Source organism: Ranitomeya imitator, chromosome 10 (genome assembly GCF_032444005.1).
Source record: "Ranitomeya imitator isolate aRanImi1 chromosome 10, aRanImi1.pri, whole genome shotgun sequence".
NCBI lineage: Eukaryota > Metazoa > Chordata > Amphibia > Anura > Dendrobatidae > Ranitomeya > Ranitomeya imitator.
In genome coordinates, this window is record NC_091291.1 from 116,540,754 (window position 1) to 116,684,932 (window position 144,179).

Here is a 144,179-nt window from a genome sequence, read left to right on the forward strand (position 1 = left end):
ATATTATGGAAAAGAAATCATTTTTCATAAGGAAGCCCATGGTTTTTATGGATGCACGCAGCATTCTTTCTGGAAGACCTTATGAATCATTTTATTAATCATTTTCATGGCAGCAATAACTAACATTTTATTAACTGCAAAAATGCATAGCCTTTATTATATATTATACCTGTGCCTTTTACTACACTTTTATGCAGTTAAGTAGAAATAAAGGCCCTCTTCATTCTTTTTCTGCTGTGCTTTATATTGTGGACATAAATTGTAAACTGGCTTTAGTATCTGTTTTGTCTTGCGGAGTATCGCTTTTTCTTTGTTTTTTTTGTTTTATGAATTGCCTAAACATGTGTTGGAGTACAATGGGGGGCACATTTATATTACTTTTACTCCACTTTTTTTATGTAATTTGCACCTTTTTTATTCTGGAGTGCACAACATTTAACATTGATTGGCGCCAATTTTACTCTTCTTTGCGTCAAAATTTTTATAGGTCATTAAATAGTTAAGGTTTCTGTTGACAACAATGTGGACCTGTCTTCCGCACCTCCTCTCATGTCTTCTTCCACAATCCATTGTGCTCGGATCCCCATAGACTTTAATTGCTGAGTCTGAACTGCAAAGTAGATGAGAATATGACTTGATTTGAGTCACACAGATCCATTTTAAAGGAATGGATCAATGAAACTCTTTGGGTCCGTAAAAAAAAAAAACAGCATACGGACGTGTCACACAGATGTATGAATATAGCCTTAGGGCTCTTTCAGACGTCTATGATCTTCAGTCCTATCTCGGATCGCAATGTACCAACTGGTAGTATGTGCCCCAACCTGAGCGTGATGGCTTCAAATATGTCTATGAGGCTGTCATGCTTGGGTTGGGAGACATGCCGCCAGTCTATGCACTGAAATTCAAGAGCAGACCGATGATCGCGAACATCTAAAACAGCCCTTAGGCTAGGTTCAGACAATCGTATCTTTGGTCAGAGTGTTGTCCGTGAAAAAAAAGGGGGAAACTCGCTAGCACTCCGACCAATGTTATTCAGTAGAGCTGTTCAAATTACAGTTTTTTCACACAGTCCAAATCTCTGCGTGAATAAAAATAACAGTATGGACTAGCTGTTTTCTCCTTGCCCCATTCCATGTGATTGAGAGGTCTCACCCTACTTACACGAATGGACGAAACCTGTCAATGAACTGGCGCAGTCCTGGAAGAAACTAGTTGGGTGCCATGTTGTACTAGTCAGGTCTCTCAACATGGTCCTCATCTGACTTTTCAAGCTATGTATTCTCTGACATCCTACAGCATTTCAGAGTAAAATCTACCAACCAATCTGAGATCCAGGCTGCCCGTTGTTCGGAAAGCATGAATCTTCAGACTAAAATCTACCAGCCTATCTCAGATCCAGGCTGCCCGTAGTTCGGAAAGCATGAATCTAGGAACAGGTTTACTTCGATATATATAAATCTTTTTTTTTTTGCAACTATGGTTCACATTTAGTAATAATGCCATATTTTCTGGCAGTCAAAATGGAGGGGATAGGTGGCATTATTTGTATCAAGTATTAGTGGTGGATTAAAAATAAATACCGTAATAATAAATTACAAATCAAATATTTAAATTAAAATATAAATTAGCACAATTTCTCTTACTTTAAGTTTAATTTTTAAAATGTGACTAGTGAAGAAGAAAGCCACCCAAAAAAATTCTCAGTTTGGATGCACATTATAATTTTGTATTTTACTATATAAATTAATGTAAACTTATTGACAAATATCGGCTAGTGTCTTCTTTAATCCTCTCTCATAGTAAACAGATTGATTCATCAAACAGTATGAAAATTAGGGAATTACTGTCTTTTAGAAGTCCTACAAAAATGCCAAAGAAAAGACAAAGGGAATGCTGTGTTATGTGTCCCTTCTTTGGCCATTTATTTGCTTATTTTAGAAGTTCCAAAAATACAGTGGATTTTCTTGTTCATATAGAAATGTGCACATTATGGATTCAGACTGAAGGCAGCAAAACCACAAAGAGGCTCACGTGGTATAAAGAAACATGGATAAAGCAATCCATATTGTGTACTAAACCTTAGATTTCTCGAACTTCCTTTATTGTTTCTTTTTTTTTTTTTTCATTTTATGCTATGTCTGTTCATGGGTTTATATATTTCATAATTTGATGTTTTAGCTTTGTAACATAAACAGGTGGTAATTTTGTTCCGACAAGCATCTTCATTCTTGCCCGGTGAATCTAAGTGCCAGCAACTTGGCCATGACTGAAATGTGTAATTCCTACCACCCGTTTCTTTGTACTACCATTATGCCTCTAACTAATTATGTTACTGGAAGTCATAATCAGCCGCATCTACTGCTTTGGCTTTCATCTTAGTGTTCAGTAAGCCCCTAGCCTAACAGCGCTAGCTTGGCCAAGCCAAAATTGCTATATGGATATTTTAAAAAAAAACACCCATTCCTCATGATTCACTTTATTTTGATGGATACGGTCTGTGTTTTTAATAGTTCAATTACCTGTGTGCCTTTATCTGAGACATTCGTAACAGCATAAGTGATCTACCAGGAGCATTTGTTATGTTTCACATCTTCTGCCAGCTGGTTTGCATCCTGGGACATGATGAGGATGCCGTCCAGTTATATAATGATCTATAGACCTTTTATTTTAAGCCAGGCTGTCATAAGGCTCATGATTCTTCAATATGTGATATAGATGTCAATATCTATGACAAGCCCAGTGTTTCTACATAGTTACACTTTTATTTGGGATATTTGACTCAGGCATCCGATCAATGATAGTTGCCAGGTCTTGAGAAGATGATTGCTGAATTTCTGGAAATCTTTCTTAAAAAGTGCCATAGAAGGGCGAGAAATACCACCCTAGGTCTACATTCTTGGCCACTTTTTCATACAGTCTCCTGTTAGGGTACGTGCACATGTAGAATGGACCACTGCGGATTTTTCCACAGCGGATTTGATAAATCCGCAGGGCAAAAACTGTGTGTTTTTTCCTGCGGATTCATTGCGGATTTACCACGGTTTTTGTGCAGATTCCACTGCGGCTTTATACCTGCGGTTTTCTCTTATGGAGCAGGTGTAAAACCGCTGCAGATTCCACACAAAGAACTGACATGCTGCGGAATGTAAACCGCTGCGTTTCCGCGCGTTTTTTTCCGCAGCATGTGCACTGCGGATTGCGTTTCCCATAGGTTTACATTGTACTGTAAACTCATGGGAAACTGCTGCGGAGTCGCAGCTGCGGAAACGCTGCGGATCCGCAGCAAAATCTGCAGCGTGTGCACATACCCTAAATCGCTAATGTGTTACGACTACTGATCAAAGTAACATTGTCTCTGGGAAAAAAGAGTGTGCTTAATAGAAATTGGCACATCGGTGAGGATTTTGTTGATGTTTCTCGAAGAAGGCTTTCAACATTAACCCCTGAAGGATGCAACCAATTTTTAGTTTTTGCGTTTTCATTTTTTCTCCTCTTTTTCTAAGAGCCATAACTGTTTTTATATTTTCATTGTATAGCGTAGATGTAATAAAGGACTAATTGCGGAGTGTCAAGATAGAAAGCTTGAACATGGGACTGTTACTCAACACAGCACAAAGAAGACAAAGATATTGACTATTGCCAGGTACGACCGGGACACATTTGAGATGGAAGTTGTAAAGGACTTCAACTTACTCGGATTGATGATCATTCGAGATGCAGCGATGACACCAGAATTTAATAGGAGAATAGCTATGGGCAAATCAACAATGAAGTCACTGGACAAGGTATTCAAATCAAGGAACATTTCACTGGCTTTGAAGACACGGCTCGTACATAGTTTGGTCTTTTCTGCAGTGACATGCAGATGTGAAACCTGGATGATAAAGAAACAAACAGAAGAATTGATTCCTACGAAATGTGGTTGTCATGGTCTGTATGGAAGTTCTTGTCTAGTGCTTCAAGAGTTAATGCTGTTGGCCTTTCTCTGGCTGTGGGAGGGCTTTAAATAGCTTCTTTTGGGCTCTGTGTATGACCCGGTCCGTTCCTGCTTCTGAGTTTGTTACCCGATTCTGTACTTACTTAGTCTCTCGGTTTTGACCTCTATTTGTCCCTGACCTTCCGCTTTGTGTTTTACCTGTCTGATACTACACTGCTATCTCCAGCTTTCTGACTCTGGATTGTTATTTACCACATCTCTGTCTGCTTCCGTCGGTACTGTGTCGTCTCCTAGTTGACCCGCGCATATCTGGCATCGCCCCGGGCTTCTCTAGCCCGAGCTCCGGTTCCCGGAGTCCGGGGCTTGTCTCTGCCCCTTGACACTCCCCTTGTGGTCACGTGCTTCAGGTCCTCTTTACCTGAAGCACTTTTCTCCACTGCGGCCATCCCGTTCCTCTGGAATCTCTGGGCACCATCTGCTCAACTCAGGACACGAGCACTGGCTCAGTAAGCAAGGGCAGTGCGGTGTCCTTTACAGTGGTGCTGGTGAAAGATGTTATCAATACCAAGGATGGCAAGAAAAACAAACAAATCAATTTTTGAATAAATCAAGGCAGACATGTCACTCGGAGCAAGGATCACCAAGCTACGACTTGCCTACTTTGAACACATCATACGCAGACGGCAATCACTGGAGAAGGACATCATGGTCAGTAGAATAGATTGAACGAGGAGAAGAGGAAGACCATCATCCTGAATGGCGGAGAAGACCCTGGTGGACCTATCTAAGATTGCAGAAGATCGATCTTCCTACAGATCGTTGATCCATAATGTCGCCATGGCTCAAGTTCGAGCCAAAGGCTGTTAAAAAAAAAAGTGGTTCAAAAAGCTCATAATTTATATATAAATATAACTTTAATATAAATATTGTTTTGTGTTGCCATTTTTTTTGCTATTTTTTGGACCCATAGCTTTTCTATTCTTCCATTGAGTGAGAGATTTGTTTTTCTCTATACCTGACAAGTTGATGTTTTTATTGACACAATATTGGGGTTCATATGAAGTTTTAATCACTTTTTAATGCTTTTTTTGCGGAGGTCCGAAAACTGCAAAAAGGCAATTCCTTGCATTTTATTATTTTTTTTTTATTTACAGTGTTTGTCTTATGGGTTAAATAATTTTATATTTTTATAGTTTTTATAAGCATCAATAACAAATATGCTTATTTTTTTGGAGGGATTTTTTTTTTAGTCCATCTCAACCTGGAATTGTTTGATTACTTGGCCTGTATCTTGGAATATTTGAGCGTTGCAGGATACAGCAAAAATCACAGGCTGTGGCTAGGCTTCACAGGAGCACCAAGATTGGGGTGACAGGTGCTTCCATTGCAACCCATTGGCACACTATAATCGAGTCAAAAGGGTTGATGGGCACATGATCACCTGGGTTGTGCCACTTAAATGCCAACACTTTTATTAGCTCAGATGTTTATTGATTAAAATTAGTCCTATCTTTATGCATTTAAATAGTGGGCTGCAAGCCAAGATTAAAAGTACAGAACTGTGCAGCGTGGAGTAGTTGCAAGACTGCAGTTCCTTCAGACATTTTTTTTTATAAAACTGCAATTAACTTTTCACTATTTTTTCAGTCCCAATTATATACCAAAAGATGTAACAAGAAATACTGGATAGTTAGATAGAAAAATGTACACAAGGCAAAATGTGGCAGCAGGCCGCAGCATAGGTATGGTGTAAATGATTGTCAAACTGGATCAGTAAGAAAGAAGCGTAACAAAAAAATAATTGCTTCTGACACAGACACTTTGTGAAGTACGGTAGATAGTCGCAGCTAAATGCCTGGATTTAGGGGAATTTAAAAAAAAAAAACAATTATTTTCCTCTTCACAAAAAGGTTTGCTCAAAAAATGCAAAAATTTGATGCAGACGCATGTGACCAGCAAGCACAGTGCCTCTGACTGATATTAATTAATTTTAGATATTTTTTTCTGCAAATATTACTGTGCTGCTTTGTTTCAGCTTTTTAGTGCTCAAAGTGAACCTGACGGCCAGGGCCGGCGTCAGCACACGGCGCACCCAGGCAAGTGCCGGGGCCCTGAGCAGGCAGGGGGCCCACTCGCCGTCGGGGACACTGGCGTGCTATAGTGCCAGCCCCCGCGAGTGGACCCCCCGCCTACTCCGGGCCCTGGCACTTGAGATACTGTACTTACCTCTCCCGGTTCCAGCGCTGCAGCGTCTTCCATCCTCTGACTGTGACGTTCAGGTCAGAGGGTGCGATGACATCACCAGTGCACGCCCTCTGCCTGAGCAGTCGCAGCACAGAGAGCAGGAAGACGCCGATGCTGAGGAGTCCAGAGCAGAGCAGCGTCAAGCAACGAGAGGTGAGTATTTCATTTCTTTTTTTTAATATTTGGAGCAATATATGGGGACCATCAGAAGGGGCCCATATATGGAGCATTATATGGGGCCAATAATATAGGGAGCATCTTATGGGGCCAATTCTATAGGGAGCATCATATGGGGCCAATTCTATAGGGAGCATTATATGGGGCCAATTTAATATGGAGCAGTATATGGGGCCAATAATATATGAAGCATATTATGGGACTATTACACCAATAAACCGCACCTAAATCATTATTACGCCAGGCAAATAGTCATAAATACACCAAAGAAAAAGCACTAAGCAAAAAAGTAATAAAATATATAAATTTTATTATAACACCAATAAAATCAATCAAGTAAATGCCATACATAACCAAGGGGAACCAAAAAATACAGAAAAACCACAAGGTATGGCTGGAAAAAGTGGTAACAGTCAATATGGAGTAACCTTCACAATATCAGCATCATCATAATGACAGCAAAGTAATCACATGTTCAAAGGACTTATATATAAAACATTAATAATACACCCGATACCACAGCCGTCAATGACAATGAACCCAAAGCCAGTGCATATATATGATAAAATAATAGTTTATATAAAGATAAGGTGCAAAGTACCAGCTAGGAATAAATATAAGTATCAACAAATAGTAACGTTTTTAAGAGTTCAGGATCATTGTAAGCCGAAGCATCATAGGATATAATAACAGCATTAGAAAGAAGCAAGTAAAGGGAACATATTTACCCAGTATAAACCACCAGCCAGGGACCCACGACACCCGACGCGCGTTTCGCTCAGGAAAGCTTCGTCCAGGGGTGGTGGGTAACTGGAAAGGAGGCCCTTTTATGGTTGTTATTGGCCAATGACAGAGAGGCACATTGACTCTCTGATACTATACCCCCAAAAAAGACCTTTATGAGATATGCAAACCACAGACGCATTGTCCAAAACATCTAATATACACATAAAGATAGATAAATGATAAATTAAACAGCTTAATAAAACACTAATGTTACTAGTCAGGCAATCACTTCCGGGGTATCTCCATTTGTTTCCATTTTATTACTTTTTCGCTTAGTGCTTTTTCTTTGGTATATTATGGGACTAATTATATATGGAGCATTTTATATGGCCAATTATATATGGAGCAGGGGCCCATTATACATGGAGCATTATATGGGACCCCTTCTGTAAGGAGCATCATATGGGGCCCATTCTGTATGGAGCAATATATGGGACTCAGTATACTGTATGGGGCCAATAATCTGCTGTATGGAGCATTATATGAGGCCCATTATATATGGAGCAATAGATGGGGCCCATCATATACTGTATGGAGAATTATATGTGGCTCACTATACTGTATGGAGCATTATATGGGGTCAATTCCGTATGGAGCAATATTTGCGGCTCATTCTGTATGGAGCACTCTGTGGTGCCCATTATACTGTATGAAGCATTATATGAGGCTCATTATTCTGTATAGAGCATAATATTGGGCTCATTATTCTGTTTGAAGCAATATGGGGCTCATTATTCTGTATAGAGGACTATGTGGTGCCAATTATATTGTATGGAGCACTATATGAGGCCAATATACTGTATGGGGCAATATATGGGGCTCATTATTCTGTTTGGAGCAATATATGGGGCTCATTATTCTGTATAGAGGACTATACTGTCCGGTTTCTGAGCTAATGTAGAATGTACAATAGATATCACTCATGTAATGTAAGAAGTGAAATCTTTGGCATTGTACTATACCTATATTTCTCTGCCGTATCTTTGCATTATGTGATTTGCATCTAATTGATTTGTTCGTCGCTACCAGTTTATCATTTCATGAACTGTAAAAGAACTTCTTTTGGAATCGCTGTCCTACCTTTGCTCTGAATTCGTATTTTAATCTCCTGGCAATGGTTTGTATGTAAACAAAACCAACAATTGCTTTTCTTGTGTTTAAATATCTGTCATTAGTCTCTTAGTTGCCCCTTAACCATCCATCCTTCAGCCTCTTGATTTATAGACTTTCCTATTTATAAAAATCCTTAGCAGAGGACAGGAGAAGTTCACTGTGCGCCAAGACAGAGCCAAAGCAATAAGTATGTCTAAGACAAATTCGCTCAGTCAGTCTGTCTGCATGGACGTTACTGTCCCTTGCTGAACTCATGCCAACTGTTACCCAGTGCCAACTCTTAGGTGGTCCTGTGTAGAGATACGACTTGGTGAAGAGCAGTAGCTATAACTCCATGACGTTTCCTATGGACACAAATAAAACGGTCCATCAAAATGTATAGATAATGTGGAGTTTGCACATATTGTGCGCCAAATTCCAAGAAAGTAATGAAAAAGACATTCGATCCTGTTATAAAAAAAAAGTTATAAAAAGACAATCAATCCTGTCTCCAGCAAGTCATACCAATTCACCTTTAACAAAGTTGTCAAATTGAAGGGAACCTGTCAGTAATCATAAAATTGATTGAGTTAATAGGGCAATAAAAGCTATTTTTCAGCATGCCATTCTTGCTGCACAACAATGTTCCACTGCAAAGAAAATGTACCCCCAAAAACGCAATTTCAAGCACTTATACATATATGTAGGAGACTGACCCGATACCAATCACACCTGTAACATAACTTTTAGTGGTTTTCGAGCCATTTGATACCAATGTACTTTGTATGCTAATGAAGGGGCTTTGGCGCAATGTTATGCCCCCAAAATATGCATACTGAGCACTGTCATATCTTGATTGACAGCACTAAAGCGATCGCTGTCCGAATTCAATCGTCTGCACTACGCAGACACTGCACATAGGCCCCGATTCATCCAGTCCAGCGATGTTCACACTGGTCTTAATGAGGTTGTGGAGTTGGACATTCCTGACTCATTAAAAGATAGGTAGTGGAGAAGAACGGCAATTCGGAATCTTGGATACAAGCTTGCCAAACTAGACTACCTGCACATGACTCCGTGCTGTTGGGACTGTTGGATGCTATTGTTCTTTAATGCTTCTCTACATGTCATGGAATTATTAAGATAAAGAATTACTAAAAAGTGGCAAAAAGGTAAGAAATATGTGATGGGCGTTTGTTTAATAATAAGAAGAAAAACAAGCACTTGACACTACATTGTGTAGAATTGGACTTTGCATCCGAACTGTATCACTGCTATTTTCAATTTTTCATCCACATTTTTGCAAATTCTATTAAATTTTCCCTTTAAAATGGTTTTCTAGTTTTGAATTCCGATTTTTCAAATGCCATATTCAGGGTTGGTTCTGAATTAAAGAGGTTGTCTCGTTTTAGGACAGAACTCAGGGGCTAGATTTTGTGACAGCTATTAATACATAAATATTACAGATTGCACTCCTGCACTTTTTTGCGAAAAATTTACCAATCATCTTTTCGAAACATGGTATATCAAGACAATGATAGCTTCCGGGTTTCGATAAGATGATTGTTGAATTTATGAAGATCTTTTTTAAAAGTTAGTAAAAAATATTGTGCTTGGTGTGTTTCTAGTGGGTTTATTGAAATTATCACATCGATGAAGGTTCTTCTGAGGTCCCATGAAGAAGGCTTCCAACGTTAAAAGGATTGCCTACTTTTTTTTAAACACCTGTCGGGGACATAATTTTGTGACACTATCAGGTTCTCTTCCTTTATTTGTTAGTACACCATTACTCACGAACATTGAGGCTCTCCTGTCCACAAATTAACCACTGATGGAGGGATATGCGTTCATCAGCCTCCCAACATTGAAGCTCATGGAGAAGCTTTTGTCAAATAGAGGAGGATGGTGGAGATGTCTAGTCACATTTTGTGGACAGGAGAGTTGTGTGAGTAAAGAGGAGAACCTATAAAACTTATATACAAGAAATGGCCACAAAATCATGTCGTCAATACGTCTCTTAAAATTAAGAGATAATCGGCAACCCCTTTAATAAAACAGTCCTCTATTCAGGACCCTCGTCTATCTCTTTGAGCAGAGAGCGGCTGCAGAGAGTGCCTTTCACTCTGGAGGACCTGGTTCTTTATGTATCTCATGGACCGTTTATTCTTTACAATGGGGACTGTGTAATGTTTAGTTTCTCCCGCAGAGGCGCTGAAGGGAAATCCAGAATTTGCTTTTTCCTAGCGTCTGAATACCTATGTGAGCAACTTACCATCATGTTTTCTAACTCATCTCGTTGACGAGCCAAGCACCGCTCTACACTAAAAGCAAGTAGCCCAAAACAGCTGTCTGTAGTTGGATGTTTGGCTTGGCTGATTATGCTAAGAAATAATTTGCATTCTTCTGACAAAAAGACCATGAAAATCAGACCACCGCTTTAATACATAAACCCAAAACTAAGTGGGAGGGACAAACCTGCAGCCTAAGCCTTAACAGTTCTCAGAAAATGAAAGCAGATCTCTCCCCATATTTCATAATGCAAACTTCATACATCATAACATAGCTCTCTTGTAGCTCTCATAAGACCGGTGTACTTACTTTGAAAATCTATGTCAGTGTTTCTTTGAAAATCTATCTCAGTATGGCTGCACAATCTTTATGAAAGTTTATTCACTCTCTGCCTACCTAACCTGATTAGGATCTCCTCAGTGTCCCTACTCCCTGCTGTTGATGGAATCTCACAATGATGCGTACAAGCTGCAACTGTCAGTCAGGCTGTGTGAGTGAAGATTGAATACACTTGGACTCATGAGCTCTCACTCTATAGCTGGACTCAGTTTAATATTCTGACATGGATTTTTAAAGGAAGAATACCAGACTCATCAAAGTTGTGATCTACTTAAAAATTTATGCAATTTGAACAGTGAAAGCTGATGATAGATTGACTTTAAAGAAACATTTCGCCACTTTTTTATTGCTTTTTATATTACCAATCCATACTTTGTGTAAAGTTTGTGCATTACAATACTTTCCCGTTGTTGTCTACTGCCGTTTCCAGCACTGCCCCAGTACTCTGCTACATCACATGACCACAGCTGTGACCTGTTGGCTCATGCAGCATCCCATTTGTGGACCGGAGGTCGCTTTCTCTTTGTAAGTCTGTGAGATTCAGAACCAGGCTGCCATAGGCTTACATTAATAAAGCAACTAATAGTTCACAGTATGAGATAGAAACCCACAGCTGCATGGCACATGATGCAGGAGAGCTCTTGCGCACTGCTGGAAACGGCAAACGACTGTGACCGGTAAGTATTTTACTGTACTCACTACACAAACATTACTGATTGGAAGCAGAGGGCAAAAAAACACCAAACAGGTTCTTTAAGTTGCTGATTATATGTGTAGCCCAAAGGAGCAAAGCTCAAGAGCAACTGGGCGGCCAAGAGAGGACACAATATAAAGTTGGATAGCATGTACTTTCTTCCCTTTAACTGTGGCTATGGGCAAGCTGACCTTCCAAGTATATTTAGATGAGCTCATAATATCACATTAGCAACAAATAGTCAACTTAGACTTTAGGGTTTTAACTCTTTAAAAAAAAAATCACCTGCTTTGTACCTTTGAGCGCACATGAGCCCACGGACTTCTGTGCATTCTGAAAATACTTTACAAGGTCACTGGCAGACATTTCAATATTAGACCAGTGGCTAACGCTAATTTATTATGTTATAAAATATATAATGATATTATCATAAAATATATTTGGCTCCCTCCCTCATAGGTGAAGCAAAGGTGAGACTTATCTATATTTTGGGAAACACAGGTTGGCATCAATCCATAAGCTCAAAAATTCCTCCGCAGTTATAAAGTAACAATCACGAAATACTGGAAAGCTTTAACCGCAGTCTGAAGATGCTGGAAAAAAAATATCATGCTGATTTATAACCTGCTACTTTCAATGTCAAACATATTTGGGAAACTTTTCAAGCCGAAAATAAAATTAAAGGCCAAGCTACTTCAGCCTGTCTGTCAAAAGCTCCAACCGAAGCACCTTTAAAATGAGTACAATATTGAACGTCGAGTTTTGGAAATCTGCTTTACATGTACAAGTTACCAATTTTTGTGCTAGCCACAGATTGCGTAAAGTGGATCTATAACCTCCTGGGACTTCATAAAATAAGAGAAGACCAAAATATAAAACTTTTTTCCAATGTATATAATTAAAAAAGTCATCTCTTGTCTATTAAGAACGGGAGACTGGCGCTAAAGTTGATCTTTCTGCTATCATGAAATTTTGACAAGTGTGGAAACACAAATGAGATTTTTTTTAGTGAATTTACTTAATTGTGGATGTAGTTATAAGAGGCCTTGTTCACACTGCATTTATGCAACGAGTCTATGACTCTGCTGAGGGTTCCATTTAAATTCCCACAAAATGAGATTCAGACAAAAACTTCGATGGAGACAATTCTTTTCGGTGGTATCTGTCTTTCCAAAAAGGCACCAAAAAGTGGTAAACCGCGTTCTGGTGCCCAACTGAAAAGATGAACTAAGTTGGTAAAAAACACAGTCTATTTTAATTACAATTGTGTCATCCCAATCTATGGCTCCAGCGGAGGCTCCATTTGTTTCAAAGATACACCATGAATTAATTCACTATTTTTGCCAATTTTGTATTTGTTACATTTCTGGGAAAAATAGCTAAATTGATCTTCACATTGGATTTACTAACAGCTTGGTCAACCCTATAGTGGCCACAGCAGGATACTGCAGATCCACCCCACTCAATCGAATTGGGGGCAGATGTTCAATACCCAGCCACGGCTGTGTAGCTCCACAACTGATCCCATCTGGTTGCCAATGGTAGGGTGCCTGGTGCCGCACCCCCACTGATCTGATATTGAGAACTTGTGGTTGCATAGGCCATCAATATAAAAGTACCTGACAACCCCTTCAATGTTACATTGTACACATTCCATTATACCACCAATATACTGTAGAAACGCTAAAAAGTTATTTAAAAAAAGTGAAAGACCCTCCTGACAAAATGTTCACAGCAGGCCTCCATAATACTATCGCTACAGTGGTATTCATACATATACAGTACACTGTGGCCAAGGCTGTAACTTGAAGTTTGTGGGCCCCAATGCAAGAGCTCCAACGGGGCTCGCAATTATTGCAAGTCTTTAATACTAATGGTTGTCATGATCCAGTCCGGAGTTTTATTTCTGCTATGCTCTCTCTGGACTGGTCATCTGGGGGTTAACCCCCTCTGCCTTGTTTTGGACCTGGTTGCGCTTTTTCAGTCCTCTGCAGTCTGCTAGCCAGCGTCAGTGATAGTTCATGCTTCCAGGCTAGAGCAGCTTACCCGTATACCCTGGTGATCCTTCTCCCTCTGACTTCCCGTATTTGTGTGAGACCCGTTCCCTATCCCTGACATAGTGTTCGTCTGGTGGTTTTCCTTAGAGTGTATGAATTGGTCTGATCTCTGAACCCCGCCTCTTGCTTTCCGTCTCTGATACCTCGTTCCCTGACTGGCTTTGACTTCTGGCTTGTACCCCGACTTCGTCTTACGTTTCACGTTTTGGATACCGCACACCCGTTTGGCTCTGTGTTGTGAATTCTGTGGCTGAGTTCACTTCTGTGGTCACAAGTGGTATTGCAGTCTCTGGGCTTCCTCCCTCAGGTGTTTTGGTGAGCTCGTTGGCTGCCTTGCTATTTAGCTCCACCTGAGTCTGTCTTCCTTGCTCCTTGTCAATGTTCCAGTGTTGGATCTGAGCTACTGCATCTTTCCTTGGGCCTGCTGCTCTGCTAGATAAGTGCTTCTAGTTTGTTTTCTGTTTTTTCTGTCCAGCTTGCTATTAACTTTTGCTGGAAGCTCTGAGAAGCAAAGGGGTGCACCGCCGTGCTGTTAGTTCGGCACGGTGGGTCTTTTTGCCCCTTTGCGTGGTTTTCGTTTTAGGGTTTTTTGTAGACTGCATAGTTCTCTTTGCTATCCTCGCTCTGTCTAGAATATCGGGCCTCACTTTGCTGAATCTATTTCATTCCTACGTTTGTCTTTTCATCTTGCTAACAGTCATTATATGTGGGGGGCTGCCTATTCCTTTGGGGTATTTCTCTGAGGTAAGTCAGGCTTGTATTTCTATCTTCAGGCTAGTCAGCTCCTCAGGCAGTGCCGAGTTGCATAGGTAGTGATAGGCGCAATCCACTGCTGCTTATAGTTGTGTGAGGATAGATCAGGTACTGCAGTCTACAGAGATTCCACGTCTCAGAGCTCGTCCTATTGTTTTTGGTTATTGCCAGATCTTTGTATGTGCGCTGATTACTGCACGCTGTGTTGCCTGATTGCCAGCCATAACAGTACAAGGAGCCCGCCAATGATTCCCAATAGAGGGAAAAAAGAAATCCTGACATCATTTTTTTTTCTTAGCTCTGTCTTCAGTCTTTTTTTTCCCCTAGACATTAGAGTGCTTCAGGACACAGCTGTGGACATGGATATTCAGGCTCTGTGCTCCTCAATGGATAATCTCGTTGTAAATGTACAAAAGATTCAAGATACTATTGATCAGAAATCGATGCTAGAACCAAGAATTCCGATTCCTGATTTGTTTTTTGGTGACAGAACTAAGTTCCTGAGCTTCAGAAATAATTGTAAGCTATTTTTGGCCTTGAAACCTCATTCTTCTGGTAATCCTATTCAACAGGTTTTGATTATTATTTCTTTTTTGCGCGGCGACCCACAGGACTGGGCGTTTTCTCTTGCACCAGGAGATTCTGCATTGAGTAATGTTGATGCATTTTTCCAGGCGCTGGGATTGCTTTACGATGAGCCTAATTCAGTGGATCAGGCTGAGAAAAATCTGCTGGCTTTATGCCAGGGTCAGGATGATGTAGAAGTATATTGTCAGAAATTTAGGAAGTGGTCAGTACTCACTCTGTGGAATGAATCTGCACTAGCGGCTTTGTTCAGAAAGGGTCTCTCTGAAGCTCTTAAGGATGTAATGGTGGGATTTCCTATGCCTGCTGGTTTGAATGAGTCTATGTCCTTGGCCATTCAGATCGGTCGTCGCTTGCGCGAGCGTAAATCTGTGCACCATCTGGCGGTATTGTCTGAGAGTAAACCTGAGCCTATGCAGTGCGACAGGACTATGACTAAAGTAGAACGGCAAGAACACAGACGTCTGAACAGACTGTGTTTCTATTGTGGTGATTCTACTCATGCTATTTCTAATTGTCCTAAACGCACTAGGCGGTTCAATAGCTCTGCCGTTATTGGTACTGTACAGTCCAAATTCCTTTTGTCCATTACCTTAATGTGCTCTTTGTCATCGTATTCTGTCATGGCGTTTGTGGATTCAGGCGCTGCCCTGAATCTGATGGATTTGGATTATGCTAAACGTTGTGGATTTTTCTTGGAGCCTTTGCGGTGTCCTATTCCGTTGAGAGGAATTGATGCTACACCTTTGGCCAAGAATAAGCCTCAGTACTGGGCCCAGCTGACCATGTGCATGGCTCCTGCACATCAGGAAGTTATTAGCTTTCTGGTACTGCATAATTTGCATGATGTGGTCGTGTTGGGGTTGCCATGGCTACAAACCCATAATCCAGTATTGGATTGGAACTCTATGTCGGTAACCAGCTGGGGTTGTCAGGGAGTACATGGTGATGTTCCATTTTTGTCTATTTCGTCATCCATTCCTTCTGACATCCCAGAGTTCTTGTCTGACTTTCAGGATGTATTTGAAGAGTCCAAGTCTGATGCCCTACCTCCGCATAGGAATTGTGATTGTGCTATCGATTTGATTCCTGGTAGTAAATTCCCTAAGGGTCGTTTATTTAATTTGTCCGTACCTGAACACACCGCTATGCGCAGTTATGTGAAGGAGTCCCTGGAGAAGGGACATATTCGCCCATCGTCGTCACCATTGGGAGCAGGGTTCTTTTTTGTAGCCAAGAAGGATGGTTCGCTAAGACCGTGTATTGATTACCGCCTTCTTAATAAGATCACTGTTAAGTTTCAGTATCCCTTGCCATTGATTTCTGACTTGTTTGCTCGGATTAAGGGGGCTAGTTGGTTTACTAAGATTGATCTTCGTGGTGCGTATAATCTGGTGAGAATCAGGCAGGGAGATGAATGGAAAACGGCATTTAATACGCCCGAGGGTCATTTTGAGTATCTGGTGATGCCGTTCGGACTTGCCAATGCTCCATCTGTTTTTCAGTCTTTTATGCATGACATTTTCCGTGAGTATCTGGATAAATTCTTGATTGTTTACTTGGATGACATTTTGATCTTCTCAGATGATTGGGAGTCTCATGTGAAGCAAGTCAGAATGGTTTTCCAGGTACTGCGTGCTAATTCCTTGTTCGTGAAGGGATCAAAGTGTCTCTTCGGTGTGCAGAAAGTTTCATTTTTGGGGTTCATCTTTTCCCCTTCTACTATCGAGATGGATCCGGTTAAGGTTCAGGCCATCCAGGATTGGACTCAGCCGACATCTCTAAAAAGTCTGCAGAAATTCCTGGGCTTTGCTAATTTTTATCGTCGCTTCATCTGTAATTTTTCTAGCATTGCCAGACCATTGACCGATTTGACCAAGAAGGGTGCTGATTTGGTTAATTGGTCTTCTGCTGCCGTGGAAGCTTTTCAGGAGTTGAAGCGTCGTTTTTGCTGTGCCCCTGTGTTGTGTCAACCTGATGTTTCTCTTCCGTTCCAGGTCGAGGTTGATGCTTCTGAGATTGGTGCAGGGGCGGTTTTGTCACAGAGAGGTTCTGGTTGCTCAGTGTTCAAACCATGTGCTTTCTTTTCCAGGAAATTTTCTGCTGCTGAGCGTAATTATGATGTGGGCAACCGAGAGTTGCTGGCCATGAAGTGGGCATTCGAGGAATGGCGTCATTGGCTTGAGGGTGCTAAGCATCGCGTGGTGGTTTTGACTGATCATAAGAACCTTACTTATCTTGAGTCTGCCAAGCGCTTGAATCCTAGACAGGCCCGTTGGTAGTTATTTTTTGCTCGTTTTGATTTTGTGATTTCATACCTTTCGGGCTCTAAAAATGTGAAGGCGGATGCTCTGTCTAGGAGTTTTGTGCCCGACTCTCCGGGGTTATCTGAGCCGGCGAGTATCCTCAAGGAAGGAGTCATTGTGTCTGCCATCTCCCCTGATTTGCGGAGAGTGTTGCAGAAATTTCAGGCTAATAAACCTGATCGTTGTCCGGCCGAGAAACTGTTCGTCCCTGATAGGTGGACTAGTAAAGTTATCTCTGAACTTCATTGTTCGGTGCTGGCCGGTCATCCAGGAATCTTTGGTACCAGGGAGTTGGTTGCTAGATCCTTCTGGTGGCCATCTCTGTCACGGGATGTGCGTGCTTTTGTGCAGTCCTGTGGAATTTGTGCTAGGGCTAAGCCCTGCTGTTCACGTGCCAGTGGGTTGCTTTTGCCCTTGCCGGTCCCGAAGAGGCCTTGGACACATATTTCGATGGATTTCATTTCTGACCTTCCCGTTTCTCAAAAAATGTCGGTCATTTGGGTGGTCTGTGATCGCTTTTCTAAAATGGTCCATCTGGTGCCCTTGGTTAAATTGCCTTCCTCCTCTGATTTGGTGCCTTTGTTCTTCCAGCATGTGGTTCGTTTACATGGCATTCCTGAGAATATTGTTTCTGACAGAGGTTCCCAGTTTGTCTCGAGGTTCTGGCGAGCCTTTTGTGGTAGGATGGGCATTGACCTATCTTTCTCCTCGGCCTTCCATCCTCAGACTAATGGCCAGACCGAACGAACCAATCAGACCTTGGAATCATATCTGAGATGTTTTGTTTCCGCTGACCAGGATGATTGGGTGTCATTTTTGCCGTTGGCTGAGTTCGCCCTTAATAATCGGGCCAGCTCGGCTACCTTGGTCTCTCCATTTTTCTGCAATTCTGGGTTCCATCCTCGTTTCTCTTCAGGACAGGTTGAGTCTTCGGACTGTCCTGGTGTGGATTCTGTGGTGGACAGGCTGCAGCAGATCTGGACTCAGGTAGTGGACAATTTGACCTTGTCCCAGGAGAAGGCTCAGCTTTTCGCTAATCGCAGACGCCGTGTGGGACCCCGACTTCGTGTTGGGGATCTGGTTTGGTTATCTTCTCGTCATATTCCTATGAAGGTTTCCTCTCCTAAATTTAAACCTCGTTATATTGGTCCGTATAGGATTTCTGAGATTCTCAATCCGGTGTCTTTTTGTCTGACCCTCCCAGACTCCTTTTCCATACATAATGTATTCCATAGGTCGTTGTTGAGGAGATACGTGGCACCTATGGTTCCATCTGTGGAGCCTCCTGCCCCTGTTTTGGTGGAGGGGGAATTGGAGTATATTGTGGAGAAGATTTTGGATTCTCGTGTCTCTAGACGGAAACTCCAGTATCTGGTCAAATGGAAGGGTTATGCTCAGGAAGATAATTCCTGGGTTTTTGCCTCTGATGTCCATGCCCCAGATCTTGTTCGTGCCTTTCATGTGGCTCATCCTGGTCGGCCTGGGGGTTCTGGTGAGGGTTCGGTGACCCCTCCTCAAGGGGGGGGTACTGTTGTGAATTCTGTGGCTGAGTTCACTTCTGTGGTCATAAGTGGTATTGCAGTCTCTGGGCTTCCTCCCTCAGGTGTTTTGGTGAGCTCGTTGGCTGCCTTGCTATTTAGCTCCACCTGAGTCTGTCTTCCTTGCTCCTTGTCAATGTTCCAGTGTTGGATCTGAGCTACTGCATCTTTCCTTGGGCCTGCTGCTCTGCTAGATAAGTGCTTCTAGTTTGTTTTCTGTTTTTTCTGTCCAGCTTGCTATTAACTTTTGCTGGAAGCTCTGAGAAGCAAAGGGGTGCACCGCCGTGCTGTTAGTTCGGCACGGTGGGTCTTTTTGCCCCTTTGCGTGGTTTTCGTTTTAGGGTTTTTTGTAGACTGCATAGTTCTCTTTGCTATCCTCGCTCTGTCTAGAATATCGGGCCTCACTTTGCTGAATCTATTTCATTCCTACGTTTGTCTTTTCATCTTGCTAACAGTCATTATATGTGGGGGGCTGCCTATTCCTTTGGGGTATTTCTCTGAGGTAAGTCAGGCTTGTATTTCTATCTTCAGGCTAGTCAGCTCCTCAGGCAGTGCCGAGTTGCATAGGTAGTGATAGGCGCAATCCACTGCTGCTTATAGTTGTGTGAGGATAGATCAGGTACTGCAGTCTACAGAGATTCCACGTCTCAGAGCTCGTCCTATTGTTTTTGGTTATTGCCAGATCTTTGTATGTGCGCTGATTACTGCACGCTGTGTTGCCTGATTGCCAGCCATAACAGCTCTGACTTCCGGCTTGTCTCGGACTACGTGCATTGCTGTGATCTCTGGTACTTCTGCTCCTGACACTTTCTGACTCTGCTCATCTGACCACTCTTTCGTTACCTGTGACACCTGTGCGGCTGCTCACTGTTGCTACTCTGTGAGTGTGCAACCTCACTTCCCTCACCAGCACCCCCTGGTGGAGATTGCGCTAAACTGCACTGCAGCCGCATCACAATGGTTTTTTCATATGGTCCAATGGGGCCTTTTGGGCCCCATAGGCTCCAGGTCCTGGGTTCAATTGCAACCCCTTAACCTATTTTTGTTACATCCGTAATTGTAGTACACGGATGTTCTATCTCATAGAGACATAATAAAGTTTAAGCCTCTAATGGTGAGTCCAAAACAAACCAAGAAACACTATCAATTTCATGAAATGTGTTTAAATCTGTTTTTCCCTAACACTTGAGAATTTTCAAAATTATAGGATATTTTAGTGAAACACAAAATGCTTATATAATACTTTTCTCCTGCCAGAATCCCCAAATAATTTGCATAATTAAATATGTTTACTTACCCACAAGTAACATAAGAAGCTTCGTGACTGAGAAATCATTTGTAACTAGAGATGGCGGCGCTTCTCCAGCACTCGCACATGAAGAACCTTCAAAAATGTTTTGGATAAGATTGTGGAAAATGGGTAGAATTGACCTTTCATCATACACTATAGTTTATGCCCACTTGTTAAAAAAAGATAAGGTTCTGCATTCCTCGGTTTATTCTGGCAATTTCTCACATAATTGGGTTTTACAGTAATTAACTTTTATGATAAGTCATACAAAAGTTGGTCAGAATCCAGCCGCTAAGATCCTCAACAATCCCAAAAAAAACTAGAGTAGTCTTGCCACTCTCTGCTGAAAGGAGTTGAATTATTCTTCCGACAGTGCTTACGTCAGACATTGAATATCACATCAGACCTCATATCAACTCCACTCACTGAACCATAATCTGGGCCTGACGACCATGAGGACTAGGTAGTCCTTCGCAGTAGAAGGTGTATATGTAAAGTGACCGAGGGCAGTAGCTGTGGACAAGCTGCTGCTCCATAACGCCCTGGCAATTTACAGGAAAATCGTATCTCAGTCCCAATGTGCTACCAGGTGTGGGGTGCATCATACTCACTTGTAGTCCATAGGCCTCCACTTTCTCCAGGCCTCCATCTGCATGGAGCCACTGCACATAACTCAGGGGACATGCAGTTCGTTTCAACAAGCAAAAGTTTACCGGACAGTTCAAGTTCATCAGATTGTAATACGCAGTATCGGGCACAACACTTGTTAGTCCTTGTTTCCTTAGTACAGTTCACCTTCAGCATTATTATCCGTTCCTCCTGGACTATTCCTATATTTACTGTTCCTGTCATCCCCAGGGATTTCCCGTTTAGTTCCGCAGTACACCTGAGATCCATTAAATTCCCTTCACAAGGTTCCAAGTCTATCGCCGCCTGTACGCAAAAGTGTAAGGCACTCTTTGTAGTAAATGAACCGAGTCCTGAGCTCCGGACTTTGCAGGAATGTCCATAAGGGATTCCAGTAAGGCTTCCCACTGCCCCGAATGATAGATGCTTACCCATTGTAACTTGAATTTGACCTTGGTTACTGTACTTCCATATCTGATCTGTCACCAGTAAACAGTCCCTTTTTACTGGGGTTCACTCCCACCCACTATGGGCTAGTCCCAAACTTTAACTATGTCTGTCCCTATGTCTGTAGCTGACATTATGCATGGCATTTGCATATATTAAACATATTACTTTTATACTGCTTGCCAAAGTCCATCTTATCCTATGGTCACTACCTTATGGCCTAAAACCTAACCTATGTATTATATCACTTATCTTAAACTTTACTTTCCCTATATTTGCGCTCACACTATACCTATTATGATAACAATGCTTATAATAACACTTTATACATTATACACAACCATGTCACATTATGTATGCCTAAAACCACAATACACAGTTCACACTTCACGTGTCAAAATATATATAAAACCGCATGACACTATCCACATTGTAATACACAGCATGGCTTGATTGGTGTCTTCAAGGGTAAGAAGAACACAAAAGTACAATCCACCACACTTACATATAGGCACGTGCCTCATGTGCCTAATGAAAATTATAGTCCTGGCTGTGAAAAACCATAAATTTGAAGGTGGGCAAACATGTATTTAAAGCTAATTCTTCACTAATAAAAATCCTCTTGTTCTTGGGATCAAACGATTCATCTAAAAAATAGATATTTAAGCCATAATTGTAATTTCAGGTGACTTTTAAGAATAAGTTGTATGATGTACATGAGGGACATCTCCAACATGTAATCCTGCATTTTTCATCAGTTTTCCCCTTTGCAGACTTTCTCTCTAATATTCAGTTATCTCTAATCAAGTACTTGAGACTAGCTCCTCTAATGTTTCCCAATCACTAGTGCACACAGAAACATGAGAGATTCCAGATCTCCATTATATTTACGTACTCTAGTATAATTTTACACCCTAACTTTTCCACTTTGAATGTAGCATTGAGCACTACTACAGCTCATTCGACTGTATTCAGTACAGTACACATAATAGGAATGTAATAACTGTTTGAATGGATTTTGCAGTTTTTATGTTAAGAGTGTTCTACATTAAAAGCACATTAAAGAAAAAAAAGCTAATTTTACTATTTTTATTACTGAGACTTCAGACAATTTGTTTTCCGGAGGAGTGAAGGATTGTATTAAAGGCATGCAGAACTTGGAAGATGGGATACTTTTTTATTGTCATATTTTGCCTTAGAGATGTGTTCCGCAAAGGAAATCTAAAAATATATTTTTCCAATTTTTTATTAACTTAGCTGGATTTGTGAAAAAGAAAAATGGTCAAAATTAAAAAAAAACAGTGCTTTCAGACCTCAAATAATGCAAAGAGAACAAGTTCATAATCATTTAGAAACAACAATACTAATGTTTTAATTCAGGAAGAGTTCAGAAATCAATATTTCATGCGTCTTGGCATGCTTTCTACCAGTCTTTCACACTGCTTTTGGCGCAAAAGGTTTTTGATGGGGTTCAGGTCTGGAGATTGTGCTGCCCATGACATGGTTTTGATGTGGTGGTCTCTTAATTTTTACCAGAGCTGTATATGTTGACTTTTGAATTTTTGTGTTTCTTTCTAGTTGGTCAAGAAAACACAGACTTTTGCTCTTGTTAACCTGTATTAATGACTTGCAAGTTGACATTTGATTTAACATATTGTGCTATTATCCTGGATGACTAGTGTTACAGGGTCATGGAACAATGATATTTGCTCATATACTGATTACACATTTTAAAGGCCAGCTAGCTTGTTGACTTCCAAAACAAAGGAGGAAAAACTATGCAAATAAGATTACATAATGAAATAATGTGAGTTGCTCTCATCACCATTTTTCCCATTTACCTGTGAATGCTGACTTGAAGGACATTTGTTAACTATAAAAAGGATAGATACTTCCATAGATAGAGATTCAGCCAATACCTCGAGACATCTAGACAGCTAAGAGATCCAGAAATCCAAAGAACCAGGGACTCTCTACAGGACAGCAGCCAAGACATTATGGCTCCATCACGAGGGACACAGATTTGTCATTCCACAGGATGCCAGCTTAGGGGAACTCAGCCCCAACTGTAAGAATACAGATTAGCTCCACCGACCACGACGAATCCATGGATACATTTGGGGTAGTCAAGATTTGGACCCACTGGTCACCTGAGCCTCATGGATACATTTGTTGGGGCCAGGAGTGGGACTTGCCAGTCACCTGGCTCTATGGAGATGTTCGTAGCAGCCAGGTTGCGACCCTCCAGTCAGCTGGGCTTGTACCTCAATGGACTGTCATCTTCCTAAGCTTGTTGTTACCTCCTCACTGTGTGTGTGCCACGGGTGGGGTAGTCGGACCTGGAAGCTCTAAAGCCACAGCTGCGAGTCAGTGGAAGGGTGAGACTCTATAATGTGCACCATCTTAGGTATTTTGCTAGGACTCTTCTATCTTTTATTTGACAGTCTTGTGGTTCATTAAAGTATTGCCACACTGTTTTACCCTCACCTTGTTTTTCTGACAAGTATTAAGCCCACGGTGAAAGGAGAGCAGGCGTTTGGTGGGATAATCCCTAGTATATTTGGTTTCATCTAGCGGTTCAGGGCACCCCCCGTGTCTCCACGCTGCTCTCCTGCAAATCCCTGGTAAACATTGACATCCCATCAAACCAGTACTTGTTGAGGCCATAATCTTTGTACAGCCAGATAAATATTGTGGCCAAAATATCATATAGACAACCCTCTCCTTTTTAGATGGGGTCCATTATGGTATAGTGTTCATTTGCCCTCCTTTCCATAATCCATTCATCTATTTAAGGCCTAAGAAGACTACCCTTGAGGAAGCATCAGCAAAACGTGCACTGGGAGATAAGGTGGAGGCCATACAGCAATTACCTGGGCATGGGGACCTCTGGTCAGTACCTAACATGATTATTTTTTATGATAATTTTCTCACTTTTAGAAATATTAGGATATTTCAACTGACCACAGCTACTTACGGTCTATTTTTCATTTCCTCTATATCATTATTTACTGCAGATATAAATGCCTCAATGGCAGGTAAATTGTCCGCAGGAGCAAAATTACTTTTGTTCCTCAAAGCAAAATCGTGTAAAACTTTGACACATTCCTTAGTGCTCTTAGAATACCAATGTTTTAATTTAATCTGTCTGAAAAATCTAAAGAGCTCGGAGGAGGCTTCAAAGGATATCCGCGCATGAGTTGAAGTACTAGTATGTTATGTGGTCTAAACATTTCCTGACATGCGCATTGGTGTGACTAGGACGCCGTATATCGGCGTGATTTTTGTAATGTGAATGGGGTGAGTCATACTCTAAATTAATTTCAAATCAATTTTATACAGCTATCATTGATCATCAATTATGAATATAATGGTCATATCTATCTATATGTATGTACTGTATGCATGTCCATCCTATTGCACATTGTAGCACACAAAATTAATGATTGCATCATGTTGATATTTTTCTCTTAAAATTATGATATGTAATTATGATAACTGTCACTAAACGATTGAATAATTTGTCTCCTATAAAATACCATGCATTTTCACTTTTTGGAACTGCTGGAGAAAGGTCCACACTTGGGACTGAAACGTTGCACATGGGCCAATAAACTGCACGTTAAATTTCAGCTATAGGTGTGCTGCCTTCATCATTTTTTGGATCTATTGTAAAGGTTTGGCACATGCCTGAAGGCTTTTGCACCCTATCGTAATTTTGTGCTGCTTTTTGTTTTATATATATATATATATATATATAGTATCTTTGATTGTAAAAATATATAAAAAGCCCTGTATAATGTTTTCAACCCACTGAGGCTTCGATGTAGTGGCTGCCAATTGTCCCATATGATACATCCTTTACCTAATAGCCTACTGTAATCTTATATTTTTGGCTGATTTACCTTTGCGGAATGTAATGCCTATTCCGTCAAGAATTTTGTTATATCTATAGACAAGTCAACAAGTGGGTATCTCAAAAACATCAGAGTTGTATCACAACTACCAAAACCCGGAAATCAGGAAATAACAAGACCACCAGCAGACTAATAGGAAAGGTGAACAGACCACCAGCCACAAATATCTATTTTTTTTATATTTGCCAGTAAAAAAATAATAATAAACCCATAACAATAACACCAAAATAATTGTATATGATTGATATAGAATAATGTGACTTTTCTTTATTAAATTACAAACATTTAAGCAATACTTTATAATATAGAAATCAATACACGTGTCATTGCTTATAAATGGAGACAAGTCTTTATCCGTTTGCCATGTGACACAAAGAACGCCATTAGTCCCGTACATCACTCATCGGAAGCGTTCTGCTGTAGATCCCTTTTAAATCTGTTTTGATTATCTTGCATAGTTCGGGATTTATCCCATGGATTTCCCATGTCCGTTACAGGCATTCCTCTTGTTTATTTCTTCATGACCACATCTTCTTATAACATATACAGAACGAACAATGACAAAGGACAAGATCTTCTGAATATTACTATTTTTGCATAGTCCGTCATTCCCCTGACTGCGGGGCCTACAACCTGTTGCATTAAGAGCGTTATTTAAAGCAATTGCTGACCTCTACGGTGCCGTAAGGTTCGGAGATGTAACAAGCAGTGGGGGAGTCAATAAGTTTCCTCCTTGCTTTGCACATATCAAGCAGTAACACAAGAAATGGTCCCAGGTAGCGGATATTGTGAAAGCTTCTTCCATTGCAGGTGGGTGAATGTGTAATTCTGAGGGTTAATTATAATCTGGAGTTGAGCCGTCTCCTTGGATTTTATCTACAGTCCCATAAAAATGCCCATAAAATCAGAACCATTTTGGACGGTAATCGGTGCCCCCGCACCATTGTCGACAAATATAGACGTATACTGACCACTCTGTGAAAACAAAAAGACGGAAAAGTGTATGAAAAAAATGTATCAATTGATATCATAGTCATAATTTATTGTTATTTTTAAAGCTTCTGTAAAGGTGCGATCACATGGTTGGTCAAATTTTTGGTCCATCTTTCATCGACACCATGTCAGATTAGTGGGTCCACCAGAGAAAATCATTATGAAGGCCTACCCAACAGAACACAGTCAAATCGGAAGTTACCAGGGTAGATTAATAGTTTATATAGACCAGTGTCTGATGGACCGTGTTGTAGATGGCCCTTTTTGTAGCATCAGAATATGGGTCTTTTAGAGAATGCTCTAGTAGTTCTCTGATGGACCTTTTCAAAAGTGCATCCATGTATTTCTTGCCCTAGAAACAGGAGGAAGTTTTATCACAGGAGGAAGTTTCATCACAGGAAGAAGGAAGGTCTTTTCTTTTTTCTGTTTCCTTTTCTGGGATTTACATTACTTTTGTTTTTGGCAAGATAAAAAACAGTGCAACATGGATAGAAATTATAGGTTTTTAATTGAACCCTAAGTATTTGTATTGATCACATTTTGGAAAATTTATCAAAAGTTGTGCTAAAAGGAAAAGATAAGATGTACATAACAAGCAATCACATTACAATGTAAGGGTCCAATTTTGATTATTACTTTTGTGCCGTAGTACTGAGGTACCTGAAAGCATTTTGGCACATGGCTGGTGGAGGTTTCTGGTACAGATTTCGAGTTAGGATGCAGGAGCTTTCAAGGAGTTATGCGTCCAACAAGGTTTATCACTTGTCTCCTGATAAATGTATGATTGGTTGGAGTCTGACTATTGGAACCTCCACGATCATGGGGATCTGTGTCCACTTATGGATAAAGAGGTAGTGTCCATGGCTCAGTTCCTTCTAGGAGAATATGGGTGAGTAAGGGAACGTTATACTAGTGTCATGTCTCACCACCCATTCCATAGACAGGAAACTGATCAGTGGTCATGCATGCACACTGCCACTCTATTTACTCGGGGGACAAGGGACATCTGTCCTCATGAACAATACAGAAGTCAGACCCCTACCAATCATTAGTGTTGAGTAAAAAGATTTACAGGACCCTGGTCTAACTGCCACATAGGTAGTCCATGTCCACCGGATTAAAACACTGTACCTCCCTTCTACCCGGGGACTTCTTGGCGCCACTTTTGATTAAACCAAAGAACTGAGCCAAAGCATAAGTTGGTATATGTGCAATGTATAAGAGCATATTCACATTGTGGCCTTTTTACAGACGAAACCCCAAACAACACAAAATGAGGATATACCCTATAGTAAAAAATAGTAATACTACATGTGCCTGTCTGTGAAATGGCCACAATGTGCTCATACACATTGCACATATACCAACTTACGCTCCTGATAATTTTCTTTGTTTTGTTGTAGTTTCCTTTATTTTGTACAAACAGGGATGTGGCTCCCTTTTTGACCTTTTTTTCATCTCTATAGCTTTCCACAGGCGGTGTCTGAACATTCGGGCTTGGTCCCTGTTCTGCCCTTATCTACATTGAGGTCGGCTGACGCATGTTAATGTTTTAGTAATAGAGACAGGATAGAACCAGCCCAATTGGGTACACCTTGTCGGGGTGGGATGGATTTTACACTTTTTTATCTAAATAGTGTTACTATTAAGTACTTTACATGCACTATTACTATTTACTTACTACAGGGTATATGCTCATGCTCATTTTGTTTATTTGGAGGGTTTTTGCCTCTTTTGATTAGTAGATTAGTAGACCCAACCGATATCATGTGTGAGTAGTAACATCATAGGGCCTACTAAGCGAAAGAGGCATCGGGACTGCCACAGGTAGAATGAGGTTGGCGGTGCTCTGGCCTTGCCCCAGACATGGACTACCAACGTGGCTGCTGGACTAAGGTCCTGCAAATCTTTTTGGTCAACTCTACCAATCACCTATCCTAAGGATATGTTTTTCGTAGCAGAACCCCTTTCAACTATATCTATAGCTCTCTCATCATCAAACCTTACAAGGTATTACCACTAATGTCAATACTTTGGCTAGTAAGGTTTTGCGTGTACGTAACCCCCAACTCTGCCCTTAGAGTCACCAAATTCCATTTTATATTATATTTTTTTATAATCCTGGGTGCCGAAATTAGCGACCCTAGCACTGACACCCCCGCCAATAAAGAGCTCGCTTCCTTGCAGTGTTTGGTTAATGTTCCCTGGCGAGTTTATTTGAGAGTCAAGATGTCATTTCTCGAAATAAACATTTTCCTTGTGAGTGCACACTTTATATACTTTATGCATTTTTTCTATATATACATCTAAATGTGTTTGGTAAAATCACTCATTCCCTCCAGACTATTCAATGAAGGCGCTTGTAGTGGTATTTGCATACGGCACATGTACACGGTTCACTGCTTTTATAAACTGTCGTTAAGAAAACAGTTTCCAGTCCGATTTCTTGGAACCTAAAGCAAAAGCAGCAAATCAAATTTTTTTTTTAAAGATGCTCAACCATAAGAATAACAAATGCCTACGACGAGTATCTAATGGCTCACTGGATAATGTCTGGGCCGTCCAAAAACAATAACTGTAAGTTTTAGCTGTCTCACGGAGACAACTGCTAATGTTCCAGAAAAGTAACCGAAGAAAGGATGGCTCTGCAGAACTTTATGATTCCAGGGTTTTCAATGAAACGAGAAGATTCAAATAAACACAGGCTGAAGGAATCCTCTTTATGGATCTCCCGTGTGGGGCACTTTGGAATAACAAAATACCAAAGTCAACGGCATCTTGGGAAAAGTAGCGTAACTCCACAAAGTGCCCGAGACTTAAAATGAAAATTGAGAAAGCAATATACATTGCTGCCCTGCAGCAATTGTAATTGAACGGACAGTTAACGATAATAAAGAGGTTATTCATCAACTTTTACAGCCTATTTTTACTGTCTGTTATGGCTCCGCTCCGCTCCTAAAGTCAACGGGAGCTACGGCTGATTAAGCTATAATTCATTTTAATGCACAGGGGTCTGACCTATGGTATAAGAAAAAAATCGGTCTTGAAAATTAGATGGAGATCTTGCAAGTTTATAGCAAGTATTAGGGAAGAAATACAACTATTATGACTGCAGAGCAAACAAAAGGGGCCAAAGAATCCTGAAAGGGGTCTGTGATAAAGGCTACCTCTCCTCTACATATGCATTAGTCTGAGACTAAGGCTACTTTCACACTGGCGTTTTTTTTTTAATACGTCGCAATGCGTCGTTTAGGGGAAAAAACGCATCCTGCAAAGTTGTTTGCAGGATGCGTTTTTGCCCCATAGAGTAACATCACCGACGCATTGCGACGTATTGTCACACGTCGCAACCGTCGTGCGACGGTTGCGCCGTGTTGTGGCGGACCGCCGGGAGCAAAAAACGTTAAATGCAACGTTTTTTGCTGCCGACGGACCGCTTTTTCCGATCACGCATGCGCGGCCGGAACTCCGCCCCCACCTCCCCGCACCTCACAATGGGGCAGCGGATGCGCCGGAGAAATGCATCCGCTGCACCCGTTGTGCGGCGCCTCAAACGCTAGCGTCGGAATCTCTGCCAGACGCAATGCGACGGGACGAATCCGACGCTAGTGTGAAAGTAGCCTAAGGGTATGTTAACATTGCTGCTTTTTTGCAGCATTTTTTTTCCCGCATGAAAAGAGCTGCATACATTACATGAGTTCTTGATGCGTTTTTCATATATATTTTTAATGTTTTTTTATGCATTCAATTGAAATGGGAAAAAAAGCAAAAACTTTGAAAGATTTTAAAATAAAGCACCATATCATAAAAAATGCAAGGAAAGAAAAAACACATGTAAAGGATATTTTATAAATTTGTAAAGGCCATGTTATAAATTAGTAAAACGCTGTGTTACGGGAAAAAATCATGCATAAAAAATGCGACATGTGCCACAGAAGCCGCAAGTTTTTGTGAGTTTTTGATTGAACAGATTTAGTTCAATATTTCCGCACCAATTAGCTAAATTTGGGTCACCTGCATTTTTGCATTGCCTTTTTTTTTACATGCGTTTTTATATTGTTTTTTTATTTCTTTTCGATTTGTCTAGTTTTCGCTAAGACTACCTGTTTTTTTTTTTTAAACTTCCTGTGTTGCTGACCTGGATTTCTGGATAAAGCTGTACATTAATTTTTACTGCATTTCCACAAGGGAAAACACAATAAATACACATGCACAATATAGATATACTGCATATGTGCGATTTTCATAATTTTATTCAATTCTAAGGAGAAAATCGGGAAATAAAACACATTTTTACTGCAAGAGAAATTGACGTGATGATTTCAAAATCGCACGGCAGATCAATTTCCCCAGCTTTGAAAAACAGCACAGCGGGCATAAAATGTCTATAAATCTCATCCATCTTGCTGGAACCGTAGGGTTCATTTCCCAAGATGAGTTTTTGACGCTGCATATTTTCACTTACGCAAAAAACGCAGTGTCTTATAGATCCAGTAACGTTGATGGGTTTTTGCCACCCAATCTGAGAGTAGCATAATGTAGAGGAAGAGATCCTGACTCCAGTGATGTGTCACTTACTGGGCTGCGTGCTGCAGTTTTGATAAAATCATTGCAAGAGATTTTCACTGGAGGACTAGTAAAGCTGCTGCCCTGTAGTCCTCCGTATTAATAAGCTCTGTATAGCCCCGTTCCACCACTGATTGGCAGCTTTCTGCCTATGCACAGTGTACACATTAAGCTGCCAATCAGTGGTGTGGGCAGGGTTATACAGCGCTCAGCATTCAGAGAGCTGCCAGATCTGCAGCTGAGAAAACAGGGATTTTACCAAAACTGCAGCAAGCAGCTGAATAAATGACACTTCACTGGAATCAGTGTCTATTCCCTTACATCATGCTGCTCTCAGAAGGTGGAGTAAGAACCTGGTGACAGATTAACTTTAACCCCTTACTGACATTGGGCGTAATAGTACGCCGATGTCTGACTCCCTTCATGTAGCAGAGTCGATCGTGCTGTGGCAGCTTCTAATCTCCCATGGAGGCTATTGAAGCATGTCAAAAGTAAAAAAAAAATGGTTTTAAAGATATAAAAAAATAAAAAAATCTAAAAGTTTAAATCACCCCCTTTTCGCCCCATTCAAAATAAAACAATAATAATAAAATCAATCATACACATATTTGTTATTGCCACATTCAGAATCGCCCGATCTATCAATATAAAAAAAGGATTAACTCGATCGCTAAACGGTGTAGCGAGAAAAAAGTCAAAAGGCCAGAATTCCGTTTTTTTCATCGCCACGACATTGCATTAAAATGCAATAACGGGTGATCAAAAGAACGTATCTGCACCAAAATGGTATTAAAATCGGCACGCAAAAAGTAAGCCCTCACCCAACCCGAGATCACGAAAAATGGAAACGCTTCGGGTATCAGAAAATTGAGCATTTTTTTTATTTTCTTTTAACAAAGTTTGGATTTTTTTTTTCACTACTTAAATAAAGAAGAACCTAGACATGTTTGGTGTCTACGAACTCGTAATGACCTGGAGAATCATAATGGCGGGTCATTTTTAGCATTTAGTGAATCTAGCAAAAAAGCCAAACAAAAAACAAGTGTGGGATTGCACTTGGATTATTTTTCCCGTTTTATAGTACACAACATGGTAAAGCCAATGGTGTTGTTTCAAAAGTAAAACTCATACCGCAAAAAACAAGCCCTCAAATGGCCATATTGATGGAAAAATTAAAGCGTTATAGCTCTGGGAAGAAGGGGAGCGAAAAACGAAAATGCAAAACCAAAAAAAGCTCCGGGGGTTAAGGGATTAAACCCACGTTCATCAACAACATGGTCACACAGTGTGTACAATGCACACATGAAGCTAGAAAGACAACAAAAGGTTGCAACATAAAAAACTGACATACAATGCAAACGTAATGACGTCAAAAAATAGGAGCAAAACAATAAGTGACCATACAATGTCCTCAAAGCCAGATCATACACTGCACAAATAATGAATGATACAAGGTTAGAAATGACAGAAGTAGACAGTCATAAATAGCAGTGTAAGTGGTGCACAAATAACAGAGCCAGACATTGGTTACTACCTGTAATTGAAGCAATCCCTGGACATGTACAGTAAATATTCGACTGTTACTTTCCAATCCGGCAATGACTTCTAGTGACCTAGAAAATCAAATAAATTACTATGAGAATGTTGAAAAATAAAAAATAATAATAATAAAAAATTATTAGGCAGAGAATAATGCAACAGACATGAAGATGAATTGCTGTAAAGACTTATTATTGCTACTTTCAGGGTCCATTGAGTGCAAGCAACATATGTGAACATAAAGGGGAGAGTCATCATGAGGGGTTTTTTTTAAACCCCTTCATGACCCAGCCTATTTTGACCTTAAAGACCTTGCCGTTTTTTGCAATTCTGACCAGTGTCCCTTTATGAGGTAATAACTCAGGAACACTTCAACGGATCCTAGCGGTTCTGAGATTGTTTTTTCGTGACATATTGGGCTTCATGTTAGTGGTAAATTTAGGTCAATAAATTCTGCGTTTATTTGTGATAAAAACGGAAATTTGGCGAAAATTTTGAAAATTTCGCAATTTTCACATTTTGAATTTTTATTCTGTTAAACCAGAGAGATATGTGACACAAAATAGTTAATAAATAACATTTCCCACATGTTTACTTTACATCAGCACAATTTTGGAAACAAAATTTTTTTTTGTTAGGAAGTTATAAGGGTTAAAATTTGACCAGCGATTTCTCATTTTTACAACGAAATTTACAAAACCATTTTTTTTAGGGACCACCTCACATTTGAAGTCAGTTTGAGGGGTCTATATGGCTGAAAATACCCAAAAGTGACACCATTCTAAAAACTGCACCCCTCAAGGTACTCAAAACCACATTCAATAAGTTTATTCACCCTTCAGGTGCTTCACAGCAGCAGAAGCAACATGGAAGGAAAAAATGAACATTTAACTTTTTAGTCACAAAAATTATCTTTTAGCAACAATTTTTTTATTTTCCCAATGGTAAAAGGAGAAACTGAACCACGAAAGTTGTTGTCCAATTTGTCCTGAGTACGCTGATACCTCATATGTGGGGGTAAACCACTGTTTGGGCGCACGGCAGGGTTTGGAAGGGAAGGAGCGCCATTTGACTTTTTGAATCAAAAATTGGCTGCACTCTTTAGCGGACACCATGTCACGTTTGGAGAGCCCCCGTGTGCCTAAAAATTGGAGCTCCCCCACAAGTGACCCCATTTTGGAAACTAGACGCCCCAAGGAACTTATCTAGATGCATAGTGAGCACTTTGAACCCCCAGGTGCTTCACAAATTGATCCGTAAAAATGAAAAAGTACTTTTTTTTCACAAAAAAATTCTTTTAGCCTCAATTTTTTCATTTTCACATGGGCAACAGGATAAAATGGATCCTAAAATGTGTTGGGCAATTTCTCCTGAGTACGCCGAAACCTCATATGTGGGGGTAAACCACTGTTTGGGCACATGGTAAGGCTCGGAAGGGAAGGAGCGCCATTTGACTTTTTGAATGAAAAATTATTTCCATCGTTAGCGGACACCATGTCGTGTTTGGAGAGCTCCTGTGTGCCTAAACATTGGCGCTCCCCCACAAGTGTACCCATTTTGGAAACTAGACCCCCCAAGGAACTTATTTAGATGCCTAGTGAGCACTTTAAACCCTCAGGTGCTTCACAAATTGATCTGTAAAAATGAAAAAGTACTTTTTTTTCACAAAAAAATTCTTTTCGCCTCAATTTTTTCATTTTCACATGGGCAGTAGGATAAAATGGATCATAAAATTTGTTGGGCAATTTCTCCCGAGTACGCCGATACCTCATATGTGGGGGTAAACCACTGTTTGGGCACACGGCAGGGCTCGGAAGGGAAGGCGCGCCATTTGACTTTTTGAATGGAAAATTAGCTCCAATTGTTAGCGGACACCATGTCGCGTTTGGAGAGCCCCTGTGTGCCTATGCATTGGAGCTCCCCCACAAGTGACCCCATTTTGGAAACTAGACCCCCCAAGGAACTTATCTAGATGCATATTGAGCACTTTAAACCCCCAGGTGCTTCACAGAAGTTTATAACGCAGAGCCATGAAAATAAAAAATAATTTTTCTTTCCTCAAAAATGATTTTTTAGCCTGGAATTTCCTATTTTGCCAAGGATAATAGGAGAAATTGGACCCCAAATATTGTTGTCCAGTTTGTCCTGAGTACGCTGATACCCCATATGTGGGGGTAAACCACTGTTTGGGCACACGGCAGGGCTCGGAAGGGATGGCACGCCTTTTGGCTTTTTAAATGGAAAATTAGCTCCAATCATTAGCGGACACCATGTCACGTTTGGAGAGCCCCTGTGTGCCTAAACATTGGAGATCCCCCAGAAATGACCCCATTTTGGAAACTAGACCCCCAAAGGAACTAATCTAGATGTGTGGTGAGGACTTTGAACCCCCAAGTGCTTCACAGAAGTTTATAACGCAGAGCCATGAAAATAAAAAAAAAAATTATTTTCTCAAAAATGATCTTTTAGCCTGCAATTTTTTATTTTACAAAGGGTAACAGGAGAAATTTGACCCCAAAAGTTGTTGTCCAGTTTCTCCTGAGTACGCTGATACCCCATATGTGGGGGTAAACCACTGTTTGGGCACATGCCGGGGCTCGGAAGTGAAGTAGTGACATTTTGAAATGCAGACTTTGATGGAATGCTCTGTGGGCGTCACGTTGCGTTTGCAGAGCCCCTGATGTGCCTAAACAGTAGAAACCCCCCACAAGTGACCCCATTTTGGAAACTAGACCCCGAAAGGAACTTATCTAGATGTGTGGTGAGCACTTTGAACCCCCAAGTGCTTCATAGAAGTTTATAATGCAGAGCCGTGAAAATAATAAATACGTTTTCTTTCCTCAAAAATAATTATTTAGCCCAGAATTTTTTATTTTCCCAAGGGTTACAGGAGAAATTGGACCCCAAAAGTTGTTGTCCAGTTTCTCCTGAGTACGCTGATACCCCATGTGTGGGGGTAAACCACTGTTTGGGCACACGTCGGGGCTCAGAAGGGAAGTAGTGACTTTTGAAATGCAGACTTTGATGGAATGGTCTGTGGGCGTCACATTGCGTTTGCAGAGCCCCTGGTGTGCCTAAACAGTAGAAACCCCCCACAAGTGACCCCATTTTAGAAACTAGACCCCCCAAGGAACTTATCTAGATATGTGGTGAGCACTTTGAACCCCCAAGTGCTTCACAGACGTTTACAACGCAGAGCCGTGAAAATAAAAAATCATTTTTCTTTCCTCAAAAATGATGTTTTAGCAAGCATTTCTTTATTTTCACAAGGGTAACAGGAGAAATTGGACCCCAGTAATTGTTGCGCAGTTTGTCCTGAGTATGCTGGTACCCCATATGTGGGGGTAAACCACTGTTTGGGTGCACGTCGGGGCTCGGAAGTGAGGGAGCACCATTTGACTTTTTGAATACAAGATTGGCTGGAATCAATGGTGGCGCCATGTTGCGTTTGGAGACCCCCTGATGTGCCTAAACAGTGGAAACCCCTCAATTCTAACTCCAACACACCCCTAACCCTTATCCCAACTGTAGCCGTAACCCTAATCACAACCCTAACCCCAACACACCCGTAACCCCAACACACCCCTAACCCTAACCACAACCCTAATTCCAACCCAACCCTAGCCCTAAGGCTATGTGCCAACGTTGCGGATTCGTATGAGATTTTTCAGCACCATTTTTGAAAAATCCGCGGGTAAAAGGCACTGCGTTTTACCTGCGGATTTACCGCGGATTTCCAGTGTTTTTTGTCCGGATTTCACCTGCGGATTCCTATTGAGGAACAGGTGTAAAACGCTGCGGAATCCGCACAAAGAATTGACATGCTGTGGAAAATACAACGCAGCGTTCCCGTGCGGTATTTTCCGCACCATGGGCACAGCGGATTTGGCTTTCCATATGTTTACATGGTACTGTAAACCTGATGGAACACTGCTGCGAATCCGCAGCGGCCCATCCGCTGCGGATCCGCAGCCAAATCCGCACCGTGTGCACATAGCCTAATTCTAAAGGTATGTGCACACGCTGCGGAAAATGCTGCGGATCCGCAGCAGTTTCCCATGAGTTTACAGTTCAATGCAAACCTATGGAAAACAAAAATCGCTGTACACATGCTGCAGAAAAACTGCACGGAAACGCAGCGGTTTACATTCCGCAGCATGTCACTTCTTTCTGCGGATTCCGCAGCGGTTTTACAACTGCTCAAATAGAAAATCGCTGTTGTAAAACCGCATTGAAATGCGCAGAAAAAACATGGTAAATCCGCCATAAATCCGCAGCGGTTTAGCACTGCGGATTTATCAAATCCGCAGCAGAAAAATCCGCAGAGGACCAGAATACGTGTGCACATACCGAAACCCTAACCCTAACCCTACCCCTAACCCTAACCCTACCCCTAACCCTAACCCTAACCCTACCCCTACCCCTAACCCTAACCCTACCCCTAACCCTACCCCTAACCCTAACCCTAACCCTAACCCTAGTTCTTACCCCAACCTTAGTGGAAAAAAAAGTAAATATTTTTTTTATTGTCCCTACCTATGGGGGTGACAAAGGGGGGGGGTCATTTACTTTTTTTTTTTATTTTGATCACTGAGATATAACCTATCTCAGTGATCAAAATTCACTTTGGAACGAATCTGCTGGCCGGCAGATTCGGCGGGCGCACTGCACATGCGCCCGCCATTTTGGAAGATGGCGGGGCCCAGGAAAGAAGACGGACGGTCCCCGGGAGGCCAGGTAAGTATAAGGGGGGGAGATCAGGGCACGGGGGGGGCGTCGGAGCACGGGGGGGTGGATCGGAACACGGGGGGGTGGATTGGAGCACGGAGTGGGGGATCGCTGTGCGGGCGGGTGGATCGGAGCACGGGGGGGGGAATCGCTGTGCGGGGGGGGATCGCTGTGCGGGTGGGGGATCGCTGTGCGGGGGGGGATCGGAGTGCGGGAGGGTTTGATTGGAGCACGGGGGTGTGATTGGAGCACGGGGGGAGCGGGCAGGAGGACGGGGGAGCGGAGCACAGGACCGAGGGGAGCAGACCACAGATCGGGGGGCTGGGGGGGGGCGATCGGAGGGGTGGGGTGGGTGCACATTAGTGTGTCCAGCCATGGCCGATGATATTGCAGCATCGGCCATGGCTGGATTGTAATATTTCACCATTTTTTTAGGTGAAATATTACAAATCGCTCTGATTGGCAGTTTCACTTTCAACAGCCAATCAGAGCGATCGTAGCCACGAGGGGGTGAAGCCACCCCCCCTGGGCTAAACTACCACTCCCCCTGTCCCTGCAGATCGGGTGAAATTGGAGTTAACCCTTTCACCCGATCTGCAGGGACGCGATCTTTCCATGACGCATATGCTGCGTCATGGGTCGGAATGGCACCGACTTTCATGACGCAGCGTATGCGTCAAAGGTCGGGAAGGGGTTAAAGGAATCTGTCACATGGGAAAACGCTACTTACCAGCAGATATAGGGCTCATCCGGTTACATTGCTGCCTTACTAAAAGTGCGGCTACCGGGAGAACAGCACAGTGAGCGGCGGCTCTAAGAACGCCTCGCTACTTTGATTGACAGTGTGCTCTGCATTGTATTTTCATGGCGACGTTTTTTTGTATTTTTATTTCAGGGCTGGTGTGGCGCAGCTAATCGAGGCTCCCTGCCCTTAGTATAACAGCTGCCGTCTTCAGCTCTTCCCAGTGCCGCACCTGTCTCACGCTGCCATCTTGTGACCACAACTTCTGGCTGACCGGAAGTCAGAGGTAACGGTCACCTATGAGGTCCTCATTCTGACCTCATTTAGGCTCCCATAGACTTACATTCGGTACTGACTTCCGGATCCCCCAGCAAGCACAGGAGTGATCCGGCAAGACATAAACTGGAACAGATGAAGACGGCGGCTGGTAAATATGAGCCTGATTACAAGGAACTTACATTAGTGGCACCACTCTTAAAAATGTTATTGCAGCCCTGGAATGGCGCTTTAAAGTCAGTCTTGCTTGGGACTGCATTGCTATAATTTGTGCCAAATTGCACAATATTAAATAAGTTTTATGCATCCTTAGATATAAGATTTCTGCCTGAGATTGAGATTTTTTTAAAATACATAATTCTAAAATCTGGTTTTGTGCTCCTGTACATAGCTATTCGTGCCCACTTTCACACCAACGCACTTGCGAGACAGGTGTTAAATGGCAAAAAAAATTGCACATTTTTGCATAAATAAAAACATGCTACATACAGATTAGAAAGAGTTAAATTTAGTCGTTTCCAATCTCTGCCTCCAAGTTCCCCCGAGGCTAAGATGTGAATGACTGCAGTACACACATAAGACTGACATCGCCAGCATGCTAGCAGTGTGCAGTACTTGGTGCCAGGCAAAATCTAGCCCTGACATGAATCTTTCTGCCTGAGATTCTTCCAGGATGATGACACAGTGTCCACTCCCCTCCAACCAATATCAACTGTGAAATGCGCAGGGGCGCAGGATAAGCTGCTCACTAATAACTGCTAGGAAAGTGTTGGTATACGGATAAAACTCCAATATTACATCATGATTTCAGATCTGCAATTTGCAAAAAAAAAGAAAACTGCGATAAAAATGTTTTACATTGGGTTGTGGGTTGCATGCAATGCTGGTGTAGCTACATTGTGGCAGCCATCTAAGCAAGCTCTAAATGCAATAGAGAGATAAAAAAGATACACTGCTCAAGAAAATAAAGGGAACATAAACAGAATATACGGTAACTCCAAGAAAATCAAACTTCTGCGAAATCAAACTGTCCACTAAGGAAGAAACACTGTTTGACAATCAATTTCACATGCTGTTGTGCAAATGGAATAGACAACAGATGGAAATTATTGGCAATTATCAAGACACACTCAATAAAGGAGTGGTTCTGCAGGTGGGGACCACAGACCACATCTCAGTACCAATGCTTTCTGGCTGATGTTTTGGTCACTTTTGAATGTTGGTTGTGCTTTCACACTTGTGGTAGCATGAGACGGACTCTACAACCCACATAAGTGGCTCAGGTAGTGCAGCTCATCCGGGATGGCACATCAATGCGAGCTGTGGCAAGAAGGTTTGCTATGTCTGTCAGCGTAGTGTCCAGAGGCTGGAGGCGCTACCAGGAGACAGACCAGTACACCAGGAGACGTGGAGGAGGCCGTAGGAGGGCAACAACCCAGCAGCAGGACCGCTACCTCAGCCTTTGTGCAAGGAGGAACAGGAGGAGCACTGCCAGAGCCCTGCAAAATGACCTCCAGCAGGCCACAAATGTGCATGTGTCTACGCAAACGGTTAGAAATCGACTCCATGAGGATGGTCTGAGTGCCCAACGTCTACAGATGGGATTGTGCTCACAGCCCAATACCGTGCAGGACGCTTGGCATTTGCCACAGAACACCAGGATTGGCAAATTCGTCACTGGCGCCCTGTGCTCTTCACAGATGAAAGCAGGTTCACACTGAGCACATGTGACAGACGTGACAGAGTCTGGTGACGCCGTGGAAAGCGATCTGCTGCCTGCAACATCCTTCAGCATGACCGGTTTGGCAGTGGGTCAGTAATGGTGTGGGGTGGCATTTCTTTGGAGGGTCGCATAGCCTTCCATGTGCTCGCAAGAGTTAGCCTGACTGCCATTAGGTACCGAGATGAGATCCTCAGACCCCTTGTGAGACCATATGCTGGTGCAGTTGGCCCTGGGTTCCTCCTAATGCAGGACAATGCCAGACCTCATGTTCCTGCAAGATGAAGGCATTGAACCTATGGACTGGCCTGCCCATTCCACAGACCTGTATCCGATTGAATACATCTGGAACATCATGTCTCGCACCATCCACCAACGTCACGTTGCACCACAGACTGTCCAGGAATTGGCGGATGCTTTAGTCCAGGTCTGGAAGGAGATCCCTCAGGAGACCATCCATCGCCTCATCAGGACTATGCCCAGGAATTGTAGGGAGGTCATACAGGCACGTGGGGGCCACACACACTACTGAGCATCATTCTCTTGTCTTGAGGCATTTCCACTGAAGTTGGATCAGCCTGTAACTTCATTTTCCACTTTGATTTTGAGCATCATCCCAACTCCAGACCTCTGTGGGATATTAGTTGTGATTTACGTTAATAGTTTTTAGGTTTTATTGTTCTCAACACATTCCACTATGTAATGAATAAAGATTTACAACTGGAATATTTCATTCAGTGATATCTAGGATGTGGGATTTTAGTGTTTCCTTTATTTTTTTGAGCAGTGTACATATTGCCACAATCTGGACAATAGGTGTTGGAGGATCGGGCATGTTAAAATCCAAGTGCACAATCCTTCACGCCTCTAACATCTGCCATTTTGGAAGAATTTGGAGACCCCTATACACATTTCGCTATATTCACATCGTTTTTACCATTTTTGGATCCATTTTGGGATAACAAAAATGGAAATAATGTGATCTAAAAAAAATCCATTTATTTGAATAGAGAAGGACATATCCCAAAATATCCTCAGTTTCACTGCAATCCAGCAAAAATACATGGTCTGCACAACATTTTAGTCCTTGATCCAAGTCTATGACAACTAGGCGTGTGAACAGAAGCTTATATGCTCAGATGGTCACATGAAAATCATTGGGTTTGGGGAAAACTAAAATAAAGAGCTTGCAGTAAATTTCACGCATATCTCTCTAGTGTTATCTGAAGGCAGCTAGAATTTAATAATTTTGTGCTCTATTTAAAGAGAATCTGTCAGTAAGATCAACCCATCCACCCACCCCACCAAAACTGAATACATGGGAGTGCACGTCTTTCTAACATAAATCCGTGGACAACTTTATATCTTCTATCTGCTGCTGCATTGCTGAGATACTGCTGTTTTAATTCACATGCAAAAAAGGTGTTAAGTGCTTCAGGAGTGACAAAGCACCTAACAAGCCACTGCCATCCCAGGTTAGTTCCCTGCTCAGCACTGAGCCTATTAAACTTCATTGATACCTCAATGTCTGTGTGTCATCAAGTGCCAGACATGAACATCAGACAGTAAGATATCAATCAAGCTAAAGAAGAAGGTGCTGGGTTGGGTAACCATTTCAGGAAGCGGAGGATAGATAAGTGCTCTATCACTCCCAGAGCACTAAATGCCTTACTTGTATGTGCATTAAAATGCTTATTTCTTGGGAATGCAGCAGCAGATAGAAGTTGTAAAGGCGTCAAAGCATTAAAATCTCAAAATCCTTTTTACATGTCAGCTAATCAGCTGTCTCTCTAAACGTCTCTATAAACTAGAGCACTTAAGTTGACCAAGCATTCATGTGTTTTCAACGGGGAAGGAGACACCTCTGGCAACAGCTTATCTTGTCTGGAAACAAGAAGCTCAGGCATTGAAATTCCAACAGCTCAATCCATCTCTGCCCCCAGCATCATTTGTCGGGTGATAATCGGAAATCTCCCATATCAGCTGGTCAACCCGAAATTGGCAGATATGGCTAACTTTCATCAAAAATGTATGGGGGGCATTTAGACAAATAGAGCTTAAATCATCATACAGTATACATTAAAATATTGGGGGTGAGGTTGTAACAATCTCTCCGCAGTGTGTAGAGTGGTGATCATCATATGCATTAAACTGATTATCTTGGACTTTAACATTGTTGGCCAACCCTTAGGATAGGTCATCAATATCTGATCGATGAGAGTGCAAAACTTGGCTTCCCCGCCGATCAGCAGCTCCCAGTGTCGGCGGTGGATGGAACTGCTCACTTATGGAGCTGTATAGTACAACACCGACAACGGAATAGTGGCCGCGACCAGATACGGCACATCCATCCACTATTTATTTGAAAAGGGGAAGATGTGCTTTACCTGTACAAAGCTGTGCAGCTCCATAACTGAGCAGTTTCTGCAGACACTGGGAACGGCTGATTGGCGGGAGTGCCGGGTGTTGCTCCCCCACCGATCAAACATTGATGACCTTTTCTAAATATTGGTCATCAATCTCAAAATCCCAGACAACCCCTTTAAGTTTATACGACCATGATTCATCAACCAGTTATGGAATGTTCTTTTGTGCATTTGACCGTCGGTTGGATGAACGTTTCTGTTTTTATCTACGGTATTACCGTTTGGTTATTCCCGGCATGTTGTATTACAAGATACTGGAAACTGGCGGCATAGCAGTAAGATTATATCCAGGGTCGGACTTCAATTGTTACATTATCTAGAAGATCTTGAAAATATACAATAGTATTTTTGCATTCCAGATACATTACTATTACATACCAATTCATAGGATGGTGTCACCTGCCAAAGCTATTTAAGGATAATCTGTCATGGAGTCGGATCTATTTACAGTAGAGCATCTACTGGATACACTAACGACACTGTGACTTTAGAAAAGAAAGAGGTTGTGGAGATGGTCGTATGATTCTTATATGCAGTGTACAGGTTATTAAGGTCCTGCTCATGTGCTTTTCAGGACAGCTCCTTGGGGGCGTCATTGAACATCCAATTGCTAAAGTGTTTCAAGTGAGGTACCACAAGGCTCTGTCCTGGCCCCAGTGTTGTTCAACATTTTTTATAAATGATCTAGATAAGGGAACTGAAGGTAAACTAATAGAATTTACAGACGATGCAAAGTTATCAGGAATAGCTAACACTAGAGAAGACAGAGAAAGGATTCAGAAGGATCTACATAAGCTTGATCAATGGGCAGTGACTAATAGAATGATATTTAACTGAGAAATGCAACATTCTATATCTGGATAAGAGAAATGAAAATTACATCTGCAGAGTGGGAGGAATAGAACTAAGCAACAGCACATGTGAAAAAAACTTGGGTATACTAATAGATCACAGACTGCACATGAGTCACCAGTGTGATGCAGTAGCAAAAAAAGGCAAACACAGTTCTAGGATATATTAAGAGAAGCATAAAGTCTAGATCACGTGAAGTAATTATTCATATCTACTCCTCCTTGGCCAGGCCGCATCTGGAATACTGTGTCCAGTTCTGGGCACCACATTGTAAAAAAGACATTGAAAAACTGGAGCAAGTTCAGAGAAGAGCTACCAGGATGGTGAGTGGAATGCGAACTATGTACTACGAGGAACAGTTATAGGATCTGAGAATGTTTTGCTTGCAAAAAAAGAAGGCTAAGAGGAGACTTTATAGCTGTCTACAAATATCTGACGGGCTGTCACAGTGTAGAGGGATCATCATTATTCTCATTTGCACATGGAAACACGAGAAGCAATGGAATGAAACTGAAAGGGAGAAGATACAGATTAGATATGAGAAAAAAACTTTTTGACAGTGAGGGTGATCAGTGAGTGCAACAGGCTGCCATGAGCGGTGGTGAGTTCTCCTTCAATAGAAGTCTTCAAACAGAGGCTGGACAGGCATCTGTCTGAGATGGTTTAGTGAATTCTGCTTTGAGCAGGGGGTTGGACACCATGACCCCGGAGGTCCCTTCCAACTCTAACATTCTATTATTCTGTGATTCTATGAATGCAATTGCTAAAGTTGGCCATGCACAATAGACTAGGTTGGCTGAATCATCCAGTTGTGATGGGAGCAGATGAATAACTAATATGTGTTAGGTGTTCATTGGTCAGGTGCCTTAGGAAAAAAGGATCAGGCATTACAACATTTTCAATTTGCCCGATCCTTTTGTTTTAAAACGTAGTTTAGCTGCCAGAGTAAGCAGATTGCTTAAGACTTCTTATGGAAAACACAAGCACACTAGAGTTGCGGAAAAAGATTTCCACTGCACTCGTGTGGTGTCCAGTCCAGCTGGACTAGGGAAGACTACACTTATCCACCTGGAGTCTTCAACCTCTGAGCCTCTTGTCAACTATCTGGACAACTCTTATTAAAACACTTTATTCCCCATTGTAGGGTTAAAGAAACACCCACCTCCTGCACCCTAGTGCTGTTCCAGTGATGTCAACATCAGATTTGCTGGCATTTGCGTGGATTTGCTATGGTACGCGAGCCCTGCTGTGCTCTCACTTCTTCCGCTTGTTTAGCATTCATCCGAGGAAAGTAAGAGCACAGCAGCCAAATAGCGGCCGCTGATTAGCTCCAGGGCTCCCGTGACATAACAATGCCATGCAAACCCTGGGAGACATGATGCCCACATTGTTGGAACAGCACCAGTGAAGGAGCTGAGTATAAGTTTTATTTTACTTAATTTAAAAAGAGGTTGTCCAGGTAGTGAACAATCCTTTTAAACTAAGCAATTAGTATATACTATGAACACATGGAAAATATACCCTATAATCAGAAGCATAACTACAGTGGGAGCTGGGTTTGCAATCACACCCAGGGGAAAACCAAAAGTATTGGTCTTTTCTTATGAGCTGAAAAGACTGTTAAAACCCCATGTTAATGGGGGTACCTGGTGTAAATTTTGAATTAAGGTCCATGAGCTTCAAGTTATGTCAATGCCTACAGTTATATTTTGACCATGATTACTTCCTAGTGGTCTTCATACACAAATCGTACTCAATGGCTTAAATATTCTCCTGTTCTTGTACAGAGTCCAACTGGGATTCTTTGGCCTCGCAGACAAAATGATTCAGAGGATGGTACAGAGCATGTGCCTTAGTTGTCAATGCAAGGACTATCGTCAACAAGGTATTATAAATGTATTTATGAATAATCCCATGAAAATAGACCTAAGTGGTAAATGATTGGATCCATAGTCAACTCCAAGCAGGGTTGTCTTCTTCTTGACTTTTGAGAGTCATTATTGTTGTCAGAACCTGGTCCCACCAAAGGCTCTTGTGGTCTGATGATGAGCACAGTTGACCCTTATTGTTTTGATTTTATATTATAGAACTTGAGTATAATACCTACTGTATATGACTAAGGACAGATGTTAAGGATAGTGGAACAGGCTGCCACGAGAGGTGGTGAGTTCTTCTTCCATGGAAGTCTTCAAACAGAGGCTGGACAAACAACTGTCTGAGATGATTTAGTGAATCCTGCTTTGAGCAGGGGGTTGGACCAGATGACCCAGGAGGTCCCTTCCAACTCTAACATTCTATGATTCTATGATAGATATTTATGAGAGAATAGTCCACATTTTCGATGCCTTCAGAATTCTGAACGTCTCCATTTGTAAAGTTCTGGAGCGCAGTAAAGGTTCCTTATGGAGGTGTATGGAACTTTTCCAGCTCTTTGACAATTCCTTTCCTCCTGAGACACAATATCAGCTAGACCTTTCATAACAATAAAAAGACAGTTTACTGGAAAATGATGCTGAGGAACAAACTCTGCTGGGAAATAATAAGTGCCAGGCTGGTGGGCAGAAGAGGACGCAAATGGAACATTGCTGGGGCATGAGATCACACTGACGACAGAAGGTCTCTAGCGTTACAAGTGCAAAACCTGATTTTGTCTTGGCATACCTGCCAAGGAACAGGAGGAGGGGCAGGACCTGAGGGGGTGATTTGGGGAAGGTAAATATGGTGATACGTTGAAAAGACATTTGGCACCTAATCCTATTTTTCTTTTTTTTCAAACCTTCCTGTAAATTCACTTTGCTTCAATTATTCTGAACTTTTATTATGAGCTACAGTTATATGAACTAAAAAGGAAACCTTTTACTTTGCCGTAATGTGATTTAACACTTTCAGGGCCAAGAGTAGAGGCAGAGAGCTTAAGTAGATGTCAATTCCAATATAGAATAAGATGGGATCCTTTAATTGGGAGCATTTTCGTAAAAATATCTGAAGAAATGCCAAAATTTCTGTAAAAACACTTCAATAAAATAAGCAACGAATGTGACGTTCCAACATCAGAGAAGCTTCCAAAATTTCCAAATCACACTCCTTGGATCATCATAGGATGACATTTCTTGCACACAATAGACTGGCCAGCACTTTATAAATAATAACCAAGAAAATGAAATATTTGATGCATTCTTCGTAGAAAATTTTACAACCCAGCTAACAGAATTCCAAACCTCGAAATTAATCCACAGAGGTTGAGTAACTTTGTAAATGTATTTTATTATGGATGTTCCACAGATCCTAAATTATAGTCCAAAGCTGCATTAATAATTCTGCCGGTTCTGAAGAAGCCATCAACTTGCCTGTTGTCAGGCACAAACTGTGGCAGTGGGATAAATATTTTTTCTATGGTAGATTTATGTCCAGTAGCTGTTAAAACACCAATTATCAAAATGTAAATCACCAAAACTAGCTCTACAACAATTAGCAAGCAAAGATTGTTTGTAGATTTCAGCTCTGAAGCCACAAGAGTTGTGAACGCAATTCAGGACTAGAATTCAGGATCAGTGCAGGTAATGTAATCTACAATGTGGATAAATTAATTCTAAACTAAGGTTAGTTTCACATTTGCGTTAAAAAACGCAGCGTTTTTAACACAAACGCATGTGGTGCAAAAAACGCATGTAAATGCGTGCAAACGCTGCGTTTTTTAGACGCATGCATTTTTGCATGTGGTAAAAAAAACGCGGCGTTTTGACGCGTTTACATGTGTTTTATCCTGCATTTGCGTTTTTGAAACGCATGATGAGAAGTGTGTGACAGCTGCCAATCATCAAAATCAACTAGAAAACCCACTATAAACAGAAATAGTTAGGGTTAGGGTTAGGATCCCTAGGGTTAGGGTTAGGGTTAGGATCCCTAGTAACCCTAGGGATCCTAACCCTAACCCTAGGGATCCTAACCCTAACCCTAGGGATCCTAACCCTAACCCTAGGGATCCTAACCCTAACCCTTAGGGTTAGGATCCTAACCCTTAGGGTTAGGGTTAGGATCCCTAGGGTTAGGGTTAGGATCCCTAGGGTTAGGGTTAGGGTTGGGGGTGGCTTATCAGTGTGTATTCTTGTGTTTTTCTATTGAAATGCATGCGTTTAAAAACGTATGCAAACGCATGTGCTTAAAAACGCATGCGTTTACATAGACAGCAATACGGTTTTTTGCTGCAAAAAAAGCATGCTTTTTTGCGGCAAAAAATCGCCGCTAGAAATTACTACTGGTTGCAAAACGCAAGCATAGAAACGATGCATGCGTCGTCAAAACGCCGCAAAACGCATGCGTTTTTAATGTTAAGTATAGAAAAAAACGCATGCGTTTTTTTGCACTAAAACGCAGCGGCAAAAAACTCAAATGTGAAACCAGCCTTAGTCTGCAGAATGGTATCACGTGATTATTGCATACTCTTAAAGGGGTTGCCTAGCTTTAGGCTACAAGTCTGCTGTCACTCTAGGTATCTATGTGACTGCAGACTTGTTAATCCTCACATTGCGAGCACTGAGACGGTGACAAGCCCGAGAGTGACGGACGAATGGCCGCAAGTATATGATTTGCATACATGCGGTCACATGCCAACTAGTCGTGCACGGCCTTGTCCAATCCAATTGCATTGATTGTGGCTTCACAAGTCTGGTCAGATTGTGCCCGGAAGTATGCATATTACATACTTGCAGTCACATGACCGCCCGCTCCTAGTGCTGACACTGGAGAATCCTGACAGTGTGCACTGTAAGGATTCACAAGTCTGCAGTCACATAGAGTGATTACAAATTTGTAGCCTAAGGTCGGATAACCCCTTTAAGTAAAGGGTGGATTCCTTCTTTGCAAATGAATGGTACTTGGAGGCTTCTTGATAGAAAAGAGTCCTTCCTTTCTTTGAGGCCATGTTCACATGTAGCGTAAATGCTGACTTTTTTCTGCTCCTCTTTAGCCTTATGTTTTCCAAAATACACAATAACAATCTTCTCTGATTATTGTGTTTTTGCTGTATTTTTTGTGTTTTCCCCTTTATTTTATGCGGTTTTGGTGCAGATATTAAGCAATGTTTTTAATGCAGTTTTTAGAACAGAAAAGCTTTGATTTTTAACTTAAAAATGCAACTGTGACATGCATATTTTTTCAGACTCCATATAGAAGCCTATAGAGAAAAAACTGTGAAAATTGCTCAGATCAACAGTATCTTAGGGTGCACCATGGACACGAGCTTTCGTGAAATCACATCCACTTTGTTTGGACAGTTAAGCACAGCAGAATTTATTTTAAAAAAAACAACGCATTAAAAAATTGCAATTATTTACGTTATGTGGGAACATGGCCTGAGGGTAAATTGGCAGATGGTTCATAGAAGGTTTGATTTTTCTCTTCTTCTGGATCAATATGCCTTATTAAAGGGTTGTCTGGCTTAGACAACCCATTTAAGTACCCCATAGGACATTCCGAAATAAAAGGAATCCCTCAGTTTGGAGAGTGACTACAAAGGGCATCCTTCACTGTGGAGGACGCAGTATGTCCTTACATGACATGCACAGTCTATAGATTTTAATACGCGCCATGTAATGCTTCATTTCTCCTATGTTGTTGCTGCAGGGGAATTAAACATTTGATGTCAGGTTCCCCCCGGAAGACTACAACTGAGCTGGGGGTCCCAGCAGAGGGGAACACATTATATTTTTACTGCTGATAATAAAAATATCTACCGTATATCTTTTTTCATACTGTAATATTCAGTATATGAAGTAACCAATAAATCTCTATAAGAAGAAAAAAAAGCAACTGTATGGAAAGAATAAAGGTGGAAACATAAAGAACATCTTCAAAAAATAGAATAACGTGTGATCAGCAGTTTACTTTTTCTCAAGAAGGCAGTGATTTTAGAGGAGTGATTAAAGTCGAATTCATACATCCAGATGTGGACTGGCCTACCGGGGGGAGAGGTGAATTCCCCGGTGGGCCTCCTACACGAACAGTAAATGGCACAGAACATTTAATGTAACATATACAGATAAAAGCAGCATTATATAATTAATTTAACAAACTACCAAGTTTATTGTTGCATAGAAGCAGACAAATTTGTGAAAAAGGGTCAGGAAATATTTGCATGCATCTAGAGGTAGAAGCGCTGGGACCTTAGAAGACACCGGCGCTGTGATGCAAGGGCCACGCTGCTCCCGAGACTGCTTCTTATGAAGGTCTTGTGATTAGACCGAAAACGTTTAATTTTGAACTGGATGCACCGAATAAAATGAATCTTTTGCCTTGCAAATAAGATCTCCTGAGTGCCAAGTATTTTTTTGTTTATATTTGACGGGTTGGATACCTAACTTGTGCACCACCAAGAAGCCTTGAGTGCCGTGTTTACTATTGCTTCTCACATCTATGTTTAGCAGTGTGAGTATGGACCGGCAGCGGGTCTCCTGACCAGAAATCGACATAGACGTGGACCTACAGTGCATGAGGCTATGGAGTTTGAGTAAGGAACATACGGCTGCATCGGGCATCCCGGTCCAATTTGGACTGCTAAACATTGGATGTGTGAATTAACGATGCTGAGCTGCAATTCCAGACAAAGCCTCTCAACAAGAGTAGTGCTATAGAAAGAGAAGTTATTTCAACCAAATATCTGATATATATTCCTTACTTACGTATATCTATGACAAAGGGACTCAATGCATATCTGGACGCGGATACTGTCCCGTGGACGCAACTGTCCTTTGCTCTTCATCTCACTGTGATCTACAAATAATATTGAAGGATGCAGTTCAGTAAAATAGTACTTTTACATGCCAGAAAGCAGAACACTATCAATTTTATTGAGACCAGTGTAATTCTGTTGTTCCCCAGTGGCGGTGCTAAAGGAAAATCAATCTCTTACTCCCAAGTTCCACCCCTAGATTTCCATGAATGAATGTACATTAATCAGCGAGTTCTTCTAAAAAGATCTCCAAAGTGAGCTCACTGTCAAGTTTGGGAAGTAGATGGATGAGTGTAATAGAATTACTGAAGTTGACTCTGCCTACATATTATGTTCACACTTCAACCCGCGTACCATACGAATGCCGATATAATGTGTCTTAGCATAATGTAATATTGTTACAGGAAATAGTTGTAGGATCTCATCATTTAAAAGGGGTTTCCATCTTTGAAAGCTATTTTATTTTTCAAGGTCTGGATAGCTTCAAGGCAACAAACGGAGACATAGTCACTTTCCATCACCACCGTAAAAACACTTCCGGAGGTTTGCATCAGCTCCGCACGTCAACATGACCGATGAAGCCTGAAACTGACTGAAGCAGTCAGATGACTTGAAGAGACATACAATGACGCGCTCTTCTACTCAACTGACCGGTGCAGCCAATGACAGACTTCAGTGGTCCTAGTGACATCCAAACCGTGCAGATATCACTTCCAGCCATCCGGAGCGGTATCCAAGGGGTTGACATTCATCCTTTTGTTGAAAACATTTCATGCCCCTTTAATTATATTGGGGCTATGGGCAAGGTATGCAAAAAAAGAAGTGCATGATGGAGAAACTCCCCTTACACAATAGATAACGTGCTTTCACACTTAAAGCAAAAAACATTTTTCTCACTTACCTATATGAATATGAGCAGAAAACTGGTAAATCCCAGGAATAGTAGCTGTAAACCGACCTGTTGGCAGGTTCATCCCAGAACCACGAAGGAAGGAGCCCTTAGCTGTTGGCTGCAATTCAAACAAAACAACATATACTTGAAGGGAAGCCATCATCAGAAAATGGCATATTGGTTAAGTTAGGTTTTTGTGTTACATTTATTTTTAACAATTTGTTTGCAGTTTGTTTTTTTTCATATCATAATGTCTTTAATAAAAAAAAATTACCGGTAGTAAACTTGTAATTTTCACACCGGCCACTTGGGTTTTTTAAGACTCATACTTACTGTTCTTTCAGGAAGAGTGTTCAGCAGGCTACTTATCGTTAGAGGCAGGATTACAGTGACTGATAACACCGCTATATGAAGCTCATAACACAGGATGCACCAATCACAATAGGCGATGTCACCGCTACACTGCTCCCCCTCCCTCTACAATTACTTCTGTACATGCTCACTAGATGCTTCATTACAAAATATAGGGTTGGGGGGTCTGACCATTGTGGCTATGTACATGTGTTGTTTCCTTAAACAAAAGGTGTGATTATAAAAAAAAAACAGTGGCCAATGTGAAAATTGCAAGATTTTCATTTATTATTTTTAAGACAGATTGTGATATGTGAAAAATAAAAAATGCCCCAAAAATATATACATTTAACATATAGATGGGACAATTATTCTTCATTATTGAACTTCTCAATTTTGGTAGCTAAGTAACGGAAGAGGGACAAGGTTAGCCTCAACAGTTTTTTTTTAGATAAAAGGAAAATGCAAAAAAAAAATAATCAATTTTCTTTACTTTGGGACAACGTTCTCTTGTACTCATCGTTGACCCCTACTGAGTAACGCAGTTGTTTTGACCTGCTAAAAAAAATTGCAGAAAGGATGTAACAACTGTTCTGGTTAAGTCTCTGATTGAGTAAATTACTTATCCCAGTTTGAGTCCATTCAGTTAATGTCCTAGGCCCTGTAGACTCTCAGTCCACCTTTGTCCTTGGTCAGTGATATGTGTCCACTGCTTTCCTATCTTATTTCTTACCAGTTGAAAATTTTGAAGTTCTGCCAATGTCCTTTTGTCCACAAGCACAGGACCCTTAAGTTGACAATGAAAAGCTTCATCTATTCGCCTATATGGATAGAGATCATTTATTGGGAGCACCAGAGGAGGAGGTTCACTGGTGTGATCAGCACTATCACCTGATGTCGAGCGACGCTCTGTGGCCTCTAAGAAGTAAAAATATATTGATCAGATATTATAAAGAGAACAGTAAAAACATAATAAAATACCATTTTTGCACTATAAGACTTGACAGATTATAGTTCACACCTAGGTTTAAAAAATAAGAAAAATGTTATATTGTTAAAATGATAAGTTCCCTGGTTATGTGAAGCAATGAAGACACTAATATCACTAGTTCCGGTGTTCTTGGGCAGTGCAGAAAAATATAAGGATATATCAGGGCATATTATTTCTCTCCTAAGAAGATCACATGACATTGCTATTGGTCGATACCCAGAAGGAATTATCCCCTTCTTCTACCTTAACATCCCCACCAATGACGCCGAATGAGCCACTCCAAATAACGACAGACTCCGAACTTGGATAATAATTGGCCACAGTGGCCTTTATTATAAACATACAATAACAGTAAAATAACGTAGGGAGGAGCCCTTGAAGCTCCAAACTGGTGGTCAGCCATAATAGAGAGTGGACAAAACATACCATAAATTTACTCCCAGCCGTTACCACCCAGGCTCGGGAGCACCAAAATACCTCGAAGGGTTAACCATGTCCACTTAAAACCTGGGAATCCGGCCCACCGTTGCCAAGATCCCCCCCTCCCCCGCCCCCCCCCCCCACGCTCCCCCCCTGGACCACCAGACCCGAAACCAAAGTTTACACCAACTGAAGAATCCGTACCCCGACGGATCCCCCAGGCCAATTTAGCACCAACTCCAAGGACCCCTCCCACCGCCTCAAGCCACCATGACCCAGAAAACAATAAACGAAAAACGCCACCATACAAAGCACGAAAAAACAGGGCGGGAGGGCGAGATCTGCCTGAAGGCTCCGGAGCAGGAACTGGTAAGCCCCACCTACCCCCTACCCTATAACCCCCCCATGCATATGACACCCCTCCCATAATTAACCCCTATCTCTCCTGTCCTTCTGCTCCCAAACCCCTGTCATGACGGCCTGCACGTACACCATCTGTGGGGGGGGGACAGCTCGCTCCGGCCTGCTCTTTATGATCCCTGGTAATCTAGAGTCAAATAAGTCAAATTAATACCTGGTAATTACTAATTTCCCCAGACTCCAGAATTGTGTCCTTTGGTATCCTGTCTTCTTCTGCCCGACACTAAACATACAGATCAGAGTTGGGCAGGAAGAACAGCTATGAACAGCTGCACATTTTCTCAATGATTTGGCGGAGCTCTATATCAGTGCTCTGCCCTGTGATTCGGAAGTAGTCAGAGGGGCTTTGGCACCCCCGAGGCCCACCTGGTCACAGATTTCATGTTTTTTATTTCTTGCTAAAAAGTGTATCTTATAGTCTAAAAACATAATTCAATTGGCCCCCATTCAAGCTAAGCTGGATATATATTTTTGTGAAGAGCACATCCGATATTTTAGACATTAGAAAGATCATCAACCATTAAGCCAAACACAAGGTGTCATCCAGATGAAGGGGATCACAGCAGGGAAACCAGCAACAAATATTTAGTTTCCCTACACTGCTGCCACAGGAGAAGTGAAGTATTACACCTTGACATCATTAGGCTGAGTAATGTACGGACATACTGAGTCCTCCAGATCTTGGGACACTCTTTGTAATTACTTTCTATACATGCTAATAAATGAAGGCTCTCATTTCTTTGACGGCATTTTTATGCTAGTGGGTACAGGTAGTCCTCGGCTAATAGACTTGTCCTTCACAAAAATCTACTTCTAGGCTATTGGAGGATAACATCACCAAAATAACTAGCCACGACAGTAATGGCATTTCGATCTTGTCATGGGTTTACCACAACAGAGAAGGGACAGATAACTGCAGCGTCTGATTTCACGTATTCCTCCACTGATTAGAAGCACATCTCCTTTATATTGATTGGTGCAGGTTTCTGTTAGTAGTGCAGGGGTTGAGCTGTTCAGCTTAGAGTCTCTGAAGCCTTCCTGCTTGGATGATCTCAGCTGTTCAGTCTTGACCACTCTCATCTCCTATATATACTGGCCTCTGGCAATATGGATTGTAAGTGTTAGTCTTGTACTGCCTGTTGTGGAGAGGAGGAGTTGGTTGTTGGTAGAGGCGTTTGAAGTATTGCTTGATGTTTCGGCTGTGTGCAGTTCTTCATCCTGTCCTATTTGGTCACTATTCCTTTTCTACCTGGTGTTCCTCTCTTTTTTTGTGAGTGCATATTTGTATGTTTGGTATTTTCATTTATCCCTGTACATCCTCCCTTTTTAGTCTGGTTTGAGTACATACATACACTATTACTCTCCACTTCCCTGGGTGGGGGAGGAAGACCGATATAGGGCTGGTTCAGGAGTTCTGCAAAGTATGTGGCCCCAGCATCTTCACCATCAGAAGTAATCTGAGGAGTAGGGATAGCTAGGGACAGGGGAGGAGCCCCGGACTCCGGGTATTCTGACAACAGAATCGTGACAGATCTATCTCTAGTGGTATTGTTCACAACTTAAGCCTTCCATACACATTAGACTTTTGTCTGCCAAACTTGCCAATATAGATGTGTTTGGCTGACGGGCTAATGTGTATAGGGTACCTGCCAACTAATGGTCACAAGAGATGTCGATTGGGCATGTCTGATTTTGGCCTGCAGATCACTTTGTTCTCTCGGAAATTACCCATCACCAGAAATGTCGGTCGTTGGCTATTTCATAGGGAAAACAAAAGTGTTCAGGTGATCTAGGGCCCTTGTGTATGGAAAGATGGCTGAGATAGCTGCCGGCTGAATGATTGATGGAAGCATTGTTCAGCCAACAGCCATCTAATGTGTATGGGGGGCTTTAGTCCAAAATATACTGTATATATTTGAAGCATTGTTCAAAGAATCACACTACCTTTGAGTATCTGTTTGAACTCTTGCAACAATACTTCATGAGTGACCTCAGCTCCTGGCATTCCTGGGGCCCCCGGAGGGCCCTGTGGCCCTGGTGGGCCTGGTGGCCCAGATAGTCTCTGAAAAATAAGAAAAAATTAAAAAATTATGGTATGTACAGTCCAGTGCTCCCCAATTTATTGCACTATTTGTAGAAGTGATCTTAAGGCACCAATACACATAAGTTGCAAGAACCCCATCTGAATGGAGCAGAGGTTGGGACTGCCCAAAATTGATGATCACAGTCCTCTAGGCGCATCTTCCACTCTGTCCACATGGGGCTTACAGAGGAATTGATTGGGGTCATATCCTATCAATAGGGGATAACCTGTATAATTGATACTACCAATTAAAGTCAAAATATATTTATAATATATTAATATCAGCAAACATTCACACTTTTAAATTAGAGATCAATTTGCAGCGCCCCAGAGATCGTTGCAGTATGACACTCTCCCACTAAGGGGAGTGATGGTACGTCTGATGGCACTGAAGGAATTCCACTGACCAGGTATCACCAGCACACATTACACTTCACACTCCGGCCACTAGGGGGAGCAAAAGGCTTTATTTATTGGGCCCCTCCTCACACTGGTAAAACTAGGGGTTGGATAGAAAGTTAGTCAGAAGCTGACTGGGTTGGATTCAGGCAACATCCCGTGGCAGGTGGTGTTGCAGGGAGAAGACACAGGGGGGTCCCTGTCAGGTGTGGGAACCTGGCAGGCACCTAGCGACCAGAACAGAACGTTACGGAACCGCGCCTACACACCCCGCGGCGGTATCCTAAGAAAGAGACACGAAGCGAAGGATATTGTGAGACAGTGAGAAACGAGATCAAGCACAAAGGAGAGCCAGTAGGAGTCGTGCCGTGAGACCGAGGCAACATCCTACTGAGGCCCATAGCCGGTGGCCGGAACACCGAGGGAGTAACTGACTCTACGCCTATCTTCAAACTCCGCAGGACAGTTAATTATAGGTTGGCTGTCTCACCTAAACACCTACGAAGACATAGGGGCAACAGTGGGAGAGGGGCGTCTCTAGGGTCCCGGAAGACCTCCAGGCCTTCCCGTCATACGGGTGCGACCTAGCCATAACATACCTGGGGGACGTTGAACTAGAAACATCTGGAACACATTAGAAAGAACGAACTAACGAGAACAGAAGTTGTGAGGACTATTCCGAATGCTCAGCAGGGTAGCACTACAACACACAGGCGCCATTGGTAGGCAACGATTTCCACCTGCAAAGGGAATTCTGGAAGTGCCCATCGGACTGGCCGGTCTCAGATAGCCCTGTTAAGCGTGCTCTGGATTGCGGATCCTGAAGTCTTCAGTAAAGAGGTAAAGAGACTGCAACCTTGTGTCCTCGTTATTGACTGCACCTCACACCATCACCATCCACCTAACTGGGAAGCCCTGGGGACATACTTCACCTGTGGGAAGGTATACCATCCAGCTGCCATTCCATCACCCCAGTGGACCCCACAGCAGCGTCGGTTGCCCTGACCGAACACCACAGGTGGCGTCACGAATCCCTGACAGACTGTACCACCTTTATTGGACGCCCCTTAGCAGGGTCACGGACCGGGTATAGCCACCGTGACAGCTTCAGAACCGAACCAGAGAGGCCCGGTACCGAGAACCCATGGCCCTGTGTCTGGGGGCGCTCCAAATTAATACAGGGGAAAAAAAGAGCGAGCTAATTGCAATGTTTTACACTAGGAATGTTTAAACGTGTTCTTGGTTGGGAAAAATGGATCAGTCGAACAGTGGAGAAAAACCGAGCAATGCAGATACTCACAGAATTCTTGTTAGATTTACATTTCTTTTTTGGGTATGTCCCATCGTTAGTTCGATCTCTAAAATTCACCCATGTTAATGCAGGATCTGGTTTTTCAGGACCAAAGGATTCAGGAAGCTAAACAAAAGATAGAGAAAGGAACCTTACATTAAAATAGAGATGAGCAAAATAAATTCTCAGGGCCCTGATCCAGCTAGCAGATCAGGAGACCGTGGCTGCATGATGGGAGCTCTGCGAAGGCCACACCACAACGATGACGTCGCACCAGGCCGGTCAATCAATATAGGAGCTGTCAGGTAGGAGACAGTTCATAGGAGCCCCCGTCCAGAAGCCACGGAATAATGACCTCTCTGAAAAATACTGACCTTGCACAAAATTTGTCAAACACTGAGCAACACATTGATAAATTTAGGGGCAAGACAGCCACAAGCAAATCTGATTCCTTAAATCGCTAGTCAGCTGCAGCCAGTGCTCTATCACTGGGGAAATGACACATTATATTGCTTACATTTAAATCAATGAAAGGCCTGATTCACATTTCAGTTTTTATCTTTTACGCACAAAAAGACCACATTTCAGTGTGTTTGATCCCATGTTCATCTATTTTTGCTCCTTTTTTCATGAGTGTCATCGGTTTTATTTTGCTTGAAAAAAAACAGAAGTTTACAAAGCTCCACCTTTTACTAATCAGTGAAAAATGGAGAGCACATGGGTGCAAAACAGGTGGCATCAGCGAACCGTCCATTTTTTCTGTGGCCTCATTTACTGGAATGGTCAAGTCTGATCTGCACATTGGATCAAAATCAGACATATACTGGATTTTTTTTTTACATAAAAAAAACAATGTTATGTGAAAAGGGATGTACACTATAATGGGCTCATGTTCTATCCACAATATACAATGGATAGAACACATACACAAACATCAAACGTGTGAATGGGGCCTAAGGTGTCTTTGCTGCTAGAGAAGGATTAGTCTTGACAACAGGCAGGAAAGAGCATATTAGACAGAAGGGAGACGCCAAGTGACTTTTTAGGGATAAGAAAAAGCTATTATTAAATAAAATTATAAAATATAAATTTTAAGATTACCATCATTCTATAGATAGGGAAATATACTATATGTGCAAAAAAATGCTTCTATAAGAGCCTTTGGATCTCCAATATGCCAAACAATATCCCTTTTTATAACAAGGCAACATATGCCGCTTTATGTTTATTCCTTGGCATACGTCAGAGCCTTCCATTCGGGATATATTGCTAACAAATACTTTCACATAAGGGCTTAAAAGTTAATTTAAAAGAAACTAAAGGCAACTAAAAAATGATTCATTTTAATCATAATGTTTCTGCCTTCTTGCTGAATTCCATGGACAAGAATTCCACTTGACTTCAACGCAGCAAACGGCATGATCCGCAGCCTGCCTGCCGTGCCTTATATGCATCCTGTAACACTTTAAACCCGCCAAGTGGTAGATGAAAGGCATCAAATGAAGTGTCCATGGCACCTACTAGTGTAATAACTGCTGGAACCAGTATATGTGTTAATGAAAACATACACAGAGGGAAAATACCAAAGGAAAGGTACGTCAGGACAGCAGCACATACCCTGTGTGATCAGAGTCCTGAACTCCTAGGGTGGACATTCAGTTTATAGTAAAGCCGGGATCACATGAGTGTATTTCATGCTCCGTATACGGACTGCAATGCCCGGTCTGGAGGCTCTCCTTACCTAAACTTACAACCTCATATGGGTCTACAAGGCTGTAAGTTCGGGTTGGGAGGACCACGGTCAGTCCGATCAGTATGCAGACCATAAAATACGCTAAGATGGGAAAATATGGTAATTTTATTTCCTCTCATCTAGGAACTTTTAGTACAGTAATAATTCCAGGTGCTTTGCCCAAGGGTGCCTAAACTGTTGTTCACACCCTAACAATTTGGCACTAAAAATAAGAATAAACAGTCAACAGAGACACTTGGCGATGACATCTCGTAAAGCCGCGTCCCTCGGCGGATGAAAGGTGCAATGCAACATTGAAAATGTTATATCTCATATGGATAATTAACTTTCATATACCATTTGTATAAATTTCTTTGCCTCCGATTTTCGGCCCCCAAAGTGGCATCTGCTGTAAGACTCAGTGTCAATGTCTGACCAAGGAGAGGTTAAAGGAGTCAGCGTCGGCTCGTTTCGGCAAAAGTGTGCTTTCCCCATTAGTGAAATGAGGGTGTGAGTATGTGCCAGCCACACTTCAAACAGGATGCAATAAAACCCAGCAGCGAGAATAATAGCCATTGGGCAAGGCAGTTGTGCTCATAAAAAAAAATGTCAATTTTATTTCTAATAATAAAATAAAAGAACAATAATTTCTGCTGGTGAGGCAAGAAAAGATGGCAAGTCCAAGATATGTCTTGTGCAATATGGGTAATAAATCGTCTTTGTCTCTGTAGCACCTTGCAGGCTCTAAATGATGCAACTTTATCAAATATACAGTCATGGCCAAAAGTGTTGGCACCCTTTTAAATTGTTCCATAAAATGAAGTATTTTTCCCAGAAAATTATTGCAATTACACATGTTTATTTCCTTTGTGTGTATTGGAACAGCACAAAAAAACAGAGGAAAAAAGGCAAATTGGCCATAATTTCACACAAAACTGCAAAACTGGTCCTGACAGCATTGTTAGCACCTTTCCAAAATTGTGGGTACACAACTTTGTTTCAAGCATATGATGCTCGATCAAACTCATCTGTGGCAAGTAACAGGTGTGGGCAATATGCAAATCACACCTGAAGCCAGATAAAAAGAAGTTGACACGATGTTTGCATTGTGTGTCCGTGTGTGCCACACTAAGCATGAAGAACAGAAAGAGGAGAAGAGAACTGTCTGAGAACCAAAATTGTTGAAAAATATCAACAATTTCAAGGCCACAAGTCCATCTCCAGAGATCTCGATGTTCTTTTATTCACAGTGCGCAACACAATGAAGAAGTTTGCAACCCATCACTGTAGCTAATCTCCCTGGACATGGACAGCAGAGAAAAAATTATGTAAGGTTGCAATGCAGGATAGTCCAGATAGTGGGAAAGCAGCCCCAATCAAGTTCCAAAGAAATTCAATCTGTCCCACAGGCTCAGGATGCATCAGTGCCAGTGCGAACTACCTGTTGACATTTGAAATATATTAAAAAGTATGGCAGGAGACCCAGGAGGACCTCACTGCTGACACAGAAACATAAAAAAGCTAGACTGCAAGTTTCCAAAATGTACGTAAGTAAAAATCCTCTGGGAAAGCGTTTTGTGGACAGATGAATCCAAGATAGAACTTTTTGGTAAAGCACATCATTCCACTGTTTACTGAAAACTGCAAAGAAAAGAACACAGTACCTACAGTAAAATATGGTGGAGGTTGAAAGATGTTTTGGTGTTGTTTTGCTCTCTCTGGCACTGGGTGCCTTGGCTGGGTGCAAGGCATCATGAAATCTGAAGATTACCAAAGGAACCAAAGGATTTTGGGTTGCAATATAGTGCCCAGTTTCAGAAAGATGAGTTTGCGTCCTAGGTCATGGGTCTTCCAGCAGGACAATGACCCCAAACATACTTGAAGAAGCCCCTAGAAATGGATGAAAGCAAAGTGCTGGAGATTTCTGAAGTGGCCAGTGATGAGTCTGGATCTAAATCCCATTGATCACCCGTGGAGAGATATTAAAATTGCTCTTGGGAGAAGGCAAAATATGAGAGACCAGCAGCAGTTTGCAAAAAAAGAGTGCTCCAAAATTCCAGTTGAGAGGTGTAAGAAGCTTGTTGATGGTTATAGAAAGCAATTGACTGCATTTATTTATTCCAAAGGGTGTGCAACCAAATATTAAGTTGAGGGTGCCAACAATGTTGTCCTGCCCTTTTGTGGAGTTGTCTGTGAAATTATGTCCAATTTGCTGGGTTTTTTTTCTCATTTTTTTATGTTGTTCCAGTACACACAAAGCAAATAAAATGTGTATAACAAAAATGTGTAATTGCAATATTTTTTTTGGAAAAATACTACTACTACATTTTCTGGAACAATTTAAAGGGTGCCAACATTTTCAAGCATGACTGTATATAACTGGACATTAATAAAGATTTCTATAAAGAGTACTAATAAATATATATTTCTCCCTGAAATCAAGACATCACAAATATGTAAATGTAGTGAGGGGGTCATCATATGATGAATATAAGTACTCATTCAATATTGGTGCGTTCACATTGAGTAAATTTGCCATAAACACTGTTATGGGATCTGATCTACTAAAGTGTGGCTAAGGCTGAGGCTTGTCGCGGCTTTGACTGTTACATGTTTCGTGCAGCCAAAGGTCGCTGTATGCAGCTGCTAAATCACAGCATGCGACTCACAAGGTACTGCGACTGTGTTAAACAAGTTGTCAAATATCCAAATAGTTCTGATTTTTTTGTGACCTGCTTGTCACGGTCCCAGTACTCTGAAATGCACTGTTTTGGAATGTTTCATATTATTTTAGTAAGGCTACATTCATACAGATACACAGCAAATTGGCCCAAAGAGTTTATTGGATCCATTCACGTATTTAGTTTAAACGGATCCATGTGTCCGTTGTGTTAAACTCAGGACATGTCCTATTCTCATCTATTTTTCCATTTTTGCATATCACACTTGATCATTCAAGTCTATGTGATGCACAACAAATGGATGAAGAATGGAAGACATCCATTTTACATCAGTTTTTCATCCATTTTTTGCTGAGCCATTGCTTAAGTGTTAAAAGAGGATAACTAGGACTTTGTAAAAAAAAGAAAAAGTGCCTGTTAGGGGTCGAGTTCCCGCTTCTGCACAGGGGGAATCTCGAGCCACTTCCGCTGCGGTCTCCCATTCTTGTCCAGCCACAGTGGAGCCTGCTCAGCAAGGACGTCGGTCCCAGCGTCTTGCTCATTCTCACTCTGTTCTGAGAGTTAGTGCTGCTTCTCCAGTCTCTGCCATTAAAGTCAGTGCTGGTCAGCAGCGAGCGGACTTCTCTGGGACTAAGTCCTTGTCTGCATGTACTGAGCATGCCCAGCGTAAGGTCTCCCGTTGGAGATCGAGGGTCATGTGCTCAGGCTCTGCAGCACATTCCATTGGTCCTCTTGGCAGGTCCTAGAAGGGCAAAAGTGCTGTGGCCACTTCCTGTGCTGCTGCTATATAAACTGCGCATGACCGCACGGCCATGCGCTAGTATTGTCAAACAATTGCTAATGTGTGTATGTTGTGAGTGCAAGTCGTCCTTGGAAACCCCTACCCTATTGAATGTCTGTTCGCGGAAGGTGTATGGCTGCTACCTAGCGCCCGACTTAGCCTACAGCACTAAACACACATCTCAGCGTCCTGTAGCTGTGCCTGCCAGTACGGCGCCGTGCGCCTGCCTTGCGCTTTCCATACCCGAGTCTGGGTGGTTAGTGGCGTCCGTTAGTGCGGCATCGCTCGCACTCTTGTGCACTTATATTTCTTAAGGTACTCTACACACCCAGTTGCGGTGTTACGCCAGCAAGGGTCTAATCGGGCTCCAATCCCTTCTGGGGTTAAGTCCGCTGACCACTTGCTCGCGCACTAGTGCGGTACTGCGGTCCTGTGAATTAACAGGATCGCTTTCTTCACGCTGGGTGAGGTTTAACCCACGCGTGTATCCTTTAGTGTACCGCCATATTGTCCGTCTTGCTAGCTGCAGGGTCTTTTACCTGCACGGTGGACCTCGGACTGCGAACGCACCTAGTTTCTTACCATCTATACTTGGTGCGTTCCGCCAGTCCTTAACATAATACTAGCGCCAAGGTCTGGCTAGTATGGCGGACATTCAGCAATCTTTGCGGTATATCCAGCAGTTGGAGGGTAGGTTGAAGGTTCTCGAGAACTCAACCTCAGCTGTGGATGTTACCGCAGTTGCTGTAAAGGCTGCTGGCGTGGCGGCAGCAACCTTGTCCACTGCCACCCCTGTTCCGACACTATCCCGCCTCCCGTTGCCAGAAAAATTTTCTGGAGATTGCAAAACTTGTAGGGGATTCGTGAGTCAGTGCTCTATCCACCTCGAGCTCCTGGCTGCACGTTTTCCTACAGAGCGGGCTAAGGTGGGATTTATTGTCTCGCTGTTGTCGGACAGGGCGTTGGAGTGGGCTACGCCGCTGTGGGAGCGTGATGATCATGTGGTGCAGAGTGCTCCGTTGTTTCTGGGCACGCTGAAAAAGGTCTTTCTAGGACCTCAACTCACCCATGATACAGCGCTCCAACTACTGGCATTAACTCAGGGTGAGTCCTTGGTCAGCCATTTTTCCGTCCGATTCCGTACTTTAGCTTCCGAGCTGGAGTGGTCGGATAAAGCCCTTATCCCCATATTCTGGAGGGGCCTGGCTGACCATGTTAAGGACGCTCTGGCCACTAGGGAGATTCCTGCCACACTGGAGGAGTTAATATCTATTTCTACTCGTATAGACCTCCGTTTTAACGAGCGGAGGTTGGAACGAGCCCAGTGTAGGCAGAGGTTTCGGCTGGCTCCTACCTTCGCCAAACCTTTGGAATCCCCAGGCCAGGCATCTGAGTCACATGAGACCTTGGAGGTGACACGAGCGGGATCTAAGTCTCAGTCCGCTCGTGCACATAAGGTCCGTCATGTTTGCCAGCAGTCAGGACGTCTTGCCTCCAAGAGTCCTCAACGGTCGGGGAAACGTCAGCGTCTAGTGGCAGTTGGAGGAGGTACACTAGACACGGCGACGTTTGCCTCAAAGTTGTCCTTCAAGGGGACAATTACCATAGGCACATCCACTCTTACGGTCGAGCTATGCTTGGATTCTGGGGCAGAGGGTAACTTTATGTCCTCCGCCTTTGCCCAGCGTCACGCAATACCCTTGGTGATGCTCGCCCAGCCAGTGACCGTTCGAGTGGTAAATGGGTCAACACTACCTTCACAGATTACCCACCAAACCATTCCTTTCACGCTATCTGTGTCTCCATCACATCAGGAGATAATCTCCCTATTAGTCATTCCTGAGGGAATTGATGAGGTCCTGTTGGGGATGCCGTGGCTTCGCTACCATTCTCCTCATATTGAGTGGTCCTCTGGGAGAATTTTGGGATGGAGTAAATCCTGTGAGGGTAGATGTCAGAGGGAGTGCGTTCAGGTTGCTACTACACAGGTACCCGCAGATCTTTCCTCTCTCCCCAAGCACTATTGGTCCCATGCAGACGTGTTCTCCAAAAGAGCTGCGGAGACTCTTCCGCCTCACCGCCCCTATGACTGTCCTATTGACCTCTTGCCTGGTGCTGAGCCTCCCCGGGGTCGAGTCTACCCGTTATCTCTCCCGGAGACGGAGGCAATGTCCCAGTATATTCAGGAGAATCTGGCAAGAGGATTCATTAGGAAGTCAGTGTCACCGGCAGGGGCTGGGTTCTTCTTCGTACAGAAGAAGACCGGAGACTTACGTCCATGCATAGACTACAGGGGTCTTAACGCCATTACCGTTAAGAACAAGTACCCATTACCCCTGATATCTGAGCTCTTTGATAGGCTACGGGGAGCAAAGGTATTTACAAAGTTAGATCTGCGGGGTGCTTACAACCTGATTCGCATCCGTGAGGGGGATGAATGGAAGACGGCTTTTAACACCAGGGATGGGCACTATGAATATCTAGTGATGCCCTTTGGGCTCTGTAATGCCCCAGCCGTTTTTCAAGACTTTGTGAACGACATCTTTTGGGATATGCTCACCACCTCGGTCGTAGTCTATCTGGATGACATTCTCATCTACTCTCCAGATATAGACTCCCATCGGAGAGATGTTCGCAAAGTCTTCGACCTCTTACGGGCAAACTCCCTCTACGCTAAGTTGGAGAAGTGTGTGTTTGAGCAGGAGTCCTTGCCTTTCCTTGGTTATATCATTTCTGCCCAGGGTTTGGCTATGGATCCTGCCAAGCTACAGGCGGTAATGGACTGGCAGGAACCCCATTCTCTTAAAGCGGTGCAGCGCTTTATGGGGTTCATTAATTACTATCGCCAGTTCATTCCACACTTCTCAACTTTGGTAGCCCCCTTGGTCGCCCTCACCAAGAAGGGAGCAAATCCCAAGTTGTGGTCAGAGGAGGTCTCCAAGGCCTTTCTCTCGATTAAGTCACACTTCGCTAGCGCTCCCATCCTACATCGCCCCGATGTAGATAAACCATTCATCTTGGAGGTGGATGCCTCATCCGTTGGTGCTGGAGCAGTCCTTTTCCAAAAGGATGCTCAAGGTCGGAAGCATCCTTGCTTCTTCTTCTCCAAAACTTTCACACCAGCGGAGAGGAATTATTCCATCGGGGACAGGGAGTTGCTAGCCATGAAGTTGGCTTTTTCAGAGTGGAGACACCTCTTGGAGGGAGCTCGCTTTCCCTTCCAAGTCTTCACTGACCACAAGAACTTGGTGTATATACAGACGGCCCAGCGGCTAAATTCTCGCCAGGCTAGATGGTCCCTGTTTTTCTCCCGGTTCCATTTTACCCTCCATTTTCTCTCCGGGGAGAAGAACGTTCGTGCCGACGCTCTCTCCCGCTCCGTAGTGTCATCTGAGGAGGAGGAGGAGGAGCCTCGGCTAATTGTCCCGCCTGAGAGCCTGAGAACTGTAGCTCCAGTTTCGCTGGAGTCTGTGCCCCCGGGCAAGACTTTCGTGCCAGCTAACTTGCGACCGGAGGTTCTCTCTTGGGCTCACTCCTCCAGAGTGGGTGGGCATTTTGGGACCAAGAGGACATCTGAGCTTTTGGCGAGAACATATTGGTGGCCGCATATGGTCCGAGATGTCAAGGACTATATTCAGGCGTGCGTTTCTTGCGCCCAGAATCGGTCTCCTCGGCAACGGCCTGCTGGGTTGCTTTACCCTCTACCGGTGGCAGACAGGCCCTGGGAGATGGTCGGAATGGACTTTGTGGTGGGCTTACCCAAGTCGCGTGGCTGCTCCATTATTTGGGTTGTCACCGACCATTTCTCTAAGATGGTACATTTGGTACCGCTTCCTCGGTTACCCTCAGCACGGGCCTTGGCGGTGTTGTTCATGAAGCATGTTTTCCGATTGCATGGTATGCCTGATAAGATTGTCAGCGATCGGGGTCCCCAGTTCGCGTCTCGGTTTTGGAGAGAGCTCTGCCGTTTGCTCAGCATAGAGTTAAACCTCTCCTCTGCATATCATCCCGAGACGAATGGGTTGGTGGAGAGAACCAACCAGACTCTGGTGACATATTTGCGACATTTCGTCTCCGCTAGGCAGGATGACTGGGCATCTTTGCTACCTTGGGCGGAATTTGCCTTGAACAACGCCGTAGCCGATTCCACTGGCCAAACTCCTTTTCTCCTTAATTACGGCCAGCATCCGCGTGTTCCTGTGCCCATGCCCGTGTCATCCACTGATTCTAGGGTGGCAGACTGGGCGGTGGAGGCACGGGACATCTGGGACCGCACACAGGATGCCATTCGGGCCTCCAAGGAGAGAATGAGGGTTTCGGCTGATACACACCGGCGTCCCGCTCCGGTCTTTGCTCCCGGCGACTTAGTGTGGCTCTCCGCCCGTAACATCAGGCTGCGAGTTGAGTCCACTAAGTTTGCTCCTCGCTACATTGGCCCGTTTAAAGTTCTGGAACAGGTCAACCCTGTGGTTTACCGTTTGGCCATTCCTCCACGCCTTGGTATCACCGATACCTTTCACGTTTCCCTCTTAAAGCCCGTTCGTTTGTCTCGGTTTTCTGAGTTATCTGCTGGGACATCGGGTTCATCCACGGATGAGTTTGAGGTGAATGCTATTGTGGGAAGCAAGGTGGTACGTGGCAAAAAATTTTATTTGGTGGATTGGAAGGGTTATGGTCCAGAGGATAGAACCTGGGAGCCTGTGGAGCACATTCGGGCTCCGCAGCTCATTGCTGCCTTCGAACGTAGCGAGGCCCAAGGAGGGGGGGGCCCTAGGAGGGGGGGTAATGTTAGGGGTCGAGTTCCCGCTTCTGCACAGGGGGAATCTCGAGCCACTTCCGCTGCGGTCTCCCATTCTTGTCCAGCCACAGTGGAGCCTGCTCAGCAAGGACGTCGGTCCCAGCGTCTTGCTCATTCTCACTCTGTTCTGAGAGTTAGTGCTGCTTCTCCAGTCTCTGCCATTAAAGTCAGTGCTGGTCAGCAGCGAGCGGACTTCTCTGGGACTAAGTCCTTGTCTGCATGTACTGAGCATGCCCAGCGTAAGGTCTCCCGTTGGAGATCGAGGGTCATGTGCTCAGGCTCTGCAGCACATTCCATTGGTCCTCTTGGCAGGTCCTAGAAGGGCAAAAGTGCTGTGGCCACTTCCTGTGCTGCTGCTATATAAACTGCGCATGACCGCACGGCCATGCGCTAGTATTGTCAAACAATTGCTAATGTGTGTATGTTGTGAGTGCAAGTCGTCCTTGGAAACCCCTACCCTATTGAATGTCTGTTCGCGGAAGGTGTATGGCTGCTACCTAGCGCCCGACTTAGCCTACAGCACTAAACACACATCTCAGCGTCCTGTAGCTGTGCCTGCCAGTACGGCGCCGTGCGCCTGCCTTGCGCTTTCCATACCCGAGTCTGGGTGGTTAGTGGCGTCCGTTAGTGCGGCATCGCTCGAACTCTTGTGCACTTATATTTCTTAAGGTACTCTACACACCCAGTTGCGGTGTTACGCCAGCAAGGGTCTAATCGGGCTCCAATCCCTTCTGGGGTTAAGTCCGCTGACCACTTGCTCGCGCACTAGTGCGGTACTGCGGTCCTGTGAATTAACAGGATCGCTTTCTTCACGCTGGGTGAGGTTTAACCCACGCGTGTATCCTTTAGTGTACCGCCATATTGTCCGTCTTGCTAGCTGCAGGGTCTTTTACCTGCACGGTGGACCTCGGACTGCGAACGCACCTAGTTTCTTACCATCTATACTTGGTGCGTTCCGCCAGTCCTTAACAGTGCCTAAGCACTAATAGGCTGGTAATTATTACCTACCTGCCTGTTCGCCGCTGTTCTTCGCCAGCATAGAGCAGTAACAGACCGCTCCTGCCAGCGATTCAGCTGCCTCTGCTGATGTCCTGTTGATAGAGCAGCGGCTTCTTTTCCACCCTGCTCTGTCAAAGGGAAGTAACTGCCAATGTTATGTTAATAATTGACCACTGACTCCCAGCTGCATAACTGCAGGGAGCCGGCTGTTGATTAGAAAGACATTGGCAGTCACATCCCGTCGACAGAGCAGGGAAGAAAAGAAGCCGCCACTCTACCTACGTGAGGTCAGCAGAGGCAGCTGAATCGCCAGCAGAGGCAGCTGAATCGCCGGCAGTAGTGGTCTGTGCCGGTGAAGAACGGAACCAGGTACAACAGGCAGGTACATATCATCTATCAGCCTGTTAGTGCTTAGGCATTTTTTTTTAACAAAGTCCCAAATATCCCCTTTAATGTAAAAAAAAAAAAGTTCAGTCTACTTCCTTTAGTTTTCAATCAGACTACAGAAAAATTTCTGCAAAACAGATGGAAAGATGGAAATGGAAGTGCGAATGTAGCCTAATTTGCGGCTATCATTTGACCACAGCTTTTTTTACCCCACAGTGTCTCTGTTGTACCCGTCTGCCTGCCTGTGTCCCAGCTGTGCCCGCCTGTCTGCCAGAGTGCCGGCCGAGCCCGCTTGCCTGTCTATGTTCTGTCTATGTTCCTTTCTCCGGTGGGATCAGCAGCCACAGCCAGACACCACCCTGGAGTAGCACCTGGTAGCTTCCTGCCGCACAGGTCTGACCTCACTATCAGAGGCTCCAGCGAAGACCAAGGAAGCTACTTAGTTGCGCCCCTTCCGGGGTAGTCTGGTCTGTGGTCCAGTGGGGCCACACTCCCACACGCCCGCACCAACCAGTCTGGGCGCGAGCGCGACAAGTTATTTGTTGTATGTTTTACATTGATTGTATTCTATCTGGATCTTTGTATCTGATGGATAAGTGTTGATTGCTAGATTTGCATTCATAGTGCACTTTCTCATCTGGAATTGTACTTTTTTTTCTTTCTTTGAAAAATGTATAAAAACTCCTCTTTATTTATTAGATCTTTTTGTTGTCTCCTCATGTTACATTATGATTTCAGTTGATAACATTATGTACCAATGGGGGATTTTTATCCCTTTATTTTCTACATATTTGCAGCAAATTCTGTAAAACAATTTTTGAGTATTGGATTACAATTAGATTTAGATTGAAAGATCTCATGTATGACAACCGATTAGAGATAACTCACTGTCTGTTTCCATGTACAACCAGAAAAATATTGAAAAAAGCTGAGCATGAAAAGAAAAACCTGCATGAAATAACTCAAAACAGTGCAAAATAGTGAAGCGGAGTATGAGTAAAGTTGCTCAGCTTTTAGCTGTAGGTATAAATTGCCCAATGGTAACTTTTTGTTGTTTTTACACCTTGAAAAGAGCGGCAGTAACTCAACTATATAAAACTTTAGGCCGGATTTTAGCATTCGTAGCATATAAGGAATGCACCACTGGTGGACACAGACAGAAGAGGGCCAAGAACAAAAATTGGGTGCTCTGCAATCCTATTTATTATTTAATGGCCTTCAGCTCGACCTCAAGCCATGATGATGTGATGGATGAACGCTCTGTAGCAAGATCGATATTGGGCAATCCTAGATAGGTCCACCATGGTCTTCTCCGCTGTTATCTTGATAATATCAAGCCATCGGGTTGCTGGTCTTACTCTTCTCCCCGTTCCTTCGATGTCCTTCTCCAGTGATTGCTCTCTTAGTATGATGTCCAAAGTAGGCAAGTCGTAGCTTGGTAATCCTTGCTTCAAGTGACATGTCTGGCTTGATTTCTTCTAAAAATTGGTTTGTTCTTCTTGCCATCCATAGTATTGATAACATCCTTCTCCAGCACCACATCTCGAACGCGTGGATACTTCTTCTGTCTTGTTTCTTTATCGTCCAGGTTTCGCATCCATATGTTACCATAGAGAAGACCAAACCAGGTACGAGCCGTGTCTTCATCGCCAGTGAAATGTTCCTTGATTTGAAGACCTTGTCCAGTAACTTCATTGTTGATTTGCCCAATTGCTATTCAATAGCTCATAAAAGTGCATAATTCCACCTGTTTTGAAGGTGTTAGTGCCCCTCGCCCCTCTTGAGCCCCTGTGCGACTGTCCAGGTTGCACCAATGATACATCCACCCCTGTAATGCACAACCTCATAATACATTTGAATGCAGGTCTCCATTAAATTTAAAAAAAACATATAAAGGTTAGATGTTAAAAAAAACAAAAACGATATTCTAATCTTAAATAAAATCATAAAAAATGTTAAACTTCTTATATTTTTCTTCATTGTCTCAGCCCCAGGTGTGAAATATTAGTTAGATTTTAGGATATTTAGAAATGTAAAAACCACTCAAGGCTTTTTTTTATGGTAGCCAAACAGTAATTCATTCTCCACCCAAGTACTGTTGTGAAGTCTGAATGGCTTCTGGAAGGAGACTCATTGCACAGTGATTATTTAATTACTATGGCATGCAGAAGCGGTCCCAGCTCTCCCTGGCTGGGATCTTCTTTGTTTTGGCAGCTTTAAGTTGAGGCACTGAGGCAAGGCTGCCAATTCAGGTGCTGCCAGGCACTGTCCTACTGGACATGAAGCGTAATACCCAGCAGCATGGTGAGTGCACACAGTCTCGCAGTTACTTATGCCACTGTTGCTGATTCATAAATCTTTCCGGCTGGCAGAGCTTGGCTGGTGACAGTGACATCTACTGGAGCTAGACAATTTCATTCAGATTATATACAGTTGTAAGTGGAAAAGATTTGCACGCTATATGCACACAACACTGATGCAATCCAATTATTAGCTTCTTAATGAGCAAAATCACTGGAAAAGGACATCATGGTGGGGAGACTAGAAGGAACAAGGCAAAGAGGAAGACCAGCAACCTGATGGCTTGATACAATCAAGATAATGGCGGAGAAGACCCTGGTGGACCTATCTAGGCTTGCACAAGATCGATCTTAATCCTTCAAGTTGCCATGGCTCGAGATTTTTAAAAAAAAATAAACAAATTGCAAAATGCAAATCAACGTACTTTCAGTTTCATCCATTCCCATTGTTTTACCATGATCGAATACATTACTAGATACTCATCTTCCACTGCATATCAATCCACGGCTTTGATCACAGTGTTAGCGTCGTGGTTTGTGAAACATCCAAAAAATGCACCTAACATCTGACAACTTAGGAAACTCAAAAACAGACTTTCCAGTCCAAGTTGTCAACAACCTAGAACAGCAATGACAGCAAAAGACATCACGCACACAATCACGCACCCACTCGGTTTCTTTCCACTCAATGATGAGACCATGTAAAAAATATCTAACTGAATAATTTGGCTGATCGATTCTGCTCCTTCATTTTAGCGATTGGTAGGGATCTACACTAAGTATTACGTTTTAAATACATACTAGAGACAATGGAATTATACTTATAGGCAGAAAACACCATCAGCTTTAAAGGGTTATTCTCACAATCCTATTATTTTTTACAAAGCACAATAAATGCATACTTGTTGTTAATATACAGACAAATCCCCCATTTTCTTTCTTGTACTTTTGTGTCTTCTTCATCCTTATCTGCCTTTCTGTGCATCTAGCTTCACATAACTAGTCTTCTCTGTTAAAACTACATTTTACAGCAGTACCTTGCTTCTCTTCGGTGCTTCAGACCCCCACCTTCCGCTTATGTTTTCTAATCAGCCCACCTCTATGAGTTATCATTAAGGTAATCAAAGTGTAGATTTTACCTTCTGTTTCTGTGCACTCTCTGCTCTGGTACAGTACCCTACCCGACTGATTACCGTATATCTTCTGCCATCCACATCAGTATTGCAGCCTCTGTTCTTTACATAATTGTCAGCTGGTTTGTAGCAGAGCTCAACTCTCCTGCACTCCTCAACAAGGGAGTTTGTAATTACTAGACAGTGCAGAGCTGAGCTGTGTTTGTTGCCTGCTGCTGACATATCAGTAAAGTAAAACCGTAAATGCTAAATGCCGCTCTGTTTCTGTGCAGAGCTCAGCTGTTTGTAGCCTGCTGCTGACAGAGGAATGTAAAACTGCAAATGCTTCTCTTCTTCTGCATATGATAGATGATTATCTGCCACATGCATCAACATAGCTGCATTTGCAGTTTCTCATCACTAATTTGTCAGCAGCAGGCAGCAATCACAGCTCTGCACTGCCTAGTTATTATAAACTTCACTAAAGAGGAGTGCAGGAGAGTTGCGCTCTGCTAGAAACCAGCTAACAATTATGTAAACAACACAGACAGCAATACTGATTTCCCTTTTTTCTTTTTATATAAATTTAGCGTTGTTACCAAGTGGATATGTTCCTAAAAACAGACCTGCAAAGAAGAGTTGTTGACCACACCCACTTGACCAACAAGATTTAATCTACATACAGGGAAGAGGTGGCCATATATCAGGAATGAAGAGGCACAGAAACTAAAAAATAAAAGGAAATGAATGGCAGACTCAGGAGAACAGCAGAATTTAAACAAGTGAAAGAACTACATATTTTTGGCAAGTGGCAGGTCCTTTTAAAGTCATGCCAATCATCAGTATACTTGTCCATGGGTCTCCTGGAGAGCTTTGCTTGACCCATCTAGAAGGACAGGAAAATGTCCCAGAGTATATATGCAGAGTTCATATCTGAAGACGAGAAACAAGTGCCTTTTCTTAGCCTTTTGGCCACCACTCCTGAGATTGATAATCCTGCGCCCCCTGTTTGTATGGAGTAGAGGTTGCACACTTTAAAGTATATTGGACTGGGGAAGAAAGTTCTTTTCAGCTATTTCCAGCTACCATTCCATTTAAACAGGAAACAAAAAGCACCTATTGATTGGTAGGGGTTCCAGAAGGGGAACTTCCAACAATCAGACACATCTTGTGGACAGGTGATAAATTGTGATTCTGGGAACACCCCATTAAATAGGAGTACACGCTGGCTGATGCTGTCTATGATGGCACTCTTTGCGCTGTTCTGTTAGCAGTGTTCCCCAACTCCGGTCCTCAAGAGCCACCAACAGGTCATGTTTTCAGGATTTCCTTAGCATTGCACAGGTGATAATTGCATCACCTGCACAGGCAATAATTCCATCACCTGTGCAATACTAAGGAAATCCTGAAAACATGACCTGTTGGTGGCTCTTGAGGACCGGAGTTGGGGAACACTGTGTTAGGGAATTACCTAGCTAGTACTGTTTGGAGGGCGCTATGCAGCTGGCACTATCTCTGAGTGCTGTGACTGGCACTGTATAAGAGGCACCCTTTTGTTGACACTGTTTGGAGGGGCGCTGTTCAGCTGAGTGCTCTGACTGGTACTGTGAGAACTCTTTAGTTGGCACTCTGTTTAGGGCATATCCTGGCTGAAGAGTGCATGTATGAGTATCCTCTGGATCAGGGGTGTTAAACTCCATTCCTCGAGGGCTGCAAACAGGTCATGTTTTCAGGATTTCCTTGTACTGCACAGGTGATAATTTAATCACCTACACAAATAATGAGTTGGTGATTAAATTATCACCTGTGCAGTACAAGGAAATCCTGAAAACATGACCTGTTTGCAGCCCTCGAGGAATGCAGTTTTACACCCCTGCTCTGGATATTACAATGGAGGCAGAGTATATTCTATATATACTATATATTTATTGTCCAAGAGGGATCACATAACCAGCTCTAATGCTCCATTACAGAAAGTATTGACGAGCCTACATATACAGCTCTGGCAAAAATTAAGAGACCACCACATCAAAACCCCGTCATGGGCAGCCCAATCTCCAGACCTGAACCCCATTGAAAACCTCTGGAATGTAATCAAGAGGATGACGGATAGTCACAAGCCATCAAACAAAGAAGAACTGCTTACATTTTTGTGCCAGAAGCAGTGTGAAAGACTGGTGGAAAGCATACCAAGACGCATGAAACCTGTGATTAACAATCATGGTTATTCCACAAAATATTGATTTCTGAACTCTCCCTGAGTTAAAACATTAGTATTGTTGTTTCTAAATGATTATAAACTTGTTTTCTTTAGATTATTTGAGGTCTGAAAGCAGTGGTGGTGGTGGTGGTGGTGGGGGTTATTTTGACCATTTTTCTTTGTCAGAAAGAAAATACAAAATGTATTGCTTGGAAATTTGGAGACATGTTGTCTGAGGTTTATAGAATAAAAGAACAATTTGCATTTTACTCAAAAATGGACGTATAAAGAGAAAAATCAGACAAACTGAACATTTTGCAGTGGTCTCTCAATTATTGCCAGAGCTGTATGTATGACATAGAATATCCGGACTCCTCAATGAATGCAGTCAAATCTCCATACAGTACAGATGTGGATAACTTACCTTCCTCCAACATTGTCCTTGTTTTCAGCCTTGTCTGGTAATGTAAAAGCCAGTAAAGCTATTTTTATCCTCCCAACCAGGGAATAATAAGGCTCATTTTACTAGTGCCGTCTGTTATACTAACCAAGTGTGTGTCTGTACTGCGGCCAAGCTACAAATCTCATCTCACACCAGGGAATTGGGGATGTGTAGCTGAGCTCTGGGACTTATACAAATCTCCTATCAGCAAATCAACTTCTGAAATTAGTTGTTTGATTGTGTAATACAAGAGTATCAAAAGCCCCACTGTACTTTGAAATTGACACTTCAAGCCCGACCCGAGCTTCTTGTGGTCTTTTCAAGCATGAAAGGAAATGTAAGCAGGTAACTCCAGCCCCGTGCTGAAATATGCCTTTGATTCCTGACATCACTGAAGATGTGACACGCGCTCTTAAAGTAAAATTGACTTCGTTTTGTAATATTGCACTCAAGTTAACAAGCATAAAGGAGCTTTCCACATGTTTCCCAACACAAATCATTTTGAGATGTCAAGAAAGTGTGATTGGTGGGTGTACAGTGCCTGGGATCTTCTCCGTTCTCAAAGAAGAACTTTGCTTTTTGGTGCAGCGCTGATCACACTGGATCATCATGGATAGATAATAGATAGATAGATAGACAGACAGATATTGCAAAAAATGGAGCAGCACAATACCAATAAGCAGGCGCTCAGGCCCCCTCAGCAAGGCATCCAAGCATCCAATACTTGCCCCAATCCAGACAAAAGAAAAGCAAAAAGGAAGGCAGCACTCCATAGACTTTTAAATTGAAAAAATGTGGATTTTATTGAGACCCACATGGCATGGCGACGTTTCGTCTCACACTGAGCCTTTTTCAAGCCTGATTGAAAAAGGCTCAGTGTGAGCCGAAACGTCACGACACCATGTGGGTCTCAATAAAATCCACATTTTTTCAATTTAAAAGTCTATGGAGTGCTGCCTTCCTTTTTGCATTTTTTTTGTTTAGATAGATAGATAGATAGATAGATAGATAGATAGATAGATAGATAGATAGATAGATAGATAGATAGTAATCTTGGGCGTCAAATAGTTTTCGAAGTAGCCACCTTCTGGGATGGTGCCTGGCTGAAAAAGCGCTTTAATTCGGTGGCTTTATTATCTTAATACACACTAAAACAAGTTTACTAGAGAACAAAGTGACTCCTTGGCCCCTGGGTCACTGTCTAAACACCTCAAAGAGCCTCATTAATAAAGGTTTGGACCTTTCCACTAAGCGCCTCAACACCAAGAACAGTCCATACCATTCAAGCAACATCCCAAATTCCCCATTCACACAGTCGTATCTGATCCAACCCGACAAATCCACCTTCCTATTTGAGCTTCACACCTTTATTAAAAAGACCTTGTCCTCCATGAATTGGGACAGGTATAAAAAATATTGGACAGTCTAAAAAAAATATGATGGCGATGGCGCACTCAGTCGAGGGGTTCAAGAGAGGCCTGGATGTCTTCCTGGAGCAGAACAATATTGTATCATACAATTATTAGGTTCTGTAGAAGGACGTAGATCTGGGGATTTATTATGATGGAATATAGGCTGAACTGGATGGACAAATGTCTTTTTTCGGCCTTACTAACTATGTTACTATCTTACTATGAATCACATGGTAGTAATAATATCTTCCCATTGGTGAAACCATAGAACCATTGTATAGAAGCTGTTTCAGTAGGTCCTATATATTTTAATCTTATGTTATCCTTTTTTATATGACTGCGCACTAATGTTCGGATTTATTTAATCATATGTTGCATTGAAAACATTACACTACTAACTGCCGATTAAAAGCAACTTTTTGCCAATCTAGTAAATTCTAGTATACCCCAGAAATTAGGAATGATTTATAAGAGTTTTCAGGGCTTCATGTAAATTTCTGCAATCACTTTGTGTGATTGTAGATTACTAAATCCTGAAATTGTGCAATGTGCACACATCGGGATTCTGCTCTGCTGCCTGCTTGAATGGGCGGCCACATGGCAGCAAGTATTGCTTAGTTGGGATCACATGCCATCTAGGTCTTCATTCGCTTTCTCAATATAACATTTAGAAGAGAACGGCATGTGCCAAAACAAGGCAAATTTCATACTTATGGTCACCTGACCGCCCGCTTTAGCAGGCAACAGTGGCATCCTGACAGTGTGCAATATATACATGGTCAGGATTCCACTCTGTTGCCTGCTTGAGCCACTTGACCACAAGTATGTTTTGCATACATGCGGTTACATGCCGTTGAGCTTTTAATCTGCTTCTCTCAATAAAATATTAAAAGAAGCAGGAAAGGTTGTTGGTTGTCGCGTGACCACAACTGTTCAAAATGCATACATTATCATCATCAGTAACCAATTTCAGCTGTTGTCTGGAGGTCCTGAAGAGGAGCCCTCACATATTAGATAGCTGTCTGCAGAATGATCGTTTGACCGACAGCTATTTCTCCCGTTTGGCTCCATAGCTCCTGTGTTCTGTAGGAGGGAACCACGGCAGAGTTCCTCTGCCAGAAGTTTATCACCAGAAAAAAAACAAAAGAATAAGCCATTAAAATTCAACATGTTGGATCCATGAAAAGATCTCTCAAGGGATAGTCAAGAGGTCCCCAAACATGTTGTACTGTCGGCAGATCCTAAGGATCTTGGCAGGTTTAGATAACTTTAGTCTCATCTGTATGTTGACCTTAAGCTCCCCCATACACATTTGTCTTCAACTGCCGATATCGACGGGATCGGCCAACAGTCCTTAGTGTATGGTGACACCAAACAACTGATCTTCCGGGAAGATGTTATTAGAGCATATCCAATTTTGACCTGCCAATTGCTTTGCTCTTCCAGAGATCAGCCTCTGCCAGAAATATATGGCGACGACTTTCTCTTAAAAAACACAGAAGTGTTTGGCTGAACAAGCATTCCTGTGTATGGGAGAACCAGCCAAGGTGGCTGTCAAACAACCATTTGGTCAAAGCATCGTTTGGCCAAAAGCCATGTAATTTGTTTTTGGATCTTAGCACTCTTGCTTAGTTAGCTCAATGTCTTCCAGTCCGTTGTTGCACATCCATCCATCACGCACTGCCGTGCCACACCCTTGGGGTTCTCACCCTACCCTGTGGTCACTTTACATGTCAAACACTCAAGCTTTTGGATTTATTGTTGTAAGGGCTGAGATTCACACATCACTCAGAAGAATATTTTGAGTTGATCTTATTTTCTTAACACGTTCCCCAATCACTTGTGTCACTCCGGACTCTTTCATCCAGCAACTTTTTAATCCTACTTATTGTTTTGTCCACACTCTGCTTCGAGAATCCTCCCTGGAAATCCCTTTAGAATAGCCCTCATTGATTTACACTCAGCAGATCTGCTTTTTTTATCATTTATGAACCAGAATAATCCCCGATGACACCTGTCCAAAAAGTAAAAATATACATTATTTGTTCAAAGTTTCAAATATCTCCCCACACCCACAGACAATGTTTCTAGGTAAACAATGGCACCGATCAGCTTTTCTTCTCCAAAAATTCTTTTAAGGAATAATATTTATACAATGTATTAGCCCAACACTCATATCTGTTATCGTTTTTATTCTCAATCTCAGGCTTGGGATCACTGCACATATAATTTACCAATAGGAGTAAATACTATCAAGTTAATTTAAATATTTTGTCTGACGTGCCGTGTCTCCGAGCCCTCGTCTACACAGACACTTATGTGTGCCAATGGATCGCAAAGCTCTAAAATGTTCCAAATCATGAAGAGCACGGCTTGTACTCACATCATAATGGGAATCATTCGTCTTGATGAACGATAGGTCTGATTAGAGAGGCTATCAAGCTTGGAAAACTTTTTTCATATACCTTATTGGGAATTTCTGAGTTAAAAGAGTTCTGGGATCTTTATCTCTCGGTCATAGTGCAGAGCAGTAACAAAGACCATCTCTTGCTCTGGTGGACTTGATGATCTGGTTGATCTAATGTTATGAATGGACACTGTGCAATGCCTCATCTATCCTTTCGTGGTTCTGCAGGGAAATTTGTCCGGTTTCAGAAATGGCTGCAGACTTTACTTCTGAGACAGGACAACCCCTTTTACATATTTGCGCTGATTGCTGAAGGACACGATAATATTCGGTCCTACAGAATTCTCCATAGCCCAAAACTAGGACCATGATACAGGTCAACAAAAGTAGCAAACTCAAACATCTAGTCTGACGTAGACTTCCACTTGAAATTGGAGAGCTCCTTTCCCCATGTTCTTCATTCAGAAGATATCTTATTCTGGTGTCCACAAGATAGCAGCCAGTTTTGTTTAGTCTTCAGAACAATGTCAATGGATGACTTCTACTGTGGTCAAGAAATATCATCACAGACTGAACTTACAAGAGCAAGGATGGCCCTATGGTATTCCATTGGTTTGATCATAGTTTATCTCCTTGAACTCGCCATGTAGTGTGATCGCTCCTTACACTAGTGATATTTATAAAGAGTGGCCAAAATACCTAGAAAGTAAGCTGTAACATCATACATGAATGATGTTCAAAGTTGCCTATCTAAAAAAAGCTAAGAAAAAATGGCAACAGAAATATTTGTTTATCCTGGTCTAAAAGTCCGATATTTGGGGCAATTACAGTGACCCTAAGAACCTCTCCTTCATTGTAAAAAACGGAAACTCTTGTCACGTGTAAATGTCCTTCTTGGGATTGGATTTAGTATCTGAATCCAAATTTGTTAACCATTTGCATGTGTACACCAAGGGTGCACACCATGGCCCCGATTCAACATTGAGGTTTCTCCAGTTTTGACACTTTTTAGTGTTTTTAGTTTAGTCTTTCCCCAAATATAAGACTTTCCTCGAAAATAAGGAATTTAACCCCTTCCCGACCCATGACGCCACGTAGGCGTCATGAAAGTCGGTGCCATTCCGACCCATGACGCCTATGTGGCGTCATGGAAAGATCGCGTCCCTGCAGGCCGGGTGAAAGGGTTAACTCCCATTTCACCCGATCTGCAGGGACAGGGGGAGTGGTAGTTTAGCCCAGGGGGGGTGGCTTCACCCCCTCGTGGCTACGATCGCTCTGATTGGCTGTTGAAAGTGAAGCTGCCAATCAGAGCAATTTGTAATATTTCACCCATTATAACGGGTGAAATATTACAATCCAGCCATGGCCGATGCTGCAATATCATCGGCCATGGCTGGAAATACTAGTGTGCCCCCACCCCACCCCACCGATCGCCCCCCCAGCCCCCCGATCTGGCCGGTACACTGCTCCGGCTCCCCCTCCATCCAGTGCTCCGCTCCCCCCCGTGCTCTTGTCCGCTCCCCCCGTGCTCCAATCACCCCCCCGTGCTACAATCACCCCCCCGTGCTACAATCACCCCCCCTGCACTCCGATCCACCCCCCCCCGTGCTCCGTTCCACCCCCCCGTGCTCCGTTCCAGCCCCCCCGTGCTCCGTTCCAGCCCCCCCGTGCTCCGTTCCACGCCTGCCGTGCTCCGATTCCCCCCCCCCCGTGCTCCGATCCCCCCCGTGGTCCCCCCCACCCCATCATACTTACCGATCCTGCCGGGGTCCCGTCCGTCTTCTCCCTGGGCGCCGCCATCTTCCAAAATGGCGGGCGCATGCGCAGTACGCCCGCCGAATCTGCCGGCCGGCAGATTCGTTCCAAAGTGCATTTTGATCACTGAGATAGATTGTATCTCAGTGATCAAAATAAAAAAAATAATAAATGACCCCCCCTTTGTCACCCCCATAGGTAGGGACAATAAAAAAATAAAGACATTTTTTTTTTCCACTAATGTTAGAATAGGGTTAGGGTTAGGGGTAGGGTTAGGGTTAGGGGTAGGGTTAGGGTTAGGGGTAGGGTTAGGGCTAGGGTTAGGGCTAGGGTTAGGGGTAGGGTTAGGGTTAGGGGTAGGGTTAGGGTTAGGGGTAGGGTTAGGGGTAGGGTTAGGGTTAGGGGTAGGGTTAGGGTTAGGGGTAGGGTTAGGGCTAGGGTTAGGGCTAGGGTTAGGGCTAGGGTTAGGGTTTCGGTATGTGCACACGTATTCTGGTCCTCTGCGGATTTTTCCGCTGCGGATTTGATAAATCCGCAGTGCTAAACCGCTGCGGATTTATGGCGGATTTACCGCGTTTTTTCTGCACATTTCACTGCGGTTTTACAATTGCGATTTTCTATTGGAGCAGTTGTAAAACCGCTGCGGAATCCGCACAAAGAAGTGACATGCTGCGGAATGTAAACCGCTGCGTTTCCGTGCAGTTTTTCCGCAGCGTGTGTACAGCGATTTTTGTTTCCCGTAGGTTTACATTGAACTGTAAGCTCATGGGAAACTGCTGCTTTTCCGCAGCATGTGCACATACCTTTAGAATTAGGCCATGTGCACACGGTGCAGATTTGGCTGCGGATTGGCCGCTGCGGATTCGCAGCAGTGTTCCATCAGTTGTACAGTACCATGTAAACATATGAAAAACCAAATCCGCTGTGCCCATGGTGCGGAAAATACCGCGCGGAAACGCTGCGTTGTATTTTCCGCAGCATGTCAATTCTTTGTGCGGATTCCGCAGCGTTTTACACCTGATCCTCAATAGGAATCCGCAGGTGAAATCCGCACAAAAAACACTGGAAATCCGCGGAAAATCCACAGGTAAAACGCAGTGCCTTTTACCCGCGGATTTTTCAAAAATGGTGCGGAAATATCTCACACGAATCCGCAACGTGGGCACATAGCCTTAGGGTTAGGGTTGGAATTAGGGTTGTGGTTAGGGTTGTGATTAGGGTTATGGCTACAGTTGGGATTAGAGTTAGGGGTGTGGGGGGGTTAGTGTTGGAGGTAGAATTGAGGGGTTACCACTGTTTAGGCATATCAGTGGTCTCCAAACGCAACATGGCGCCACCATTGATTCCAGCCAATCTCGTATTCAAAAAGTCAAATGGTGCTCCCTCACTTCCGAGCCCTGACGTGTGCCCAAACAGTGGTTTACCCCCACATATGGGGTACCAGCATACTCAGGATAAACTGCGCAACAATTACTGGGGTCCAATTTCTCCTGTTACCCTTGTGAATCTAAAAAAATGCTTGCTAAAACAAAATTTTTGAGGAAAGAAAAATGATTTTTTATTTTCACGGCTCTGCGTTGTAAACGTCTGTGAAGCACTTGGGGGTTCAAAGTGCTCACCATATATCTAGATAAGTTCCTTGGGGGGTCTAGTTTCTAAAATGGGGTCACTTGTGGGGGGTTTCTACTGTTTAGGCACACCAGGGGCTCTGCAAACGCAATGTGACGCCCGCAGACCATTCCATCAAAGTCTGCATTTCAAAAGTCACTACTTCCCTTCTGAGCCCCGACGTGTGCCCAAACAGTGGTTTACCCCCACACATGGGGTATCAGCGTACTCAGGAGAAACTGGACAACAACTTTTGGGGTCCAATTTCTCCTGTAACCCTTGGGAAAATAAAAAATTCTGGGCTAAATAATTATTTTTGAGGAAAGAAAACGTATTTATTATTTTCACGGCTCTGCATTATAAACTTCTATGAAGCACTTGGGGGTTCAAAGTGCTCACCACACATCTAGATAAGTTCCTTTCGGGGTCTAGTTTCCAAAATGGGGTCACTTGTGGGGGGTTTCTACTGTTTAGGCACATCAGGGGCTCTGCAAACGCAACGTGACGCCCGCAGAGCATTCCATCAAAGTCTGCATTTCAAAACGTCACTACTTCAATTCCGAGCCCCGGCATGTGCCCAAACAGTAGTTTACCCCCACATATGGGGTATCACCGTACTCAGGAGAAACTGGACAACAAATATTGGGGTCAAATTTCTCCTGTTACCCTTGGGAAAATTAAAAAATTCTGGGCTAAATAATTATTTTTGAGGAAAGAAAACGTATTTATTATTTTCACGGCTCTGCATTATAAACTTCTATGAAGCACTTGGGGGTTCAAAGTGCTCACCACACATCTAGATAAGTTCCTTTCGGGGTCTAGTTTCCAAAATGGGGTCACTTGTGGGGGGTTTCTACTGTTAAGCCACATCAGGGGCTCTGCAAACACAACGTGACGCCCACAGAGCATTCCATCAAAGTCTGCATTTCAAAACGTCACTACTTCCCTTCTGAGCCCCGACGTGTGCCCAAACAGTGGTTTACCCCCACACATGGGGTATCAGCGTACTCAGGAGAAACTGGACAACAACTTTTGGGGTCCAATTTCTCCTGTAACCCTTGGGAAAATAAAAAATTCTGGGCTAAATAATTATTTTTGAGGAAAGAAAACGTATTTATTATTTTCACGGCTCTGCATTATAAACTTCTATGAAGCACTTGGGGGTTCAAAGTGCTCACCACACATCTAGATAAGTTCCTTTGGGGGTCTAGTTTCCAAAATGGGGTCACTTGTGGGGGGTTTCTACTGTTAAGCCACATCAGGGGCTCTGCAAACGCAACGTGACGCCCACAGAGCATTCCATCAAAGTCTGCATTTCAAAACGTCACTACTTCACTTCCGAGCCCCGGCATGTGCCCAAACACTGATTTACCCCCACATATGGGGTATCAGCGTACTCAGGAGAAACTGGGCAACAACTTTTGGGGTCAAATTTCTCCTGTTACCCTTGGGAAAATAAAAAATTGCAGGCTAAAAGATCATTTTTGAGAAAATAATTTTTTTTTTTATTTTCATGGCTCTGCGTTATAAACTTCTGTGAAGCACTTGGGGGTTCAAAGTCCTCACCACACATCTAGATTAGTTCCTTTGGGGGTCTAGTTTCCAAAATGGGGTCATTTCTGGGGGATCTCCAATGTTTAGGCACACAGGGGCTCTCCAAACGTGACATGGTGTCCGCTAATGATTGGAGCTAATTTTCCATTTAAAAAGCCAAATGGCGTGCCATCCCTTCCGAGCCCTGCCGTGCGCCCAAACAGTGGTTTACCCCCACATATGGGGTATCAGCCTACTCAGGACAAACTGGACAACAATATTTGGGGTCCAATTTCTCCTATTATCCTTGGCAAAATAGGAAATTCCAGGCTAAAAAATCATTTTTGAGGAAAGAAAAATTATTTTTTATTTTCATGGCTCTGCATTATAAACTTCTGTGAAGCACCTGGGGGTTTAAAGTGCTCAATATGCATTTAGATAAGTTCCTTGGGGGGACTAGTTTCCAAAATGGGGTCACTTGTGGGGGAGCTCCAATGTTTAGGCACACAGGGGCTCTCCAAACGCGACATGGTGTCCGCTAACAATTGGACCTAATTTTCCATTCAAAAAGTCAAATGGCGCGCCTTCCCTTCCGAGCCCTGCCGAGTGCCCAAACAGTGGTTTACCCCCACATATGAGTTATCGGCGTACTCGGGAGAAATTGCCCAACAAATTTTATGATCCATTTTATCCTACTGCCCATGTGAAAATGAAAAAATTGAGGCGAAAAGAATTTTTTTGTGAAAAAAAAGTACTTTTTCATTTTTACAGATCAATTTGTGAAGCACCTGAGGGTTTAAAGTGCTCACTAGGCATCTAAATAAGTTCCTTGGGGGGTCTAGTTTCCAAAATGGGGTCACTTGTGGGGGAGCGCCAATGTTTAGGCACACAGGAGCTATCCAAACGCGACATGGTGTCCGCTAATGATGGAAATAATTTTTCATTCAAAAAGTCAAATGGCGCTCCTTCCCTTCCGAGCCTTACCATGTGCCCAAACAGTGGTTTACCCCCACATGTGAGGTATTGGTGTACTCAGGAGAAATTGCCCAACACATTTTAGGATCCATTTTATCCTGTTGCCCATGTGAAAATGAAAAAATTGAGGCTAAAAAATCTTTTTGTGAAAAAAAAGTACTTTTTCATTTTTACGGATCAATTTGTGAAGCACCTGGGGGTTCAAAGTGCTCACTATGCATCTAGATAAGTTCCTTGGGGTGTCTTGTTTCCAAAATGGGGTCACTTGTGGGGGAGCTCCAATTTTTAGGCACACGGGGGCTCTCCAAACGTGACATGGTGTCCGCTAAAGAGTGGAGCCAATTTTTGATTCAAAAAGTCAAATGGCGCTCCTTCCCTTTCAAGCCCTGCCGTGTGCCCAAACAGTGGTTTACCCCCACATATGAGGTATCAGCGTACTCAGGACAAATTGGACAACAACTTTCGTGGTTCAGTTTCTCCTTTTACCATTGGGAAAATAAAAAAAATTGTTGCTAAAAGATAATTTTTGTGACTAAAAAGTTAAATGTTCATTTTTTCCTTCCATGTTGCTTCTGCTGCTGTGAAGCACCTGAAGGGTTAATAAACTTCTTGAATGTGTTTTTGAGTACCTTGAGGGGTGCAGTTTTTAGAATGGTGTCACTTTTGGGTATTTTCAGCCATATAGACCCCTCAAACTGACTTCAAATGTGAGGTGGTCCCTAAAAAAAATGGTTTTGTAAATTTCGTTGTAAAAATGAGAAATCGCTGGTCAAATTTTAACCCTTATAACTTCCTAACAAAAAAAAATTTTGTTTCCAAAATTGTGCTGATGTAAAGTAAACATGTGGGAAATGTTATTTATTAACTATTTTGTGTCACATATCTCTCTGGTTTAACAGAATAAAAATTCAAAATGTGAAAATTGCGAAATTTTCAAAATTTTCGCCAAATTTCCGTTTTTATCACAAATAAACGCATAATTTATTGACCTAAATTTACCACTAACATGAAGCCCAATATGTCACGAAAAAACAATCTCAGAACCGCTAGGATCCGTTGAAGCGTTCCTGAGTTATTACCTCATAAAGGGACACTGGTCAGAATTGCAAAAAACGGCAAGGTCTTTTTATTATTATTATTATTATTATTATACATTTTTATAGCGCCATTTATTCCATGGCGCTTTACATGTGAATACGGGGCAGATATAGACAAATACATTAAACATGAGCAGATAACAAGGCACACGAGTACATAAGGAGGGAGGACCCTGCCCGCGAGGGCTCACAGTCTGCAGGGGGTGGGTGAGGATACACTAGGAGAGGGTAGGGCAGGTTGCGCGGCTGTTCAGTAGGTTGAGGATCACTGCAGGCTGTAGGCTAGTCGGAAGAGGTGGGTCTTCAGGTTCTTTTTGAAGGTTTCTATGTTAGGCGAGAGTCTGATGTGTTGGGGTAGAGAGTTCCAGAGTATGGGGGAAGCACGGAGAAGTCTTGAATGCGGTTATGGGAAGAAGAGATGAGAGGGGAGTAGAGAAGGAGGTCTTGGGAGGATCGGAGGTCGCGTGTAGGTAGGTACCGGGAGACCATGTCACAGATGTATGGAGGAGACAGGTTGTGGATGGCTTTGTATGTCAGTGTGAGGGTTTTGAACTGGAGTCTCTGGGCGATAGGAAGCCAGTGAAGGGCTTGACACAGGGGAGAGGCTGGGGAATAGCGGGGGGACAGGTGGATTAGTCGGGCAGCAGAGTGTAGGATGGATTGGAGTGGTGCCAGAGTGCTAGAGGGGAGTCCAGAGAGTAGGAGGTTGCAGTAGTCGAGGCGGGAGATGATAAGGGCATGCACTAGCGTTTTTGCAGTGTTGCGGTCAAGGAAAGCACGGATCCGGGAAATATTTTTGAGTTTGAGACGACAGGAGGAGGCAAGGGCTTGGATATGTGGCTTGAAAGAGAGGGCAGAGTCGAGGATCACCCCGAGGCACCGGGCGTGTGGGACTGGGGATAGTGAGCAGCCATTGACATTGATGGATAGGTCTGGTGGAGGGGTAGAGTGAGATGGGGGAAAGATGATGAATTCTGTTTTGTCCATGTTCAGTTGTAGAAAGCGAGCAGAAAAGAAGGCTGAAATGGCAGACAGACAGTGCGGGATTTTGGTAAGCAAGGAGGAGAGGTCAGGTCCGGAGAGGTAGATCTGCGTGTCGTCAGCGTAGAGATGGTACTGCATACCGTGGGATTCTATGAGCTGTCCCAGGCCGAAAGTGTAGATGGAGAAGAGTAGGGGTCCTAGAACAGAGCCTTGAGGAACACCGACTGACAAGGGGCGAAGTGAGGAGGTGGTGTGGGGGAGGGAGACACTGAATGTTCGGTCTGTCAGATATGACGAGATCCAGGAAAGGGCCAAGTCTGTGATGCCAAGGGATGAGAGGATTTGTAGCAAAAGGGAGTGGTCTACAGTGTCAAAGGCAGAAGACAAGTCCAGGAGAAGGAGGACAGAGTAGTGTCGCTTGCTCCTGGCAGTTAGTAGGTCATTGGTGACTTTAGTTAGGGCAGTTTCAGTTGAGTGATGGGAACGGAAGCCTGATTGTAACCGATCAAAGAGGGAGCAGGAGGAGAAGTGGGAGGACAGTTCAAGATGGACATGTTGCTCCAGCAATTTGGAGGCATAAGGGAGAAGAGATATTGGGCGATAGCTAGACACAGAGGATGGGTCGAGGGAGGGCTTTTTGAGGATGGGTGTGATCTTGGCATGCTTGAAGGATGAGGGAAAGACACCTGTTGTGAGTGAGAGGTTGAAGAGGTGTGTTAGGGTTGGGATGAAGACCGTGGAAAGGTTAGGGATGAGGTGGGATGGGAGCGGGTCAAGCGTGCAGGTGGTGAGGTGTGATCTTGACAGGAGGGTGGAGAGCTGATCTTCTGTCATGGTGGAGAAGCTGGTTTTGGAGGAGCAGGGTTGAGCAGCTAAGAGGGGCAGTGGGCGCTGTGGGCCAAATAGGCTGGGTCATGAAGGGGTTAAGAGTATTCTTGAAATATAAGCCCTACTCCAAAAATAAGCCCTAGTTACAGCCAGAACCAGTGTTTGGGGGTGTGAAGCAAACTGGTCAATTACCCAGGGTCCCCACTCTCTTAGAGGACCCAAACATTTCTATTCCGAGGTTAAAACTGCTTATGGACCTTTGATAATATCACAGTCATGTTACCATGATGACATCAAAGGTCTTTTAACTGCAGTAGTCTAGAGGAAGTAAAGAGGAGAAAAGCTGGTATGCAGGGCTGGCATTATAGGAGGAAGGGGTAATCTTGGAAATTTCTCAGGTCTCCCAATCTCTTAGGGACATCTAGCATTTCTATTCTGAGCATAAGGACCTTTAGTGACATCACGTTCATACGACCATAATGGCTCCAAAGGTCCTTTAACTGCAGTAGTCTAGAGAAGAGGTCCCCAACCTTTTTTGCACCAGGGACCGGCTTTAAGCAAGACCAGTTTTCCATGGCCCGGTGGGGTGGGGGTGGGGCAGGTGCGGGGCTCTGGTCATATGGGGGTGGAGTTATGGAGGGGTGGAGCTTAGTGCATACTTATCATATAATTATGACATTTATAATGAGAATGTGATTCTCACACACACACATTCTCACACACACAATCACACACACACATTCACACACACATTCTCACACACACATTCTCACACACACATTCACACACCCCTCTCACCTCTCCTCGCACTCTCCCACAGCATCTCATTGCCTTCCTCTGACACAGCCGGCCGCTGAATGATGACGTGAGAGGAAGCAGGAAGACAGATCGCTGGGCAGTGGAGCTGCAGGGATTTCTCCCTGCCCGTCACAGCCACCCTGCAGGGGCTCCCCTCCACCTCTGCACTTGTTGGGAGCCGGCGCTCTGCAGCTTCTCTGTGCCGGCTGTCAGCTTGACAGTCGGCACAGAGAACAGCTGACTCCCTGACCGGGGGCGGCAGAATGCAGCCGCCAGGGGAGACACTGCGGACCGCCGAATGAGGCGGCCCGACTGCGCCCCCCTGCCGGCTGCGCCCCCCTAGATACGCCACTGGGCGTGTCAGTGAGGAGAGCCTGCCGCCCCACCCCGTCAGGAACACACCATGCTGCGCAGGAGGGCTGTGTCACTAAGACCCGCCTGACGCCCCGCCCCGTCCTGCATAATGTTCTCTGCCGGGAGCTGCGAGCTGTCACAGAGCGTGCTCTGACCAGGTGCAGGGCCACGAAGCTAGCTGTCAGCGGCGCCGCGGACCGGCTGAAAAACCCCAACGGCCCGGTCCTGGTCCGCGGACCGGCGGTTGGGGACCTCTGGTCTAGAGGAACCGAAGGGGAGACAGGATGGCCTGTACCGTATGTGCAGTATGTATGTCTTCATGTGTATGTGCAGTGTGTGAGCGATGACATGAATATATTTTAATAAATGTTGATTTTTTTGCTCAAGAATATATGTGGATTGTTGTTCATGGGGAAAAAAAAATCTTAACTCATCTTTCAGAACAAAAAAATAAAATAAGACCCTGTCTTATTTTTTGAGAAACTAGGTATTTACGTCTTCTTCTCTAATCGTTTTGCCCCACTTTTTAAGTTGTTTCTTTTTTCGCTTTTTTTTAATTCTTCCTCACCAACTTTGCTTATCCTGATGTTTTAGACAAGATTCATTAAATGCGACTTTTACCAAATATCACATTTTCTTGGCGTACCTCACTCTAATCCCTGCCTGGAGTAAGGCTTTTTTTTTTTAAGGAGCACTCAATTTATTGCACTTACATACAAACGTGCAACTTTTTACAATATTTTCTAGTTTTGGCTGTTAAATGTTGCAAAAAAACAAAGTTAAAGAGCATTTTTGATTTTGTGTCAAACTCATAAACCGCGTGGGCCAATTTTGAAGAAGTTGGCGCCGCAAATGTCAGCGAATACCACAAGGCAAAAAAAGAAAAGTGAGTTTAATAAAGCGCAAATGATGAATCGGGGCCCATGTCTACATTTGGGGTCTCACACTGTCCTGATGCTCCACTTCTGTAGGTACAGCATCGCTTAGGTTGTGCTTTGATCTCTTTTTCTGTTTACAGAGTACTTAAAAAAAATCTCGAGAAACCCTGTCTACACCTGCAGTTTACCAATCAACATCCCTGAAAATGCAACATGTTTTTTTACTTGAGTAGCCATAGCTAAATTTTTGACTGTACGATGAATATTTAGGTTCTATTCACATTAGCACTATGGCTTCCATTATTGTAGAAGTCATGTAGGGCAGCATGGTGGCTCAGTGGTTAGCACTGTATGGTGGCTAAGTTGTTAGCACTGTATGGTGGCTCGGTGGTTAGCACTGTATGGTGGCTCAGTTGTTAGCACTGTATGGTGGCTCGGTGGTTAGCACTGTATGATGGCTCAGTGGTTATCACTGTATGGTGGATCCGTGGTTAGCACTGTATGGTGGTTCAGTGGTTAGCACTGTAGTGGTTAGCACTGTATGGTGGATCCGTGGTTAGCACTGTATGGTGATTCAGTGGTTAGCACTGTATGGTGGATCCGTGGTTAGCACTGTATGGTGATTCAGTGGTTAGCACTGTATGGTGGATCCGTGGTTAGCACTGTATGGTGATTCAGTAGTTAGCATTGTATTGTGGCTCTGTGATTAGCACTGTATGATGGCTCAGTGGTTAGCACTGTATGGTGGCTCTGTGATTAGCACTGTATGGTGATTCAGTGGCTAGCACTGTATGGTGGCTCTGTGATTAGCACTGTATGATGGCTCAGTGGCTAGCACTGTATGGTGGCTCTGTGATTAGCACTGTATGGTGATTCAGTGGCTAGCACTGTATGGTGGCTCTGTGATTAGCACTGTATGGTGGCTCAGTGGCTAGCACTGTATGATGGCTTAGTGGTTAGCACTGTATGGTGGCTCAGTGGCTAGCACTGTATGGTGGCTCTGTGATTAGCACTGTATGGTGGCTCAGTGGCTAGCACTGTATGATGGCTTAGTGGTTAGCACTGTTGCTTTGTAGGGCTGAAGTCCTGGGGTCAAATCCCACCAAGAACAACATCTGCAAGGAATTTGCATGTTCTCCCCGTGTTTGCGTGGGTTTCTTCCAGGTTCTCCTGTTTCCTCCCACACTCCAAAGACATACTGATAGGGAATGTAGATTGTGAGCCCCAATAGGGACAGTGATGATAATGTGTGTAAAGTGCTGTGGAATTAATGGCGCTATATAGGTGAGTAAAATAAATAAGTCATGATGTTCATGACGGATGCATTGTACCAGAGCCTAGGGAATCCCATTGATGTAGTGCATAATGCAGAAAATAGGCTGAAAAGTGAGTGGGGTTTGTGCAAATTTGCCTGAAATTTGTCATTCCTGTGATGTTTGTTTGCAAAAGTGTTTTATGTAGAATTTTTTCTCATTTTTTTATACTCCAATTGGAAAAAAATAAGTATCACTGGATTTTATATTTCCAATGCAGGTGATAAGATCATTTTTATTGTTTTGATCTTGTATTAGATTTTATTGTCTTTAGGGCGGGAAGACAGAACTAGCTGCTGGTGAGAATGTGAGACTCGGCGCAGTCCGGCGGCAACATGGCCACTCCTTCCTCCCCGCAGTCAGTGCCCGCTCCATACTCCCCTCCAGTCAGCGCTCACACAGGGTTAATGGCAGAGCTAATGGATCGCGTTATGCCGCGGTGTAACGTACTCCATTAACGCTGCTATTAACCCCGTGTGACCAACTTTTTTACTATTGAGGCTGCATATGCAGCCTCAATAGTAATAATAATAATAATAATAATAATTTTATTTATATAGCGCCAACATATTCCGCAGCGCTTTACAAATTATAGAGGGGACTTGTACAGACAATAGACATTACAGCATAACAGAAATACAGTTCAAAACAGATACCAGGAGGAGTGAGGGCCCTGCTCGCAAGCTTACAAACTATGGGGAAAAGGGGAGACACGAGAGGTGGATGGTAACAATTGCTTTAGTTATTCGGACCAGCTATAGTGTAAGGCTCAGGTGTTCATGTAAAGCTGCATGAACCAGTTACCTGCGTAAGTATGTAGCAGTACAGACACAGAGGGCTAATACTGCATAAAGTGTATGAGAACATGATGCGAGGAACCTTTTTTTTTTTTTATTACAAATAGGCCACACAGGGATCGTTAGGTTAATGCATTGAGGCGGTAGGCCAGTCTGAACAAATGAGTTTTTAGGGCACGCTTAAAACTGTGGGGATTGGGGATTAATCGTATTAACCTAGGTAGTGCATTCCAAAGAATCGGCGCAGCACGTGTAAAGTCTTGGAGACGGGAGTGGGAGGTTCTGATTATTGAGGATGCTAACCTGAGGTCATTAGCGGAGCGGAGGGCACGGGTAGGGTGGTAGACTGATACCAGGGAGGAGATGTAGGGTGGTGCTGAGCCAATAGTAAAAAGATCTAATGTTAAAAATAATTTAAAAAATCAAAAATCATCATATACTCACATTCCGGCGCCTTTCCCGCTCCTCACGATGCTTCGGTGACCGCTCCATGCAAGCGGGTCCCGTTGAAGCGCAAGGATCGCGTGAAACGGCCGTCGTCTCCTCCTGCTCGCACGAGCTCCTTTCCTCTTCCCCCGGCCATAAAGTTTTACGTGTGAAGACTCAATAAAAATTGCTATCTTGAAGATTGGTGAGTGCATCCTGTTTTTTTCTTCTGCTGCCTGGAACACATATGCTATCTCTATGGTTTTGCACCCGACATCTTTTTTGGTATGGCTATTGCTGATAGGATATGCTATTTTATACCGGCTTCTTTGAAGATTATGGATTTGTTTGGGGCAGTGCCGTCCATATGCCACTTTTTCCTATTTATTCATTTTATGTAAAGGACTAGCTGTCCGTCCAGCTAGCCTACAATTTACGTTGGGCGCTTTTCCAGACCTACTGTATACTGTAACGTTCCCAGTTACCCCCATTTAACAGACGGAGGCGGAAAGTGTGTTCGACTGCATACTATGTGTTTAACTGTATAGGAAAGCGATTTTCTATGTAGAGGTCCAGTGCCACGAAATGTATACCAGTGAGTCCTTCTGGTGGTTGGATGTCTCGGCATCAATCCTGAATGGGTGTCAGAGATTTCCACTCCAGTGACCTCCGGCGTGCGCGCTAAGGTTCTCTCCTCACTTCCTCCCTGCATAGTCATCGCCATGTACACATGGTTCCTAGCGATGACTATGCAGGGAGGAAGTGGGGAGAGAACCTTATCAGCGCACACGCCGGAGGTCACAGTGACTCGCCTACGCAGAAGATCCCTGGGTGCACTGCCCACAGTAAGGAGGATGAGGTACGTATTTCTGAAAGAGTGCAGGGCACAGGCGCGGGATTCCGATGCCGTAACTGACGCTGATGGGAGGAGGGTAGCATTATAATGAGGACAGGAGGCAGGGATTTCTTACAGCACCGCACGCCCCAGAGCCTGGAAGAAATCATTAACATAAGGAAATAAAATACGATTTCTCAGCTACAAGACCATTAATATGAGGCAGACAGGTAGGACTGGTGTAACATTTCTATTAACTGTATGCCCATATTAATAGGTCTCACACGTGTTGTGTGGTGGTCTTGTTGGAGATTTTGCTTTTGGTCCTACAAGCTTCAAATTAAACCCTGTATATCTCCTCCTAGACTCCTCCTCTAGGTGAGAACCACCACAACGCCTGAAAAAAAAACCTGCATGTCATGTATAACACTGTCCACACACAGAACAGTGCAGTCACTGAGGACCGGCACAGAATGATCATGAGACCATGGGTCCTTCAATGCAAGAAAGACACCATCACAACTCTACAGTCATAATTATCATCAAAAGTCTTTGAAACAAACAAAGGGTTAAACCAGGCCAAAAAAAGAACACTTCCAACTTTAAAGCAACAGTCTGAATTGAGTCCACACTTAGCCAGTGAGGGTCGGAGGCCATTTCACACCTAATAATTGCCAGATTTTGAGTCTGCTTTGTGTCTGTGTCTTCCTTCATTTAGATGTCTGTTTTTCAGGAACAGAACATACACCCATTAGTCTACGTTCCCAAGATGAGATTTTGCTGAGCTTTTTTACTTAATGAGCATAGAAATGGTGCAGAAAATCTACAACATCAAATACTCGCCAAACGGTCATCACGGGAACGTAGCCTTATCTATGGGGTGGCTCACATGTCTGGGGGGTTTTATGCAGATTTATGGTCCTCAAAAAACTGAAAAGGAGATGTTCGATTTTGATCAGGGTTATGGATCAAATTTTTCCATTCAAATCAATGGGTCAGTGAAAAAAAAATCGGACAATACATTTACGCCATTCCCATTTCTTTACCCATATCCCTAACCCTGCCCCACAAATAACTGATTGCAGAGGGACTAGGGCTCAGGATACATCTCATTTGCAGAACTGACTGTTTCTACATAAGATCTGTGCGTACAGCAGATTCACGGAATATCATTTAACAACGTTCGTGCCACGTTCACGGTGAACAAAGTTGCCTACAGCTGTCTTCGTTGCGTGATGTATAGTCGCGTGTATGGTATGCACATTATTTTTTATGTACGGTGTGCATATGATAGTTGCAGATATGAAATAGCTTAACGACATATTTGTGGAATATGCACGATAACTGGTTGAATGTATGATACATGCTTGATAATTGCATGTTCAAAATGGCGCTATATGTGATCACGGTGTGTACGGTATGTGATGACCATGTGTGTACATAGCGTCTGTGCACATATTTATAATATTCCTTACAACCCTCTTTCTAGTAACTCATAATTCATTACTTCCACACAATCACTCAAGACACCTGGTATTTTCTGACATCACTCATCTGTAGATCTTCTTCCCCTATGTCTACGCCTATGGGTTATTTCCATAAAACCTTCACATCTACGAGCCTTCCAGTTATTTCTGTCTCTATACATCTCCTTCTTGTGTTCGCCTCTTCCCAGCCTCATCATCTGTCCCCTGTGCATATTTTATTTACCACTTCAGGCTGGCAACCCAATTTCTCTGGTCCGAATGCAACCGACATGCCTCAGTCCAATATTTCCACTACATTCCAGTGCCTCCCACAACGTAAACACCTCTCTCGTCCTGAAATACATCTCTTTCATTCCAGACGCTCGCTCTCATTATCTCAACGACTTTACACTACATTGCTCATCTCTTCCTCTTCACAGCCAGACCAAGACTTTCTCGAGAAACCCAACTCCCTCCCCCCCCCCCCCCCGACAGTATCTCCCATTCATTCGGGGAAGATATAACTAAAAAATATAAAAAGTCAATTCACTTACATTTGCCGGACTTAAATGGCCATAACCCTAGACAGAAGATCTTGTGTTCTCCAAAAAGAAAAACCACGTACGGCTCACGTGCTATTCTTACCTGTTTCTTCTGTTGGCCAAATCAATAAAATTTGAAAAGGTCTATAAAAATGACTAAAGTGACAACCACTATCTAGTTTTCTTATTTCACACTCTTTCATACCACCTAACATAAGCACATTACAGTATAATTCTTCTACCTAACTTTGTATAATGCCAAAACCACCGTTGTGCCTTTAGTATAAAGTGTAGAAATTAGAGGTGACCATATCCTAGCACAATATAACATAAAAGCAGATTAAAAAGTGTATACTGATACAGCCAACAAACGCATAAAGCCTTTTCCACTAGAACCTTCAGAAGAGCAAAGATATATCTTTACGACAGGTTACTCCATATATAAATGCATAAGTCATAACCACAAACAGAGAGGAAGACTTTTTGGAAAACAGGTCGTTAAAAAAAATGTAATGTAATAGTAGGATCTCACAGAAGAACATAAAATCTTTTGCAACCACAAACCTAAAAGGGGGCATCTTACCATAAAAGAGGTATCTTACCATAAAGGTGGCATCTTACCATAAAAGAGGCATCTTACCATAATAGTGGCATCTTACCATCAAGGAGGCATTTTACCATAAAAATTGTAACTAGACTACAATGCTGGTAAAAAAAACATTACGTAACTTCTCTCCAACCCATTGCTTCGTTGGTCTTGGAGAAGTTATCTCTAAAATTTGGATGACATGTTGGATTTAAGCTATGACTACTTTAAATATCTCCCTTGATTGAGGTCCTTTTTGGTACCTTAGATGGCCCTCGACATTAATCTCATGGACACAAGAGATTTTGTAAGGCTGATGTGAGTTGACTTGCTTAGAAGGTAAGAGACAGTGGAGGTGTCTTAATCATAGCTCACATACCTTGTCAAGTTCATGTACCTCCTCACTGTTGGATAGTGTAACATTAAAAGGATCAATGAACTGTGGTGGATCTTTTCCCCTTTTACGTTCTTTTTTAGCTGCCAGGACCGGGAATATTGCAAGTTGTTGGCACAGTACCGTGGCCACCAGGAGCCATACCCAGCACCTCATTATGCTCGTTGAATATATCCTTCAAAGTTTACAAAGTTGAACTTGTGGAAAACACTAAGTACCTTCAAGAAGATGCTGAGAGGAATAAAACAAGTTGAAAGTGATCCTTCTGTGAAGATAAGCACTTGCCAAGACAAAAGAGGTCAAGATAAAGCATCAATCTACTTGACTCCACCAGGTCTTTTTACACATGACATGTAGGAGGGAGGGTGAAAGCAAATGTTCTCCCATCAATTTCTTCAAAAGTCCAAACAGTATAATTAAAACTCACTCGGCTATGAAGCCTTCAACATTAAAAAGATCAGGATGACATCTCAGCCCCCACATCTGAGCCCCATCAACTTAGACCTTCCTCGGTAATGATGATCAATGAGTGGACCCATTAGGTGGACAATAGGAAGCGGAAACTCTGTTGGTTGCTAGTCATCCTCATCTGTTACTGGAACTGGCCACATTCACAACCTGATGTCTTCTATTTGACTTGTAGCCACCTTTAGGATAAAATTCAGGGTCCGGTGAAGTGACCCTACCATCCACTTAAGGGAAGCCGGTTCTTCAGTTGAACATTAAGTCTTGAGACAGATAAAAGTTGTGTTCCTTTATGGATAAAACCTTGTAACGTTCAGAAGTCAATATCAGGTCTTGACTTTCTGGTATTAGCCCTGTTAGAAAAAAAAAAGTGCTCACTGAAAAAAAAAATCTGCACTGTAATAGTGAAGAAGAAGAAAAACATCCTACTGCAATGTCTTCATGTGATTTCTCGGAGAATGGAGCTTTTTACTGAGAGTTCAGAATGACGGGATATTCCTTCTTTCTATGTCCCAGTCTTTTCTCAATTTCTCTCTTACTCTGTCTCTTCCCAACTGCAAATTGGCAGTTGTTCTCGGGGCTGCTCATTTCACCAAATATATCCTTCTTTCCTGTAGCTGCTACTTGAAGGAGAGGGAGGGAACTCACCCTGCTCATCTGTCAATCCTAGTTTTTTTTAACAGCCCTATTAAAGTAGAGCTGATAAGCAGTTCAGTCCTTCTCCACAGAGATGCTAATCACATTTTAATGACCTATACAAACTTCTTTTTTAACCCCAGGGGAAAATGCTGTTTGAGGAAATGAAAAAAAATATATAAAAAAAATGTAATAGTGAGAAAATGTTTCACATTAACCCTTAACATACTTATGTTGCAAACATACACGTGGAGGTTACTGACTTGCATTGGAGAAACCCAGTGGGGGGCATTGCAAACTATCTACTGCCAATACATCATGGGCAGGGGTGGGCAATTCATTTTCCCAAGGGGCCACGCGAGAGACTGTGACTGTTCTGTAGGGCTGAACCAATAGTCTGACAATAATTCTGCTCACTATTAATAGTAATATAATATTTCTAATTAATATTTTATATTAATATGAATTGTATCACTTAATATTGAGTAGAATTAGGTATGCTTAATGCATGAGCCCACACACAGCCCCTTATATACTGTATGAGCCCCCTATATACAGTATGAGCCACCACACAGCCCCTTTATACAGTATGTTCCTCCCATATACAGTATGAGCCCACATATAGCCCTTTATAATCAGTTTTATCCCCTGCATAGCCTCTTATATACATTATTAGCCCTCATATAGCCCCGATACACAGTGTGAGTCCCCACATAGCCTCTTATTTACAGTATTCGCCCTCACGTAGCCCCAATATTGTGTCAGCTCACTATATGCAGTATAAGCCCCCATATAGCCCCTATATACAGTTTCAGCCCCCACATAACCTCTTATATACATTATTAACCCTCACATACCCCTGATACACAGTGTGAGTCCCGACATAACCTTCTATTTACAGTAATAGCCCTCACATAGCCCCCGATATAGTGTAAATTCCCTATATGCAGTATGACCCCCATATAGCCCCTTTATACCATATACAATACATAGCCCAAATGTACAGTGTGAGCGCCATACACACAGTATGAGCCACCACACAGCCCCTTTATACAGTATGATCCTCCCATACACAGTATGAACCCACATATAGCCCTTTATAAACAGTTTTAGCCCCTATATAGCCTCTTATATACATTAGTAGCCCTCATATAGCCCCGATACACAGTGTGAGTCCCCACATAGCCTCCTATTTACAGTATTAGCCCTCACATAGCCCCAATATAGTGTCAGCTCACTATATGCAGTATAAGCCCCCATATAGCCCCTATATACAGTATCAGCCCCCACATAACCTCTTATATACATTATTAGCCCTCACATACCCCCGATACACAGTGTGAGTCCCCACATAACCTTCTATTTACAGTATTAGCCCTCACATAGCCCCCAATATAGTGTCAATTCCCTATATGTAGTATGAGCCCCTATATAGCCCCTTTATACAATATACAATACATAGCCCAAATGTACAGATGTACAGTGTGAGCGCCATAAACACAGTATGAGCCCCCATATAGCCCCCTATATACAGTATGAGACCTCATGTAGCCCTCCTATATGCAGAAACACATTTCACATACATTTGCACATATGGTAAAAAAAGAAATACACATACTCACCTCGCTCCGGTTCCCCCGGCGCTTTGCTGAAGTAATGTAGTGACGCCATTGCGTCTACTGCCTCAGTTTCACATGCTAAATGATAGAGGAAATAGCCGGTGGCCCCTTCCTCCACTATAATATTCTGTGCTGTCAGCAACCTGAGGATTCAGATTAGATGGTATCGACTAAACCATGCCGCCTACCTGTAGGCAGATCATTAGTACAGGGCAAGGTACAGGTTGGCTGAAAGGGTATGCGATATACAACGTCCTTTTCAAGTGGATTCCGCCAGGGAATCAACCTGATGAAAACCTCTGAGAAAACGTTGAAAAGAATGAACATGTCCATTTCTACGTAAAGACGACGTACTGTTCAATGTTCAGACTTTTAACCACTTAAGGTTTGTAATAATGCCATGCGGTTAAATGAAGAAACTTGCCCATTCCTCTGCCATTTTCCGCTCGGAAGATGTTCTATACTTTATGATACAAATCAATGGGAAAGCTCAGAAGACGCTTGACTTCTTTTGAAGTGCATTATGCAATGGAGTGGAAAAAAAAACAACAAAAAAACAACAACAGTAGAGTGCATCACAAAAGCGATAAGAAAACCCTCTACGCTGCTCCTTCACCTCATAAACCAGCATGCGTTTCGCATCTGCTTTTTCAGGGTCCCCATACACAGTAGACTACGATTGACTGAACCTGTTGATATTTGCAGGATTAGTTGACTCTCCCAGTCAAATGATGTCAAGGGAGAAAAGGATCCGGTGGTTGGAATTTTTGGATTCATTTTTTTTCTAGGAGATAAGCCGCTGCCAGATGATTTTGGCAGCAGCTTTGTCATAGGGAACACAATAGTGATCGGCCAAGTAGAGCATTCCTGTGCATGGGGAAGTTTGGATAGATAGTAGTGATGAGCGAACGTGTAAAAGTGTGTTTAAACTTGCAAGAAAAATGGGTGTGCTAGCTTTAATCGATGGTGGCACTGTGGGTTAATATCCAGCCGAGCTTCATCGCAGACTCCAGCTGATCGATGGTGATCGCAACAGCGGAAACATCTGCAAATAGCTTATTTTCACCGGAAATACAATCTGTAAAATGAGGACAATCCCTTCAATCTTTGCTGAAAAATAACTCAACTTTCTCGAAGCCCAAGATAGGGCAGGTGTCTCTCTGACGGACATTCTTCATAAAACATCTCCTTATCTATAGTCTCCCTAGCAGTAGAAGAAAAGAAATACAAATGGGGAGCCAGGAACTTCATTACAGAAGTCAAGGTGTGAAACAATGGTGGTGGGGGGGGAATTTTCCTGATGGCTTCAGGCAGAAAACAATGGATTTTGGCAATATGACAAAGAAAACACAAGGCAGGATGGTTGCTGTATCATTAATTAGCTTATGGATAAATAATGCCTTTGTCTGTGCTGAAGTCAGAATCAACTATATGTGCAAACATCAGACATTGATTTTTTACTCTTTTCCACCCGCTAAGAAGCCCCATGAATAGGTCAATAGTGCAGAGTTAAGATAGGGTGAATATTTGGGCTGCAGACTGTCCTCCAGAGCTGACATTCTTTGCTGGGAACAGAAAATTGCTATGGAGAGGTACATTTGGTTACCGAGTCACCCAGCTGCTAACAGTTCACATAGACTCTTCTCTGATCGTTTCCTCCTTCTATGGTAAAATCTGGAGAGCTTGAGACCATTACTCTAAGGATTTTGTGGCTTTGATTAGTATACAGAAAAAAAAGCAATATTCCAATGAAGAATGGGGTTCACACATCCCATTCTTCCTCCAAACCATCACTGTATCCTCCTCCTCCAAGGCCAAGGTTACCAACTTTTCAGTTAGCCATTAAAAGGTATCAACCACTGAGGACTCTCAAATCTTAATATTTTTCCATCTACTGGCTAACAAGGTACCAAGATATATCTCTTTCCTGTATCTAGATGGTCCTCTGTAAGGAACAATGTACTGAATATTCTCTGGGTTATAAGATGACTCCAGAAAAACAATAGACGAGGATTCCAAAAACAATTCTGTGGTATCTTATAATAACTATCCCCAACCACAAACATTAAAGTATCACTTCTGTGCTCATAATGAAATGTATTATGGATGATTTACACCGCAATTTAGTCGTTTCAATGCAAAGGAGAAAATATAATTGATATCCAAATGATACATGACATTCTGGGGCGGGTGTACTAATCCCATCCTATATTAAAAGGACAGTTGGCTGGATCCTCCAATTTCGGTGAGAATGGCCAGGGTCAGGCCTCCCGATTCTTCCTCAACAGAAGATGTTTGAGGAGAGAATTTCAGTGGACAATCCTTTCATAGCCCTCTGGGGTCTGGCAGAAGCTTCTTCCTCTCTCCCCATCGGAAACACATGAATACCCAGCCAAAAGGTCTGCTCATGTATATGGTGGTGTCAGGAGAGATAGCCTAACTAAATGCTGACAGTTAGCTCATATCTATTGACAGCTTTACGTTTTATGTTTCCGAATGTTTTGGAATTGGGATTTGCCAAATTTGAAGAATTTTTCCAAAAAAGCTTAGCTATGACATACTCTTACTATCAAGAGTCATGAAAAAAACAGCTGCTGCATTTCCTGCCTCTGCTTGACAGTCATGTCAAAGCGACCTTTTCCTGGAGGGACCCTAACCTTTCCAGTATAGGTGATTGATAAAGATATAGGTGCCGGCTGCCGTGACTATGTTATATTCAGACCATAAAGTGCAGCAGCACACTACACAAGATACAGTGTGCTGCTGCATTCTTTGATTTGCATACTACATAGTCATCTGTTCACACTTGCTTCATTCTTAGGAGATGCCGGCCAGTTTCTTTTGTGTGATATATATATATATATATATATATATATATATATATATATATATATATATATAAATTATGCAGGCAAAATTAGTAGTCCAGCTTTAATATTGGCCTTTAATTAGAAAGTAAAGGCATAGATATAATACATCATTAGTAGGGGATGCTGGAAATGTCATCAAAGATGTTGTTTTGGCCTTGGATTGGATCTGAACACTGTATGACTGTGTTTTCTATTTATTTTCGCATTCATTTCTTTCTTGAGAGACGGGGAACATATATGTTTATAGACCCAAACAAAACAACAGGGACCTGCGCATCTAAAGGTACCGTCACACATAACGATATCATTAACGTTATCGTTGCTTTTGGTGGCGTAGCAACGATCCCGCTAACGATCTCGTTATGTGTGACAGCGACCAACGATCAGGCCCTTGCTGGGAGATCGTTGGTCGTTGGGGAATGATCAGGACCATTTTTTGGTCGCTGATCACCCGCTGTCATCGCTGGATCAGCGTGTGTGACGCCGATCCAGCGATGTGTTCACTTGTAACCAGGGTAAATATCGGGTTACTAAGCGCAGGGCCGCGCTTAGTCACCCGATATTTACCCTGGTTACCATTGTAAAAGTTTTTTTAAAAAAACACTACATACTCACATTCTGATGTCTGTCACGTCCCCCGGCGTCCACTGTGTCAGCGCCGGCCGTAAAGCAGAGCACAGCGGTGACGTCACCGCTGTGCTCTGCTTTACGGCCGGCGCTGACACAGTCAGTGCAGGGAAACTCTCGGCAGCAGCGCGTGCATTAGCAGCGCTCTTGCCGAAAGCAGTTTTAACCCTGTGGACGCCGGAGGGGGACGTGACAGACATCAGAATGTGAGTATGTAGTGTTTTTTTTTACTTTTACAATGGTAACCAGGGTAAATATCGGGTTACTAAGCGCGGCCCTTCACTTAGTAACCCGATGTTTACCCTGGTTACCCGGGGACTTCGGCATCGTTGAAGACAGTTTCAACGATGCCGAAGTCGTTCCCTTGATCGTTGGTCGCTGGAGAGAGCCGTCTGTGTGACAGCTCCCCAGCGACCACACAACGACTTACCAGCGATCACGGCCAGGTCGCATCGCTGGTCGTGATTGTTGGTAAGTCATTTAGTGTGAAGGTACCTTAAGTGATAAATTAGTAGTTGTGAGAGTGGGGTGGAGGAGTCAACATCTAAAAACTAGCAAATAATACAAAACCCGGCACTTGCTATTCAGCGGTGGACGCCGCGATGACAGCACCCATATAGGCTGTAACTTTTCTCTCTGGATATCCAATACTATATTGGTAGCTACCTCCGGGCAGGCCATATAGCCACTTGAATCTATATATTGTCCCAGTAAACGTTACTGATGAAGGTCCAGTTGTGGAACCGAAACGTTTTCTGATTTGGGATAATAAATCTTTCGTTTCTTCACACCACAAAGTTGAGTGCCAGGTTTTGTATTATTTGCTGATTACGGTTTGGGAACCTACCCGTGCACCTCATACGGTTGTGCACACGTGTTTCTAACATCTAAAAACTGACCTGGGGTCCTGTGATGAGGGAACAGCCGCCATCTTGGAACAGGCATGCTATCAGATTGGCGTGACTCCATTTTGTCTCCTGGACACAGGAGTGCTCCTGGCCCCCACCTTTGCTAATGAATAGAGTTCCTATTAGTATGCTAACGGGCTGAGCTCAGTGTAAACTGTAGACGGTAGTTCAAAGCCCCATGAGGAAACCACGCCACCAGGGGGCTTGGAAATGCTTGGGGGCTTAATTAAAACACGCATGCCAAGTGGCCACTGGATACACATCTATTATGGCAGCCCAGCCAAACCGTCTCCAACATGGAATTGTGAATTATGGACGCATCGTCCGAGGTACAGGCTCATAAAAAATATTCTCCTTACCCTAAAGAAATTGTGCATCCAACAGTGTGACTCCCGTGACGGTGGAAGGTCTGAAACCCGAGATATAGGGATCAGCCTCCCACAGGGACCGAATGGGTCCAGGTTTGATCCCAGTACGACCGGCAGAACAAACCACAGGCGCTGGTACTGCCCGTGTGCTGATCCGATCATCCTGAGAGAAGTTATCCCATTTATTAGATATTGGAATAAATCTTGCAGTGAGACAGAGGGGGTGGAGATTGCTAAGCCCACCCAGCTGCAGGCAGGGGGGCTCAGCCAGGTATAAGAAGAAGCTGATGTCACTGGGAGGGTCTCACTCCACAGAAGAAGATGATGATGATGACATCTTAAGGAACAGGGTATGCCAGCCAGAGGGGAGCAAGCACATGCTTTCTGGGGGCTGCCCGGCAACTAAGTTTTTGGACCTGTGGAATGCTATGCCCCCCGGCTTCCACAAGCGACCTTCGACCTGGTAAATTGACCTCCAGCTTTATACCTTTAAGCCTTGTATTATTGTTGTTATATTGTACTCTGACTGTAACTCTTGATATATTGTGATTGTATATTTCTTGTAATTATCTAGTGCGCCCTTAAGGCAATTAAATCATAAATTAATTTTGGGCTGATCCTTTTACTCTGATTGCGAATCTTAGAATACCCAGGGTGGGTAACAGGGCAGTCTCCCCGGCGGCCATTTGCTCTAGGTGCAGTCCCTTTACTGACCTGAGAGACAAAGGGGGCGCCGGAGAGCTGGGCCTGTGTAGTGACGTCACGGATTGGTGACGTGGGAGGAAGGGGTAATCCTTCACAGTGGTGGCAGCGTACGTGGGATCAGAGTAATAGTGTGCGTGGGACCCCTACTCCCAGACACTAAAGACTACCAGTGGTAACTTTCACTGCTGGGGTCTTAAGGTCAGCCCAGCACTAGACGGTCAGAGTATAGATATAATAAGTTGTGTGCAAGGTCAGGGGTACAGCTGTGTCAGTAACCAGAGGTTCCAAAGATGGCGGAGGGCACCAGGAGTGCAGTGAGGGCGCAGGCCAGTGCTATGGCCTATGAGGAGGTGGTGGTGGACGGTACTGTTCCAGGCGAGGGGGAGCTCAGCCCAGACTCCCCAAGGAGCCAGCCACCCGTGCTTAGTCCGGCAAGGGACTACCCACCACCTACCCGCCCCAGCCTGTCCACATCAGCGGCCCTTGTTGCAGCGGCAGTAGCACGTCTCGAGGCGGGTAATGAAGACGCCTATATGAGACTCATGGCAGCTGCAGAGAAAGCAGCGGAGGCCGAGCGTGCAGAACGCCGTGAAGCGACAGAGCGAGAGAGGGCAGAACGCCGTGAGGCAGCGGAGCGGGCAGAGAGAGCTGCTGAGCGGGCAGCGGAGCAAGCAGCGGCAGAGAGAGCAGCGGAGCGCCAGCACCGACTGGAGATGGCTCAACGCGGGCTCCCGCTGGACGCCCCAGCACCGCCAGAGTCCAGGGTTTCCAAAGTCCGGGCCGAGGACTTCCCTCTGCTTGAGAAGGATGGAGACCTGGATTCCTTCTTGCTGGCCTTTGAAAGGACCTGCCTTCAACACCATCTGGCCCCGGATCAGTGGGCAAGATACCTGACCCCCCGTTTGAGGGGTAAGTCCCTGGAAGTTTTGGGGGACTTACCTGCCGGGGCGGAGCAGGACTACAGCAGCATCAAGCGGGCGCTGATCCAGCACTACAACCTCACCCCAGAGTCCTACCGCAAGAAGTTCCGGAGCCTGCAGCGGGGCCCAAAGGACACCTGGACCGACCACATGCGGGCGTTGCTGAGAGCTGCAGAGCACTGGACCTCGGGTCTAGCGCTCACCACCCGCCAGGAGGTCCAGGAACTGTTCGTCATGGAGCAGTTCTTGTGGAACTGCCCAGAGGACCTCCAGCAGTTCCTCCGTGACCGGAAACCGAAGGGGGCTTCTGCTACAGCCGCCCTGGCAGACGAGTATGCCAATAACAGGGCGCCTGAGCCGAAGAAGCCTGCCAGCAGCTCCTGGAGAGGGGGTAAGCCCAATCCTGCCCCTGTTTCCCCAGCCCCCAGAGTGCAAGGGGTGTACCCCCCTGCTGCCCTCTCCAGGCCAGGCGCAGAACCCAGACGTTGTCATCACTGCAACCAGCTGGGGCACTTCAAGACAGCATGTCCCCAGCGTCTTAAGGCCCCATCCATGTCCCCGAAACCGTCCACTGTTTTATGTGTGGGAGGGGGTGGTGGGAGGTCCCTGGACAATTACCAACCCGTCACTATCGGCCGCTCAGCGGTCATGGGACTGCGGGACACAGGCGCTGAACGAACCCTAGTACGTCCTGAGGTGGTGTCCCCTCAAGACTTGGTACCGGGGAAAACCCTTTCCGTCTCCGGAATTGGAGGCGTGGAACCGGCGCTGCCTGTCGCAAAGGTGTTTTTGGACTGGGGCGCCGGGAGGGGAATGCGGGAGGTGGGAGTAACGTCAAATATTCCTGCTAATGTATTACTTGGGACCGATTTGGGGCGGCTAGTGTCTCAGTATGTGGCCACTGAACCCCCAAGTTCGGCTCCCCAAGAATGTCATGACTCTACTGTGAATGTTGATGTGTTGAATGTGCCTCCAACAGTGGGGGAGGGAGTGAAACCTGAGGGTACTCCATACACTGACACCACACACACGGGGCTCACGGGGAGGACAGGTGAGGAGACTGTAGGGGAGAGCTCAGAGGTGGAGGGAGGGGCTGCTATGGGCAGTGTAGGGCCCCTAAGTGAATCCAGCCTGCTGAGTCTAGGACCCCTGCAGGAAGAGGAACAGGCCATGGGGGGAGGAGGCGTCCCGGGAGAGGAGCCACCAGGTAAGACCCCAGGGCAGGAGTTCCCCACCCCCGGGATGTCAGGAGGGCAGGAAAGTCTGCCTGACCCGGCGACTTGGTCAGGGGCCGGGGGGAAGCAGGTGCTACCCATGGGCACAGCGGTCGTGGCCGCTGTCACCCGGAGTGGGAGCGCCGGAGCCCAAGGAGCCTTGCAGAGGTCCGACGGCTTCCCCCTCTCTGACCAAGTGGCTGCCGAGTCAGACAGCGGCCAGGAGACAGATCCCGGAGAGCTGACAGCGGATGTGGCGGTGTCGTCCATTCTCGCCACATCGAGTCAGGGATTTCAGGCAGCGTTGGAAGCCGATGCTAGCCTGAAAGCTCTCAAGGAGCAGGCGGCACAGCCTCCTGGGGAGTCAGACCGCGAGCGGGTGGTCTGGGACCAGGGACGGCTGTACCGGGTATCGGTCCAGCAGGGTTCACCGGAGGCGTGGCCCAGGGACCGACAGTTAGTGGTACCCTATCCGTTCAGGGCGGAATTGTTGCGGATAGCCCACGAGATTCCCATGGCCGGACACCTAGGGATCGCTAAGACCAGGGCCAGGCTAGCGCAGCATTTCTACTGGCCTGGAATGAGGACCGAGGTAATTGCCTACTGCCGTTCGTGTGACACCTGCCAGAGGGTGGGGAAGGCGGGGCGGCGCCCCAAAGCCCCACTGGTAACTCTGCCCATCATTGAAGAGCCTTTCTCGAGGGTGGCTGTGGATCTCATTGGACCTCTGTCCACTCCCAGTCGCTCCGGGAAATGCTTCATATTAACGGTAGTGGACTATGCCACTCGGTACCCGGAGGCGGTCGCTTTGTCATCCATTCGGGCTGACAAAGTGGCCACTGCCTTACTGGAGATCTTCTCCAGAGTGGGGTTTCCCCAGGAAATGCTCACCGACCGAGGGACCCAGTTCATGTCCCAGCTGATGGAGTCTCTCTGTAAGCAGATCCAGGTGCAACATCTGGTAGCCAGCCCGTATCACCCACAGACCAATGGCCTGTGTGAGCGGTTCAACGGCACCTTAAAGCAGATGCTTAAGATGTTGGTCGACTCCCACGGGAGAGATTGGGAGCGGTATCTCCCACACCTTCTATTTGCCTACCGGGAGGTTCCACAGGCCTCAACGGGGTTCTCCCCCTTTGAGCTCCTGTATGGGCGACGTGTACGGGGGCCCCTTGCTCTAGTGAAGGAAGCGTGGGAAGGAGATTTGGCCACCCCTGGAGTGTCGGCCATTGAGTATGTTGTGCGCTTCCGGGACAGAATGACGGCCTTGACGCAGCTGGTGCATGACAATATGGCCCAGGCCCAAGCTGACCAGAAGCGGTGGTACGACCAGAATGCTTGTGAGAGGACCTACCAGGTGGGTCAAAAGGTGTGGGTACTGGTCCCCGTCCCACAAAACAAGCTTCAGGCAGCCTGGGAGGGTCCATACCTCGTGCACCAGCAGCTCAACGCCGTCACCTATCTGGTCACCCTGGACCACTCCCGTGGAAGGAGGAAGGCCTTCCACGTGAACATGATGAAAGCACATCATGAGCGGGAGGCTTGTGCCCACCCAGTGTGCAACCTCCCGGAGGAAGGGGAGGTAGAAACCCTCCTGGATCTGCTTACCCAAGTCAAGGCGGGTGGATCCATCGAGGATGTGGAGGTTGGCCACCAGCTTTCGGAGGACCAACGTTCCCAGCTGGGGGTCACCCTACACCCCTTTCAGGAGCTGTTTAGCAGCCTGCCCGGAAGGACTGAGGCAGCCGTCCACGATGTGGACACCGGCAATCACCCCCCGATCCGGCGTTCAGCATATCGGGTCTCTCTCGAGGTGCAGCAGCACATGCGCCAAGAGATAGACGAGATGCTGAAGCTGGGGGTGATCCAAGCATCCAACAGCGCGTGGGCTTCGCCGGTAGTCCTCGTCCCTAAAAAGGACCGGACTACGCGGTTCTGCGTGGACTACCGGGGGCTCAACGCTGTGACGGTCACCGATGCGTACCCAATGCCGCGCATCGATGACCTGCTCGATCAGCTGGCCGGGGCCAAGTACCTGACCATCATGGATCTGAGCAGGGGATATTGGCAGATTCCCCTGACCCCTAAGGCACGGGAACGCTCTGCCTTTATCACCCCATTTGGACTGTACGAGTCCACGGTGATGCCCTTCGGCATGAAGAATGCCCCTGCCACTTTTCAGCGGATGGTCAACACGCTGCTCAAGGGACTGGAAGGGTATGCGACTGCGTACCTGGATGACATTGCCATCTTCAGTCCCACCTGGGAAGATCACCTACAGCACCTGGCGCAGGTGTTGGGGAGGATCCAGAGGGCAGGGTTGACCATTAAGCCGGAAAAGTGCCAGCTGGGTATGAGTGAGGTCCAGTACCTGGGACACCGGGTAGGTGGGGGAGCTCTGAAGCCAGAGCCCGGGAAGGTGGATGCCATCACCTCCTGGCCCTCCCCCAGGACCAAGAAGCAGGTGATGTCCTTCTTGGGGACGGCCGGGTACTATAGGAGGTTTGTTCCACACTATAGCACCCTGGCCAAGCCCCTGACGGACCTCACCAAGAAGAAGCTGCCCGTCGCAGTCGACTGGACAGTCGCCTGCGAGACAGCTTTCCAGGCGCTCAAAACCGCCTTGTCTAGCTCTCCTGTACTACAGGCAGCCGACTTCACGCGGCCGTTCGTAGTACAGACCGACGCCAGTGACTTTGGCCTCGGTGCTGTGCTCAGCCAGGTCGACACTACGGGACATGAACACCCCGTTTTGTACCTGAGCCGGAAGCTCCTGCCGAGGGAAGTGGCCTATTCCACGATGGAGAAGGAATGTCTGGCAATTGTATGGGCCCTGCAACGTCTGCAGCCATACTTGTACGGACGCCACTTCACCGTGGAAACAGACCACAACCCCCTCAGCTGGTTACACTCGGTCTCTGGGACGAATGGGAGGTTGCTACGCTGGAGCCTGGCTCTCCAGCAGTATCACTTCAGCATCCGCCACAGAAGTGGCAGAGACCATGGTAATGCTGATGGGTTGTCCCGGCAAGGAGAAGGTGCGGAAGGGCGCATGGGGGAACACAGGAATGTGATGCCCCCTAGCGCCCTCTAAAGCAGGGAGGTGTGATGAGGGAACAGCCGCCATCTTGGAACAGGCATGCTATCAGATTGGCGTGACTCCATTTTGTCTCCTGGACACAGGAGTGCTCCTGGCCCCCACCTTTGCTAATGAATAGAGTTCCTATTAGTATGCTAACGGACTGAGCTCAGTGTAAACTGTAGACGGTAGTTCAAAGCCCCATGAGGAAACCACGCCACCAGGGGGCTTGGAAATGCTTGGGGGCTTAATTAAAACACGCATGCCAAGTGGCCACTGGATACACATCTATTATGGCAGCCCAGCCAAACCGTCTCCAACATGGAATTGTGAATTATGGACGCATCGTCCGAGGTACAGGCTCATAAAAAATATTCTCCTTACCCTAAAGAAATTGTGCATCCAACAGTGTGACTCCCGTGACGGTGGAAGGTCTGAAACCCGAGATATAGGGATCAGCCTCCCACAGGGACCGAATGGGTCCAGGTTTGATCCCAGTACGACCGGCAGAACAAACCACAGGCGCTGGTACTGCCCGTGTGCTGATCCGATCATCCTGAGAGAAGTTATCCCATTTATTAGATATTGGAATAAATCTTGCAGTGAGACAGAGGGGGTGGAGATTGCTAAGCCCACCCAGCTGCAGGCAGGGGGGCTCAGCCAGGTATAAGAAGAAGCTGAGGTCACTGGGAGGGTCTCACTCCACAGAAGAAGATGATGATGATGACATCTTAAGGAACAGGGTATGCCAGCCAGAGGGGAGCAAGCACATGCTTTCTGGGGGCTGCCCGGCAACTAAGTTTTTGGACCTGTGGAATGCTATGCCCCCCGGCTTCCACAAGCGACCTTCGACCTGGTAAATTGACCTCCAGCTTTATACCTTTAAGCCTTGTATTATTGTTGTTATATTGTACTCTGACTGTAACTCTTGATATATTGTGATTGTATATTTCTTGTAATTATCTAGTGCGCCCTTAAGGCAATTAAATCATAAATTAATTTTGGGCTGATCCTTTTACTCTGATTGCGAATCTTAGAATACCCAGGGTGGGTAACAGGGCAGTCTCCCCGGCGGCCATTTGCTCTAGGTGCAGTCCCTTTACTGACCTGAGAGACAAAGGGGGCGCCGGAGAGCTGGGCTTGTGTAGTGACGTCACGGATTGGTGACGTGGGAGGAAGGGGTAATCCTTCACAGGTCCCTCTAGTTACATCTCTGTATGGCAGCATTTACAACAGGTAGAATAATACAGTCACTCTATGCGACTGCAGACTTGTGAATCCTCACATCGTGTGCACTGCACACTATGACGATTCTACGATGCCAGGAGTGGCGGGCGCGTGAGCACAAATATCTGATTTGCATTTGATTTCTCAGGATGTACCAAACTGTAGATTTTGCCACTCCTAATATTGTAGCAATTTCTCGGATGGCTTATTTCACCTGCATGGAGAGCTCCTTTGACCGCATGTTTACTTCACAGCAAAACCTTCCAAATGCAAGCACTTCACCTCAAATCAACTCCAGGCCATTTATCTGCTTAATTGAGAATGACATAACGAAGGGATTGCCCACACCTGTCCATGAAATAGCCTTGGAGTCAATTGTCCAATTACTTTTGGTCCCTTTAAAAACAGGGTGGCACATGTTAAGGAGCTGAAACTCCTAAACCCTTCATCCAATTTTAATGTGGATACCCTCAAATGAAAGCTGAAAGTCTGAACTTCAACTGCATCTGAATTGTTTTGTTTAAAATTCATTGTGGTAATGTCTATCAGGGCCGCCATCAGGGCATTACAGCCATTACTGCTGTATGGGGCCCGGTCAGCAGCAGTACACAGAGGGGCCCGCAGATCCGGGGCCCCACTGTTGTGCTTCTACTGATCGGGCCCCATCATGCAGTAAAATACTGTGCACTGCGGCGCTGGGGCCCGGGAGCCTTCTTGGAGCTGTGCACGGCCGTCTCACCTAGTCGCCTGCACAGCTCCTGCTCGGCTGTGGCTAGAATGTATGGGCTCCCTGCAGGTCCTGACTACAGCCCATACATTCTAGCCGTCTCAGTAGTGAATGTGCTAGAATGTGGGGGCTCCTGTCAGGTCCTCTCAGCAGCCCATACATTCTAGCTGCTGCTTCACTGCTGGAAACACTAGACGCCCCGGGAACGACTGAGGTAAGTATAAAAAACATTTTTGTTTTTTTAATAGGTGAGGTGAGGTGGGGGGGAGTGAGACTGCAGATGATGGGGTGTGTTTTAGGGAGTACTGTACATGATGAAATAATAGGGGGCTGCAAATGATAAAGTGTATTTGAGGGGGTACTACACATGAAATGATTGGGGCTGCAAATGAAGTAAGGGGGACTGCAGATGAAGTGAAGGGGGGATAGGGGACTGCAAATGATGATGTGGGGGTGATGGGGACTGCAAATGATGTGGGGAGACTGCAAATGATGTGGGGGGACTGCAAATGATGATGTGGGGGTGATGGGAACTGCAAATGATGTGGGGATGATGGGGACTGCAAATGATGATGTGGGGGTGATGGGGACTGCAAATGATGATGTGGGGGTGATGGGGACTGCAAATGATGTTGGGGGACTGCAAATGATGTGGGGGTGATGGGGACTGCAAATGATGTGGGGGTTATGGGGACTGCAAATGATGATGTGTGGGGGATGGGGACTGCAAATGATGTTGGGGGACTGCAAATGATGATGTGGGGTGATGGGGACTGCAAATGATGTGGGGGTGATGGGAACTGCAAATGATGTGGGGGTGATGGGAACTGCAAATGATGTTGGGGGACTGCAAATGATGATGTGGGGGTGATGGGGACTGCAAATGATGTTGGGGGACTGCAAATGATGATGTGGGGGTGATGGGGACTGCAAATGATGATGTGGGGGTGATGGCAACTGCAAATGATGTGGGGGGACTGCAAATGATGATGTGGGGGTGATGGGGACTGCAAATGATGTGGGGGTGATGGGAACTGCAAATGATGTGGGGGTGATGGAGACTGCAAATGATGTGGGGGTGATGGAGACTGCAAATGATGATGTGGGGGTGATGGGGACTGCAAATGATGTTGGGGGACTGCAAATGATGATGTGGGGGTGATGGGGACTGCAAATGATGTGGGGGTGATGGGGACTGCAAATGATGTGGGGGTGATGGGAACTGCAAATGATGTGGGGGTGATGGAGACTGCAAATGATGATGTGGGGGTGATGGGGACTGCAAATGATGTTGGGGGACTGCAAACGATGTGGGGGTGATGGGGACTGCAGATGATGATGGGGGGTGATGGGGACTGCAAATGATGTGGGGGGACTGCAAATGATGATGTGGGGGTGATGGGAACTGCAAATGATGTGGGGGTGATGGGGACTGCAAATGATGATGTGGGAGATGGGGACTGCAAATGATGTGGGGGTGATGGGAATTGCAAATGATGTGGGGGGGATGGGGATAGGTAATGATGTGGGAGTGATAGGGACTGCAGATGATGAAGTGTGTTTGAGGGGGTTCTGCACATGATGAAATGATAGGGGGCTGCAAATGATGAAGTAAGGGGGACTGCAGATGAAGTGACGGGGGGGATAGGGGACTAAATGATGATAGGGGACTAAATGATGAAGTGGGGGTGATGGGGACTGCACATGAAGTGAGTGTGAGGGACGTGGACAGCAATTGAATTGAACTTGGGGGTGGGAAGAGCAAATGATGTATTGAAGGTGGGGAAAGCAAATAATGAATTTTGAGGGTGGGGAAGATCAATTGATAATGAATAGAGGGTGGGAGAGAGAGAAGACGTGGCAATGAATTGAGGCAGAAGGGGCATGTAACTATAATGAATTGGGGTAAGGGTTAGAGCGGGAGGTACATAGTGGGTTCGTTGAGGATAAAGTAACTGGTAATAAATTGGAAGAATACAGGTGCTAATTAATTTATATATTAAATGAGGAAAGTGGCTATATACAGATAGTGGGGGCACAGTGGCGGATTATAATTTATATTTGGAATGGTGGGTTGCATAATAACCAATTATATATTAATGGTGGGTGAACGTCTGTAGTCAGATGTGTAGTGTAGAAGAAAGGGAAAAAATGGGGAATGTGCTCTGGAAGCGGTGCTCTAGATAACTGTGTTATTTTATGCAGATGAGACGAGTCCTGGCAGAAAGAAGTGATAGCGGTCTGCGCTGGATTAAAAAGAAACGCAAAGATGAAGGACTTTAGCTAGAGACGTCACTGGTGAGTATGTTACCTGTACACTGACACCATACACTGTATACTGTATACAGTGCTCCTGTGTATAATGTCACTGGTGATCACTATACTATCTGTACACTATACACTATATACAGAGCTCCTTTGTATAATGTCACTAGTGATTGCTGTATTACATGTACACTGTACCCTATATACAGAGCTCCTGTGTATAATGTCACTAGTGATCACTATATTATCTGTACACTATACACTATATACAGAGCTCCTGTGTATAATGTCACTAGTGATCGCTGTATTACATGTACACTATACACTATATACAGAGCTCCTGTGTATAATGTCACTAGTGATCGCTGTATTACATGTACACTGACACTATATGAAGAGCTCCTGTGTATAATGGCATCGGCGACCACTGTATTACCTGTACACACACTGCATACTAAGTACAGATCTCCTGTGTATAATGGCACTTATGGTGATAGTATTTTTTTTTTTATTAATGATCAGTATTGTACTATTCAGTCACAATGTGGTGGTAATATGTTGTCCGGCCATGGTGTAGCGGTATTTGTTCCTTGTATGTGCTATTATTCGGTCACTGTGTGGTGGTAATATGTGGTCTGTTCATGTTGTGTTGGTATTTGTTCCTTGTATGTAGTTGGTCACCATGTGATGGTAATATGTGGTCTGGACATGCTGCGGTGGTATTTGTCCCTTGTATGTGATATTGTTCAGTCACTGTGGTGGTAATATGTGGTCTGCACATGGTGTGGCGGTATTTGTTCCTTGTAGATAGTATTATAGGTCACTATGTGGTGATAATATGGTGTCTGGTCATGGTGTTGTGGTATTTGTCCCTTGTATGTGGTATTATTGGTCAATTGAAAAATAAATAAAAATACACCTAAATTGTATTGCATATTTTAACAAATGTTTAATAGATTAGAGTAGAGTAGGGCTCGGCCAAAAGAGTCTACCTTGTTGTCGTCTCAAATTTAAAAAAACCTTTTGGCCAAAACAAAAGCTGCTGGCTATGTGTTTGATCTGGTAATGGGAACTGTTAATGTGTGATTTGTGAGAAGTGGAGTTTTGGCAAGAGACAGCGGTGGGGCTGTTGACAGTTCGAGGGGTGGAGGCGGGGCTGGGGTGGAGCCTGGGCGGAGTCTTAAGGGGCCCTGAAAATTTTGCCAGTATGGGGCCCTGAAATTCCTAGTGGCAGCCCTGATGTCTATAACCAAAATTAGAAAAATGTTGTCTCTGTCCAAATATATATGGACTTAACTGTATATAGTATATATATATATCACTTGAATGGCTATAATCTGTTCAAATATGTACGATATTTGTTTTAATTTAAGCATAAGAAAAAAAAAGAAGCGTCTTTAGTATAATTTAACATGTCACATTCGCATGATGAAAACTTCATGTCAAGTATTGTAGCCAAGGGCACTGAGGATTTCTAGCATTTGATGCTATCAGTCAGCGCGGTTCTGTACTAGGAGTTCACCAAAAACACACTGATGTTAATGTAACCTCATAAACATGTATGTGCAGAGCTGGAGATAATCAGACTCCACAAGCGTGAAAAAGTATGCCTTAGGATGCAATGTAGTGTTGGGTTTCAGACTGTGTGCACACACTTCAAAATACAAAGTGGCAACATGCAAAGTGCTCGCTGGGCTGTGAGAGAAATACTACGGCCCAGACAGTGGGGCAATTGAAGCTGGACAAGAACTACTCCATCCACCCTCAAGCTGTATACACATTTTTTTAGAACTATCTTGCCAAGGTCATAGTAGTTGTTCCTCTTAAAGCTCTGCTAATTTACTTCATGGATGGTTATGGTTTGCACTGTCTTGAAGGGAAGGAACAAGAACTGTAGCCAAGTAATGGGCTGAGGATTCTCATTTGAGCCTTACAATTAGGATCGGACTGGCCCACGGTGGAACAGGGCAATCCCACGGTGGGCCCCCCAACCCGTCTTTATAGGCAGTACTTGGCATGATTCACTCTGTACAGAAAAAAGCAGCTTCTCATCAATCATTAACCAAACTACCCAATTTATTATTATGTAGAGATATAGATAAATTTGTGAACGAGGGTAGTGTAATATTTGTATGCTGGTGAAAAGTGGACCCCCCCAAAGTCAGTGTTACTGATGGGCCCTTTGTTCCCACTGCTTACATTTATTAATGCTGATGATATAGCCATGAGATACTGTACCTGTTGAGTCACTGGTATTTCAGCAGATGGCTATCTCTCCCAACTTCCCCATGCATGGGAAGGCTCAGCGTGAATGATCGCTCAAGTGTTTTCTATGCGGAGAGGAAAAAGCTGCTGCCAGACACCTTTAGCAGCGGCTTTTCTTCCAGGAAAACGAAGTAATCAGCATTAAAAGAGATGCACCAGGGAGTGTATGTGTAAAGTGATTGCCGATGGCGGCAGACCCCCGCGGCCACTATGGGACCTGTGATTCCTGGGGGCCAGAGCTAACATCTGGTCCCCCCCACCCGTAATCGCACGTTCAACTGTATAGGCATCACTATGGAGGATTTGACTATGGGGGTATCATACAGAGTTTGTGGGGCACTCTTATTGGCATCATATTTTATGGGTGAAATGAAAGGAGAATCTAGGGCTTCAGTAGGAGGAACGTTACGTTACGCAAACTGCTCCCTAAACTATATTGTGAGCCACGACTGCTGGGGGTGACCAGACACTTGGGATCTAAGCAAAGTCAGTGCCAAAGTGACGTCCTTGGCAAAACAGTAGCAACAAGAGCTAGAAGTGGCCATCCATACAGAAGAGGGCACCTGGTGTCAAGAGACCCAAACTCAAAGGGGGAAAAGGCAAACTTCCTCCCAAACTATACTGTGAGCCCTGCATTGTTTTTGTTATTGAACTTTTCTGATAATATTACAAGAAACTGTTTTGTTATACAGAAGGATTTCCCAAAGCACTACAATATCACTGAGACCAGTGATTGGCTGCAGCGGTCACTTGTTGATGTAGTGATGATGTCACTGCTGTAGAATGTCAACAATGACCAGGAGTAATTGGAAATATTCTGGATATGGCTTTATAATTGAGTCCAGTGTATCATCAGAATGCATTAATCCATTACTAATGGTGGTGGCTACTGAAGAGTAGTATTCAAGGGCGGACATTTACTTGCCATAGGCAATCTGCCTTGTTATAATGGCGATCTATAGAGAGCAACAGAACATTGGGTGAAGAAAGTGTCAGGATACACTTCAATACTTAATGTGAAAGACAGTGTTCTCGATCTGTTGTATGGTTCAATATTCCCGCCTCGTAGAATCCATTGGCCCATACTCTACCCAAGTCTCCCTCCAATTTCAAACATAGTTTGATGATTCAGCATTTGTCTCCAATGCAAAAATGCATGATAATCTTCAATTTTATAAGAACAGGACCAGATGAAAGGGTGGAAAGAACTTAATATAAACCTTCTCTGTTAAAAAAAAATAAAATAGCAGGACATTTTACTAGTTGTATACTGATTGTCTGCATTTAGGCTTTCGTCCGCTAAAGTTTCAAGGAAATTTCTTAAAATTTTCTGTGTTCACCCAATAACCCAGAATATGTCTGATTAAACAGTGGCGTAACTAGAGTCCGATGAGCCCAGGTACAAAATTTGGAAGGAACATCAAGAACTCTGGAGATGGATTTGTAACCTTGAAATTGTTTTTCAACAATTTTTGTTCTCAAGTCCTCAGACAGTTCTCTTCTCCTCTTTCTGTTCTCCATGCTTATTGTGGCACACGCAGACACACAATGCAAAGACTGAGTCAAAATCTCCCCTTTTTATCTGCTTTCAGGTGTGATTTTTATATTGCCCACACCTATTACTTGCCACAAGACAGTTTGTGCGAGCATCACATGCTTGAAACAATGTTGTTTACCCACAATTTTGAAAAGGTGGCAACAATTTTGTGAGGTCCATTTTGGGGGGTGGTTTGTGTGAAATGATGTCCAATTTGTCTTTTTTTCTCTCTTTTTTTTCTGTGTTGTTCCATTACACACAAAGAAAATAAACGTGTATAAAAAACGTGTAATTTCAACAATTCTCTGGGGAAATACGTCATTTTCTGGAACAATTTCAAGGCTGGCCATGGTGATATACATATATATATATATGGAATGATAACTTCCGTATTAAACCCCATTCCACCTACATTTATATCAGTGGAGTGTCTCCCATCCCAGATTGACCGCAACAATGCATTGCAGGGATAGCCACTTTATTTTGTAAATATGTAATACCTCATGTCACCTGCGGGGGCACTGTAGGGAAATCAAACACATGCTTACTGCACAGATTACATTGGATTATCTAGGAATTAGACACCTGTGGTCAGTTTATCATTGGAGAACCTTCTAAGAAATCGAGATCACCACACTTAATAAGGAATGGATCCATCACTTGTGGCACAAGTTAATTTTGGAATGAAATTAGGTATGAAACTCCTGATTCGTCATGCCCTAGAGATCTGCCAGCTTCAATCAGTGAAAGATCTAAAATTCATTTTGCATACTGAATTGATGCCCCCCATGACGGGTTCTCTAGGTAGCGGGACTGTGAACAGTTAAACAGCTGGGCGTCCAATCACAGGCGTCCCTGCTCCTCACCCTTCTCTTCCTCACATTCCATTAAAAGTATGTGCCTTTCTTTATTTGTTAATAATATTTAACCTTCTTTGGCGCCTGCTTGTACTTCAGCCCCCCTTCTACGTTACTTGTAGACAAGCCCCGAATTTGTTAAAAGTGCACTTGATGACACATAAATAGGACGATCTGTCAGAGAGCAGCTAAACAGCTCTGACAGATCCGCAGATCCACAGTCCCCGCTAAGAACTGACATTCTTAATGTCTTAGACATGATCTCTCCCTCCTCTCCTGCTCAGCATAATACCCACATGACACATAAGCCAAATCACGTGACGCAATAAACAATAGGCCCAATTCATCAAACCGTTTGCGCTAAAAAAAAGGCATAAGACTGTTGCAAAATTTGTGCACAATAATTTGGCAATTTTTTTTTTTGCAATTTTTGTACCTGCTCTGCCAACTTTTTGAAAAGTGGGTGAAGCTTTACGGTAGGTACATGTTCTCCTGTCTACGACTGGAGTAAGAATTCTGTCTCTGGCACAAAACAGCTGAAAGGTGCGCAACAAGTGTGATAAATTGGCACCAAAGCATTTTACAGGGAATCTTTTCTTTTGACATACAGGTAGTTAAATTTGCAATCAACAGTAGCCTGGATATATTCAGTGACCACTATGGAGGGGCATGCTCGGTGTCATTGTGCAGGGAGGGGTGACTATTACCTATCATGAATGTTGTTATCCTGTGTTATCTATGAACCGGTGTTGCCTTTTTTTGTAATCCTGCCTGTGACAATAGTGAGACTGCAGAAAAGTGATCTCTGTAGAACAGAAAGCATCTGCTAAATATTAAGGTTTAGAGGACAGATTGAAAGCTGCACAATGTTAGTAATTTTACATAGAGAGGAAATTGATGTTAGGCCTAGTGGAACGTACCGAGTAAATAGATGAAGTTATTGGTGCGTTTGCAGCCCGGGGTCCACCGTGCAGGAGGAACCTGCTGCTAGCAAATGGCACTATATGGCGGTATAAGCGAACTCTGTTACTTCACAGAGTCACCGACAAAAGAAAGCACTGTGCCCTGTTAGACTCACAGGAGTACGCAGCTAACTGCTGAGCTGATAGCAGTCAGTGGTCTTGCGCACACACACAAACTCCTCACCGGAGGAGCAGGTATACTAGGGGCTTATTTCAGCCAGGACCCTGAATACATACACACAAAACTCCTCACCGGAGGTACCGGTATACTAGGGGCTTATTTCAGCCAGGACCTTGAATACATACACACAAAACTCCCTCACCGGAGGTGCCGGTATACTAGGGGCTTATTTCAGCCAGGACCTTGAATATATACACACAAAACTCCTCACCGGAGGTGCCGGTACACTAGGGCTTATTTGAGCCAGGACCCTGAATACATACACACAAACTCCTCACCGGAGGTGCCGGTATACTAGGGGCTTATTTCAGCCAGGACCCTGAATACATATACACAAAACTCCTCACCGGAGCTGCCGGTATTCTAGGGGCTTATTTCAGCCGGGGCCCTAAATACATACACACCAGACCAGACTGGCGCAAAGCACATAGCATAGATTGTTACTAGCGCATGGCCGTGCGGCCATGCAAACCTTTTATAGCTGCAGCAACTTCAGGACCTTCCCAGAGGGACCAATGGGAGGCTGCCACAGAACTTGACCAACTTCAGGACCTTCCTACAGGACCAATGGTAGTTGCTGCAGTACCTGAGCATGTGACCCTTGATCTCCAATGAAAGATCTTACCCTGGGCATGCTCAGAAGCGGAAAAGTAGGACTTAGTCCCAAAGACGTCTGCTCGCCGCTAACCAGTACTGGCTACAATGGCAGAAGCTGGAAAGACAGCAGTAACCCTTTGCACAGTATCAGACTGAGCGAGACGCTGTGACCGACGCCTCCGCTGAGCAGGCTCTACTGCGGCAGGAGAAGAATGGGAGACTGCAGCGGAGATGGTCCCCTGTGCAGAGGCGGGAACTTGACCCCTAACAACTGATAGTTTTAAAAACTTTTTTAGAGTAAAAAAAATGACTGTATATACTCGAGTATAAGCCGACCCCCCTACTTTTGCCACAAAAAACTGGGAAAACTTATTGACTCGAGTATAAGCCTAGGGTGGGAAATGTAGCAGCTACCGGTGAATTTCAGAAATAAAAATAGATGCTCCATACCGTTCATTATTGCCCCATAAGATGCTCCATATAAAGCTGTGCCACATATAATGCTGCATACCGCTCATTATTGTCCCTTAGATGCTCTGTATAAAGCTGTGCCACATATAATGCTCCATATTGTTCATTATTGCCCCACAGAAGCTCCATATAAAGCTGTGCCCCATATATGCTCTGCACCGTTAATTATTGCCCCATAGAAGCTCCATATAAAGCTGTGCCCCATATAATGCTCTGCACCGTTCATTATTGCCCCATAGAAGCTCCATATAAAGCTGTGCCACGTATATGCTCTGCACCGTTCATTATTGCCCCATAGATGTGCCATATAAAGCTGTGCCATATAGTGCTCTGCACCGTTCATCATTGCCCCATAGATGTGCCATATAAAACTGTGCCTTATAGTGCTCTGCACCATTCATTATTGCCCCATAGATGCTCCTTATAAAGCTCTGCCATATAGTGCTCTGCACCATTCATTATTGCCCCATAGATGCTCCTTATAAAGCTCTGCCATATAGTGCTCTGCACCGTTCATTATTGCCCCATAGATGCTCCTTATAAAGCTCTGCCATATAGTGCTCTGCACCGTTCATTTGTGCCCCATAGATGCTCCTTATAAAGCTGTGCTACCGGTATATATAATGCTGCAATAAAAAAAAATGCCATACTCACCTCTCTTGCTTGCAGCTCCCGGCGTCTCGTCCCGACGTCTCTCCGCTCTGACTGTTCAGGCAGAGGGTGGCGCGCACACTATATGCGTCATCGCGCCCTCTGACCTGCACAATCAGTGCGGAGAGACGCTGAGAAGATGGAGCGGCGCCGGGAAGATGGAGCGGCGCCCGGCGTGTGGAACGTGGACAGGTGAATATGCGATACTTACCTGCTCCCGGCGTCCCGCTCCTTCCCCCGGACAGCTGTCTCCGGGTGCCGCAGCCTCTTCCTCTATCAGCGGTCACCGTTACCGCTGACTAGAGAAATGAATATGTGGCTCCACCCCTATGAGAGTGGAGTCCATATTCATTTCTCTAATGAGCGGTAACGGTGACCGCTGAAAAAGGGAATAGCTGCGGCACCCGGAGACAGTGTGACAGGCAGGGAGAGCGCCAGGATCGCCGGGACTAGGTGAGTATGCCTCAGCGCCCTCTCCCCCTCACCCGCCGACCCTGCCACCCACCGTGACTCGAGTATAAGCCGAGAGGGGCACTTTCAGCCCAAAATTTGGGCTGAAAATCTCGGCTTATACTCGAGTATATACGGTAAATAAAAAAATTATTGTAAGTGTAATCATCATACGTGCAAGACTTTACAGTTTGAATGTTTTTATAAATCACTGCATTAAGGATTGTTGCTGTTAAACAGCTGCGCAGACAGCAGTCGACCTTAAAGGGAATTTATCAGTAGGATTAACCCTCCTAAGCCATCTATATGTTCATGTAGGTCATAGGAAGCTAAATACAATGAGACCTTGATATCTGCGATCCGATGTCTTATTCCTGAGAAATTCAGGTTTTCTTAATATGTAAATGAGCTGTTAAGATCTATGGGCCGGACGTAGAGAATCTGCCTCCAGAGCTTATTATAAATGAAAGGGGTGTTACTATGTAGATCAGGAGAGAGGAATGTGAGTCATTACATGTCTCAAACTGGTAACACATGCTTTTATTTAATAGAAGCTCTAGAGGCAGATTCTCGGGGAGATCTATGTCCGGCCCATAGATCTTAACAGGTCATTTACATATGAAGAAAAACTTGGATTTTTCTGGAATAAAACATCAGATCACAGATATCAAGGTATCATTTTATTCAGCTTCCTATGACCTACATGCCCATATAGATGGCGTATGAGGGTTGATCCTACTAAAAGATTCCCTTTAAGTAGACATTTTCTGATACCAGTATAATACCAATAATGACCAGTGTAAAATCTCCCTGTACCACCAGCCACTAGAAACTGATGTTCTACAGCCTCTTACCTGAGGGTTTGGAAGGGTACCCCATTAATATCCAATGCAGTGGAGCTTTTGCAGTCCGGTCCAAGGGTTAATTGACGTGATACACGCCCATGTACGTGTAAATGATGCTTTCTTCATATATACCCATTTGTAAGTCTGAATACAACACAAAAATATGATTCCTTTCTTGAAACCAACTTGACGCTTGAAGTTGGTTGTGAAACCATCCGCTGCACTGGACCAGGCTGAAGCGAGGTTGGATTGTTTTTCTTGTGCTACAATGTAAGGCATTTTTGTTTGAGATGGATCATGCAAGCTACAGCAATTCCTGGTGTTTTATTACTCTATTATTCTGGATATGAGTCACTGCGCTTGGTATCGTAAATGACATCACACTTAAGAGACGTGACTCTACTGGCAATAATAAAATATTTGTTGTACCTATTTTTCTTATTGTTGGCTTTGTGTTTTGTTTTTTCCTATTTCTTGTCTTTTTTTTTTTTTTTTTACAAATTGCTGGTGTTAACTTTTATTTCATGCCTTAGACATTTACAATATGTTATAGCAGCCATTGCTTCCTCTACCTTGTGTCAGCACTTTCTGACTTTCCATTTATTTTTAACCACTGTTACTACCAATGTGCACAAATAATCTTTTTTTTTTCCTAAATAAAATAGCCGATTTTTTTTCTGCAACGTGTGAATGGGGTTCTGAAGACCCCAGATTTACTTTTATTGGACTGCTGATTTGCAGTGCGGAATCCTTATAGCAAATCTCCAGCAAATCCGGAACACGTGAACTAAGTCATGGGGTGAAGCATGTCTCTACAAGTAAAGACTCCCGTATCTTAGGAGCCAGGCAGGAGAACAGAGAACCATCTGGGTAAAGTCCTCAATGCTCTGGACAAGATGAAAAAGCTTCTGCTTCTCCCAATGGTCTGCCTGTCAGCACCTTGGATCTCCAGGTCCAAAAATTCTGTGGGCCCCTTGGAGCCCTACTATTTCTGTAGCCAAACTGTGCCCTCAAGGTCTTCTCCAATCTGGCAAACAATAGAACGCGTTGAGGGCTTTGGGACCAGCCATCTATCTATCATCACCTCTTCTTGGTGCAGCGTTTGACCAGGGCACCAGTTGGGCTTGGGGTAGTCACAAAACTTTTGTGAGTAGTTGAATCCTACTATTCACCACCAATGGATGCAAAAACCATATGGTTTTGGTGTAAGCCAAGCAATGCAGGACACAATCAAGGACATTTTAGGAGACAAACACGTGAAAAACCAGCAGGTGACTCCTCATGTGGAATGATAAATGATAGAGGAGGACACCTAAACTAGGGTGGTTGATCAATGGGGCATAATAAGATCAGTTCCTTGAGCTTGGGTCATGGGAAGGTGAGATTCCCAAATATTGGTGAATATGGGTACTGGCCAAGTTTTTATGCTTTTGTGACGCCCCAGGGTCCTGGTCGTCACAGTGGCATTGCTTTCCTCATGGGGAGAGTGATGTCACGTTTGGAAGCGATGAAGGATAACTCTCACCAGGTAACAAAAACATGCAACATGTTCACACTCCAAGCCACAAGGGGGAGCTTTTGATGCTATTTCTAGGTGACTCCCCTGCATATAGATATATATTGTGGTTTGGAGGGAAAGTTAGTCAGAAAGTGCCAGAGAGCAGACTGGAGCAGTCTGAGGCAGGAAGAACGTATGAGGAGCTGTGCAGCCACGAGAAAGTGCTGCAGCTCCTGGACTGAGATAATACCGAAAGCCGAACAGATTGTAGTGAGCGTGTGGGAGAGCAAAGCACAGGAGGGGGACACCAGTGGAGCAGAGCAGTGAATTAGCTACCTCTCTGGCTGGCGCAGATTACCGGTAGCCGGAACACCGAGGTTGTGAGGGACTCTAAGACTGACAACAGAAACCGGCAGGACAGCTGGATTACACATCACCTGTCCGCCCTAATACCCAGGAGGCACAGTGACACATAGAGCCCGGGTCATGATAGAGATACTGTAAAAAGGCTCGAGCCACCTGCCATACGGGTGGACTGTGGTTGCCTGAAGTCTTCAGTAAACCAGGTAAAGAGACTGCAAACCTGCCTCCTCATTCTTTACTGCACCACTCACCACCATCTTACATCTACACACCGGTAGCCCTGGGGATATACTTCACCTGTGGGAAGTTGTACCCTCTAGCTGCCATAACATCACCCCAGAGGACCCCTTAAAGCAGCGTCGGTCCCCACTGACCGAATACCACAGGTGGCGTCACGAATATAAACTTTATTCAATTCCCCTTTTACATGGGCGCCCAGGGCCACGGACCGGGTCGCCACCGTGACATCCCCCTGTGAATACCGGACCCGGTAACGAGTACCCCACGGGACTGTCGGGCGACTCACTTTCAGGAATCAAGGTCAAAATAGAAAGGGAAAGAACTGTAAAGCGCTGCGGAATATGTTGGCGCTATATAAATAAAGATTATTATTATTATTATTATCCATCATGTAAGTCAAAAACAAAGTGGTCAGCAAAGCGCAACTTCAGGGGAGGCGACAAACCAGCAAGAGCTATTTTTACTTTACTGTCTGCAAAATGTAACGATCCAATAGATGACAATGGACAGAGAAGCTCATGGCCAGGTGTAAGAGACCTCAGCCTAAGGTGATAAACCTGTTTTAGAAGGAACATGTGCCAAGAAATGCTAAAAATGTAAGGAAAAACATACCATCATTTTTTGTCTGCAACGTTGGTTTATTGCAACCAGACACCATCTTGCTTTTCTTTACTCCTCTTTTAATTGTTTTACATTTCATCTCCCTTAATGTTCTCGACAGCATCTATGGGTGCTGTCCAGAACAGCTCAAGTACTTAATAATAAGACACTCCTCTCACATATAATTAGTCTACTAACAATCACCAGATCGTGACATTTCTATTCTGTCCCAGTCTGTACAGTGCAGACGGTTAGTGGTTACTGATGGGCCCTTTGTTCCCACTGCTTACATTTATTAATGCTGATCATATAGCCATGAGATACTGTACCTGTCGAGTCACCGGTATTTCAGCAGATGGCTATCTCTCCCAACTTCCCCATGCATGGGAAGGCTCAGCGTGAATGATCGCTCAAGTGTTTTCTATGCGGAGAGGAAAAAGCTGCTGCCAGACACCTTTAGCAGTGGCTTTTCTTCCAGGAAAACGAAGTAATCAGCATTAAAAGAGATGCACCAGGGAGTGTATGTGTAAAGTGATTGCCGATGGCGGCAGACCCCCGCGGCCACTATGGGACCTGTGATTCCTGGGGGCCTGAGCTAACATCTGATCCCCCCCACCCGTAATCGCACGTTCAACTGTATAGGCATCACTATGGAGGATTTCACTATGGGGGTATCATACAGAGTTTGTGGGGCACTCTTATTGGCATCATATTTTATGGGTGAAATGAAAGGAGAATCTAGGGCTTCAGTAGGAGGAACGTTACGTTACGCCAACTGCTCCTTAAACTATATTGTGAGCCACGACTGCTGGGGGTGACCAGACACTTGGGATCTAAGCAAAGTCAGTGCCAAAGTGACGTCCTTGGCAAAACAGTAGCAACAAGAGCTAGAAGTGGCCATCCATACAGAAGAGTTTTAAAAAAGTTTTATTTTGTCCCAGTCTGTACAGTGCAGATGGTAAGTTAAGCCGATAAAAAAAATGTTTTATTTTGTCCCAGTCTGTACAGGGCAGACAGTTAGTGGTCCTGGTAAGAAAAGACTTTTATTCTGTCCCAGTGTGTACAGAGCAGACCGTTAGTGGTACTGGTAAGAAAATAGTTTTATTCTATCCCAGTCTGTACAGAGCAGACGGTTAGTGGTCCTGGTAAGAAATTACTGTAGTTTTATTCTGTCCCCGTCTGTACAGAGCAGACAGTTAGTGGTCCTGGCATGAAAAGAGTTTTATTCTATCCCAGTCTGTATAGAGCAGACAGTTAGTGGTACTGGTAAGAAAATACAGTTAGGGCCAGAAATATTTGGACAGTGACACAATTTTCGCGAGTTGGGCTCTGCATGACACCACATTGGATTTGAAATGAAACCTCTACAACAGAATTCAAGTGCAGATTGTAACGTTTAATTTGAAGGGTTGAACAAAAATATCTGATAGAAAATGTAGGAATTATACACATTTCTTTACAAACACTCCACATTTTAGGAGGTCAAAAGTAATTGGACAAATAAACATAACCCAAACAAAATATTTTTATTTTCAATATTTTGTTGCAAATCCTTTGGAGGCAATCACTGCCTTAAGTCTGGAACCCATGGACATCACCAAACGCTGGGTTTCCTCCTTCTTAATGCTTTGCCAGGCCTTTACAGCCGCAGCCTTCAGGTCTTGCTTGTTTGTGGGTCTTTCCGTCTTAAGTCTGGATTTGAGCAAGTGAAATGCATGCTCAATTGGGTTTAGATCTGGAGATTGACTTGGCCATTGCAGAATGTGCCACTTTTTGGCACTCATGAACTCCTGGGTAGCTTTGGCTGTATGCTTGGGGTCATTGTCCATCTGTACTATGAAGCGCCGTCCAATCAACTTTGCAGCATTTGGCTGAATCTGGGCTGAAAGTATATCCCGGTACACTTCAGAATTCATCCGGCTACTCTTGTCTGCTCTTATGTCATCAATAAACACAAGTGACCCAGTGCCATTGAAAGCCATGCATGCCCATGCCATCACGTTGCCTCCACCATGTTTTACAGAGGATGTGGTGTGCCTTGGATCATGTGCCGTTCCCTTTCTTCTCCAAACTTTTTTCTTCCCATCATTCTGGTACAGGTTGATCTTTGTCTCATCTGTCCATAGAATACTTTTCCAGAACTGAGCTGGCTTCTTGAGGTGTTTTTCTGCAAATTTAACTCTGGCCTGTCTATTTTTGGTATTGATGAATGGTTTGCATCTAGATGTGAACCCTTTGTATTTACTGTCATGGAGTCTTCTCTTTACTGTTGACTTAGAGACAGATACACCTACTTCACTGAGAGTGTTCTGGACTTCAGTTGATGTTGTGAACGGGTTCTTCTTCACCAAATTAAGTATGCGGCGATCATCCACCACTGTTGTCATCCGTGGACGCCCAGGCCTTTTTGAGTTCCCAAGCTCACCAGTCAATTCCTTTTTTCTCAGAATGTACCCAGGGCCGCCATCAGGGCATGACGGCCGTGACTGGCGTATGGGGCCCGGTGAGCAGAGGGGGCCCGCATCGGGCCCCCTCTTATCTGCTCACCGGGCCCCTACCGGCAGCCGCAGGCTAACCGGGCCCTTAGCGCCGACGCTGCAGCTGTTTAAAGCTATTGACGTGCGGGCGCGGGCCCGCACGTCAATAGTTAACAGCCGCGGCGCCGCCAGCCAATCTGAGGCTGGCAGGCGCTGACGTCAGCCGCACCGTGCGTGCATGTCGCCGGCGTCTGACATCATTGTCAGTCGCCGGCGAGTGCATGCACGCTGCAGCTGCGTGGAGACTTCGCCCACCGCAGGACCGCGGCAGGTAAGAAGAACTTTTTTTTTTTTCTTGAGAGCGGCGATCCGGGGGCCCAGGGAAGAACACTGGGGCAGAGTGTGCTGGACGCAGAGGGGGCAGAGTGTGCTGGACGCAGAGGGGGCAGAGTGTGCTGGACGCAGAGGGGGCAGAGTGTGCTGGACGCAGAGGGGGCAGAGTTTGCTGGACGCAGAGGGGGCAGAGTGTGCTGGACGCAGAGGGGGCAGAGTGTGCTGGACGCAGAGGGGGCAGAGTGTGCTGGACGCAGAGGGGGCAGAGTGCTGGACGCAGAGGGGGCAGAGTGTGCTGGACGCAGAGGGGGCAGAGTGTGCTGGACGCAGAGGGGGCAGAGTGTGCTGGACGCAGAGGGGGCAGAGTGTGCTGGACGCAGAGGGGGCAGAGTGTGCTGGACGCAGAGGGGGCAGAGTGTGCTGGACGCAGAGGGGGCAGAGTTTGCTGGACGCAGAGGGGGCAGAGTGTGCTGGACGCAGAGGGGGCAGAGTGTGCTGGACGCAGAGGGGGCAGAGTGCTGGACGCAGAGGGGGCAGAGTGTGCTGGACGCAGAGGGGGCAGAGTGTGCTGGACGCAGAGGGGGCAGAGTGTGCTGGACGCAGAGGGGGCAGAGTGTGCTGGACGCAGAGGGGGCAGAGTGTGCTGGACGCAGAGGGGGCAGAGTGCTGGACGCAGAGGGGGCAGAGTGTGCTGGACGCAGAGGGGGCAGAGTGTGCTGGACGCAGAGGGGGCAGAGTGTGCTGGACGCAGAGGGGGCAGAGTGTGCTGGACGCAGAGGGGGCAGAGTGTGCTGGACGCAGAGGGGGCAGAGTGTGCTGGACGCAGAGGGGGCAGAGTGTGCTGGACGCAGAGGGGGCAGAGTGTGCTGGACGCAGAGGGGGCAGAGTGCTGGACGCAGAGGGGGCAGAGTGTGCTGGACGCAGAGGGGGCAGAGTGTGCTGGACGCAGAGGGGGCAGAGTGTGCTGGACGCAGAGGGGGCAGAGTGTGCTGGACGCAGAGGGGGCAGAGTGCGCTGGACGCAGAGGGGGCAGAGTGCGCTGGACGCAGAGGGGGCAGAGTGCGCTGGACGCAGAGGGGGCAGAGTGCGCTGGACGCAGAGGGGGCAGAGTGCGCTGGACGCAGAGGGGGCAGAGTGGGCTGGACGCAGAGGGGGCAGAGTGCGCTGGACGCAGAGGGGGCAGAGTGCGCTGGACGCAGAGGGGGCAGAGTGTGCTGGACGCAGAGGGGGCAGAGTGTGCTGGACGCAGAGGGGGCAGAGTGCGCTGGACGCAGAGGGGGCAGAGTGCGCTGGACGCAGAGGGGGCAGAGTGCGCTGGACGCAGAGGGGGCAGAGTGCGCTGGACGCAGAGGGGGCAGAGTGCGCTGGACGCAGAGGGGGCAGAGTGTGCTGGACGCAGAGGGGGCAGAGTGTGCTGGACGCAGAGGGGGCAGAGTGTGCTGGACGCAGAGGGGGCAGAGTGTGCTGGACGCAGAGGGGGCAGAGTGTGCTGGACGCAGAGGGGGCAGAGTGTGCTGGACGCAGAGGGGGCAGAGTGTGCTGGACGCAGAGGGGGCAGAGTGTGCTGGACGCAGAGGGGGCAGAGTGTGCTGGACGCAGAGGGGGCAGAGTGTGCTGGACGCAGAGGGGGCAGAGTGTGCTGGACGCAGAGGGGGCAGAGTGTGCTGGACGCAGAGGGGGCAGAGTGTGCTGGACGCAGAGGGGGCAGAGTGTGCTGGACGCAGAGGGGGCAGAGTGTGCTGGACGCAGAGGGGGCAGAGTGTGCTGGACGCAGAGGGGGCAGAGTGGGCTGGACGCAGAGGGGGCAGAGTGCGCTGGACGCAGAGGGGGCAGAGTGCGCTGGACGCAGAGGGGGCAGAGTGCGCTGGACGCAGAGGGGGCAGAGTGCGCTGGACGCAGAGGGGGCAGAGTGCGCTGGACGCAGAGGGGGCAGAGTGTGCTGGACGCAGAGGGGGCAGAGTGTGCTGGACGCAGAGGGGGCAGAGTGCGCTGGACGCAGAGGGGGCAGAGTGTGCTGGACGCAGAGGAGGCAGAGTGTGCTGGACGCAGAGGGGGCAGAGTGTGCTGGACGCAGAGGGGGCAGAGTGTGCTGGACGCAGAGGGGGCAGAGTGCGCTGGACGCAGAGGGGGCAGAGTGCGCTGGACGCAGAGGGGGCAGAGTGCGCTGGACGCAGAGGGGGCAGAGTGCGCTGGACGCAGAGGGGGCAGAGTGCGCTGGACGCAGAGGGGGCAGAGTGCGCTGGACGCAGAGGGGGCAGAGTGCGCTGGACGCAGAGGGGGCAGGATGGATACGATGGAGACAGATGGGGCAGGATGGGGAGATCATATGGGGCAGAATGGATACTCATGAGGGCAGGATGGGAGAACATATGGCTGGAGCCTGCAATGAGACACACGGGGGCTAGGATGGCGAATATTACCATAGGGGCTAATTAAGGGATATTATTATTGCAGTGATGTATTTATTTTATTTTTTGAGTATACTGTTTTAAATGGGGGGAGGTCCTGTTACTGTGCAGAGTGATACTATGTCACCTTCTTTATGTGGTGTAATGTAGAGGCTGTGAAAATTAAGTAATGTATTCTGCAAGTGGAACTCAAGATAACTGTGTTATTTCTGCAGAGACGAGTCCTGGCTGGCTGGAAGAAATGATGGCGGTCTGTGCTGGATGAAAGATGAAGGACTTCACCTAGAGACGTCACTGGTGAGTCAGTGTTAACTATACACTGACACTATACACTGTATACTATATACAGAGCTCCTGTGTATAATGTCACCGGTGATCACTGTATTACCTGTAGACACTGCTTACTAATTACAGATCTCCTGTGTATAATGGCACTGATGGTGATAGTATTGTGTTTTTTTTTTTTTTATTACTGATCAGTATTGTAGTATTCAGTCACTATGTGGTGGTAATATGCGGTCTGGTCATGGTGTTGTGGTATTTGTTCCTTGTGTTTGATATTATTCGGTCACTGTGGTGGTAATATGTCATCTGGTCATAGTGCTGTGGTATTTGTTCCTTGTATGTAGTATTATAGGTCATTTTAAAAATTGAAAAATAAATAAAAATATACCTAAATTGTATTGCATATTTTAACAAATATTTAGTAGGTTACAGTAGAGTAGGAAGAAGAAGAAGACACAAAAGAGAATAGTAAAACCAAAAACACTCAGTTTGAAAAAATGTTGCAGTAATCCGCAAGTGCTAGTAAAAGATGTAAAAAACAGGGTATTTGGTTGATACGTTTTTTGCAAAAAATGTATACTAAGCTGCTCTACCAATCTTCACGGTATACCCTTATCAGAGCAGTCCTAACTAATGTATGCAATCCCTATCTGATGTATTTAAAAACCTGATCATCTGTATATAACCTGTGTGAACAGGGTTCAGAGAGGAAAAATCCATGTGTGCATACAGGGTAGAACAGCTTTTGTGCAGATAGCCCAAGAGGAGTGGTGGAACTCCCCAGTCTTGTAAACACAAGAGAACAATTATGGAAACAGGAACACATGGGCTACAGTAGAGTAGGGCACGGCCAAAAGTGTAGTGTCTACCGTGTTCTGGTGGCGGCTTAAAAAAATCTTTTGGCCAAAACAAAAGCTGCTGGCTATATGTGTGATCTGGTGATGGGAACTGTTAATGTGTGATAGGTGAGAAGTGGAGATTTTCCAAGAGATGGCGGTGGGACTGTGGACAGTTCGAGGGGTGGAGCCTGGAGGCGGGGCTGGGGTGGAGCCTGGGCGGAGTCTCAAGGGGGCCCCAAAAATTTTGCCAGTATGGGGCCCCGAAATTTCTAGTGGCAGCCCTGAATGTACCCAACTGTTGATTTTGCTACTCCAAGCATGTCTGCTATCTCTCTGATGGATTTTTTCTTTTTTTTCAGCCTCAGGATGTTCTGCTTCACCTCAATTGAGAGTTCCTTTGACCGCATGTTGTCTGCTCACAGCAACAGCTTCCAAATGCAAAACCACACACCTGGAATCCACCCCTGACCTTTTAACTACTTCATTGATTACAGGTTAACGAGGGAGACGCCTTCAGAGTTAATTGCAGCCCTTAGAGTCCATTGTCCAATTACTTTTGGTCCCTTGAAAAAGAGGACGCTATGCATTACAGAGCTATGATTCCTAAACCCTTTCTCCGATTTGGATGTGGAAACTATCATATTGCAGCTGGGAGTGTGCACTTTCAGCACATATTATATATATAATTGTATTTCTGAACATGTTTTTGTAAACAGCTAAAATAACAAAACTTGTGTCACTGTCCAAATATTTCTGGCCCTAACTGTAGTTTTATTCAGTGCCCGTCTGTACGGAGCAGACAGTTAGTGGTACCGGTAATAAAAGTTTTATTCTGTCCCAGTCTGTACAGAGATGGTTCGTGGTCCTGGTAATGGTCAATATCATTTTTTGCCTAATTTAATTGATTTCCATTTACGTATGTCTCAAAAAAAGACCTCATAGAGACATACAGCGCTCCAGAAGGTTCTCAGTGCTGCACTCCATGTGCCGCCGAATGGCGCTCTGTGCCGACCCATATTACAGAGGTATTAGAACTCACTAAGGGCATGTCCATACAATGTCTATTTTTCAGGTGGGCACGCTCTGAAAACCCACCTGAAAAAGAGTAAAATAAATGCTAATAAGAATGAATGTCAAGCGATTAAAAGGCACGACCCGTCCATTCTCCAGGAGAAGCTGCTCACTAGTTTATTCAAGCTTTTTTTTTTTTTTTTTTTTTTTAAAGCCGGCGGCAAAAGACTATCAAAAATGCCAAAAAAACCTTCAGGACAAAAGGTGCTGGAGTGTCTTTAAGTGTCTTCCTCCTGAAAAACTCGCTGGGTTCGCACAAGTCTAAAAGATGTTGTGTGCACATACCCTAAGGGTAGGTGCAGAGTTTTTTGAGGAATCTTTTCAAGTTCATCTACTCCGTCCTGAAGAATCAATTAAAAAAAAAAAAAAAAACACTTCAGGAAAATAACTCTTAAAAATCATTTCTGCAAACAAAAGACTCCTAAAAAACTCTCCAAAGAAGAAACATTTCGCACCAAAAAAAAAGTATCATTTTTTACCTCAGGAATACAGTTAAAACCTAAAGGTGGAGCAGAGAGCCATGGCCTCCTGGCTTTACCATCCTCCATCTTGTTGACCGCAGGTTGCTTTAAGCGTGCACAACGGGGGCAGGCATAGGACGTCAGCGTCCCGGCTGCTCTTGAATGCTAAAAGAAGACTCAGTGGTCAGCACAATATGGTGGCTCAGTGGTTAGCACTATACGGTGGCTCAGTGGTTAGCACTTATGGTGGTTTAGTGGTTAGCACTCTACGGTGGCTCAGTGGTTAGCACGTATGGTGGTTTAGTGGTTAGCACTGTACGGTGGCTCAGTGGTTAGCACTGTATGGCAGCTTAGTGGTTAGCACTGTATGGCAGCTTAGTGGTTAGCACTTTTGGTGATTTAGTGGTTAGCACTGTATGGTGTCTCAGTGGTTAGCACTTATGGTGATATAGTGGTTAGAACTGTATGGTGGCTCAGTGGTTAGCACTTACGGTGGCTCAATGGTTAGCACTGTATGGTGGCTCAGTGGTTAGCACTGATGGTGGCTCAGGGGCTAGCACTTATGGTGATTTAGTGGTTAGCACTGTATGGTGGCTCAGTGGTTAGAACTGTACAATGGCTCAGTGGTTAGCACTATATGGTGGCTCAGTGGTTAGCACTGTACAATGGCTCAGTGGTTAGCACTATATGGTGGCTCAGTGATTAGCACTATATGGTGGCTCTGTGGTTAGCACTTATGGTGGCTCAGTGGTTAGCACTGTATGGTGACTCAGTGGTTAGCACTTATGGTGGTTTAGTGGTTATCACTGTATGGTGGTTCAGTGGTTAGCACTGCACAATGGCTCAGTGGCTAGCACCATACGGTGCATCAGTAGTTAGCACTGTATGGTGGCTCAGTAGTTAGCACTGCACAATGGGTCAGTGGTTAGCACTCTATGGTGCAGCAGTAGTTAGCACGGTATGGTGGCTCAGTGGATAGCACTGTACAATGGCTCAGTGGTTAGCACTCTATGGTGCAGCAGTAGTTAGCACGGTATGGTGGCTCAGTAGTTAGCACTGCACAATGGCTCAGTGGTTAGCACGCTATGGTGCAGCAGTAGTTAGCACGGTATGGTGGCTCAGTAGTTAGCACTGCACAATGGCTCAGTGGTTAGCACTCTATGGTGGCTCAGTGGTTAGCACTGTATGGTGGCTCAGTGGTTAGCACTGTACAATGACTCAGTGGTCAGCACTGTATGGAGCATCAGTAGTTAGCACTGTATGGTGTATGGCATTATTACTTTATAAGTACAGCCAAGATGACATCACTTGATAAAGGGCATTATTATTTGTTATGGAGGCACTTAAAGGCGTTATTACTTTATAAGTGAGCGCTGAAGGGGCATTATATGAGGAATTCAGACCATCAATACTGTTGTATATGTCACCTCTCACATTTTTATTGTTTCTGTCTTCATGTTTTTATATATTTATTTTTGGTTTTAATATTTGGTAATAAACTTGAATATTTTTATTTATTTTTACTCTGGTGTCCATTTTCCTTGGTTTTCTTATCTAATTGTATGGCTGAGCACATTTACTTTATGGCCCCCTTTTTGGTTTATTAAAGGGGGCACTCGGGCCATTATTGTTTTAAAGGGGGAACTCTGGGCATTATTACTTCAAAACAGGGGCACTCAAGGAATTATACCCTTCGAAGGAGCAAATGGGGCATTTAAGATTTCTTTGCATAGAGCGTGACTGGCGACCGTCTCTCAGAGCTGAATGTGGCTTTCTCCTGGGTCTTTAATAGCCGAGTCACAGAAGCAAATGATTTGCAAAATCAATATATTTTTATTGTGTGAATGTACAAACACTTAAAAAAATATAAATATAAATTTGTGCTAGAAATGTATTCTGTATAGTGAGGGGATTACTGTGGTTTTTTTTTACACGTCCCCTTTCAAAAATTAATAAAAATTATGAATTATAGGAATTGGTGCCATAAAAAAAATACATTTCATGCTTCAAAAAACAACCCCTCATATGGCGATATTGATGAAGAATAAAAAAGATGTTGATATGTGAAAATTAAATTAAAAAAAACTCTTTAACAAACTAACTCGTGTCCATCAATATTATATCAGTGGGGGTCTCTCTGAGCAGTTTGAAGGGGCTGCAGATGTTGCACTTCTGCCTATTGCGCTGTATTAATGGAGTTATAGACAAGCCATACGGTCATTTACTTGCCTTGTATTAAAGCGTCATCTAGTGGTGAAAAGTAAGCACTGCGATTGGCCATACTGAACCCTTACAAAATAAATAAATAAATACACCTGAGCCATTGTCTAGCAAATGGTGACTATAGTACTGCTTGTCATGGAAGTAAGTGAACCCCACCATAACCTAGAGCCTGATGACCTATTATGATGCACTACTGTCTATAGAGAGTGATTAGGTAAACCCTTCGCATGATACAGCAGGTAAACAACATTTCTGTATCAGTGTAGAATACATAAAAAAGTGTCCTTAACGCAGATCCGTCAGCAGATTTCACAACACGATCAGTATACATTATTAAATAGATCTCTTAGCACTGATGAGGCTGATGTCTCCTTTTCTCCCTATTCCACATATTGCTTTCGGATTTGTCCTGCGGTGTGCGCTTCCTCCGACCGCCATGGTTCCGTTGCCATGGATGCGTGTCCTTCTGATGTTGCACTACATGCCCACCCCACTGACATGTCAGTGGTGGGTGTGAACCCATGACGTCGGACGCTATCAAGAAGCATTGAGCGAAACGCGCGTTGGGGTCTTCCATCCTCCACATCTCCTGCAGGTCTGTCTATCTATGCCTTTGAATTTTGCCTCCACTTAGGCTATCAGACTTTCTATGACTCCCCTGCGCTGATGTGGCACTTAGGTGTCGCCTTCTGTTGTGTTTTAATTTTGTCTCTATTGAATCTATATTTAATTTTGTTATTTAACCTTGTAATAAAAATTATTGAGTATTTTATATAGCTCCGGTGTCCATTTCTTTTTGGTTTTCTAGAAATATAGGATGCCGTCAAGCTCGGGTCAGGAGAGTCACCGGCCAGTCCGTGCATTGTGGAACTATGTATGCGGCGGTCTGACTCTGATGTCTACTAAATAAAATAGTGTGCAGAGAGGTCGGCTCCTCTGCCCCCTCCACATACGGTCACCCCCTCCACATACGGTCACCCCAGCACGGTACGGTTATGTCCATCTTGGCAAATGGTTTAAAGGTTTGGCAAAAATTGGCAAGACGGGGGCTTAAAATTCAAGAAAATTTACACCAGAAATGAAGTGTAAATTACAACATATGTAAACTGACCGAAGTAGATTTGGAGGGGCGCAGCTGGTGAAATAGGGATTTTTGTGTACTCACCGTAAAATCCTTTTCTCCGAGCCATTCATTGGGGGACACAGACCATGGGTGTATGCTGCTGCCACCAGGAGGCTGACACTAAGTAATACAAAGAAAAAGTTAGCTCCTCCCCTGCAGTATACACCCTCCTGCTGGCTCCCAGCTAACCAGTTCGGTGCAAAAGCAGTAGGAGATCAATAACGACATGTAAGCGTAAAGCATGTCACATTATATATAAGAGTATAACATATCAAAAGATAAAAACAAAGCATAAGCCAATAACAGGGTGGGAGCTGTGTCCCCCAATGAATGGCTCGGAGAAAAGGATTTTACGGTGAGTACACAAAAATCCCTATTTCTCCTTCGCCTCATTGGGGGACACAGACCATGGGACGTCCCAAAGCAGTCCCTGGGTGGGGACAACATCACTTCAGGCCGTGTAGCCGCTACTTACAAGTGCGCCACCGTGGCCTGCAAAGTCCACCTGCCCAGACTCACATCTGTGGAAGTGAGTGAATTATAGTGCTTCAAGAATGCATGCGGCCTGGAGGAATTCGCAAGCCTGCGGTCGTGCTTGCCGACGTCTGGCGCCTAGAGCCCTCAGACAGGGAGATAGGCTGGCATCTAGCGCGAAAGGACTCCTGGATGGAGAAAAGAATCCACCAGGCTAACGTGGCCGAAGAAAAAACGGCTAAACCCTTCCTGCGACCGTCAGGAAGCCTACTTACCATTGAAAAACCCGAGTAAAATGTCCAACCTTTGGAAGGACGTCGTCCTCGATACGTACCCACTCGGAGCACTCGCTTCTTCCAGATTATGGAGAACCCATTCCGCTTTGTGGACTAGAGCCGAAGGAGATGAGAGGACGATGCCCCTGCAACAGTGGAGATATAATACCCCTTGGCAACAAGGGAAGGGGATGGCTAGAGGGCAACCTTGCCTTGAAGGTAATAAGGAAAAAAGATAAAGAACAGAGCGTCGAGATCTGAAGACTCATCAGGAGGACAAGAACGCAGAGAAAGAAGGGGAGAGACCCTCCCTGATAGAAAAGTCTATCCGGATCAGAAAAGGAGTCCACTGTAAGATGCCCAGGACCATTAAGGTCCCACGGATTTAACGGTACGCGGTAGGGAAGAACTACAGGTTGAGGCCTGCAAGAAAGACCATATTTCCAGCTTGAGACAATAAGCCGGAAAAATAGTAGTACCGCAAGCGAGAAAAAAAAAAAAAACCTGACATGGTCAGTGCGGGTCTCCCGGGATCACTGGGGCCCTACCCACTTCCGAAAAGGTTTCAGACGTAGTGGAAGAGGGGTTATGGAAATTGGTACCATGGAAGAATAGATCATGCACTGCAATGGTCTTGGATCGCGAGGCCAAACCATGAACTGGAGTACATTGGCGTTCAGCTTGGACGCCATCCGAACTACCTCTGGAGTACTCCAGTGAAGGCAGGTCCGATGGAAGATTTCCGAGTGAAGTTCCCACTCAGCTGAGGAAAAACCCGGACGGCTGAATATGTCTGCCGCCCAGTGTTCTACTCCAGGGAATGTACTGTTGAGATCACCGAAGATAGAACTCGGCCCATCAGAGAGTGCGAGGTACCTTAGCCATGGCGCTTGACTGAGGGTACTTGCTAGATGGCTAACTTGGGGCACAGCCGAGGCATTATCCAACTGAAGACCCGCCAGAAGGCAGAGGGCCTGCTGAAGGAATAGCCATACCTTGAGAGCTTGATTGACTTGCAGAAAACGAGCACAGCGAAGGAAACTGCTTCCGTAGACGTCCTTTCCCTCAGAACCCTCCTAGCGAATTGAAAGAACCGAGGGAATGAGAGATCGAGTGCGCAAGCTCCCTGTAGAAGGGCCACGACCTAGACCCGAGAGAGCATCCTTCTTGGGCAGGATCATCCTCAAAGAGGATCTGCTGGGCTGAGAATGAGGGAAAAAAACTTGTCTAAGTTTAGCTGCTAGCCCAATAGAGAGGTAATTGCAAGTGATATGGACGACTCAGCGTAGTCCTAGGAGAGCGGCTACAAAGTCGACCAAATAGGGCAGGACGACCATGCTTCTAAGGTGCAAGAAGAACATGACAACCGTCATGACCCTTGTGACCACTCTGGTGTGGTAGCCAGGCAGAAGGGCCAGGTCGTGAAAATACTGTTCGCGAATGGAAAGGCGAAGAGATTATAGTAGAGAGGAGAAATAGTGTGAGGGTAAGAATCCCGAATGACGATGGATGCCAGAAAACAACCACGTTTCTCTGTTGAAGTAGTGGCTGAGCGGAGGAACTCCATCCGAAAAAAGAAAGGGCCCTGTCAAAGGTTGTTAGAAGTTTGGGGTCCAGGAATGGAGATACTTTTCATTCCCTCCATTTTGGAACCAAGATCCCTTAGATCTAGACTGTCCTGGCCAATGCTTCCACTGCTGGTTGAGCCTGAAGAAGAGATACGATCCCTTGCTAGTCTCCCGCTCAGAAGATTTGATTGGCCAGCTATACTGTGGAACGAAGTAGATAAGGTCTGGGACCCGGAGACTTTCATTCTCTCCCTTTGGTCAAGCAACCCATGTGGCGGCTAAGGAAGGGTAGAGCGCTGAACCCGAAAACACAAGACGGAACGAACTAGATTTGCTATCCGACCGTCTGTGGAATCTTAATTGATGATACACCGGCCAGGATACTGGTAGGAATACCGCAAGAAATTCTGCCCAGCGAGTCTGCCAAGTGACAGAATGCGGGACTGTAACCAGCAGGTCTCTGCCATCGTCGTGCAGAGAAGAAAATAAGGAAAAACCTCGATCCACCATCTTCTTAACAGGGAAGTGGAGAGGAATCGTCCACTTTCTTGCATCTGATACAAAGGGGGGAAAACCTCCTTGTTGGGACGCCACAAATGTGGACGCCACATCCCCAGAATTGAGGTTTCCGAGTGGACAGGGCAGGTTGTGGCGATAGACCTGGATGCAGAAGAAGATACATGGAGGCGACACTCCGTGTGCTCGTCTGTTGAAGGTGTGGGGGGAAATCGGAGCCCTTTAAGGGACCCGTCGCCCATAAAATTCCGACCAGGTATGGTATCCTACTTAGAGGTCTTCCAGTGCATCACCGTCAAATGTTGATGGAGATTTTCTAGAACCTGTACGTTTTTCTAGAATACTTGCGGCCCCTGCTAGCCGACGGCTCCCATTGTAGGAGAGGGAGCATGTGAGTGCTCCAGAGCTCAGTTAGGGTGACCAGCTTAGGATAGATGATGTGCCCTTAAGACCAGTAAATACTGGTCATGCGCCTTTAAAGCTAGGGGTTACTGGCCATGAGCCTTTAAGACCAGGGAATACTGGTCTTGTGCCTTTTGTAAGATGACATACTGTTCATGTTCCTTTAAAAGCAGGGCATGCTGAAACCCAGGAGATAATGGTCATGTGCCCTTAAAACCAGGGTATGCTGGTCATTTGCGTTTAAGACCAGGGCGTACTGGTCCTGAGCCTTTAAGTCCAGGGCATAATGGTCACGTGCCTTAAAGACCAGGGCATACTGGTCGTGTGCCTTTAAAAGCCAGGGCATACTGGACATGAGCCTTTAAGACCAGGGCATACTGGTCATGTGCCTTGAAAACCAGGACGTACTAGTCATGTGCCTTTAAGACCAGGGCATACTGGTTATTGCGTTTAAGACCAGGGGATACTGGTCACGTGCCTTTAAGACCAGGGTATACTGGTCATGTGCCTTGAAAACCAGGACGTACTAGTCATGTGCCTTTAAGACCAGGGCATACTGGTTATTGCGTTTAAGACCAGGGGATACTGGTCACGTGCCTTTAAGACCAGGGCATACTGGTCATGGCCTTGAAAAACCAGGACGTACTAGTCATGTGCCTTTAAGACCAGGGCATACTGGTTATTGCGTTTAAGACCAGGGGATACTGGTCACGTGCCTTTAAGACCAGGGCATACTGGTCATGTGCCTTTAAGACCAGGAAATACTGGTCACGTGCCTTTAAGACAAGGGCATACTGGTCATGTGCCTTTAAGACCAGGGTATACTGGACACGTGTCTTTAAGACCAGGGGATACAGGTCACGAGTGTATAAGACCAGGGCATGCTGGTCACGTGCCTTTAAGACCAGGAATACTGGTCATGAAAGGAATGTTGGAACAAGTGCCTTAAAGACCAGCAAAGCTGGTAATGTGCCTTTAAGAACAAGAATGCTGGTCATGCTCCTTTAAGACCAGGGATGCTGGTCATGTGCCTTTAAGACGAGGGCATACTTGCCATGTGCCTTTAAGACCAGTGCCTACTGGCCCTGTGCCTTTAAGACCAGGGCATACTGGCCTGATTAAGTACTAAGGAAAAGGAGACCGGCTTCTGGCAGAGCAGAGAATGCTGGGGATGTGACCCTTTTAAAACTAGGGGACCCTTAAGACCAGGGAATGCTGGTCCTGGGTTTAATAAAAAGGCATGGAAAGCTGGGGATGCACCTATGGGCCCAGCGACTACCGGGCAGAGTATTAAATACCAGGGAATGAGTCACCAGGGAATGAGTCACCAGAGTCATGAGAGCTTCATTGCTGGGAACTCACAGCTCTCTGTTTGCAAGCCTGCACACTGTACTATACATTCTGTAGTGTGCAGGAGCACCAGAGATTGCAGCCTTAAGAATATAAAAAACAGGGAAAGCTAGTCCCTTAATGCTGCCGGGATGCGTGCCGGGGGGGAGGGGGGGTCGATATTGGGGCGATTCACCTTACTCAGGTTCTGAGTCCCCCGTCTGGAATAGCGCTGACTTCAGCGCTGAAAATCCGCCGGCCGCAGCCCCCTCCAGAAGAAATAGTGACCGCAATGGAGGAGGAAGAAGATGGCCGCCGAGATCTCGTCTGGAACGAGAAGCGCCTGAATAGGGGGGCGGAGACACTAGAAGGGAGCAAGCGGTGGGCGGGGCTTCCCGGGATGCGGCCTAAACAGGGCCGAAGCCGGGGACTAAATTTATGGCTTCGGCCGGCGCGCACCCGCAGACTGAGAACTGTGCCCGGGTAGATAGGACGGTGCAGGGTTGGGGAGCCTCCATCCACCATCCCTGCAGAAGAGGGGTGGAGAGGAACCGTCTGCCTCCTTCCATCATCCGCTTTTTCAGTGGTGATGCAGTGGGGGCTGCTCGGACGCCACGCTGGAAGGTGCCTCTGTACAGCCGAGGGTAAAACCTGGTGGACAGGGCTGAATGTCCGGCAATAGGCCTGGCTGCAGAAGAGGATACTGAAGGTGACACTCCAGTGCTCGTCTGATAAGGGAGGGGGGAGATCGGTGCCCTTGAAGAGGCCCGTCGCCCCTAAAAGCAGCTCAGGCAGCGGCTTCCCACGTCGCAGGAGAGGATACGGAGAGGTAAAACTCCCGTGCTCGCCTGTTGATGGTTCGAGGAGATCGGAACATGAAAGAATCCGTCGCCCCATTCGACCGTAGTAAAAAGTAAAAAACGGTAAAAAAGAGTTCTTTGGGTCTGAATAGCAGACCCGTCCGTGTGCCTCCTACGGACACTAAGCAAGAACTGGTTAGCTGGGGGCCAGCAGGAGGGTGTATACTGCAGGGGAGGAGCTAACTTTCTTTGTATTACTTAGTGTCAGCCTCCTGGTGGCAGCAGCATACACCGATGGTCTGTGTCCCCCAATGAGGCGAAGGAGAAAGATGCACTACATTAATTAAGGCGGCACAGTTTGGCACGCTAATATGTGTTAAAATCATCCTTGTGCATGTCAATGAGGCTCGAGTGTGAGCTGGAAAAATTTTCAAGCAAAGAAACATTAGGGTCGACCATCAAGTGCGACAGAATTTATCGCAAACCATTTCTTCTATCGGGGCCCCAAGCCGCCTCCAACTCCACAGAAAGCAGAAGCTCAACTCTAGCCTCCATATTTACTGTAGGACCTTGTCCTCTAGACAAATACAGGACGTATTATCAGACATTATCTAATAAGCCTGAAGCACTTTTGGGAATAAGTGCGCAGAGCAGCCACATTTTGCAGGAGAAGCACATTCCTCTTATTAGAAGCCTTAGTGAAGTGCTTGGAAGTGACAGTAGATCTGATATTGCCGAATTTCGACGTTCGTTACCCAACCATGGCCACGTCGTTGTGTCTATACGAGAGGATCCACTGATTAGGATCTCATACGTCTTACAGTTACAGACTGTCCATGAGGCGGTGATGAGATACCGCTGGAGAATTTACAAGAAGACATTTTCTTTTGACAGATTAATACATGATGCTCGTTAGGGATGATGGTGAGAATAGTAATAACGAGCTGTGCAGAGGCAGCCAATGCTAACAAACAAGATCAGCACACAGAAAAAAATCTAATTAGGATGACATTTTTTCGGCCAAAAAAAAAAAAGAATTGTGGTTTGGTGGGTGAAAAAATTGGTTTCTTCAAATAAAAGCAAGACCAAATCAACAGCGAAAAAATCATCAAAATATAACTATGCACATGGATAAAATTGATAGTACCTTTCTGGTAAAAATAAGAAAATCCCACAAGGGTCACTGAAATAATATGAAATATTATAAAAGAAATTCTCAATTTACTCAATATCCACTAAGGAGAATCAGACGTTGCTTTAGAATTGTGGTTCAACTGGAAAAGAAAAAAAAAAAAGACTAAAGAAAATGGCCTGGACAAAAATAATGGTACCCCTAGAAAAGATTACAAATAATTTGACATGTTAAACTAAGGTGTGCCCTGTAATTATCATCACTGGGGTCTACAAGCTTGTAATCAATCTGCCTATTTGAAGGATAGGCACAATAACAGAACAGGGCGGACACGCACGGACCTAGCTGTGCCTTTTGCCCTGAAATTGCCGGTAATATTGCATTTATGATATATTAGTAACTATGTATATACTTCAGAACTAAAGTTGGTAGGTGATTGTTATTCAGTGGCCGACTTGGGCAAGATTGTGACGGTATACTATGAAATGTTCTCTATTTGATATTTAAAAGAACATATCCATACTTTGAAAATAATTTATGGGGTACTATTCAAAGGCCAATATAGCTTAATATGATAGAGTGACCGATATCTGTTGGTAACAGCTTAGGTCCTTGCGTGGCCATTTTTGCACAACTCTGTTTAATATTCCCGAGACTAATCCCCCCCTACCTCAGTCTGTTATTCTACTAATAAACTTTGCACGTTTATATGAATTTAGACCTTTGGATCATCTGTTCTGTTAGTATGCCTATTTAACATGTGATGATAGGTCAGTGTAATCCTAACTACTAATATGCATGGCCCTATTGAGTGTTCAGGGTAGATTACCACATCATGTAGAATTGTCATATAAGTGTTTGGTATCTATTTGAAAGATGAAAAGTAGTCATGGTTCTGTTTGGTATCATGGTGTGTACCAGACTGAACATGGAGCAAATAAAAGCTAAAGAGAGAGCTGTCTCAGTAGAAAAACAATTCTAGACAAACCTGATAAAAGTAAAGGCTAGGAGATCACCTGAAAACAGCTTGATGTCCCTGCTACTATAGATGTCTGTATTATAACTTTCAGACGGGCAAAGAATTTAAGAGATTTTCTAACAAAGAGCCAGTATGCTGGACAAGGACCTAGGACATTCCTTGATGATATACCAGCTCTGGGGGGTTCTGCCCCATGTGGCCGTTGCGTCGCGTGTCCTAATGTGGACAGATGTGGCAATTACTCTAATTCAAGTGGCTCTAGAGAGTACATTATCAGGAAGCGCATTACTTGCGCTTCTAGATATGTAATCTATTACGCCACCTGCCCGTGTGGACTGATTTACGTCGGGATGACTACTAGGCAATTGAAAGTGAGGGTCAGGGAGCATGTCCTGGGGATTGAGGCGGCCGCTACCCAAAAAGATGCATCGCTACTAAAAACTATTCCGAGGCAATTCAGATCTCACATCATACTGATAGTTCCCTCTTTAGAGTACGTGGTATTGACATGCTTAATTGTCAATATCCGCGGTGGGAACCTCTTCAAACGTCTTGGCCAATTAGAGACGCGATGGATCTGGTCTCTCAACACTGTACATCCATTGGGCTTAAATGAGAACATAAGTTATGCCCCTTTTCTTTTTTTTTTTTTTTTGTTTAAATAGTTTTTTTATTGAAAGCAAACATGCACAATACAATTTATGCACTGTCCAGTATTTTACAAAAATTTTAACATTTTCCAAACCCCCAACAATCCCAACCATACCCAAACCTCCCCCTCCCCTGACAGCTCCTTCCCAGTTATACTTTTGTTACCAGTATTGATGGTTCCTTGAGCCATTTGACTCACTTATGTTCGCTTGTTCCTTTGGCACTCTCTTCCTTTCAGAGGCTCTCACTCTCCCATTTCCCATAACTATTCATCCCAGCTCGAGCCACGGAGACCACATTTTGTCAAACGTTTCTATTTTCCCACGTCTTTTATAGACCCCCTTTTCCAGATTGAGACCATGTTTAACATAATTCAGGAATTCACCCCTCGTAGGCGGTTCCTCCTTGATCCAGTTCCTTGCTATTACCTTCCTTGCCATGTATAATAGCCTAGCTATTGCTATCTTCCAGATGTTATCCACTCTAATTTCCTCTACATATCCTAGTATACACACTATCGGATCTCTCGGCACTCTGCATTTATACGCCCCTTCCACACGGCTCATTACCACCAACCAGAAAGCAACCAGTCTTGGACATGTCCACATCATGTGGTATATTCCTGCATTCCCATTCTTACATCTCGGGCATTCAGAGTCAGCACGCAACCCCGCTCTGCACAACACTTCCGGTGATTTATAGACTCTGTGCAAGATGTACAGCTGCGATAGTCTATACGGCTCGCTCAGCGACACTCGTGGAACCGAC

At 44.6% G+C, this 144,179-nt stretch overlaps 1 protein-coding gene across 1 annotated transcript; it reads right to left on the reverse strand.

The window, feature by feature from the left end:
- Positions 1-25,329: 25,329 nt before the first annotated feature.
- On the reverse strand, positions 25,330-95,983 carry C1QTNF12 (C1q and TNF related 12). Its single transcript, XM_069742557.1, has 8 exons — positions 94,904-95,983; positions 56,508-56,624; positions 54,670-54,787; positions 51,628-51,812; positions 50,553-50,661; positions 49,602-49,692; positions 32,176-32,254; positions 25,330-26,057 (listed from the first exon to the last, which is right to left on the reverse strand). The coding sequence occupies exons 1-8, from the start codon at positions 95,072-95,074 to the stop codon at positions 25,959-25,961; spliced, it is 969 nt and encodes a 322-aa protein (XP_069598658.1). The 5' UTR covers positions 95,075-95,983; the 3' UTR covers positions 25,330-25,958.
- Between the last annotated feature and the right edge of the window lie 48,196 nt (positions 95,984-144,179).

Coding starts and splice junctions, on each gene's coding strand:
- C1QTNF12 (XM_069742557.1), bottom strand. CDS start 95,074: ATGAGGTGCTGGGTATGGCTCCTGGTGGCCACGGTACTGTGCCAACAA. Junction 51,813..54,669: donor GTTCAAACAGATACTCAAAG/GTAGTGTGATTC, acceptor TTTACTTCTTAG/AGGCCACAGAGCGTCGCTCG. Junction 50,662..51,627: donor AACTTCAAAATTTTCAACTG/GTAAGAAATAAG, acceptor TTTGAATTGCAG/CCAACAGCTAAGGGCTCCTT.